The 137,588-nt window shown below is 42.9% G+C and overlaps 5 protein-coding genes across 6 annotated transcripts; 4 read left to right on the forward strand and 1 right to left on the reverse strand.

Annotated features, from left to right (window-relative positions):
* Positions 1 to 3,228: 3,228 nt before the first annotated feature.
* LOC116874390 (olfactory receptor 8A1) lies at positions 3,229 to 7,388 on the forward strand. Its single transcript, XM_032869052.1, has 2 exons — positions 3,229 to 4,113; positions 7,325 to 7,388. Exons 1-2 carry the CDS (start codon positions 3,229 to 3,231, stop codon positions 7,328 to 7,330), a joined length of 891 nt encoding a protein of 296 aa, XP_032724943.1. The 3' UTR covers positions 7,331 to 7,388.
* Positions 7,389 to 34,648: 27,260 nt separating this feature from the next.
* Positions 34,649 to 41,007, forward strand: PANX3 (pannexin 3). The gene is made up of 4 exons (XM_032869053.1): positions 34,649 to 34,833; positions 36,040 to 36,182; positions 38,642 to 38,856; positions 40,363 to 41,007. Exons 1-4 carry the CDS (start codon positions 34,653 to 34,655, stop codon positions 41,000 to 41,002), a joined length of 1,179 nt encoding a protein of 392 aa, XP_032724944.1. The 5' UTR covers positions 34,649 to 34,652; the 3' UTR covers positions 41,003 to 41,007.
* Positions 41,008 to 44,785: 3,778 nt separating this feature from the next.
* Positions 44,786 to 55,278, forward strand: TBRG1 (transforming growth factor beta regulator 1). Of its 2 annotated transcripts, XM_032868804.1 has the most exons (9): positions 44,786 to 45,146; positions 46,931 to 47,001; positions 47,647 to 47,879; positions 48,481 to 48,617; positions 48,890 to 49,036; positions 53,285 to 53,382; positions 53,627 to 53,737; positions 54,116 to 54,258; positions 54,942 to 55,278. In XM_032868804.1, the coding sequence occupies exons 1-9, from the start codon at positions 44,997 to 44,999 to the stop codon at positions 55,085 to 55,087; spliced, it is 1,236 nt and encodes a 411-aa protein (XP_032724695.1). In that variant the 5' UTR covers positions 44,786 to 44,996; the 3' UTR covers positions 55,088 to 55,278. The 2 variants fall into 2 exon arrangements, with proteins under 2 accessions (XP_032724695.1, XP_032724696.1); XM_032868805.1 differs by lacking the exon at positions 54,942 to 55,278 and having other exon boundaries at positions 54,030 to 54,258.
* A 3,223-nt stretch (positions 55,279 to 58,501) lies between these two features.
* SIAE (sialic acid acetylesterase) lies at positions 58,502 to 97,379 on the reverse strand. Its single transcript, XM_032868803.1, has 10 exons — positions 97,256 to 97,379; positions 92,933 to 93,094; positions 84,444 to 84,619; positions 74,965 to 75,103; positions 71,217 to 71,394; positions 69,720 to 69,829; positions 69,034 to 69,167; positions 62,021 to 62,175; positions 60,623 to 60,812; positions 58,502 to 59,219 (listed from the first exon to the last, which is right to left on the reverse strand). Exons 1-10 carry the CDS (start codon positions 97,320 to 97,322, stop codon positions 58,968 to 58,970), a joined length of 1,563 nt encoding a protein of 520 aa, XP_032724694.1. The 5' UTR covers positions 97,323 to 97,379; the 3' UTR covers positions 58,502 to 58,967.
* A 138-nt stretch (positions 97,380 to 97,517) lies between these two features.
* Positions 97,518 to 110,239, forward strand: SPA17 (sperm autoantigenic protein 17). The gene is made up of 5 exons (XM_032868810.1): positions 97,518 to 97,615; positions 98,733 to 98,913; positions 104,460 to 104,530; positions 106,623 to 106,709; positions 109,908 to 110,239. Exons 2-5 carry the CDS (start codon positions 98,760 to 98,762, stop codon positions 110,040 to 110,042), a joined length of 447 nt encoding a protein of 148 aa, XP_032724701.1. The 5' UTR covers positions 97,518 to 97,615; positions 98,733 to 98,759; the 3' UTR covers positions 110,043 to 110,239.
* Positions 110,240 to 137,588: the final 27,349 nt, after the last annotated feature.

Genomic DNA, 137,588 nt, shown 5'->3' on the forward strand with positions numbered 1-137,588 from the left:
CATCTTGAGGAACCTCGATACTGTTTTCCAAAGTGGCTCTACCAACTTGCATGCCCACGGACAGTGTAAGAGGGTTCCCCTTTCTCTGCATCCTCTCCAGCATTCTTTATTTCCTGACTTGTTAATTTTAGCCATTCTGACAAGTGTGAGGTAATATCTCATTGTGGTTTTGATTTGTATTTCCCTCATGCCAAGTGATGTGAAGCATTTTTTCATGTGTCTGTTGGCCGTTTGGATGTCTTCTTCAAAGATATGTTTGTAATCTCTTCTGCCCATTTCTTGACTGGGTTATTTGTTTTTTGGGTGTTGACTTTGATGAGTTTTTTATAGATCTTGGATACTAACCCTTTATCTGATATGTCATTTGCAAATATCTTTTCCCATTCCATAGGTTGCCTTTTAGTTTTGATGACTGTTTCCTTTGCTGTGCAGAAGCTTTTTATACTGATGAAGTACCAATAATTCATTTCCTTTTTTGTTTCCCTTGCCTTTGGAGACGTGTCTAGCAAGAAGTTGCTGCAGCCAAGGTCAAAGTGATGTTCTCAAGGATTTTGATGGATTCCTGTGTCACATTGAGGTCTTTCATCCATTTTGAGTTTATCTTTGTGTCTGGTGTAAGAAAATGGTCCAGTTTCATTCTTTTACATGGGGCTGTCTAATTTTCCCAGCACCATTTGCTGAAGACACTGTCCTTTTTCCATTGGATAATCTTTCCTGCTTTGTTGAAGATTAGTTGACTATGGAGTTCTGTATTCTCTCCTCTGAGTTCTCTGTTGTTTTCTACTGCTCTGTGTCTGGTTTTGTGCCAGCACCATACTTTCTCGATGATTACAGCTTTGTAGTGTAGCTTGAAGTCTGACATTGGATGCCACCAGCTTTGGTTTTCTTTTCCAAAATTCCTGTGGCTATTTGGGGTCTTTTCCCGTTCCATACAAGTTTCAAGATTATTTGTTCCAGCTCTGTGAAGAATGTCAAAGGTATTTTGATAGGGATTGCATTGAATGTGTAGATTGCTCTGGATAGCATAGACATTTTAACAATATTTATTCTTTCAATCCATGAGCATGGAATGTTTTTCCATTTTTCTTTGTGTCTTCCTCAGTTCTTTAGTAAATGTTCTGTAGTTTTTAGGGTATAAATCCTTTACCTCTTTGGTTAGGTTTATTCCTAGATATCTTATGTTTTGGGGTGCAATTGTAAATGTAAATGTAATTGTAAATGTAAATCAATTCCTTAGTTTCTCTTTCTTCTGTCTCATTGTTTTTGTATAGAAATGCAATTAGTTTCTATGCATTGATTTTATATCCTGCCACTTTGCTGAATTCCTGTATGAGTTCTAGTAATTTGGGGGCGGAGTCTTGGGTTTTCCACATAAAGTTTCATGTCATCTGTGAAGAGAGTTTGACTACTTCTTTGCCAGTTTGGATGCCTTTTATCTCTTTTTGTTGTCTGATGGCTGAGGCTAGGACTTCTAGTACTATGTTGAACAATAGTGGTGAGAGCGGGCATCCCTGTCGTATATCCGACCTTAGGGGGAAAGCTCTCCATTTTTCCCCATTGCAAATGATATTCACTGTGGGCTTTTCATAGATGGCTTTTATGATATGATATATTCTCTCTATCCCTATACTATGGATAGTTTTAATGAAGAGAGGATGCTGTATTTTGTCAAATGCTCTTTCTGCATCTATTGAGAGGATCATATGGTTCTTGTCTTTTCTTTTATTAATGTGTTGTATCACATTGATTGATTTGTGGATGTTGAGCCAACCTTGCAGCCCAGCGATAAATCCCACTTGGTCGTGGTGAATAATTTTTTTAATGTACTGTTGCATCCTATTGGCTAGTATCTTGGTGAGAATTTTGGCATCCCTGTTCATCAGGGTTATTGGTCTGTAATTCTCCTTTTTGATGGGGTGTTTGTCTGGTTTGGGGATCGAGGTAATGTTGACCACATAGAACGAATTTGGAAGTTTTCCTTCCATTTCTATTTTTTGAAACAGCTTCAGAAGAATAGGTATTAGTTCTTCTTTAAGTGTTTGTTAAAATTCCCCTGGGAAGCCATCAGGCCCTGGACTGATTTCATAGTCAACAAAAAATATCTTGGAATGCAAGGACTCCATCAGAGGCAAGGAAAAGCTTCATTGCCCTGCAGTTTGCAACCAGTGAGACATGACTTTGGGCTACAAAACCAAAGTAGCTCTGTCAGGGAAGGATCAGCCTTGGAATTTAAAGAAGCAAAAACCTAGGGAAAGCTCTGTGCCCTTTATGGACATTGGTCAGACTCAGGTCCCAAGCTGCAAGTTTCAGGAGCAGAGTGGCAAGCAGGATACACAGCTCGCTATTTCTGGTAACAGTTTCAGGATGTGGCAGCCGCTAAAGAGCATGACAGGATGTGTTGCGAGGGTTTTTTTTTAAATGTTGCTGAATTTTGTGCAAGCTTGTCATCTCAGGCTGTGCTGACCGGTTTTGTTCCCCGTGGTCATTTGGCCTGATTAAAATTTTAGTTTTTCTCCCTTGACATGAGGGCACCCATCTTGCCTGTCAGCCTTTACTGTCAAATTACTGGGGCCTCTTGTCCTCATCTGCATCTTTCAGATACAGACGCCGACTTGTCACTCAGTGATACAATTGTAATTACCATACTATCCTGACACTGTGTGGATTTGAGATGGGTATTTGTGCATTCACACTTGAGACTATTTGGGAATTGCACAGATGACAAGGACATTTTATTTCTGAAGCAAAATACATCTCCAAGTACAAACTATGAAACATGCTGCTTGTTACCTATAGATTAAAGGTTCTCAAACCTAAGCACACAGCATCACTGGAGAGAGTGTTAAATCCAGATTGCTTCCCCTGCCCCAGGGTTTCTGATTTGGTAGGTCCTGGGTGAGACCTGAGAGTTTGTATCTCTAACATGAGGCTGATGCTGCTGATCCAGGGACAACACTTTCAGAATTGCTGTAGGATATTTGAGAAGTATACAAGGGGTGAAAGTCCCAGATCTTTCCCCCCTTTCCTCTCATCCTCATGATCTTTGAAACACCCAGAGGCTGGTCTTTCTCCCAGCAAACTGCAAGGTGAGGAGAGGATTCATCCAGAAAGAGCCCAGGATCGTCCAGCTGAGCCCAAGTGCTCAAAACTAACTTCATCCGAAAGTCAAAGATGCAGCCTTTTATGGACTCTTCTCTCCCATCCCCACAGGGCCTCCAAAACAGGAGAATGGCTGCAGAAAATCACTCTACAGTGACCGAGTTCATTCTCAGGGGATTGACAAATCAGCTAGAGCTCCAGCTCCCCCTTTTCTTCCTCTTCCTTGGGATCTACTTGGTCACCATGATAGGGAACCTGGGCATGTTCACACTGATTTGTCTGAATCCTCAACTTCACACCCCCATGTACTACTTCCTCAGCAATCTGTCATTTGTGGATCTCTGCTACTCCTCTGTTATTACCCCGAAAATGTTGGTGAACTTTGTGTCAGAGAAGAACACCATCTCCTATGCAGAGTGCATGTCACAGCTCTACTTCTTCCTTGTGTTTGTCATTGCCGAGTGTTACATGCTGACAGTGATGGCCTATGACCGCTACGTCGCCATCTGCAGCCCTTTGCTCTACAATGTCATCATGTGTCGTCAAGTCTGCTCCCGGCTGGTGGCTGTGGTCTATGCCATGGGGCTCATTGGCTCAACAATAGAGACTGGCCTCATGTTAAAACTGTCCTATTGTGAGCTCTTCATCAGTCACTACTTCTGTGACATCCTTCCTCTCATGAAGCTCTCCTGCTCTAGCACTTTTGATATTGAGATGACAGTCTTCTTTTTGGCTGGATTCAACATCATAGTCACCAGTTTAACAGTCCTTGTTTCCTACGTCTTCATCCTCTCCAACATCCTCCGCATCAGCACCACAGAGGGCAGGTCCAAAGCCTTCAGCACCTGCAGCTCCCACCTTGTGGCTGTGGGGATGTTCTATGGATCTACTGCGTTCATGTACTTAAAACCCTCCACAGCCAGTTCCCTGGCTCAGGAGAATGTGGCCTCCGTGTTCTACACCACAGTGATCCCCATGCTGAATCCCCTGATCTACAGCTTGAGGAATAAGGAGGTAAAGGCCGCCATGCAGAAAACACTGAGGAGAAACGTGTTTTGAGGTTAAGTGTTACTCTTTCTTAATTTTAAAATTAAGTTGTTTTAATGCCAGAGGGAAGCTCCCTGAATGCTTACCCAACCATGATGGGAAATGGGTGCTTGACTACATGGTTGGATGAATGCCTCCTCCCCTTCTTCCATCTTCCTTCCCTCTTTCTCTGGACTCTCCTTTCTGTTTGAAATCAGATGACTTCAAGTTCATGTTTTCTTTCACTTGAGATCCATTTTTTCTGTCCTGGACCCTTTGGTAAACATTTACTATCTTAACTAGAATTTAACATAAATTTTAAACTTTCAGCATTGAGTTTGAAAGTCACCCATTGTTTTATTACCTTCTCTACAGAAAATATTACTCAATGCAATTCTTTTGTGTGTGTATGTGCCAGGGAGTGCACAAGGCAAAGAGAGGTGAATGTGAAAGTCACTGAGAAGTGAGACACAGCTACTTGCTCATCCAGACCTCCTCTCCTCTCTTCACTCCTCTCTACTTGTTCCTGCCTGAGAACCTCTGTGTGATCCCTTTATGTAATTTCATAGCAACAATAAAAGTAGTTAAGATCCAGGCATATGTTTTGAGATGCTTACCCTGAGCCATGTAACTCCCCTAAATGCTTTATAGGTGTTATTTCAATAATGCCTCACAACACATAGGTACTATTTTTATCCCCATCTCACAGATATGTAAACTTGGTTCAGTAACTTGCTGTGGTCACACAGCTGGCAAACAAACAACACTGGAATCTGAATCTAGTAACTTAGAGCTCACAGTTGGCTCTCACACATTATCCCTTCACCTTCAGGCTGACACTCCATTTGAACAGCCTCTTAAGTTTGACCTATGTATGCTTTTCCAGTTTCAGGTACCCCCAAAAAATAATTTCTCAGGTCCCCACCTTTTATCACCTGCCCTAGCCTCTTTCCCTTTGTAGAAAACTTCTTCAAAATGACTAAGGGAATATTATACCAGAGTGACCAACATGACCCGGTTTGCCAGTCCTTTTCCCAGCATTAGCACTGAAAGCCCTGCATTTCAGGAAATCTGTCCAGTCCCAGACAAAGCAGGTTGGGGAAGGGGGTCACCCTAGATGACACATTGCAGCAAAATCTCTTGTCCTGCTTAAATAAATGATAGACTTAATGCCAGCCTCACTCAGTAAATCCAGTGGCCTTGGGACAAAGTTTCTTCCTGCTCCCCTTGCTTATAATGATATCAAGGGTAAAAGGGTTAAACTCAAAGGCCTGACATAGGGCAAAGGATTTATGGACATCCTCTTGTCATTTATAGCTCTTTTTGGTATGCTATTATATCAAGCAGTCGTTTATTATGGGAAACAGAAATAACTACTCTTCTCAAGGAGAAAGGAATCTAATACAGGAAACTAGTTGCTTACAGATTTTTGAATGACTGGAGAAGGGGTGAGATGACCCCCAGAGTGACTCCACAATAGACATGATCTAGGCGTCCTACTGCCCCTGTCCTCACTTCCCCCCATGAAAATTGCCTCTCACACTCATGAATAGCAGAACCTAGGATGAGCATCACCTGGAAACCTGTCAGAAATGCAAATTCCCAGGTCCTCTATGGGCTCCAGGCCTATAGAATTAGCCAAAATCTGTGCTTTAGTCAACCCTCAGGTGATCCCAAGACACAGTGAAGTATGGGGAACCCCCTCCCACCACCTTTCCAGTGGCAATTCACATCCCAGGGCTCCAGCTACCAGGGCATCTGGGTATGTAATATTTAGTTTTTAACCTGACCAGAAGGAGAGTAGAATGGATATTGAAAGAGCCATTCCCAGGTGGCTACCCATTCTTTCCTGATCTTTCTTCAGAAATAAGATCGCTACCACTTATAGAAGCCCACTGGTTAGGGGGAAAAAAAAAAGAAAACAAGTAGGAAAATACTTTTTAGCTGAAGATGAGACACCGTAAAGCCAAATAAATTGGTGAATATCATTATATCAGAAATTAGGATATTTGTTCAGCAAAGGACACAGGGGATGGAGATAGCAGAAACAGAGTGGAAGATGATATCTAACTAACATATAGTAGAAATGCAGGCAAACCAACGAGAAGAAAACCATCAAGAGAAAACATGGGCAAAGTATATACAACAATCACATTACATGACAAAACCTGAAGGGCCACCAAGCATGTCAAGAGACGCTTCAACCAATTACTAAACAGAGCAGGGCAAATTAAAAGCTCTCTCTTTATACCCACCACTGGGTACATAAAAGGACAGGCTGTGGCAGAGACTCAGCAGCAGTTAGAAGCAGAGGATCAGCTATCAGCTATGGAGCCTAGAGCTCGAGGGCTGTGCGAGATCTACAACACATTACTTACGTATATAAAATTACATTCACACAAACAAACAAACAAATTAGAAAGAAAAAATAACATAAAATATACATTAAATAGGTTGAAATGGATACCCAAAGAGATAAGATGCATGGAAGTAGGGAGTGGGGAAAAGAGAAATAGAAATAAAAGTTCCTTTTTCTAGACTCAGCCCCCAGATGCATACCAATCAACACGGCCCAAGAGCCCGGGGTTCAGAGCTGGCCACTGGACTGCTAAATGTGGACACAGGCGAGCCCACCCTCAACGTCTGTGAGGCCTAGAGAAAGATTCTCTTAATATTTGGAAATGAATAATCAAGCTAACAAAATGTTAAATATTTTCTTCTTCCTACCTTGACAAATATACCTTCACAACCAGCTAAAATGCCAGGTTCAAATTTAGAAATCTCAGAATGTTAAGAGTTCTGCACCAGAATGTGATATTAAAGGAAGGCTCTGCCTGGTCTCCAGCCCCCTGCCCACGGCCACAGTGTGCTCCCTCCACGTCCTCCCACCAGATTCAGCCCCCTTTGTGAGGGGCCTCATAAAGACACATTTATGGATATCCTCACGTCCAATCTCCATCCATATCCCCCGGACGCAGCCATCCCCTGGTAATCCCTTTGGTCTAGGGATGAACAACCAGCTGTGTGGTCTACTTTTAGGGGATGGACCTTGGGAAAAGCCCTATAAGCAGGTCAAGGGCATTCAAGGAGGGAATTCTGGAATCCCAACATTGAAGCAAGTCCCCCTTAGATCTGTTTATCCTTTGGGGAGGGGGAGGCACAGCCAGAGAGACGCTGAGGATGACACACCTCTCACTAGGTCTAAGAAGGCTGGAGTGGAGGGAGGTGACCTTTGCCTATGCACCTGCCCATAGCTGCTTCTCTCCCTGACTGGTAAGTCCTACAGTTGAGATAAGTTTGTCCTTCATATTGCACTTCCCAAAGCATCTTTTTTTAGAGTGAATTCAAATTTGTATGCAAAAGACTGTTCTTTATCAGAAAGCATACTAAGTTTGAGATAACTTTAATTTCAGCTTTCTCGGGGTTTTTTCCTACTTATTATGGGTGTGGCATGGAGTTTTCTTAAAAAGAGAGGAAGGCCATGTAAGTGCATAAGCTTCTCACTCATTTTTCATACCATTAGAGAGAGAAGAAGTGTGTTCACTGGAACATCCTCTCTCATGTGTTCTCTGAGAAGGACACTCAGCCTGAACCTCAAAGGGTCTTTTTCTTTTTTTGCCTGTAGGTAACAATACTGCTTTGTATACTCAAAGATTTGCGAAGATGCTAAGTCTTGTGTTGTGTTGGTGTCACAAAAAATTTTTTTAGATAGGAGACAGAAGGGAACTTTTGGAGGCAATGCATAGGTTCATGGCATTGAGTGTGGTGATGGTTTTCGTGGATGTATACTTATCTATGAGCTCATCTAGTTGTATATATTCAATACATCAATCACCTCAATAAAGTGTTTTTCTTTCAAATGGCATCTTAGTGCTCAACAGCAGTTAATGCTTACCGTCTTGTGAAAGTTTACAAATAAGAAAAATAGGGGGTGCGTGGGTGGCTCAGTTCTTGTGGCCTCCGACTCTTGGTTTCAGCTCAGGTCATGCTCTTGGGGTCATGGGGTCATGGGATGGAGCCTGTTGCACTCTGCGCTCAGTGGGAAGTCTGCTTCTCTCCCTTTCTCTTTGCCCCTCCCCAACTCGCACGTACATGTGCTCACTCTGTCTCTTTCCAATAAATAAATAAATCTTAAAAAAAAAAATAAGAAAAATAGAGCTAAGTGAGTTGTCCAAAGTGTGGAAAAAACAAAGACCACCAAAAGAGAACAAGCAAAAGCTATTTATTCAGAGCTTGCTGTAACAAGGAACGAGTCACTGTGGCTTGCCTTTGGTAGAGAGACTCATGAGGATGTCAAGGTGGTGGAAAAAAGGGAAGGGCTTCAGTGGTGCTCTCATTGGAGATGGTTGGCATGGGGAGGTTAGAGGCAGGGCTCCTGTGATTGGCTGGGGGAGCGGATTTGGCTTTCTCTGGTCCGGCGTTGGAACAGAGGGCAGACAGCAACAAAGCTGGCAGTCAGCAACTGAATCCTGACCATTCTGGGCTAATTCTTTTTCTTTTTTTTTTTAATATTTTATTTATTTATTTGACAGAGAAAGAGAGATCACAAGTAGGGAGACAGGCAGGCAGAGGGCGGGGGGAAGCAGTCTCCCTGCTGAGCTGAGAGCCCGATGTGGGGCTCGATCCCACGACCCTGAGATCATGACCTGAGCCGAAGGCAAAGGCTTAACCCACTGAGCCATCCAGGCTCCCGTTCTGGGCTAATTCTTGCGCAGGCTGTGGTTTGGCTTCACAGGATGGTTGCTCCACAGGTCGTGGGTAAGAATTCCATTTTTACACAAGGTCTGGCCATTACGTGTTTGTGTATTCAGTTCCTCAAAAGTTACACAGTGAAAAAACTGATACTACTATCCCTGGTCTTTCGACTGCAGCTTTCAAAGTTCATGCCTTTTGTACTTCTGTATCCTGCTATGCGATCCAGAGCTTTTCAGAAGGCTCTCATGTAGTTGAAACAGCTTGGAAAAATTCCAGGGCAAAGGTATAGAAAAGATGGTCTTTAGCATCAAATGCACAGTTTTGGAATCGGAACCAGAGCTAAACCTTCATTAGGAAAAAGAAGAAAATGCAGTCGTAATAATCCCAAGCAGAGTCTTGGGGTTCCATTCTCATTCCAAACCTCAAAATGAGAACCTTCAACACATTTAAGCAAATTTCGCTCAAAGTCCCACACCAGTTATGGAGGGTTGCTGGCCCATAGCCTCCTTTTCCCTATCACCATGCTGAAAATTCCTTTGTGAGGGTTTAGCATAAAGCAGTGGAGCTCTACCAGCTCAGGGCAGCTCAGGGAAAGCAGTCTGACACCTGGCTCAGCTGAAGTTGGATCCTTTTCCAGCAAAGACTCTCTCAAGGCCAAGCCTCCCTCTAATGACCCGAGGCCAGGACAGTTAGAGAAGCATCTCCTGCTCGCAGCGTAGATAACTGCTCAGAGCCAGCTGCCTGAAGCTGTCCTGTCCCGGGATCCCGCCTGCTATCTCTGCCTCCCCACCCCTCTCTACCTTACCCCAGTGCCCAGCAGTATCTTGGGGCTTGTTTACACAACTGCAGGGCACATGCTCTCTGAAGGCCTCGTGGCCAACGTACAGTCACATTTATATCCTTTGTCTTCCTCCTGCCACTCATATCACTGGCCCACGAGTTACCCCCTGGGGAACTGCCACTGCATCATACAGTGGGAGTCTCCACCACCTTATTTCCTGTCTTTGCATGGAATTTAGAGTAAGGCAGCTCCAAGTGTGAAGCATACATTGACCGAGTTTCATTACTTGGGGCTGGGCTGGAAGCAATGAAGCAAGTGCTTAGGTACCAGTAAATCGGGACACCAAAAAGATTTTTAAAAAAAACATCTCCACAATCTCCCAGTTTAAAAAAGAAAAAAAAAGCCAGAAACTACTTTAATTTCAGAATAGAGGTAATTTTTGGTCCATTTCAAATATTAAAATTAAATTTTGTATTTCATGTGGCTGAGAGAGAGTGGACACCATAATTGATTCATGGCCTGAGACCCCACTATCATTGAAATGTGTCCTTGACTGATAAAGGAGTGGATGTCAAACTTTAGCCTGCATCAGAATGACCTAAGAGGCTTAGGAAGACAATGTGCAGGGTTGTACCCCAGAGTTTCTGATTTACTAACTCTGGGGCCGGATTTGAGAACCTATATTTCTATAAAGTTCCCGGGTGATGCTGATGCTATAAGTTGGGGACTGCACTTCGAGAAGCACTGCTTTAATTAAAAGGTGTCCATGTAAGTCACTTTATCAGTATGTATAACCTTGTTCCCTGAGGAAGTGAAATTCAGAATGTAGTTGATATTGGGCTCCCCAGCACCAGAACCCCCTTGTCTGTCTGGAGACCTTCCTGGTTCGACTGGAATTCTTCCCAGTTGGTAGCTAGTAAGGCCAGACAGTACTCTCCAGATCTCTAAAAGGTACAGAGAGACCTCAGCTAATCAGATTCCCCCACTTAGATTTTCTTCCAGAGCAAGTGGTATGAAGAAGCAAGGAGAATTTTGAGTCCATAATGGAAAGACAAAGGTTATACTCTCTTGCAACCAATGGTGATACATGTGTAATGGAACCAGTGATGATGGCCAATGTCCGGTGTGACTTAAAGTAGCACATCCCTTACTTGTGGTCATAACTATGATTCTAGCCCCTGGGGCTTCCCGTGGTTCCTAATTATTTCCTAAATTTGGTTCCCTAGATTCTGTACAGTTTTGTCAATTACGCTGTATCTTTCCAATACATTTCTCCCCTGCTGAAGTTAACCAGAGTCAGATTGCTTCTTGCAGCTAGGAACCATCACAGGCTGTATCCAGAGATAGCCAGTTGGAGCACCCAAGGGAAGGGAGGGGGGCAGAGAGCATTCCAGGCTGGAGAACAGCTGTCACATCCTGTGACTGTCATGAGCCCCTCCACCATCTTCCTAGTGGGGTGAGAACAGCCCTCCCCTCTTGCTTCCACACAATACTCAATGTGTACTTATACTTGTTTTTTCCCTTCCAGACTCTTTTTACTGGTGTAATATACCCCCTCCTAAGAAAAGTACAAATAGGCCAAATTCCAGAGATGATTATTCCTTCAGAGAGCATCATCTTTGAGGAAGTGGGTAGGGGAAGTCTGTAGGCCATTTGTCTCACAAGAACTGTATTTTAAAAAGATAAACTAATGCTCTAATGTGAGCAAAACAACTCTAACCACATTTGCTTGCAACCTAGATATCTATGAATCTGCTCAAAATTTACAGGGAAACTTCTTAAAATAATTTAATACGTCCCCCAAATCATTTTCAAACTCAAATAAGGCTGACATCCTTATTGTTTACAGGCTAACATGTAGCATAGTTGGCATTTCTATTTTAAATGAACCCTGGTTATAGTAGTGCTCCTTTTATGTGACACACACATGCATGCACACACACATACATGCGCACATGCACACTTTATTGTCTGCTAAGGACTAATTCATTGCCTATGTTATACAATTTATTTAATTGGTTTTATGTTTTAAATGATTATAGTGTATAATACGGGGTGTGTCTTTATTTTTATGACAGATAATTGGCCCGGCCTTTATTTGTTTTATACTCAATCTTCACTTGGAAACCATGTCCTATTTCTTAACATCGTTGCTATGGAAATACATGATTAAGTTTTACAGTGTGCTAAGAACTCTTTTCTCAGAGTCCTAAGTGATAAGTAGAAGGTGTCTGGCAGACAAGGGGAGAAGGATTTCCAGGTAGGGAAAGCAAAGCTAAAAAAAAGACCAGGAGGTATAGAAAATACATTGTGGAGCATAAAGAATAACACAGAGAACATAGGGAGATGGAGAGGAGAATGGAGTTGGGGGAAATTGGAGGGGGAGATGAACCATGAGAGATTGTGACTCTGAGAAACAATCTGAGGGTTTTGGAGGGGAGGGAGGTGGGAGGTTGGGTGAGCCTGGTGGTGGGTATTATGGAGGGCACAGATTGCATGGAGCACTGGGTGTGGTGCATAAACAATGAATTCTGAAATACTGAAAAGAAATTTTAAAAATAAATAAAAATACAAGTATATTTAGGAAAAGGTGGGTGATAGGCTAAATCAGTGAGTGTACTGAAGAGTTAAATAAGAGAGCTTTGGGTAAGAGTGGTGTGATTCTTGATCTTATGTGTCAGTTTGGCTGTATCATGTTGAGAAGAAGTATGGCTTTGTTATTGTCTTTATATGGAGATTAAGTACAGTTCAAGGAGATACATTTAGATGCCAAGTTGACCATGGATGGACTGTGACAGCTGATTTTATATGTCAGCTTCTCTGAACTATAGTATCCAGTTGTTTGATCAAACACTAGTCTAGAAGTTGCCCTGGATGTATTTTGTAAATATGATTAACATTTATGATCATCTGACTCTAAGCCATAGTGTGGGTAGCTCTCATCCAGTTGGTTGAAAGCCTTAAAAGCAAAGAAATTTCCTGGAGAAGGAGTTTTGCCTCAAGACATAGAATCCTGCCTTAGTCTCCACCTGCTGGTGTGCCCCATGACTTTGAGATTCAAAACTACAACATCAGCTCTTACTGAATTCCAGCAAGCCAGCCTGCCCTACAAATTGCGGACTTGTTTGCTTCCACAACCGTGTGAGCCAATTCCTTAAAACAAATCTGTAGATTGGGGGCACCTGGGTGGCTCAGTGGGTTGAGCCTCTGCCTTCGGCTCAGGTCATGATCTCAGGGTCCTGGGATCCAGCCCCGCATCAGGCTCTCTGCTCGGCAGGGAGTCTGCTTTCTCCTCTCTCTCTCTGCCTGCCTCTCTGCCTACTTGTGATCTCTGTCTGTCAAATAAATAAATAAAATCTTTTAAAAAAACCTGTAGATAGATAAATCCTATTGATTCTGCTTATCTGGAGAACACTGACTGATATCGGCTGCTAATAATTAATCCTCCTCCACTCCACACTCTGAGTGGTGAGCTAACCGAGAAAGAAGACAGGAGCCACACAAAACAAGATAAGCCCAAACACTGAGAAGTTGATAGGACACACCATCACCGCTAGCCTGTTGGAGCACCCAAGGGAAGGGAGGGGGGCAGAGAGCATTCCAGGCTGGAGAACAGCTGTCACATCCTGTGACTGTCATGAGTCCCTCCACCATCTTCCTAGTGGGGTGAGAACAGCCCTCCCCTCTTGCTTCCACAAAATACTCAGTGTGTACTTACACTTGTTTTTTTCCCTTCCAGGCTCTTTTGTTGCTATAGTAAACCCCCCCACAAAAAAAAAGTACAAACAGGCCAAATTCCAGAGATGATTATTCTTTCAGAGAGTAACGTCTTTGCGGAAAAGGGTAGGGGAAGTCTGTAAGTCATTTGTCTTACAAGATCGTTATTTTAAAAAGATAAACTAAACAGGTTGGAGCTGTAACCATAAAAGGACTCTGTAATTTCCTACCTACTTCCCCAGATTAACTTTACAAACCAGCAGAACTGGCCATAGTAGTCTTCCCTGCAAAGGGAGGCCACTCTGAACACGAGGAAACTCCTGAGGACAGGCCTGTCCTAAAAAGGGAAGGCTCAGGGGGTGGGGCCATACTTCACCAGTCCTGTGTCCTAGCCCCCACACTCAGGACTCACTATTTTCTCTTGGGGATGAGTCAGGAGGGAATGCGGACAAAGAGAAAGGATTCCTCCCATTTTTCATCATCCTGGGGTACAGAAGGAATAGGTACCCAATTACCAGTTAGGCCAGAGCCAGTAGCCCCTTCACAGATGGGGCAATCATTTGCCCACAGCAGGTTCCCTTCCTGTCACATCTCAAAGACTCCCTTATTAAGTTCCATTAAATATAGTTCAATACTGTGATACCTTCAATTTTTAAACTACCCCAAGAAATAATTAAGAAATCTTAAGATACAACCTCTTTAAAAGACTATTTCCCTTTTAGCCTTTCTCTCCACTGGTCAGAGTTTGGATCTGTTGCTGGGAACCCATGTGTAATTTGGAGTAAATACACAAAGTGTTTCTCAAGTCAAGAGCAACCCAGAGATCTCCCAATCCAATCTGGGAGTTCTTTTGGGAGACGAGCTGTTTGTGAAGGAGGGGAGCAGAGAGATGTACAACTATCATTCTTAATCTTTAGCTTTCCTGTGTCCTGTCCTTTTTTGTCCTGTGGGCTGCTGGGGCAGGCAAGGATACAAGACTGGATTTAGTGCACGGGATCCACGGAGCAGAGCAAATCCGGTATTGGGTGAGGCAGGGAGAAGAGAGAGGCCCTTGCCATGGGCCAATAAGGCACAGGAGCTAGAAAAGCAAAGGCAGGAAGGAATACTTGAAGGTAGGCAGGAATCACTTCCTGCTTCCTGATGATCTTTACATACAGAGTAGGGCCACCATCAGCAGCTGGTGGGAAATAAAATGTTTCCCAGAGAGAGGACTGGTAAGAGGCAAGGTTAGAATCTAGGTCAAGGAAATGAGGGCTTGCTCAGAAAATTCAGACAATGTCACTCAGAGTCCCACTAGAAAACAGCACACTCACGTTGGACAGTTTACCCTACACTCAAGTTCCAAAAGAATTTATGAAGAACATGGATGCTGAGGCACCTGGGAGGCTCAGTCAGCTACGTGTCTAACTCTTAATTTCGGCTCAGGTCATGATCTCAGGGTCATGGGAGTGAGCCCCACATCAGGCTCCTCACTTGGTGCCAAGTCTGCTTAAGATTCTCTCCCTCTTCCTCTGCCCTTCCCCTTGCTCATGCTCTCTCACATGCTCTCTCTCTAAAATAAATAAGTAAATCTTTTTTTAAAAGAGCATGAGTGCTAAAGAAATGGGGAAGGGTGAAAAGGAAAGAAGAGGAAGAGAGAGTGATCAGTTTTAAATGGACTCTGTAGGTATTGAAACTTTGGACCTGCCCCCCCATTGGAGATGATGCCTACAGAGATAAAGTGAGTAAAAACCTGAAATAAAGATACTAAGACTGATGACTACAAAGTTAGTGCCCATGACTACAAAATCCACCAGGCATAACACAGGAGCTATTTCAGGAGAGCCAGAGGAAGGGGCTACAAGACACCTGTAAGAGTTGTTGCTGTTGTCATCATAAAACATGGTCAGTCCGGGCCTCCCGGTCAAGCCATGGCTCTACCAAACATTGTAACATGGGAACCAAGCATGTGCAGGAAGGAATCATTAGAGAACACAGCCTCCACAGTGACCATAAGCCACTAGTCTCAAAACACAGTGGTCACTGATGACAAAGAAAGAAATAAAAGTCTTGTAGTTTACGTAGTGACGATGATTAATGAGTTCAATTATTTGGGGTGCACTGAAAAATGAATAAAAGAAATCTTTGAAGGATAAACTAAAGATAAGAAAAATAAGAAGACAAAGGGGTATGGAGTGACACACCACTTCCCTAAGATCAAGAAAAGGTAAATGACCTGCAGCTCTGGTCTATGTGTGAACTCTGCAGGGATCTAGCAATCATGCCTGAGCCACACTTTTCTGGACAGTAATCTCTCAGTTTAGAAAGAAGAATCTTATTAGAGGTTGAACCATTTCCTTACCTTCAGAATGAGAATTTATCTCCAAATCAAGAGAATGTCTAGTTTCCATGCAAAGGAAGGGGAGGGAGGTAGTAATGGCTATCCCTTCTTGTCCCTTTCCACACTTAAGTGTGCTCTTCCCTTATAAATTCATCTGCAGGTCTGAAGTGTCCATAGGTCCTCAGCATATCTCCAGGCCAAGTGGAGTGGTCCCAGACTGTGCGCCAGAATCCAGTACTAACAGCATCTCAGAGAGATTGAGTAGTTGCCCAGGCTACTCAGAACTTGGCCTTGAACCAGGTTTAAGACTGGTACCTGGGGGAGCACCTGGGTGGCTCAGTGGGTTAAGCCTCTGCCTTCAGCTCAGGTCATGATATCTCAGGGTCCTGAGATCTAGCCCCGCATCGGGCTCACTGCTTAGCAGGGAGCCTGCTTCCCCTTCTCCCTCTGCCTGCCTCTCTGCCTACTTGTGATCTTTCTCTGTGTGTGTGTGTCAAATAGATAAATTTTTAAAATCTTTAAAAAAAAAAAAAAAGACTGATACCTGGGAAGACCTCCTCCCTTGATTCATTCTCCCCCACCCCAGACCCAAACAAGAGGAGGGGACAAATCCAAACCAAAATCCACATCCAAAATATTCCACTGTGGGACCCTAAGTTGGGAATGATACCAAAAGACGTGAAATGCAGCCACTCTTCCAATAGTGACATCAGAGCTGAGTCCTATGTTCCCTTCCCCTGCTGCTTCTAGAAGGGAAAATGCTGATAGTGGAGGTGGGGGGCAAACCTGAACCTAGATCCTTCTTTTCCCTATTATTCCAGGAAAAGAAGAGCCTAGTTCCTTTCTTTTTTTGTTAGCCTGGCAGGAATTCTGAGCTAAAGACCATGATTTCCAATTAAGACTGTGCCTAGAAGCTCCTCTGCAAATGAAGGAGGAAAATATCCTTTGCCTGTATCACTGTGGCCATAAGATGATTTATTTTATTTTATTTATTTATTTGACAGAGAGAGAGAGAAAGAGCACAAGCAGGGGGAGCTGCAAGCAGAGGGAGAACCAGGCTCCGGGCGGGCAGGGAGCCCGATGTAGGACTTGATCCCGGGACCCTGGGATCATTGCCTGAGCCGAAGGCAGACGCTTAACCAACTGAGACACCCAGGCACCCAGCCATAAGATGATATTTTAAAGAGTTTTATTTTACATGTAGATAAATCAGAGGCCTAAGTAGTAATCAAGAAGTGGTTTCTTCAAATACTCACCTAGATACTATAGGAAACAGGGTATCATGGCCTTTGAGATCATACGTGAAGCACAGTTTAACCAATATGGTGCACAATTTCATTTCAGCCCTGGCACTGCTTACTTCAGAACAATGGAGGCAGGTACCTACTCCTTCCGCTCCCCAATTTGGTCCCAGGGCCCAGAGTGGATGCTACGCAGGAATCCCCACACTGGCTGTCTTCAAAGATGACCAAAATTCCATAACACAACTTACAGATATGGATATTGGATAAGGTTGTAACATTTCCACCTGACAGTAGTGCTTGATTTTATTTTACTTTTTAAAATATGTATGTATATGTATATATATACACACACACACACTATTTTACTATGTATATGCATATATATTCCTCCATTAAATAAATTATATATGTATATGTGTATATATAAAATGTAAATAAGTACATATTTATACACATAAATATGTACACATTTAAATACATATTTATATACATTTTTATATTTCCATTAAAAAGAGGTTGAAGATGGTGTTTAAAAATCAGCAAAGGCCTAAACATCTTCAATATGGGTTCAGACTGGATGATTCCTTTATCTACTGCCACCTGGTGGCAACATGCCTAAAATTCAAGGACGGAAATCAAAGATCCTGCTCAGGAGCTCCCTGTAGCCCAGGAAAGACTGACAATTCGTTCATAAACGCACAGAAAACCCAGATTTTGATTTACAGGTATATCTGCACAGAGGTGCCTGGGTATTAGGAGAGAGAAATGGGAAAGGAATGCCATAACATTTAAAAATGAACACCAGCCCTTGAATGTAGACAGAAATGGAAAGTACAATATACATCAATATACAATATACATCTAAATTTTTTACAGTAAAAGAAAAAGAGAGGGAAAGGGTATTGGGAGGAACATTTTTAGTGTAAGGAAGGTGATCTTCTGCTTGTACACTGAGAAAAACAGTTAGTAGGGAAGAGAATATTAAAGGTACAAGGAAGAAAATGGAACATTTAGGATCTGAAGTACCTGAGGGGATGTGATGAGGTGGGGCCAAGAGCACATGAAAAGGCATTTTACCAAATTCCATACTCATTCATTATGTCTAACATTAAATAAATAGAAATTGATAGTTTTTCAAATGAATTGAAAACATTCTTTTCTTTTTTTTTTATTTTATTTTTTATAAACATATAATATATTTTTTTCCCCAGGGGTACAGGTCTGTGAATCACCAGGTTTACACACTTCACAGCACTCACCATAGCACATACCCTCCCCAATGTCCATAATAACCCCCCCCCCCCCACCCCCCTCCCCCCAGCAACCCTCAGTTTGTTTTGTGAGATTAAGAGTCACTTATGGTTTATCTCCCTCCCAATCCCATCTTGCTTCATTTACTCTTCTCCTAATTGAAAACATTCTTAATGTAAAAATATTCATTACTGTTATAGACTGGTTTGTGCCCCTCCCCCTCCAAATTCATATGTTGAAGCCCTAATATGACTGCATTTGGAAAGGGTCCTTTAAATAGGTAATTAAGTTACAATGAGGCCATTAAGGTGGGCCCTAATCCAACACCTCAACCAACTGGTGTCCTTATAAAATGAGGAAATTTGGACACTGAGAGAGACACCAAGGATGTGTGCATACAGAGGGAAAACCATGGGAGGGCACAGGGAGAGGACATCCATCTGCAAGCCAAGTGGAGGCCTTGGGAGAAACCAAACCTGCTGATACCTTGATCTTGATTTCTAGCCTCCAAAACTGTGATGAAATAAATTTATGTTGTTTATGCCACCCAATCAATACTATTTTGTTATGGCAGCCCTAGCAAACTAATGCATTCCCATTAAAACCTACACCAAGAAGAGGATGCCCACTATACTTAATATTGTATAGGAGGGAAGAGGAAAATGCCATTAGGCAAGAGAACAGAATTAGAGGCAAAAGAATCAGAAAGAAAGAAGTAAAGCCATGTGTATGTGCAGATAACATTATTATATATCTGAAAACTTCAAAAGAATTAATGAAAGTATACTAAAAATAATACCAATAAAATTGCAGGAATAAAGTAAAAAATCAACATACTTCATATACAAATAGTAGCCTGTTGAAACATGCAATCATAGACCTCATTATAATAGAAAAATTAAAATAAAATTCCTAGGTAAAAATTCAACAAGAACTTTATAAACTTTATAAAACCTATCTGGCTAAAGATATAAACATACTTAGGACACAAATGAGATCTAACAAATAGGAAGACATTCCATGTTCTTGGCTTGGAAGAGTCAACCAAAATATATCAATTCTAATTCTGTTTGCAAATGTAACATCTCAATAAATATAGCCTCAGTTTTTTTTTTCCTCTGGAGAATACAAAAATTATAAAGTTTATAAGAAAGAATAAACAAGAATAGCACAGAAAATCCTGGGGGTGTGGGGATTGGTGGGGAATGCACAATGTATAAGAGCTGACCCTAAGATATGGAGACATTATAAAGCTTCTATAATAGCACATGAAGAGAATGGTACATGGCTGGAGAAGACTATAAAACTTGCATATGGACTTGAGAACAAGTAGAAATTTAATATTTGATGAAGGTAGCATCTCAAGCCAGTAGGAAAAAGATGAGTTTCCATTTTTTTAAATAGTGATGGTACAACTGGATAGCCATATGAACAATAATAAAATTAGATCCATTTCTCACACCATAAACAGTGGAAATTTCAAATGTGTATATTTATATCTCAGACAAAAAGCTAAAGTCTGTAATATAGAGAGCTTCTAAAAATTGAGGATAAAAAGACCTACAACCCAAGAGAAAATGGACAGAAGACATGAATAGAGATTTCAAAGAAAATAGAAATATTAATTCCTTTTAAACACAAGAAAAAATGCTCAGTCTTTCCCATGTGAGATGTCATGAAGAGTATACAAAGTATACAGAAATACACAGAAAAGATAATTCAAGAAAAATTGGGGTTGAAACTTCCTCTTCCAACCATGAGGGAGTACTAGGGTTCAGATTTGCCCTATGCCTTAGACTAGAAAAATAGAATATATGAAACAACTGTTTTCAGATGTTGACAAAAAGCAGCAGAAGAATATAGTTCCAGGGGAAAAAGGGGGGGTGGTAAATATGATCACCTTGATTTTATTCCTAGAGGCAATTTCCAAACAGGAGTGCAGGGAAAGCAAAGCAAACATAGTCTGGTAATTGCGCTAAACTGAGGAGACAGATGCTGGCAGGTGGGGAGCCCAAAGCAACTAGAGTATTGGAGCAAAGAGAGCCTGCTCAGGGGAGCTCCAGAAACCTGCATAGAGGTCTACTTGAGACTTCGGTTGAATACCAAATCTGAATACAGTTAAATTCCATGAGGCCAGATTTGGGGGAGGGAGGAAGGGGGGGTGAAATCTAGGACAAAACCAACTACCAGAGAATATTAAGCAGAATAATCCCCAGAGCTCATGCAGCCTGGAATCATTTAAATTCCTGCCAGACAGAGTGAAGAGAGTTTAATAAATACATGGGGCATGCCCTAGGCTATTCTAGATGTATCCAGAAAAGCTTCAAATTTTAAAAGAAAGCCTGCTGGAAGAAAGCCCAATACACTTAAAACAAATACAATAAGATTCTGCACTCAACAACATAAAATCTGTAATTTTACATGCCATTAAAAATTACTAGATATGGAAGAAGCAGAAAAATGTGATCCAAAACCAGGAGGAAAATAAGTCAATAGAAACAACCCAGAAGTGACAGAGATGATGGAATTTGCAGATAAGAACTTTACAATTAGCTGTTTTAAATATATTCAATATTCTCAGTAATTTAAAGAAAAAATGAACATGATGCTAAAAGAAAATGAAGGTATAAGAAAAAGCAAATGGAATATCTAGAAACTTAAAAATAAATATCTGAAGAGGAAAAAAATCACTCAATTATATTAACATTAGATTTTACACTGCAGAAGAAAATATCAAGGCACTTGAAGACAGAGCAATAGAAACTATCTAGGAAGAAAAACAGAAAAAAGACTGACATAAAAATTAATAGAACCTCAGTAACCTTTAGAACAATAGCAACCAGTCTAACCTCGTTCTAACTAACCAGGTATAGTTTGATCCCTAGCAAGAGAAAGGGGGGAAATATTTTTTTAAAGTAATGGTTGAAATTTTTCCAAAGTAGATGAAAATTATATATCCATGTATCCAAGAGGCTCATTTAATCTTCAAGCAGAAATGACACAAATAAAACCACACAAAGTTGTACCATAATCAAATTGCTAAATAGCAATCATAAAGTGAACATTTTAAAAGCAGCCAAAGAAAATAAATAAATGAATGAAAATTAAAAATAAAAGCAGCCAAAGCATAAAAACACATTATAGACCAAGGAACAAAGATAAGAATTACTGCAGATTTCTCATCAGAAACAAGGCAAGCAAGAAGATAATGGAATAACATGGTTAGAGTGCAGAAAGAAAACAATTAGCACTCTAGAATTCTGTATTCAATGAAGTATCTTTCAACATTGAAGGTGAAATCAAGATTTTTTCCATACAAAAGCTTCAAGTTTCTGTTGTCAGTTGACTGCACTGAAAGAAATGTTAGGGGAATTTCTCTAGGCAGAATGACAAAGATAATTTGGGGAGCCCTTGAAATTGTAACGTGTAACCTTGTATATATAATATAAATGTAAACCTGGAGAGCACTTAAAATTATAAGTACATGGATAAATATAAAAGATATTTTTTGTAATTTTTTATATCCTTAAAAATAAAGCAAGGAAAGATGATAGAAAGGGAGGGAAATGGGCTGCAATTTTATGTAAGATGGTGAGGTTAGACCTCATCATAAAGGTGATAATTGAACAAATACTTGAAAAAGACATGGCTAAATTGTGCTTGGTAATATCAGCTATTCTGATGTCCTGTTGTGTAAACATAGCTCAATGAAACATCCTTCCCAGGCAATACATTTTTGTCATGCATTTTAGTAACCATACCTTAATCCAAAGCCCTGGCTTTAAGGGAGAAATTTTTAGACATAGAGATTAAAGAAGAAAAGGACTTTCTGAGCATTTCAAGAAATCACAAATGGGGATGCCTGGGTGGCTTACTCAGTTAAGTGTCTGCTTTCAACTCAGGTCATGATTCCCGGGTCCTGGGACTGAGCCCAGCATCGGGCTCCTTGCTTGGGGGGAAGCCAGCTTCTGCCTCTGCCTGCCACTCCCCCTGCTTGTACTCGCTCTCTCTCTCTGACAAATAAATAAAATATTTTTAAAAAGATACTCAGGGGTGCCTCGGTAGTTCAGTGGGCTAAGCCTCTGCCTTTGGCTCAGGTCATGATCTCAGGGTCCTGGGATCAAGCCCCGCATTGGGCTCTCTGCTCAGCAGGGAGCCTGCTTCCCCCTTGCCCTCTGCCTGCCTCTCTGCCTACTTGTGATCTCTCTTTTTCTGTCAAATAAATAAATAAAATCTTTTTTAAAAAACTCAAAAATCACAAGTCATATAACAAAGGCACCTATGTTCTTTTCCTATATACCTATGTAGGTCTATAGGATATATAGGGTATATACATGTATACTATATATACATGTATACTATATACATGTATATCCTTTTATAGGGTATACCTATATATCCAATTCTGTTCTTAAACACCCAGTCCTGGCTGCTCTGAATTCCATTCCTTGTGGAAGGGATCTGATAAACTCACTCCTTCAAGGACTAATACAGTTGGTATGTGAAAATCTGTATTCTACATTCCTTAGTAGGTACATTTATATTTTAATGAGGATAGACTTTTTAGCCAATAAATCTTGATTTGAGGAAATTCAAGTCTCAGCAAGTTGGAGAGTTAGATGTATTTCTGGTCAGAGTTGAGGGCTGGAGTCCCTTTGGAGAAATTATGAAATTATAGCACAAATACCAAAACCCATCTTCTTCAAGGCCTGTTTATGTTGATGAGTATATATGTACACTTATCAGTGACTGCTTATTTTTCTTTGTGGCCCCTATTCAACCAATCTCAGCAGTGCCAGTTGGTACCTTATTTATAGATTTTTGCTTAGAATTTTTCTACGTCCTTCAGTGTCATTAATAAATCCCAAGCTATCTCCTCAATCTCACTGTACAAAATTTACAAATAGAGAAAAACAATTCATTATCACAAACTTCACATAAGCCCCATAAGGCATAGTCTCCTTGGGACTTGAACACAAATAAGACCTCAGGGGTTCATTAAAAGTTGAGTTTTCTCTAAGAACCTTTGAGGGCTCTTGCTTGGATGATAACAACCCCAGGAGGAGATCCTCGGACTTGATGTCTCTTCAGAGACTGTTGCCATGGAGACATCATTTCAAAGGCATCTCAAAACTATTAGAGCCACCTGCTTTTTTATTTTCTGTTTTACTTTTGGTTTCTGTTGAGGTAAAATTCACCATTTTAAGCATTTTAGGTTGTGTATACTATAGTTTTTAGTACATTTGCAATGCCTTGCTATTATAAATAGTCACTTCCTACTCCCACGTACCCTCAGCCCCTGACAACCACTAATCTGCTTTCTGTCCCTATTGAGTTGCCTAATTCGGTCATTTTATAAAAATGGAATTGTAAATATGTGGCCTTTTGTGTCTGTCTTCTTTCACTCAGTGTAATGTTTTCAAGATTCATTCACGTTATAGTGTGTGTCACTATTTCAACCTTTTCATGGCTGAATAATATTCCATTGTATGGATATACTACATTTCTCTTATTCATGCATCTGTTGATGGACTTTTGTAAATAATGCTGCCTGAAGAGCAGTCAGAGGTGAGAGCTTAGGATCTTCTCAGGTCTGTTCTGAGCACATGTCCGTGCTGGGTATGAGTGTGCCCTTCTTGATTCTCAGGAATATACAGGAACTTTTCAAAGCCTCTATTTCCCAAAACATCTTATTCCCTAGTCTTTCTTCCCAAGTTTGCCCCAACTCTTATCCTTACAGTCACTAATGTATTTGCCTTTAAACACTTCTCACACATGTCCTCTTCCCCTACAGCCCCTCTAGCCCTGGGAAAAGTCCAGGTTACTTAAAGTAGAGATCTTTAAGCTGGCCTTTCAGAGAACCATCAGAGAGGTCAAAACAAACGGCCATATTCTTAGAGAATTGGGTCTGTTGTTCTCCCTCCAGCACTGGTACTTATGCCAGGAATGCAGGCTGTTGTCTCCAAGGCCAACACCAAGCCCAGAGCAGGAGATGCATCCAGGATAAATTAAAATACCACAAAGCTGTCCTCCTGAGATTTAGCTTTTTTCCCTTAATTGTGTGTCTCTGTTGCTGCAAGCTTTTGGTTGGTATCCAGAGTTCCTAGAAAGTTAATTTCAAAAGTCTTTCAGCAGTTTATTTATTGCTTTTGTGTATGAAAGGTGGGGAGTTCCCTACTCTGACATTTCTGCTGACATCACTCTAGAATCACCAGATATATCCTAGTTCTGTGGTAAATGATATGGCCCCGCTAATTATTCAGATCATACACTTTGGAATCAGTCTGATCTCAGTACAAATTCTACCTCTGCCACTTCTTAGCTGAATGACAATTGAAAAGTTGATTAACCTCTCTCTGACTTTCAAACCCCTTATCTTAAAATGGGATGATAAACACAACTCAAAGAGTTATATTTATGAATAAATGGTGCCATTTCTGGCACCATAATTTAAGGTTTAAAGTTTATGATACAATGTGGGTTTCTCTGTCTTTACTATTGAAATCTGAGCCAAGCCTAAAGGAACATGGTTAAGATGGGTATTGTTAGTGGAGAGGAGTGGAGGGAATCATATGAAACCATGTATTTTAAAATGCAACACAAAAAAGTAAGTTACAAACAGTGTATATAATATGGTCTCATTTCAAGGAAAAAAAGGCACATGTGTCCCTACAAAAAATATCTGGAAGGTAGACATTAAGTAATTAAAAATGGTCATCATTAAATAGAGGAAATATGGTGTTTTTAATTTCTCTTTTTTTTCTTACCTACTTATATTTTCCCTTTTTTTCATGTGCATACATTGGTTTTGAAATTTTAAAAAAATGTTTTAAAATGCTTTTAAAATTAAAAAAAAAAAACAGTAATAAGATCCCTCTCCTGTTTATCTCCAGAAATCCAGTAAATCCATTTTACTTTAAAAAATAAAGTCCTACACAAAAGTCAATTATAGCAAAACAGCATGTTGCGGGATGGACTGGTGGCCAGAAGTCCTGGGTCCCAGGCCCAGTTCTGTCTCTTGCTAGCTACCTGGTAACTTGAGTAACTTTTTGAGCTTTAGTTTCCTGGAAGATGAAAAAATTATAATAATACAGCATTCCTCTTTTCCCCTGTGCTGTGCAAATAGCAAACCCTCAAGGTGCCTGAGAGACACCAGTGTACATATTTAAGAGGATACAAACTTAGGACAGTGGCTCTCAAATGTTCATGTACACCAGAATCGCCTAGAAAAGTTGTTAAGACTCAGATCACAGGACTCATCTCCAGAATTCTGATAGATCTGGGTAGGGCCCACGGTTTCTATTACAAATTCCCAGGGGTTGCTGATCATGCTGATCTGGGCACCACATGTTAAGAACCACTGAACTAGAGGCAAGGGGAAAAAAAGTTCTTCGGTTTCAAGTTCCAAGTCATATCTCAGTTCTGTGACCTTGGGCAAATCTCTTAATCTATCTGCTCTTGAGTTTCTTCACTGATAAAAAACATATTACAATTCCTGCTAATAAGTACCATCTGCCCCCAAGATTTTTATGAGGATTAAATGATTTAAATGTGTGAAAGGAATGCATAAACTCTACTGAATTATGCAAATGGCATTAATTATATAAGTAAGGCAACTAAAGTAACTAGAATTTAAATTATTTTTATTTTAGGAAATACATCTTAGACACAGATGTCTGTCAGTTTAGATTCCCAACAATGAAGACGCACGCTTCTAGAAAACATGTCTAAGACTTGAGTACTTTGCCACTGTGGAGATAATAGCGCTTTGGTTAAATACCATGATGTGAACAAGTAAATAATAATAATAAACAACCCAAGAGTTGAAATTCATTGAACACTTGTTTACCAGGTCCCACGGTGATTTAAACCTCATGATTCTATGAAGTAGCTACTATAATGATTCCCAAGCTGTAGCTAAGGGAGTTTAAGCTTCCGGTGGTCTTATAACTTGCTTGGGGTCACACAGTCAAGATGGGAAACAGAGTTTCTAAATAATATGCTTACAGTGATCTTTGTTGATTCACTTCATTTAGATATTACTTGTTAATTCAGGGCCTAGAATAGTGTCGAACTCATTATAGTTATTATGAGTTCTTTGCTAAGGTAATTACTGCCAATTAGATTTGATTGGGATTTAGTTCTCTTAAACTTGCTGAACCCCCAATTCTTCTTTCCTATCCCCCCAACATACATACATCACAGTTCGAATTTCTCAATACTTATTGTCTACTGCACTATAAGTATGTTTCTTTATTGGTTCTATTTTCTTTTTTCCAGAGTGAATGCTGTCCCCATGACTTTCTATGTCCTTCTTCTTAATATTTCTGCATACTTCACTCTCAGGAGTGGAGTAGGACACGAGATGGGAATTTAAGAACAGACAGAGTTCTTGGGACCCCAATATAAAGGATACACAGAGGAGGGACATCTGGTTCCCCACTCAAATTATCTTTCTTTTGATCTATAAAAATATTATATTTTATTTCTAGTTTCACTACTTCTAACCCTGACCTAACCTGAATTTTCCTGAGCTCTTCTCAGTACAGAAAGACCAATAGATCTCATCTTTTTTTCTTAGTTCCCTGATTTTATTCAAGACAAACTACATTCCGAGCCTAATCTACCCAATTTTTAAGCTATAAAATATTCTTTTTTTTAAAGGTTTTATTTATTTATTTGACAGGCAGAGATCACAAGTAGGCAGAGAGGCAGGCAGAGAGAGGAGGAAGCAGGCTCCCTGCCGAGCAGAGAGCCCCATGCAGGGCTTGATCCCAGGACCCTGGGATCATGACCTGAGCTGAAGGCAGAGGCTTTAACCCACTGAGCCACCCAGGCGCCCCAGCTATAAAATTATTCTGATCCTGAATTTTTCAAGCTAGAAAATTCTCAGTTGATATAATCTAATCTTTCTTTAATAGAACGCTGTAAAGAGTCATAGATCCTTGACTTTCCAGCATCATGGGGCTTAACCCAACTACCAACTTATTGAATTCAGTTTCTTGTACAAAGAAAATCTAGTTACTGGCATAAATACACAAAGTACTATATCCTACTTCTTTTTTTGCTTTTTCAAAATTGTCAAAACTTACACTCACAAACATATGTAATTTTTCACAGATAAATAACTGATAACATACATCTTTTTTGTGTGGATATATGCAATTCCTTTTTTTTATTATTTCTTTCCTTCGTCTTTGGCTACATCATCCACATACCACATGCAGGCATGTAAAACAGATTCTTCATGGTCTTCTAACTTCTACATCTGTGTGCATTAAAATTCTATGAGTCAATCTCCATTAATACCAATATGCATGATCACACGGGCCCCCCCTTAATACCCATCACTGATGTTGGCTAATTGAACATAATAAAAAGAAATATACTGATATGCATGGGCTGTCAGAGTGCAGACTATACCCCTTTTACGTTCTGTCACCCCAATGACTGGCCTCTGACTTAGCTGGTAACTAGTCTCTCCTGCTGTATTAGATCATAGAGCTTCAGGTCCAGGGAAAATCTAAAGTCAATTTCCAGCTGCCTGATGGCAATTTATATTTCTATAGCAACTGAGCATTTGAAAAAAAATTTCCGTATGCATTATCCCATTTTGGGTTTACAGAACACCTTGAGAGTTGATATTCTGACTTCTCACTTGGTAGAGCAGGGCAGGACTTGTCATTCAGTACATGGCAGAACTAGAACCACACCACGCTGCACTCCCTGGATTGGGATAATGTCAGCTTTACATTATCATGTTCTGGTGAATATTTTGGGATCGCCTGTATGAAAAAGGAGATTAAATTTCTGAAGCAAAATACACGTCCAGACCCAAAAAACGCAGCGCAAAAAGTTTGATCTCTGAATGTATGAAAAGTCTGTAGGCAGGAAAAACTCCCCAGGCCTTGGCCATTTCCTCTAACCATGCTGATCTCTGAAACACAGCCTGGACCCTCTGACTGCTAACAAACACAGAGTGTAGTGAGATGAGTAAAACACAGGCAACAGTTCAGTGGGGCAGATGCTCATAGCTGGCCTCCCACTTGGAAGAGAATTCCTGCAGAACATACCTGTATAGGGTCAGAGCTCATTCTCTGGGACTCCCCATGGCAGCCAGGGCTCTGGCTCCTCCTCTTCTAGGGAGCACCACCGGGGCGGAAGGGTGGGGGGGTGCGCATGCTGAATGCTCTAATATTTCTTTTTTTTTTTTTAAGATTTTATTTATTTGACAGACGGAGATCACAAGTAGGCAGAGAGGCAAGCAAAGAGAGAGGAGGAAGCAAGCTCCCTGCTGAGCAGAGAGCCCGATGCGGGGCTCGATCCCAAGACCCTGGGATCATGACCTGAGCAGAAGGCAGAGGCTTTAACCCACTGAGCCACCCAGGCGCCTCTGCTCTAGTATTTCTTACTTCTCAGCCTCACACTCCCATATACTACATCATCAGAAACTTACTGGTCGTGGTGTTTGTGATGGGGTTGATTGGCTCGACAGTAGACATTAAATTATTAAAACTGTCCTTTTGTGAATTATTCATCAGTCATTACTTCTCCCATAGTCTAGCATGCAGGATACTGATAGGACAATTTTCTTTTTGGCTTAATTCAACATTGTAGTCCCTATTAACAGTCTTTGCGTCTTATGCCTTTTCTCTCCTGCATCCTCCACATCTGCAGGCATCACGGAAGCGAGTCCAAAGCCTTCAGCAAAAGCTCAGATTTTTCTATGGGTCTGATGCATTCATGCTCAGATTGTGGCCTCTCCGATTGCTTGCTGTAGAAGAAGCCACTGAAAGATCAATATCATGCAGCCTCCAGAAAACACCGTTACACTGTCCTCCAAGAATGGAAGTTTAAAAACCAAATAGTGTCTTAATATTAATTAGGAAAATAGTTCCAGCCTTGCGTACCCCTTGAAAGCTCCTCAGGTACTCTCAGGGGCTCCTGGACCACATTTTAAGAACCTGTGCTTTACATTCAACAGACACAAACTTTAAAGTTGGAGGATGTTGGGGTGCCCGGGTGGCTCGGTGGGTTGAGCCTCTCTGCCTTCAGCTGGGGTCATGATCTCGGGGTCCTGGGATCAAACCCCGCATCAGGCGCTCTGCTCAGCGGGGGGCCTGCTTCCCCCTTCCCCTCTGTCTGCCTCTCTGCCTACTTGTGATCCCTGTCAAATAAATAAATAAAATCTTTAAAAAACAAAAAAGTTGGAGGATGTTAATTGTCAGTGAAGATGAGGGAATATAGGAAACTTTGTGCACCACAGCCATTCTAGAAAGCAATAGGATACGACTTGAGACAAGGTAACTATATGCTGCCCTATGACCCAGAACTTCTAGGTTCTTGATATATATCCCAACAGAATTTTCCTGAAGGACCATGTGGGGAAATGTACATTTTCTGGGGCACATGTAAGAGTGAAATGTGTGTTTGTCAACAGGCAAAGGAGGAGGTAGAAACAACAGATTAGCTGTGAACATAGCAACATGAATTGACTTTAGAGGCATAGGGTTGTGTAAAAAAAAAAAAAAGAAACAAACAAACAGACAATAAGATATAAAACACAAAATCACTTATGAATATTAAAATTGTAAGGGGTGCCTGCGTGGCTCAGTTAAGCGTCTGCCTTTGGCTTGGGTCATGATCTCAGGGTCCTGGGATCAAGCCCTGCATCAGGCTCCTTGCTCAGTGGGAAGCCTGCTTCTCCCTCTCCCACTCCCTCTGCTTGTGTTCCCTTTCTCGCTGTGTCTCTATCAAATAAATAAAGTCTTTTTTTAAAAATTGTAGTACATAGACTTTTAGGTAAAGTGCAGTATGTCAGGGAAGGGAATAAAAGGCTATATTTACTACAAAAATTATGTTTTGTTATCAGGATATCAGGAAGCTTTGGAAGAAATAAGGACAAGACGAATTAAACTTCCAGAGGGGACACACCCATTTCGAGGTAAGAGGACAATCTCCAGTAATTTTCACCCTGGAGGAATTTTCTGCTTGTGGCTGCCAACTCACCATTGGCCTTGGTCCAAGCAAAGGGGCTCTGTTGGGGCTAAAATGAACTATTGGAGTCCTCAGCAGTTGTTAGGAAGGTGGAGTGACAATTGGAGATTTGAGGGACTTTAAACACGCACCCAGACTTCCCCACAGGACATTCCCCACATACTGGTGGACTAGACCAACAGTGGCATCTCCTACAGCTCTGTGGTATTTAGGAAACAAAGACACTGCACAGGGAGGGAGCCTGCATTCAACTCACTGATACAAATTCACTCAACCTGTCTCTCCTTCAAAACAGGGGCCAGATTGTGAAACTAACTACAGGCAGTGGGAGGCTAAAGAATTAAGCTGAAATCCTCTAAAGAGGATAATGGAAACTCTCCAGTCTTTCAGAGATTAAGAGACAAAGACCCAACAGGCTCCCAATCAAAAACCTGGAAAGATCAGGCTCTAAGATTAGAAAAAACTAAGTTGTGGAATGAATCTTATTAAAACTCCAACGCTGGCCTAACTCAGCTCAGTCCCTGATCAGATTCAGTGATGAGCATCTTGCCCTGTGTACCTAAGGAAAGAAAGGGGAAGCATCTGTGACAAAAAATAGCATCATCTAGAGCCATCTCTGGTTCTTTCAGTGTTCAGCATGTAGTGCAAAAATGACAAGGAGGTAAGACCATTTGCAAAAAAGAGACAGTAGAAGCAGACCTTCAGATCGTCCCAATTCTGGAGTTGGCAACAAGGATTTTAAAATAATTCTGATTAATAAGATGGATGAATCAGACGAAAGAGTGGAGATTTTCACCAGAAAATAAGGATCCTTAAAAAAGAATAAAATGGAATTTTCTGGAGTGATGATAACATTCTAATCTTGAGTTAGGTGTGCATTACACCTGTGTCTGCATTTGTCAAACTCAGTGTATGCATACTTAAGTTTTGTGCACCTTGTATGTAAATTTTACCTTGAAAGAAACAAACTGTAAACAAATTTTAAGTATAATTAGTGATATTCATCTGAATTATTTAGGGAGAAGTACGCGAATATTTGTCATTTACTTTGACATGTACCCAGAAAAATAACATCGATTGATGGGTGGATAGAGGGATGGATTGATGGATGTGTAAAAAAATCAAGCAGAGTAACATATACTAATGATGGAAATATTACAGATATTCACTGTATAAGCTTTCAACTTTGCTTTATATTCAATGTTTTCATGACAAGCTATTGCTACAGTATAATGAAAGGATATCGTAAATACTGGTATGCAAAATAAATTTGACAATTTAGATGAAAAATGGACAATTTCCTCAAAAATTTAACTAGTCACCTGTAGTGTTTTTAAAATATTCCACATATTTTTTGACACTCCCTTCAATATGTGGTGCCTAATTCCCCTCCCCTTGAATATGGGCTGGATTTCATGGCTCCCTTCTATTGAACAGTAAAAAAAAAAAAAAAAAAAAAAAGAAACAGCCATTGCAGTGTCAGAGGTGAAGTCCTGAAAGGCACTACAGCTTCCTGTTTGATCTATCTGCTGGAGCATCTGCTCTGGAAAACCGGCTGCCATGTTGCCCCCATGGAGAGGCCCCCAGGGTAAGAAATGGAGGCCTCCTGCCGACACCCAATGAGGACTTAAGACTCTAGCCAGTATAATCACTGGGTGAGCCTGGATTTGGATCCTCCAGTCCCGCTGAAGCCTTTGGTTGCGCAACCCCTGTCCAACATCTTAACTATAACATCATGAGAGACCTTGAGTCAGAACAACCCAGCCAAGCTGCTCTTAGATTTCTGATCTACAGACTCTTTGAGATGAACTTTATGTACTGTGGCCATTCTAGAGAACAATATGATAGTACTCAAGACAAGATATGCTGCCCTATGACCTAAAACTTCTAGGTCCTCGATATATATTCCAATTGAATTCTCTTGAAGGACCACAAGGGGAAATGTACATTTTCTGTGGCACAAGGAGTACAAGCAAAATGAATGTTCGTCAACAGGCAAAGGAGGAGATTAAATGAATATATGATTGTTTCAAGCCCTCAGTTTTAGGACAGTTGTATACACAACAATAGAAAACTAGTGCCTTTAAGCTAATAGACGAGAGACCAGAAAATCTGAATAGTCAAATACTTACTAAGGAACTTGGATCCATTAACTAAAACTTCCCCACAAAGAAAACCCCATGCCTAGATGGCTTCACCTATGAATTCTTGCAAATATTTAGTGAAGAGAATTGACACTGATCTTGCACAAACTTCTCAGAGAACAAATAAAAAAGAAGTATTTTCTAATTCTTTTCATGAGGCCGGCATTACGTGCCAGAGTCCTTCCAAGAAAGGAAAATTAGATCAAGCTTGTTCTTTTTTGTAAATATAAATGCAAATTCTTTGACCAAATTTTAACAAACTGAAACCACCAAAAAAAACCAAGAACATAATGTAGAGCAAAAGAAGCCAGACACAAAAGAGTATATCCATCTGATGCCGTTTCTAGAATGTACAAAGAAGACAACACTAATGTATGTTATTAGAAGTTAGCATAATGGTTACCATTTGGGAAATGATACTTGGGAAGGAGCACAAAGGTAGCTTCTGGGGTATTAGTAAGGTTCTATTTCTTGATCAGAAGATAGTTCATTGAACTGTACAATTATGATATGTGATTACTAATGTCTGTATATCTTCCAACAAAATGTAAACTGATTTAGGCAAAAGAAAATACATACATACAAACCAATAATGAACATTTGGCAAAACACACACAATGAAAAGATATTGAAATGGGAGTGTAGAGAGACTAATGGGGAATAGAAAAGATAAAAATGGGGAATAGAATAGGTCCTGTTCCCATGCCTGGGTCAGTCCATTTAACACACAGGGCAGCTCTGAATCAGAGTCGGCCTCTAGCCTGGGAGTGAAGTGACAGGCAGGTCCAGCCTAAACATTTGTGAGCCCAGGAAAAGCAGTTCAAATAGAGGCTCACAGACCATATATCTAAACACTTAAAAGTTGTAAATCAAGCTAACAAAATGTTAAATAAAATATGTTCTGTCTACCTTGACACGCACACTGACATACACACACACACCCTCTGTTGTCATCATCAGGAATACCAGATTTGAATTTAGAATCCCCAGACTTTCCAGATCCCTTCTTTTCAAACCACGTAAGTCCCACATTGCAAGAAGCTTCACATGATTTTTATGTGTGGGCACCCCACAACTTTTAAATTCTACCGAAATCCCTACAACAAGCTATTTCTTAGGCCCAGGAGTGCACACTAGCAGCACAATCTGCCCTTGGGAGGATGCACCCGAGGAGAAGGCCCATACCAGCCCTGGAAGCAGGCCGGGGCCACCTCAACAGGGAATTACAGTGTCCTAGTGCTAGGAGAGTGTCCTACAGCCGGTGCACGTGCTCTGAATGGACACTTCCCCTCAGCCCCAGGGACTCTTGCCTTGTGAGAAGGATAGCACCAAAGGGGCCCAGTGTGAAGGCCAAGGTCAAGGCCTCAACTGCCAAGTCTCAAGATAGTGCTAGAGACAAGAGTGCCCTAGGCCCCAGTGTTTGCTTTTCCACCCACCCAGGTCCAGCAAATTGAAATAGAGTTGACATTTTCCCTGCACTTTACAGTTTACAAATCACCTTCACATACAAATACTCTTAATCACCCTCACATTCTAAGATTACAACATAATACCGTTTGATAGATGAGAATACTGAAGCAAAAGTGACTCTCCTCAAGTCACGTAAAAAAAAAAAAAAAAGAGTTCTGCTAGGTCTCCAGTGGGAGACTTTTCCCTCTAAAATTTAAAGACCATGTTCTTTCCACTATTCAATACTGCCCCCCATCCCGCAGCTTTCTAGAGAACTGATGGGGGCTTAAAAAAAATTGTAAATAGATGGAAATTGTACGTATGCGGTTGAAACTGTGGGAGAAGACCAGAGGCAAATTTAACAGCAAATATAGAGTAGTTTCTGGGAAAGAGCCTGGGCCCAAGGCAAAACTCATCGTGGAGACAAAGAATACTATGTAGGAGCAACAATCCTGGCTGGGTCTTAGGGGCTCCACTCCCCCCTAACCACAAAATGAGGGCCCTCAACAGATTTAAGCAATCTCCACCCAAATTCCACACCAATTACTTGGGGGGCCCGGCTCCACCACCCTCCTTCTCTCCACCACCCCACCAAAAATACTTTATTAATGAGAGGGCAGCATAAAACCACGGACTCCATCTGCTAGGGGACAATCCAGAGAGAGCAGCCTGGCACCAGCCCCAGCTGAAGCCCGACCTTCCTCCAGTGAGGACCCACTAAGCTGTGCCTCCCTCTAATTACCAGATGCCTGGCTCAGGGCCTGGCTGGTTATTTAGAGAACCAGTGCCTGCTCCTAGCACATATCTCCGTGAGGCTGGGGCTACAGTCACTGTCTGCTCAAAGCCAGCTGCCTGAAGCTGCCATCCCTCCCCCACACCTGTCCTGGGACCCCTCCTTCCGCCACTGCACCCCGAAGGTCCCTGGCACCATGTCGCTCGCACACGCAGCTGCAGAATACATGCTGTCAGATGCCTTGCTACCGGACCGCAGAGGCCCCCGCCTCAAAGGACTGCGCCTGGAACTTCCCCTGGACCGCATGGTCAAGTTCATAGCTGTGGGCTTCCCCTTGTTGCTGATGTCCCTGGCCTTCGCCCAAGAGTTCTCTGCCGGTAAGTGGCCTCCAAGACCCAGTGTACAAGAGACCCCACTTCGTTTCACTCTTTGCATGGGCTCTGAGATGAGACAGCTCCCACCATGTCCAGCTTTTTGGTGACTTTGGCCTGGGCATTACCCAAAAGGCAGACGATATGAGGCAGGGGTTGGGGCGGTGGGTAGGGCATCAGCAGAGCCGAGGCACTGAAAATTTTGAAAATCATTTCCCAACTTTTGTAATAAAAATATCTAGTTTTAATCGTGGTATTTCACAATGTTTTATGTCATTGCAATAAAATAAACTTTCATTTTCATTTTCCTATGGATGAGAGAGATTGGGGCTCTGTGTTTTCAGGACATAGGACTGCTAACGGTTCTAGTCCGCCACGCTTCAGATGAGCCACTCACCGTCTCAGCCTTCTCCTACTCTCCTTTTCCCCTTCCAAGGCTTCCGATTTGAGGACTTATGTTAAAAGCCTGACATATAGGTGCTAAGTAAATCCATTTCTTCTTCCCCACAGACTGTGGCCATACACACAAACATGAACAGACACATATGTCTGCTGTTCTAGGCACTACATTAACTCAGCAGATTTCCTTTGTTAAAGAAAAGGTAGACTTCTGAGAATTGGGATTTATGGCTTTCTTTTCTGGCTGTGCGATTAGCTTACTGTGTTTCCCAAGAAGGCCTATCAACCTCTCACTGCCTCTTCATTCTCCCACAAGATGGAGAGAACCATTGGTTCCCATTTCTGCCTCTCTCTAGAGAATGACAGGAAAACAAAATTCTCCCCCAACCAAGCCCACTTTCCTTTCTGCACAGCCTGCTCACCCCTCCTCTTGATGTGGTCTCAGAAGCCCAGGCAATTAACCCTCTAAAGTTTAGAACCTAGAAGATGTCAGTCCCCTCAGGAAGGTCTTACCCCATACCCTGGAGAGTAGGCGCCCCCACTGCCTGCATGTCTGGGAGTCCAGGGGGAGCTTTGAGAGGAAAGAACCCACATCAAAGGCCAGTCACATTGGCAGGCCTGAGCCAAACAGACCTGTGGTGACTCGGCCTTGCAGCCAGAAACTGGGGCCTGGGACGGAGAAAGTGCCTGCCAGATACGGAAATCGGCAGAGCCGTGGTGGCAACCCCTGGGAAGCTCTCGGCTGGTTGATCCCTGGGTCCCCATTCCTCCACTCCGGCTCCGGGCTGCCTCCACGCTGTGTTCCTGTTCCAGGGCCTCCCATCCGCTGCTTCTCTCCCAGTAACTTCACCATCCGGCAGGCCGCCTACGTGGACAGTTCCTGCTGGGATTCACTCGTTCACCATGAACCGGACAAGCTTGGCCCACACAAGATGAAGTCCCTGTGGCCTCACAAGGTAGGTGGGCCCGGGCTCCATCCGGTCACTTTGGGGCAGGGCAGGGCAGGCCAGAGCCCCATGAGTGTCTTCTCTCTGGCCTCTTAGCCACCCCACTCCCCTGCTTTTTTATTTTCGTCATTGACTCTTGTGTTTCTTCAAGTGTCCAGTGATCTGTCTGGTTGGATGCTTTGTGCCTATGGGTGATACTGGCTGACCAGTCTACTGATTACAGTGAACCCTTTGGGCCATTTCATCGGGAAACCCTCAAACATGGGTGTATGTGATCCTTTCTTTTGGGCCAGTTCCCAAGAAGAATCACGGGGGGATCCTTATCAGTGCAGAGGAGGCACAGAGCAGTGGGTTCTAAGCTTAGCTGCCAACCCACTCGGAACACAGCTGTGGGTCTGAGCACTCAGTAGTCACTCAACTAACATGGTCCTCAGTGTTGTTCCCCTGCCCTCAGTGGAGACAAGTGCAGAAGCTCTTTCATTTAATGTTTCCAGAGAGTGAACCATAAGCCTCTGCCAGGGGACGGAAAGGGCAGTCGCTTGATAAGAGCATCATGTTCTAGGGAGGATCTGCGGGTCTGTGTTTTCAGTATTCCTGTTGACAGCCCACCTGTACCCCATTTTCAGAGGTTCCGCATATCCGCAATTCTTGGGTCTTTCTGGCTCTGTAGTGCAAAAACAGCTTGCTTGGCCTGCCTCAACTCCCCATCCTGCCCACGCGCTGCTGCTTCCTAGCACTCTACTTTCCAGCTCGCAACATTTTACGGCTGGCTCTTGTCTCCTGTTTTCCTTGTCCTGATAGAATTAGGTCTTTTTTTAATCCCTTTATTGTCATCCTCATGGGGCTTCATGAGGGAGCCAAAGTCATGTGTTGGTCCAATTCACCGTGTTGAATCAGAAGTCACCCGTGACATTTTCCAGCTATGTCAGTCTACAAGGCCTCCAAAGGCCACTCAGGTCTGGGACCCAGACAAAACCAGAGACTTAATGGAAAGAGTTCCTGGGGGTCTCTGTCACTGGAAGTGTTCAAACAGGATCCAGATGGCCAAAAGGTCAAGATATTGCAGACGGGATTCAAATGTCAGAAAAGAGTCAGACGGTCTGACTGTCAAGATCGCCTGAGTGCCCTTTAAACCCAGATTCTCTGGCTCCATTTCAAACCCACTGAGACCAAATCTCTGGGGCTGACGTTTATTTTCAAGAAATGCCATTTCCTGAACAGGAATGAAAAGGTTCTGATTTTCTCGAGTGGACGGGTGTAGTTTTCCTAACCTGTCTCTGGTGTTTAGTTCAGAAACACACACACATGCGCACACCCTTTTCTTCTCTACCTAGGTGCAACCAAATATGCATCCTCCCTCTTTTTTCTTCAAACTCTCTTCTAAAATAAAAAGCATCCTTTCCTCAGCAGAAGCTTTAGTCAAGTAGTCCCTAAGGCAATAAGCTCCCAGATCAGACTGCCTAGTTCCTGATCCTGCTCCCCCCGCCATGAGATGTGTGACCCTGTCCAGGTCACTTAAGCTTCTCATGCTTCACTCTCCTTGTCTGGAAGATAGCGATATTAATAGTGTCTGCCTGGTGGCATCCTCCTGATGGTCAAATGAAATACGCATGTAAAACACCTCACACAAATGTAGCTTCAAAAAGCCTGAAACAAGTAGAGTGTTTACTGTGGCCAAATAGTGGCTTATCTCAGGTAGCAAAGTGTGTAGTGAGGACACAAGACTCCCGCGTACCTAAGTGTCAGCTTGTGTGCATGCATAACAGAAGTGGCCTCCAAAGAATTCCAAGACAGTCCCCGATGGTGTCGTTCGGCGTGACCATGGCTGCAGAGCTGAAAAGACCACGGCACAGGAGTCAGGGAAGGCATGCAGGATGTGGGAGTGGACCTCCCCCTCTCAGCAATGTTAGGACCCCTGGTGGGTGGGCTTTGAAAGCTAACAGACTCTGGATGCCTGGTGATGAGAACTTGGAACAGTCAGAGAGAGAGAAGTTGATGGAGAGTGAAGATTGGGAATGAAGGTTGCTCTCGCCGGGGATGTGACTCCATGACCACAGCCGGCCGTGATCTCTGGTTAGCGACCCAGGCTAACATTCGTGGGGGACGGGGAGAGGGGAGGGTTGTCATGTTCTCTCTTTGTTCTCTTCTCCCCTTCTGTCTCCCTCTTTTCCTCCCTCTATCCCTCCCCCTCCTCCTGTCCTCCCTGAGGTCCTCCACACCTACACAGACCCGAGATCTGAGGAGTGGAGCTGGGGAGCGGAGAGACCCGCCATCCCTTCTTCTCTAGGCTTCACTATATTAGGCCAAGTCAGCAGAGAGCCCTAAGTCCTGGGCCTGTGGTGGCTCGTTGCCCACACTGCCTCCCCCTTCCAAGGCAGGAGGCGGGAATGAGAACCCCTCACTAAGAACTCTCTCTACAAGGCCCCTGCCCCCTGGGCCTCCCTCCTCTGCTCACTGTCACCCCACAGGCCCTCCCCTACTCCCTGCTGGCCCTGGCGGTGGCCATGTACCTGCCGGTGCTGCTGTGGCAGTATGCGGCCGCGCCGGCCCTCAGCTCGGATCTGCTCTTCATCATCAGCGAACTGGACAAATCCTACAATCGCTCCATCCGCCTGGTCCAGCACATGCTGAAGATCCGGCAGAACAGCTCGGACCCCCACGTTTTCTGGGATGAGCTGGAGAAGTGAGTGGCCTCTCCCACCTCTTTCTGAAGGACTCAGCTGCGCGCTAACACGATATCCTTGCAGGGTCATCTTTAAACTATCCTCTGTACCATCCTTCTCAAGAATCCAACGTGTTTAACACACCATCTCACCCACTTTCTATCATTTCTCTACAGGGAGGGGAGAAAAGACACCCCAAGTCACGGGGGACTAATCTCTCTAATGTACCACTTCCATGTACCATTCCCCCACTCAGAACCTCCCCCCATGCCTCCAGAAGAAGATCCAAATTCTCCCAAGTATTTTTCCAAGGCCTTCCACACACTGTCACCAACTACTTTTTCACACCTCTGACCACCAAGTGACAGAAACCCACCCCCCCACCCGCAGTCTCCTCCTCTTCTCCTGAATAACCGTTCATTCACGGAAGCATTCACACAGCCTTGCTGCATCCCAGGTGCTGTTCTGGGTGCCTCTGACCCGGTGTGTGCTGTGTGTGTTGGGGCAAGGGTCGGGGGGAGACAAAGCTACACCTATCCATTCTACTGAGGGGAAACAGACAACAAATAAACACAACACGCAAGCAAATTATATGGCAGAAGATAAGTGGTATGAAGGGGGGAGAATTGTAAAGCTGAGTGAGGGGGTCAGGAAAGCTGGAAGGTGGTGGAGGGGTGCAGTTTGAAATCGGGCAGCCAAGGGAAGCCACACGAAGAGGAGCGTTGAGCTGTGACCTGAAACCGTATTCTGTCTCATGTTTGTGCACACAGTCTATCTTCTGAAAAAATGTCCTCTCCCATCTACCTCTCTGAACTTGATCTACCTACTACATGTCTAAGACAGTATTCTCCGTAAAGTTTTCTAAACGCTTTGGGCCGTGCCATTACCTCTCTCCTAACTTTTTATGACACCGTGGTTTATATCCATCATTTTAGCCACAAATCAAGCATGATTTTCATTTCCTGTTTGCATATTGTATCTGCCCCTTCCCCACAAGCCGGACCATAAGCTCCTTCGGAGCCAAGACTGGCTTACACGTGCCTGAACACCACAGCTCTCCGCAGACACCTGTTAGCATGTTTGTTTTTATAAAATAAAATAAATTTATAAAATAAAATAAATTTCTAGGTTGCCCTAGAAATCATCCACAAAGTATGCAGACCAAGAACCAGAATGTGTTTATCTAGACTCCCAGGCCAGTGCCAATTTAATAAGCCTATTGCTACCTAAGGATCCTGTTTTAGCTTGAAGGTTTAGCGTGCTCTGCGGGGCAGAAGTCGAGTGTGACCCTTTGTTATCCACTAATCGCTCACGGCGTTGACCACACTGCACTCTGGTTGGAGAATGAAAATCTACTCACACATCCTTTGGGGAGAGGAGGAGTTATGCTCAGGGAAGGCAGATCATCACGGGAGCCAAGAACACCACGTCGGGTACTCAGATTCCATTACTTCCCCACATGGCTCTCTCAGGATGTGGTTCTAAGTGATCTCTCCTAACCCTGCCTCCTTTCTTCCCCTGCCCAGGGCTCGGAAAGAACGATACTTCGAATTCCCCTTGCTAGAGCGGTACCTGGCATGTAAGCAGCGCTCACATTCCCTAGTGGCTGCCTACCTGCTGAGGAACTCACTCTTGCTCCTCTTCACCTCAGTCATCTACCTGTACCTTGGCCACTTCCACCTGGACGTCTTCTTCCAAGAGGAATTCAGCTGTTCCGTCAAGACAGGGCTGCTAAGTGATGAGACCCACATGCCCCATCTGATCACGTGCAGGCTGACCTCTCTGTCGGTCTTGCAAATTGTTAGTCTCTCCAGTTTAACAATATACACGCTGTTGGTTCCAGTGATAATATACAACCTCACACGACTGTGTCGGTGGGACAAACGACTCCTCTCCATCTACGAGATGCTCCCAGCTTTTGATCTCCTGAGCAGAAAGATGCTGGGATGCCCCATTAATGACCTCAATGTGATCCTTCTTTTCCTCCGAGCCAACATCTCTGAGCTCATCTCTTTTAGCTGGTTGAGTGTCTTATGTGTTTTGAAGGACATGACCACGCAGAAGCACAACATTGACACAGTGGTCGATTTCATGACATTATTGGCAGGCTTAGAACCCTCAAAACCTAAACATCTCACCCACAGAATCGGTGATGAAAACCCATAGTTAAGAACCCACAGAGCGGGGCACCTGGGTGGCTCAGAGGGTTAAGCCTCTGCCTTCAGCTCAGGTCATGGTCCCAGGGTCCTGGGATCGAGTTCCACATCGGGCTCTCTGCTCAACGGGAGCCTGCTTCTTTCTCTCCCTCTGCCTGTCATTTCCTCTGTTTGTGCGCGCTCTCTCTCTTTCTCTCTCTCTGGCAAATAAATAAATAAAACCTTAAAAAAAAAACCCACGGAGCAAGAAAATTTTATGGTAAGTAAAACTCTATCTCCTTCTTCACAAGCCTCACATACTAATGTACAAAAATACCACTTTAGAAATGCTAAGTGTGGTTTCAGCTGAATCATACATCCTGTATTATGTTTTCCTAAAGGTGAGAAGATAAAATCAATGCATGAAAACAAATCTGAAAGTTGGAGCTGAAGAGTCAGAGTACTAAAAAAAAAATTAGGTCTAGAGCATTCTATGATAGAAAAAAAAAACTAAACTAAAACTAAACCAGAAGTCTAAATATTCTACAAGGAAAAATTCTAAAGGCTATTTATGGAGGCAGGTTCTTCTCTGTATATTTACTCCATGACCCTTCTAGGATGCACACTCAGCTTAACCCAAAGAGTATGTGAGACAATCTGCCAAGTGAATAAAGTGAATAAAAATGTGAAATCCCTGGAAACCCTGTGCTGTGGCCTGAAATCCTAGGAACTTGCCAGCTTGCTTTGTGGAAGTCATTGACTTGCCCAGACCCTGTGTGGCCCGCAGAATGGCCAGAAGATATTGATGCAGGAACTTATCTGCTCTTGGAGTTAAGCCAGCATAGAACAAGGCTAGGGCCACGCCTCAGCTGTGGGTGGAGCTATGGTGGTTTTCATCATCTAAACCAGAGACTCATGACGCCAAGGGCTGGGATTATGGACTGTGGACTCACAACTCCTGATGGGCCCAGATGTGTTTCTAATATCCCAGGGGATGCTATGCCTTCTCCACTTAGAGCCAATCACTGAATAGCAATCACTTTAGAACTATAAGGGAATGACAGTAAAGTGCTGTTGAGCCCCTTCTCTCTTCTCTGACTCATTACCCTGTCTTAGCTTCTAGCTTCCATTCCTGTGTCTGGACTTAATGGAAACTTGGTCTGAGTTCAGAGGCCCTGCTCAGGCTACAATACCAGGTTGTCTCTCATTGGATATTTCTTTTCAGAGTTGCAGATTTCTTCAGAGAATTTTTGTATAAGCCATTTAGACCCCTTTTCATATAGGTAAGCAGAAAAATTACATTGTTCCCTTGCTTCTGATGATGCTGAGCCTTTGAATGTGCTGTCTCCACTGCCCAAGATGCCCTCCTCTGCTCTTCACTGGCCAGCCCTCAGCTCTCCTTCAGAGTCTGTCCAGCCATATTTTCTTCAGGATGGTTTCCAATCTCCTCCCCTCTTCCCTAACTATGTGCTACCATATCATTCAATATCTACCTCTGAGATAAAAGTCAGTAGACTGTATTAACACTGCCCATTTATTGACCTGTCTTTTCCTCTTAAACAAGTTTCCTAAAAGTTGTGTCATAGCGGGCACTCAATAAATACTCTTCTGAATAAATAAGTGACTGAATGTTGCTTGACAATGTTACATTGTTTGGAGCGCACAGACCCAGCCCCTAAATAATCTTGTCTAAAAAAAGCTTTGTGGGGCACCTAGGTGGCTCAGTGGGTTAAAGCCTCTGCCTTCCACTCAGGTCATGATCCCAGGGTCCTGGGATCCAGCCCCATATACTCCTTCCCCCTCTCTCTCTGCCTGCCTCTCTGCCTACTTGTGATCTCTGTCAAATAAATAAATAAAATATTTTAAAAAATAAAAATAAAAAAGCTTTGTGCACAAAGGTGCGCTTCACAGCAACTGATGACCAAAAATCCAAATAACATGGAAGTAAACATGTAAAATTCTTATGCCATAACTAGAATGTTAAGTATCAGTTTGAAATTATGCTTATAAAGCAGTCATAATAACACCACAAAATAACTATAATAATGGTAAGTGAGCAAGAAGAAAACATTGTATTATCCAATGTACATCAAAATGCATTAAAGTATTAAACACACATGTTAAAAGTGGCTCACCCTATGTGCTGTTGAATGTGTGGGGCAATCTGCCAAGTGAATAAAGTGAAAAAAAATTCACTTTATTTTAGTGAAATAAAAGAATGAAGAATGAAGATCTTTATGCCTATGTGGCAACATTGTGGATTTTTAAAAATCTTCTTTGTACTATACGTTCTAAATATCTAAAATTTGCACAGTGTTTTATGAGTTGTAAGGAAATGTTTTTAGTGATGAAAAATATTTTAATGCAAATTCCACTGAAATCCATAGCCAGAGCAGCTGGAAAACTAAAGCAATGATCACACTTTCCTCCCACTAGTTATGATACCAGTATATGAAGAGGAATAGTGAAAATAAAGTCAGATCAAAAAGCCTGCAAGGACAAAATACAGCTGGACAGCAAGTAAATCATGCAGTTGGCAAACAGATTAAAAAAAAAAAAAAAAAGACAATCTCTTCCTATCACTGTTATCTTTTCTCATGTTCCAAGAACCAATCTATATTAGCAAAGGTAGGATTGAGGATATTTTGTAGGCTGAAAATATTCCTGGCAGTTTCCAAAATGATTGTTACGGCTGCCTTTGTGAAAGCACATTGGCTCCCTGAAGAGTTGCTCTATTAAAACCCAGACAAGTCCAACAAAGGGCAGCTTTCAACATGGAGGGACATAAAAGAACTTTAAAACTATTTTGTTAGACCCTGTCACTATTTTTTAGTTATCAGAAATTACATATCTGGGGGTCATCAATTCTAAACCTCTCTTCTTGAACTAAGTTACTTAGACCCATTAGCGTTACATTTTCCTGCTGTAATTCACTGAACTTGTTTTAACTATGTACACACTTTCCTTAATTTCCATATACAACTCTAGAAGTCTACATTTGGAACATGTAACTGTAATTATAGTTTACATCACTAGGAGTATCTTACAGCTCAGAACCCCCATTAGTTCCCATTATTCTAAACAGGTGATTCCGTTCATAAACGGAAGACCTGTGACACGCAGAGGCTCACTCGGCCGGTTAGCGGCATTGCTGGAATAAGCAGCAACACAAGCCTTTCATCTTCCTATCGGAGCCGTTACCAATACTGCTTCCTAAACAATTGCCTACCCTCTTTATTTGATGACTTCGGAGACTCCTTGGTTACAAAATTAGCGCTAAATAAACATAGGTACAGGTCCAGACACATACTTTTAGTGTCGTCAAGGAAACGTTTACCAAGTGCCTTGGCCCTAGCATGTTATCAAAACTGCGTGTTGGACCTTGTTTTCCCGAGTAGGTTGCAACCTGAGGAGGCACCGGCCTGGTTTTCTGTTCACTAGTGTCCCAGATCCTCGTCAAATCACTGCCCTCACAGCCTCTCAAGAGACCTTTCTGCGAGCTCTATACAAGAACGCCGCAGTCCCAGCTCTTGGGTTCAAGTGCGTCCCACAACGGGACGACTGCGTTAGGAAGTGTGGAAAACCCGCGCTGAAACGCAGCGGGCTGGAGGGAGCTCGGGTGACGTTCGCGCTGGGAAGGGGTTAGGAGTTGGCTCCAAAGACTCCTCAGCTAAGCGCAGAGAGCGCAGTCACAGAGCCCTCTCACCCGCCCCCTTTGCAGCGGCAGGCCGACCAGCAGAGCCGCGACCACCGCAGGCTCACGGGCCCGGAAGTTACACTCGGCCGGCGCCATTACGTAACTTCCGGCCAGGGCTCACTTCCGAGACAGACGCGGAAGTGCGGGGAGGTCCCGGGCCGGGGTCGGTTGCCGGACTTCTGGCGCCGCCGTCCGCATTGCGAACGTTCTGGAAGGATAGAGTCCTAAGAGGCCGGATCCCGGCAGCCCATACAAGACGAAACCGGTGCTTCTCCGTTTGGAAGCCGATGCCGGCCGCGCCCCAAAAGCCCCGTAGCGGGGCCGGACCATGAGCCTGCTGGGCGGCCCGGCCTCCTCGCCTCGGACCCCGCTGCAGTCCGGCAAGGCCAGGATGAAAAAGCTCCCGAAGAAGAGCCAGAACGAGAAGTACCGGCTCAAGTACCTGCGGCTGCGCAAAGCGGCCAAAGCCACCGTGTTTGTGAGTCTGACCGTCACTCGGCCCCCCTCCGCTTCGACACTCCTGATTCGCGACATCCTTCCCCTACGCCGTTCCCCTCCCGAGTGGCAGGAACAGTAGCATTAGCTTTTGCAGTACACGTTACTTGCCGTTGGCCATGTGTCCTTGAACAAATTGGGTAATTTCTGTATTCTTCTCTTTCCCGACCCGTGAGAGCCAACTCTTTTCAGAGTTGTGAAGATTGAGGAAAGTAAAGCGCCCATAAGTCTCAGTCATCGTAGTTCTTACCGCAAAACTCTTGGAAAGGCATTTGATTCTCAGGAGAACCCTAGAGTGAGGCACTGTTTTTAGAAATGGCCGCACTGAAACCCAAAGAGATGACTTGCTCAAGGGCACTGTGTCAGAATCCAGCTTACACACCCTGGTCCTCGTTTCTTTACTACTTCCACTACACAGTCTTGGCCCCAGCACCCCAGCATAACTGACCTCTTCTCTCACCGGTTTGTGAAGCTTTCAGCAGTTTACCCTTTCTTATCCCTTGAGTCTCCCAAGTATTTCTGCTGTTCTTTTACTATCGAGGCACAGAGTGTGTTGAATAAGAGAACTGGTGTGCCTGCCAAAACTTGTGGTGGGGTACTCTGGCTTGCTGGAGCTCGCCTCAGTGCTGGGCAATAGGGAATGGAGTCCTCCAGTGGGCTTCCAGGTCTGAGTCACCACCTTACCTCTTCTTTCTGCCAAAAGCCTTGAACATCTCTCAGCATTTTTGGAAGGAAAGGGAAGGTTTGGAAATGAGAACATTCTTTCCAAAAGCACTTGCTTTGTGCTCTGGAGAGAAATGAAAATAGAATTAAGGGGACTTGATACTTCATTGGCCATTCCCCTTCTTTAATCCCCTCCATGTCAGAGGTACCTAAAGTCTCTGTTCCCAGGATGTTGGGTCCACCAAGGACATGAAGTAGGCTTTGTGAAGAGTCTGAGGTCTCACTTGTGGAGCATCCAGATGGGAGCATTTTCTTTACAGCTGATGCTTGGGAAACAGATCAAGTCAGGAAGATGATACTTGAGTACACATGAGTAGATTATGAAGTTTAAGAATTTTGCATTACTACAGGTGATTTATTCTGTCCAGTTTTTCTCTTTAAGGTTCATACTGCATGGGATGCTTTGAGTTAGGTTGGTTTTATAAGTCAAGGCACTCAGGAACAGACACTTCTCATATTTGTAAGGATTAAATTTAAGCAGTATGCCCTTTTCTCTGCCAAAGGCTACCCCAATCAGGGTGATCCTACATCTTGGTTTTTAGGAGACCATAGCCTACCATACTGTACTGGCATCATAATTAATAGCACCCGCTTTTCACTGGCATCATAATAGCACCCGCTTTTCACTCAGATATGCCCCCAGATTCAGTAAGTTTTGTAATTACCCATAGTGGAACTTAGTCTACCTTTACCTGTAGGTTTTTTTAATAGTTTGCAGGGTAGAGTAGCTCATCCTTCTCACCCAGCAACACAGACTTTTTTGGTTTGAAATATAGCTCCTCTTGGGGTGCCTAGGTGACTCAGTCTGTTAAGCACCTGACTCTTGATTTTACCTTGTGTTGGGCTTCTTGCTGGGCATGGAGCCAGCTTCAGATTCTCTCTTTCCACTCCCTCAGCCCCTTCCCCTCACCTTCCTTCCCATCTCGTTCCTGCATGTGAGCTCTCTCTCAAAAAAGAAGAAAAGAAACACAGCTCCTCTTCCCAGCGTAATACTTTGATCTTTTATTCTTTTTATGTGATTATATCCAAAAATTTTTCTTAAAGGAAAATGCTGCTATTTGTGATGAAATTGCTCGTCTGGAGGAAAAATTTCTTAAAGCGAAAGAAGAAAGACGGTGAGCTGCCTTCATTTTGTGTTCACAGTCACGTTTTCAGTGATTGATACGGTGTTACTCTTCTGGGAATTTTTCTCCAGTGGAGTTCTTGTGCGTTATACAACCCGTTGGCTACTGATCAAGTACAGAGAAAGAGTCTCTAGTACTGGTTCCCATTTACCCAAGTCTTGTTGGACCCTGGGGATGAGATAGCTCCTCTATTCACCTTTCTCTCACAGCCCTCTTGCCACATTTAAGGAGCTATCTTCTTATAACTCCCCAGTTATAAAGGAGAAGGAATAAGAGAAACTGCCTCTCGTTCCGCAAACACTCAGTATGTACTGCTCTCTGCAGAGCACAGTGGGTACATATAAAACATACATAAGCAGGTCGTGGTGTGTGCCCTTTGGTACCATAACACCTGTCAACATCAAAGGAGAGGAACCCTTGTGTAGATGCAAGAGAGATAAGCTACGGCCCTTACCTTTGGCTCCTTAACATACTGTCCTCTGGAGCTTCATTATTCCCTGGGCCCAAGAAGAACCTTGTTTTTATAAGTGTAATAATCTTTGTATATAACTTTGGCTTTTCCAATGCTTGAGTGAAATACTGAACTGAGATAAACCGGAAGTTCATACCTCTGCTCCCTTTCCTTCCCCACCTCAGGTATTTGCTAAAGAAGCTCCTTCAGCTTCAGGCTCTAACTGAAGGGGAGGTACAGGCCGCAGCTCCTTCCCACGGCTCCAGTTTGCCCCTGACTTACGGTCTGGCCAGCTCTGTGGGAACTGTACAGGGAGCCGGGTCCATTTCTGGGCCCAGCACTGGGGCTGAGGAGCCATTTGGGAAGAAATCCAAGAAGGAGAAAAAAGAAAAAGGCAAAGAGAACAACAAACTGGAAGGTACCTTGGGGAGAGGGTATCACTTGCCCCAGTGGCCCAGTGACTAATGGCAAAGACCTGGAACTAACTGATAGACACAAATGACCACGGATGTCCTGAAACCCTCCTTTGACCCTTAACCAGCCCTAATAGCCTTGGAAGGCAAGTGTATTAGAGCCACTTTGGGTGGAAGAATTCTGGACAGACCTGGGTAAATGTGAAGGGAGCAGGCTCAGGCCACACACACACACACACACACACACACACACACCTGATTGCCTGGGGTGCCTTCAGTTTATCTTTCCCAGAGGCAGGGAAATGGGCTAGGTGGCCTTTTGAGCACACGAATGGCTTGGGAGATTTCTGATCTGATAAATGAAGGTAAGAGGCCTTAAAAAGTGCAAGCCTTTTAGGTCCTCAGCACTAATATTAAAATTAGCGACTGCCAGGTGGGTGGGTTAGAAAGATACTCTGGGCTTTGAGGGAAAGTCCAGGCGTGCCCATTCAGTGAGTACAAAGGAGGAGGATTGGCTTATTGCTCTTAGCATTCACGTGTAAATTTTTCCCTTCCCCTCCGCATTGGGAGGGGCCTAAAGTGGGTGACCCCAGATTTGCGTTTCAGTTCTGAAGAAAACATCCAAGAAAAAGAAAATGGAGGGAGGTGCTCGCAAGCTGGTTCAGCCCATTGCCCTGGATCCCTCAGGACGGCCTGTGTTCCCCATCGGACTGGGGGGTCTAACAGTATATAGCCTGGGGGAGGTGAGTGAGACCAGCGATACAGAGAGAGGAGAATCAGAAATACGGGAACGGGTTGAGCCTTCCCTCCCTGTTCCCATTAGCCGCAGCCCCTTCCTGATCCAGACCAATTCCAGAAACAAGGTCAGTTTTGTCTGCTGCCCAACCAACACACTCTCTGTGATTCGAGTCACTCTTTGCAGCCCCAAAGTGGTCTTAAAGGCTACCACAGTCCACTGGATTCCTGAATTCTCTCCAGCTACCTCATTTGCTGATTGGGGGCATCTTTCTTATAGATCATCACCGACCGACCTGGCTTCCATGACGAGAGCGCCATCTATCCCGTGGGCTACTGCAGTACGCGGACATATGCCAGCGTCAGGTGCCCAGATCAGAAGTGTCTCTACACCTGCCAGATCAAGGATGGCGGCATGCAGCCTCAGGTACCCGCTCTACGAATAACCACCCTTTTCCTTTTTTCTTTCTTTCTTTCTTTCTTCCTGTCTGTCTGTCTTTGAGAACCTTCTGTGTGGCAGCCACTCAAATAGGTATTACCTGATTCAACACTTAGAATACATACTGTATAATAACCATCTGGGTAACTCCAAGATTCAGAAGAGCGATTGGCCCTAAGTCAGACCTTTGTTAATAAGTGTTTAAGTTGGGATTTGAATCCGTCTGTCTTACTCCCATCCTGACGCCCTTTCCTTTGAACCCTGCTGCTTGTACTGTTGCTATGGTGACCATGAGTCTGAGCGAATCTGCTTATGTGCGAGGTGCAGGCCTATATACCAGAACAAGGACTTGGATACTCTGCTATTTCAAGAAGGACTGAAACGGAGGAAGCAAAGAGACTGCATATTGGTTTCTGATTGCACACACTCTTAAGGACTTGGGAGACGTGAACCTTAGGCTTATGAAATATCTTTGTTCATCCTTCCCACTGCTGTGATTGAAGGCAGTTCATTTTCCCCAGCCATCACCTCTGATCATTGGGAAAAAACAGACCATTTTCAGAGTTCCAGGCTTCACTGTCTGATTATGTTACAGATCCCTAGAAAGTTAGGTGGAAGGAGGTAGAGGCAAGGAAAGAACCTTTGAGCAGAAGCTGAGAGCCTGCCTGATGCATGTGGATAATAGCGCCCTGCCCCAGTCCTGGTTAGAGCACTGTTAGATGCACGTGAGTGTTCAGATGACCTGGCCATCGCAGGAGTTCTGTGTAGAAAGTACTCCAACTGAAAGAGTCATATTGTAGCAATATACCCTCTTTATAACAGATTTATAAATTCAGTGCAAGTGTAATCAAAAGTTAATAGCATTATAATGGATATTGACAAGCTGATTCTTAATTTCCTGAAAGACAAACTGCTGGACTATTTCTGAGAAGAAAGGTTTGTGGGGTTTTAGTTTCCTTTTTTTTTTTTTTTTTAAAACTTTGTTAACCCCTCTCGACATAATTTTCAGGTACATCATGAGTTTCAATTCTTTTTTTTTCCCCAACTAACATGAAGTGGTATCTCTAGTGTGCATATAATGCATAGAATACTTGAGTATGCTTCCACATGATTTTTCTTCATCTCTTTGTTTATAAATGCTACTAGGACTTTTAATTACTGTAGCTTTGTAGAATATTTTATACTATATGTTAACAGAAAATATAGAAGAATATTTTTATAATCTTTGAGGTAAAAGCTTTTCTTTAGCAAAGCATGAACTATAGTAGGAGCCATGAAGGAAAATAGTAACAGATTTGACCATTAAAAATTTAATGAATGACAAAAGGCCTAATAATCCAAGTTAAAACTCAAGGAAAAAAAAGGAGGAAAATATATAACAGGGGATTAATTCCCAGATATAGTGCTCCTCTGGTCAAATATAAAAAACAAGCAGATACAACTGGTATTGCATAGAAACAGTGCAGATGGTTGGTAAGAAAGGACCTCATTAGCAATGAGGGAAATGCAAATAAAAAGGTCTTACTTTACTCATAGGTGAACAGCAGAGAGAGTGATAAAACTTAGTGTTGGCCAGGGTGTGGGAAAACAAGTATGCATTAGTATGTGTGAAACTGTTTTCAGTCTTTTGGAAGGCAACTTGGCAATATCAACAAGTTTAATACATGTGTCCTTTGACCCAGAATACTGCTAGGTATTAGAGCATCTCCTAGAAAAATGTGCAAATGTGAATAAAAGAGTTACATATAACAATATACAGCATGGCATTGTATGCGATAGCAAGAAATTAGAAATAGCCGAAATGACCATCAGTAGGAGAATGGTTAAAAATTAACATTTATCCACCTTGTGTAATATTATGTAGCAGTTAAAAGAATGAAGTAGAGTTATGCATGCAAACAGGGAATGCTCTCCAAGACCAAAATAAGAGATTTTGGCCTTTTATTTGCTCTTTGTGCAAAACAGAATAGTGTTCGCACAATATAAAAGGTTGGAATTGACATGGCCAATACCAAATAAAAGCGTCTTCCTGGAGTATTTGAAAATAATTACTTGCAGTTTTTTCATGCAAGGCTAGGAAATAAATACAAACCATCAGTATCTTCAGTTGGCAACGTATGTCACTGGCTGAAGTAGCAAAACCACTGACTAAAACTCACAAGATAAATTATTGAGAAAATTGAAAGAGCTCTGAATTTGACACAGTAAAATTGAAGTAAAAACTGCAGAAGAACATTTAACAGCTGCAGAAAGTAGGTAAAGTAGGTTTTGGATTATAAGAAATGATTAATCACATGATTGAAAATACACAAAATAAATTAATCTTATGGAATGATTTGATTAAACATTAAAAAGCTGGATACTGTTTTGTTTTTGTTTTTATTAAGTTTTTGTTTAAATTCTAGTTAACATACAGTGTAATTAATATTAGCTTCAGGAGTAAATTTAGTGACTCATCACTTACGGTACCCAGCGCTCATCACAAGTGCCCTCCTTAATCCCTGTACCCCACTCAGCACCACCTCCCCACCACTCCTCCAGTAAACCTCAGTTTGTTCTCTCTAGTTAAGAGTCTGTTTTATGGTTTGCCTCTCTTGCCTTTTTTTCCCCCATGCTCATCTGTTCTGTTTCTTAAATTCCACATAGGAGTGAAATCATATGGTATCTGTCTTTTTTTCTACTTACTTCTCTTAGTATAATACATTCTAGCTCTATCCATGTTGTTGGAAATGGCAAGATTTCATTCTTTTTTGATGGCTTGAGTAACATTCCAGTGTGTGTGTGTGTGTGTATGCCACCTCTTCTTTATCCATTCATCTGTTGATGGACACTTAGGCTGTTTCCGTTATTTAGCTGTTGTTGACAGTGGTGCATGTTTCCCTTCAAATCACTATGTTTGTATCCTTTGGGTAAATACCTAATAGTGCAGTTGCTAGATCACAGAGTAGTTCTATTTTTAACATTTGGAGGAAACTCCATACTGTTTTCCAGAGTTTACCAATTTGCATTCCCACCAACAGTGAACGAGGGTTTCCGTTTCTCCATATCTTGGCCAACACCTATTATTTCCTGTGTTGTTGATTGTAGCCATTCTGACCAGTGTCATGTGGTATCTCATTGTAATTTTGATTGCATTTCCCTGATGATGAGTGATGTTGAACATCTTTTCATGTGTCTGTTAGCCATCTGTGTGTCTTTGAAATAAATGGATACTGTTTAACCAAACTTTGTAGAACACTGGTCAAGGAGTTTAGTTGGCAAAACAGAACTTACTACAGAAATACTTTCCTTCCCGGGCATCTGGGTGGCTCAGTGGGTTAAAGCCTCTGCCTTCAGCTCAGGTCATAATCTCGGGGTCCTGGGATCGAGTCTTGCATCGGACTCTCTGCTCAGCGGGGAGCCTGCTTCCCTCTCTCTCTCTCTGCCTGCCTCTCTGCCTACTTGTGATCTCTGTCTGTCAAATAAATAAATAAATAAATCTTAAAAAAATATTTTCCTTCACAAAAATTCACTGAACTTACAGAAAATTGGTCAAAGAATTAGGTTGGCTAGATAGTATTTGTTACAAAAATAATCTCTTGGCAAAAATTCCTCAGTATTAGTATAATTTTAGTATTAGAGGTTTTTTTTATAGTCAAGATATTTTGCAGTTCAAAAAATAAATGAGCCTTGCAGTAAAAATGGCTATGTTCCTCCTAGATATTACAAAGTAAAGCTAAGATTACATGATCTTATTTTATTTCATAATTTCTAAAACACCATTTGTGGGGTGCCTGGGTGGCTCAGTTGGTTGAGCATCTGACTCTTGATTTCGACTCAGGTCATGATCTCAGGGTCATGAAATGGAGCCCCATGTCAGGCTCCCCTCAGCAGGGAGAAAGTGGTGCTCTTTCTCTCTATGTCAAATAAGTAAATCTTCAAAAATTTTTTTAAAAATACCATTTGTATGTGTACTTAATAGATGTAAGTAAGTGGATAGGAAAAGTACGTAACAAATTGAAGTGTTGACTGCTGGAGAACAGTCAGGCAGGTGTATAGAACTGAAACAGCCAGAGGACTTTGTGTTTTCTTGGACTTGTTTGAATTTTGAATTGCGCTCTAGGAAACTGTGCCCACCTGCTAGTGTCGTGGGCATCAGCTTCAAGACCTAGAGTGAAGAGGTAGTTAGAGGAGGAGCATGACTTTCTACCACTTGCTTCTCCAAGGTTGAGCTCATTGCCCTTTGGTCTTTCTCAGTTTGAAATCGTTCCTGAAGATGACCCCCAGAACGCCATCGTCACCTCTTCTGCAGATGCCTGTCATGCAGGACTGCTCAAGGCCATAAGTGCTGCTCTGTAAGTTAAAGCATGGAGACAGCCTGAAGAGATCACTTGTGGTACAGTAAGACTTCCCTTTTGTTTAATGTCTGGAGACCCCATATCTGTAGATAGCTCTCTACAGATTCCTGCATCCTTTCTGTTTCTTACCACAGAGTATCCACGTCAAGAAAGTGTGTTCTCTACATTCATACCCCAGTCCTAAACCCATTCTCATCTCCCTCTCCCCTCGTAAACTACAAATCGTTCCTCTCCTATTTAGGGGGAAACTAATGCCCAGCCTGCTTCCTTCTGGAGCTGACTTTTTTGGGTTTTCTCATCCGACTATTCACAACCTGATCCAGAGCTGTCCAGGAGCGCGAAAATGCGTCAAGTAAGTGTGGTCAAATCCATTCTCTTGAGAGAAGCACCGTGAGCGGCAGTTACTGCTTTGCTCATTCTGACGCTCACTGAACCGCTTCTGTGTGCAGAGCACACTTGCTGCTCAGCCAGTGTACCTCAGTGGTGGCGCTCAGCCTCAGGTGAGCGGGAGCCAGCACCCCACGGAACCAGAGTTACCATTTTCTCTGCTGAGTACCACGACAGCAAAGGCACTGGGAAGTCCTGCAGGAGAATGTGTCCCTGCAGACACCGATCTTCTCTTACTTTGTTAATATGATTTTTAGATACATATGGGAGCGATCTCTGGAAGTAAGAATGGGCTGTTACGGCTCACAGACATCCCTTATGACAATGCCCTTGGATCCTGCAGTTACCAGTGGGTGAAATTTGAGGTGTGGAAACCCGGAGACGGGCAGCCGCCGCAAGGACTGCCAGACACTGATGCAGCTATAAGCTTCGAAGCCTTTCAGAGACAGGCCTTTGGTGAAGATCACAGTGATCCCATCCTGCCAGGTATCTTAATTTTACCTTTCTGGTTTGAAAATGGACTATCTCTAGGCTGACCTCTATGCTTCATTCAGAGTTGAGTACTGTAAATTGCTGGGCAGTAAGGGATAGAAACTTCACCGCCCCGACCACAGAGTCCTGGCATGAGGACGGGCTGGCCTGCCGGGCTCCCCGGCAGTGCTGGCAGCAGTCACACGGAGTGGCTGCCATCAGGATGAGGCAGGGCCCGCAGAGAAATTAGGCTTTTTTCCTAACCTGAGTAAGACCCAAGCAGAGCTCCAGGGGAGAGTCTGCCGTGTAAAATTTCAAAGGAAGTGGAGGAAACCAGGTCATGGCCTTGGTCCCACCTATGTTTGGTGGATTCCCCCCAATTCCCCCCGCCGATGGGTGGAACAATGAGGGATCTGGCACTGGGTCCTATAGGGAGAGCTCTGTGCTAGAAATAATAGAATTCAAATTCTCTCTCTTTCTTTCTGTAATTTACTGTATAACCTGAGGCAAATCACTGAATCTATTTTGGCCACAGTTTCCTTCATTGTAAAAGTCAAGTTTCTGTCGTGTCTTCCCAAACAAGGGCAAGATTTGGCTGACAGGTGTAAGGGTGTTGGGAATTGAAAGGACATCCATGTGTCTGAGCAGTCCACTGAGATTCCCAGGCAGCAGGGAACTGAAGGGATTTTCTTCTCCAGGATCCTTGGACCTTCCAGAGCTTCAGCCCACACCCTTCGTGTCTTCTTACCAACCCGTATTCCTGACGCACGAACCCCTGGTGGACACTCTCCTGCAGCGCCTGAAGCCTCTGTCACAGTGTAGCCCAACTCCGTCCTCAGACTGAGCGGGAGGGGATCGCATACCATGTCATTTAACTAAAGTAAAATTCCGAATATGGAAGAAGACCGCATTTCAGGAGTGACGAGATAGCACATTTTGTCATGGAGGCTCCTGTGGTGACAGTGTTCCCTGGGAAAAACTTCAGCTGCTTTATTTTTAGCAATAAATTTCTCTTTACAAATCTGCTTATTTTCATCTTGTTGTAATCAGGATTTTTTTTTTTTTTCCCACTTAGCTCTGCCTGAGGTAGAGTAAACTTAGTGTTCTGTGAGCCCGAGTGAGAGAAGGCTGCTGACTCAGGAGGGAGAGGTAGGAGTCTGACAGCCTTCCTCCTGGATTCTGATCCTAGCTCCAGGAACGACGTCCCGGCCCCTGCTACCCAAGCAGCTGCCTTATTTTCATGTCGGTATGCTCACAGATCAGTGCTGCTTGTCCCCAAGCTGGAGAGGCCAGGCCGAGGCCCGCCGTTCATCTTTTTCTTCACACGCCACATCCTTCAAGGGAATCAAAAGGTCCTCAGTAATCCTGTCTGCCCACTTTTGTGTTCTTTATCCGAGAATGTGCTTGTCGCTGAACGCAGAGTCCACGTGATCACACAGATACATCGTGTCGGGGGCCAGCCCCCATCCATCCGCGCGACAGGCTGACCCCGTCACTTCACTAGCCGGCTAATGACATGACTGTATTCCACGCATCCGAACGTGTCGGCCTTGCTTACGGGGCTGAGGGGGAGGTTTCAAACCCTCCTCACCCGACCTGGACCACAGTGGAACCATGCGCCCCACCAGGTACCTGGGCCGGCTGGAAGGAAGCCACGGAAGGACCCCAGAAGGGGCAGAACGGGAAAGGAGTGGTGACAGGCGTCACTGTGCTGCAGTTCCTAGCTGCTGACTGGGGACAAGAAGAAGGGGGATCTTGTTTCCCAGGAGTAGACGGACAGCCACGTTGAGAGCAAAGCACACTGGCCACGCAACTCAGAAACTAGAGTAACCTCTGTTAACTCTATGACTCTTCCCTATAGTCCTTTTATAAGTTTGTATAGTTTTTACAGTGTAAAAAGATAAAATTTGGGTAACAACAAACCAGAGGTATAAAGGGGAACTCAGAGCTGTTAATGCTTTCATGTTTTCCTTCTGTCGCTGCCTAAGTTGGCTGGACATGTGCACTTCCACAGAAATGACAGCTGCTGCTTTTACATAGAGCAAATATCTTCACCTTGTAGTGCTGTTGGAGTAAAACACATAAAAGCGAGCCTCGCTTTTTTTTTTTCTTTTTTTTTTTTTTAAGATTTTATTTATTTATTTGACAGAGACCACAAGTAGGCAGAGAGGCAGGCGGGGGTGCTGGGGAAGCAGACTCCCTGCTGAGCAGAGAGCCCAATGCGGGGCTCCATCCCAGGACCCAGGAGTTGAGCCAAAGGCAGAGGCTTAACCCACTGAGCCACGCGGGCACCCCCTCAAAAGCGACCCTCACTTTAAGAAAGACTTTTTTTTTTAATAAGTTATCATGCTATTTGCTTTAATCTAAGTATTTACTTTGTAACTTTCCTAGAGGAGTGGTTCTAAATACAGATCTCAACCCATTGTTTGCTCCTAAACCTAGGGAGCCAAGACCTCTATTTTTTAAATTAAATAAAACAATTAGAACTAAGTAGAAGACATCACATGTCAAAATGTTGAAATTTGGGTTTCAACTATAGTGTGTATATGTGTATTTATATAAAAATCACATCAATACATTCAAAAGGGGTACATGGAATAAATGTAAAATGTTTTTACTGCAGATCATTTTTAAAAACTTGATCCCCCCACCAGTAGGTTTAAATTTGACAATATCCAGTGTCAATGGGAGTGAGGCTAAATGGCACTATACCTTGGGCTGTAAACTGTTGGACCCTTCAGGAGAATTAAGCTGTTAAGTATCAAAATTTTAAACATATTTTCCTTAAAACTGTTACTCCACATTAAGAATCCCAAGAAGGTAAGTGCACTATGATGTCTGCACATTCTCACAGTATTTGTTACAACAGGGAAAGACTGGAAGAAATCTCTATGTCCACTGATGGAAAATTGGTTAAAGTAGGGGGCTCCCACAAACTGAAACACTTAAGTTATACTCAATTTACATAGGAAAAATATTTTACTAGAGTAAGTCAAAAACAGATTATAATATGATGCGTAGTGTATAAAATATAACCCAAGAAAATCAAGTGAATGTTTACCAAAATATTAAATGTTTTTTGCCAAATGATGAATTTTTGGGGTGATTCTTACTTGTTTGTTCTTTCTAGTGTCCAAATCTGCAGTAATTATAAACTTCATTTTTCAAATACTAAAAAGTTATTTTCATTTGGAAAATAAACTGAATTCCCACAGAATGCTTTAAATGATTCAGCCATTAAAAATGAAGTTTCACATGATTTCTCATTAATTTATCTACTACTTGAAGCTGATTTCCTCCCTGTGTTGCACTTGGTGACTGGGGAAGGAAGGAGCCTGGGCGTATGGGTCCTGACCATGTCGAGCCACCTGCAAATTAGAAAAGCCTGTGTGCATGTGTGTTGGCAGAGGGGAAGGCAGATTTACTTTTTCTCAGGAGTCTGTTCCTAGGTTTGTAGTTCCCCTTAGGTCAGATGCATACGAGGTCAAGGCATGGGTGTTGGGAGTTAACTGTACACCAGGAAGCCCTCTGAGGAGCCAAAGTTCTTGCAGACTGTGTAGCTGTATTGGTTTTTTACAAAATAAATCCTGGCACTGACTTGGGGATGCTCGGAGCTACACCGGGGCCCCCTGGGGTCAGGTGCTTCGTGCTTTAGTTCTTTTTCCCATTAAGGGAGAGGAAGCTACTCATGCTTTAGAGGACAATTTACAAACCTGTTCCTAACCTGGTTTTGATGGGCTGTAAATTGCCACTAATGATTATATTTTTATTTCCAGATTCCAATAGATGACACAGTTATCAAGTTGCTGGCTGTTTTTAATCAACCAATAAATAGCATTATGATTCTTAACAGTCCATACAGAGCGCGCTTTCACATTTGTCCCATCTGGATTATTTTTCTATATGCTTATCATGGAGCTTTATTTTCAGCCTCTTTTTTCTTCCATCTGGGTTATCCTTTTTATAGGTAAACCTCTTACCTTAAAAAGCCTGAGATTATACTGAACCTGCTTGCTTCTCAGGAACCTCTGTTGTCATGTCCTGAGCCTGTGACTCCCCCACCCGTCCCTGGCTGCCCACATACGTTCCTGGGCCGCTACCAACGCCCCCATCTCCTCCTCCCTCAGGCAGCCCCTCTGCGCCATCCCACATGCCTGCACACGGGGCTGGTTGGTTTCAGACAGTCACATTATCATTATTTAGACTGAAGGAACAGAACTGTTTTTGGCTTCGAGAACACAAATAGGGCTAGAAAGAGTTCAGTTCTACATAAGGAAAAACTGTTGGGAAGTTTAGAAACTTTGTACAGAGATTCAGTAACCACTCACCAGATCCTGTAAAGAACACATAAATAATGAGCCTTGAAATCTCTTCCAGCCGTGTATTTCCACCCAAAGCTGTATGTAAGGTGACAAAAGTGTGACACCGCACGATCTCCACAAGGCAAGCGAATGACACGGGCTCCATTTGTTTGTAGCTGGGAATTAGTCCAGTAAGACACTAGGCTGTCTAGGGGACAAAAGGCAAGCATCTCATTTGCCTGCCAGCGCTGGCTTGTCTCCTATTCAGAATCTAGAAACAACCATGTGCTGGCTGGGAGCTGGCCAGGCGGCTTTGCTATTAGTTGCCTTTAAAAGCATTAGTTGTCATCACTTCAACACCTAAATGCCCAAATCTCAAGAACCCACACTTAAGTCCAAGATGAGGGTCATGAGGCCACTACGTCACTCAGCAAGCTCGCTGTGCTTGCCCCGCCTTGGGTCTGTCAGAGATGCAATGAAGGGAGGGGCTGGCAGGGTGCTGCTGGGGTGGTACAGGGGGCACTGCTTGTATTCACAAGGCCAGGTGGTCCAGGCGTAGCGAACAGCAGCCAGAACGCCACGGCAAGAACGGATATTCAGGGCCAGCGTCTGGGCTGAGAAAGCGTCCATGGGAGCTGGGAGCCACTTGCACTGACGGTCACGGCAACATGAGACCTAACAAGAGAATGATAACATCGCAATGCTTGGGTCAGTGAGGCCATTCCAAGAGACTGGAAACTCCTCATTAAACAGACTAGGAGGGAGAGAAGGAGCCACACATAGCCAAGGATGCCTTTCCTACAAGAACCAGAACAAATCCGAGTTCAGGTTGGGTTTGGTCAACACAGCCATAGTGTGATGAGAAATGCTCATGTGATCAAATCAATCAATCAATAAACCCTTCAGTGACAGGGAGACAAGGAGGCATCATCACATAGAGCGTTTAGAGAAGGCTCCTAGCAACATCCACGTCTGACCAGATGGCACAGCAGGCACAGCAGGCAGAACTGAGCCCGTGGAACAGTTCAGCTGCTGCAAGCACTCTGGCCCGCCCAAAGGAGCTAGGGAATGAGGAAGGGGCACAAAGGGACCTTGGATAATAAGCCTCTCTCCAACCAGAAACAATCCAAGGAAGGGGACATAAATTATCCAGTACCCATAGATGAAATTCTGTCCTGCTCCCAACTAGGATTCTGGGTCCAGATGACAGGCAGACTGCCAGCCTCTGACTACAGGGGAGAACCGAACTCAGCATGGAGACTTCTGGAGAGCTAGAATTACCTTAGCCCCAATGTCCAGAGAAGCTAGGGGCGGTAAGTGCTGCCCAAGCACCTGAGGCCAGTGGGTGTTGCAGCTGGGATGCCAGAGGAGGACAGCCCTAGATAAGCTAGTGTATAATTCAAGTCGGTCTTTCATGTTCTTTCATTCCCTCCAGTGCCCTCTCTTAATACACTGCTCCCCCCGCCCCATCCAGCCTGATGGCCTCAGGTTCCCAGAGACGCTCATCTCCATGTTCCAAGAGGAATGCCTCGACCTGTAACCCCAACCATGGAAGACCCCTACACAGGCTCTTTAATTATTTGCACTCGTTCCACAGTGGAATGACCCTTGCTAGATACTGGAAGAAAGTAGTTTCATTACATTAATTCACACTGACTTACAAACCCCCAAGCTAAGCCTCTCAAAGGAAACACTAAATTCAAAAATATATTAGAATGTGGGATCGTGTGCTATAAAAAGACATCCAAGGATGGGGGAAATACTCAGGAGTAAGGAATCTTTCAATAGGTAACCTCCACAGAAAGCCCCAGGCCCTTACCAGAGCAAAGATGGCTGCTCTGGGAGCAGAAATACAAAAGAAATATTTAATGTGAATTCTTTTCCTGGACTGTCCTATCAAATTACCACTAAGTGAAAGAATTAATAGCTACTCAGTCACTCCTCTGAGATAAACTCCACCCTACTAAAAGCCAAGCTCTACCTCACAGAAATGTTACAGTTAGAGATGGGCCTCGGTGTGGAGAAAACCCTGACTCCCGACACAGGATGAATCCCTACTGTTTCAACATTCTTCTCACCTCAAATATCTTGTCCTGCCTCTGCACCCGGATTTCCTGTGAATATGTGAGGTTGAGCAGCCCCTTGTCAGCCAGGAGTTCCATGTTCTCAGGCAGTGGTCCTTGAAAGATCAACTTCTCACCATAGGCCACAGCTCGGGCCCCCAAGTGCAGCCTGTAGGCCACTGTCTGTTTGTCTCGAGGGTGGATGCTACAGGAGAAAGAACAAGCAGAGAACTTGAGCACAACAGTAACCACACTTAAAAAAAAGAAAAAAGAGAAAAGGATTACACAAAGCACCCTTCAGGAAGATAAGAATGAAGATGACTAAATCTAATAGCCAGTGACCAGTGGCTCGTCAGTTTAGGAGACATGGTGAATTGTGACCATAAATGGGGCTCTGGGCCTCCTATGGGTGAGAAACCATGAAAAAGCAGGTGACTTAGAAGGAAGAAATAAAGGTCCCCGAGGGACGGAGGAAAGGCACTGTAGGAGAGCTGACGCAAAATTCTTCTAGCCACTGAAAGTCCTGTGTTTCGTCTGAATCCATCGTTCATCACTCAGTCCCCTCCAGGTTTTATTCATTCAATCAATCAATCTTCATTTGTTCAAAAATAAATATTTGGGGCACCTGGGTGGTTCAGTGGGTTAAGCCTCTGCCTTTGGCTCAGGTCATGATCTCAGGGCCCTGGGATCGAGTCCCACATTGGGCTCTCTGCTCCGCAGGGAGCCTGCTTACCCCTCTCTCTCTCTCTCTTCCTGCCTCTCTGCCTACTTGTGATCTCTCTCTGTCAAATAAATAAATAAAATCTTTAAAAAATAAAATAAAATAATAAATACTTGTTACTATAAGTCAGACACTATGAGTTGGGCCCCATTTCACTTCAGATCCTCCTGTATCCCACAGCTAGCATGTGGTAGTCACTGGAGCCATTCACAGATATCCCGTCACTGCCCCTCTGAGTTCAGGGAAGAAGTCCACTTCCTGCTCGCCCCAAGCCAGAAGCTTGAAGCCTGGCAAAGCCAGATGACCGGCTCTGGCCAATGCGATATGAGCAAAAGCTACTTTTCACCACCAGGGGGAGACTTTAAGGTGCCTGGAAACCCAGATCAACTTGGAATCTGTCACTCTGGATCTGTGGATGACTCTAACCAGCAAAGCCTCTCCGATGACCTCCGTTGACCTTCTTCAGACACGTGGTGTGAACAAGAAATAAAATGTCCTTGCACCAGGCACTGAGACGTGGAGGGCTTTAGTTACTGCAGCCCATGCCAGTGTAAATGATGAACAGATAATGCCCCTAAGGTCCAGTCCTTACAGCACCCACTCTTTGCCCCCTCATAAGTGAACGTCAGAGTGAAGGCCACAGACAAAGAACAGGGAGTATTGTTCAAACAAAGCCCAAGAAGCACCCGTACCTGCCAAAAGGTGACTTCCTATCACAGAGATCCATTGCTACTGCCATGAAAGTGTTGGGCATCCTTGCGTTGGGGACATAGCCGAAGTCTGCTGTTTGATGCCAACGGATCTGGGGGAATGTGTTATCCGAGGTTGCAGAAAGATATGAAGATAACTAGAAAGCAGAGAATGTTGCATCAGAATCCTGTCCTAGAGTCTTCTTCATAAGCAGACTCTGCTTCTGCTTCATTCATTCATTCAAATGCTCATCCAACAAGTACTTAGTGAGCTTCTTACCATTGTGGCTGAATACCTCCCACCCGACACCCCAGTGTGTCTGTGCTGTCCCACCCATCAAGAGGCAGAGCCTATTTCTCTTCCCACTGAATCTGGGCTGAGCCTGTGATATTCTCCACCCAGCAGAATGCAGCAGAAGTCACCCTCGGCCTCTGAGCCATTGTCCCGAGTGCCCTTGCCTTCTGATTTCATTCTCCTGGCACCTGGGGACGGCCAGGTAAAAACAGTCCAGCTGTGCTGCTGGAGAAACTACATGGAGACGGGGGCCTTGGACATCGGAAGATCCTTAGGAGGGAGAGGGGTTAATGACCCTGTGGGCTCAGCAGAGGGGACAGTCACGTGAACGCTCGAGCCTTCAGTTCAAACTGCAGCCACAGGAGCAAGCCAGGCTGACATCACATGGAGCAGAGGCGAGCCGCCCCAGCTGAGCCCTGCCTGACCCACCCATAGCATCATGAGCAAATACATGGCTGACGTTTTAAAGCCACTAAGTTTGGGCGTTGTTTGTTACAAAGCAACAGGTGACTGACACATTGATCTAAAACGTGATCAAGTGCTATAAGGAACCTGAGAGGAAAGCGCCTGTGAGCATGTGGTAAATTGCAGCAAAGACCCCAATTCTTCCCCCCTTCCTACAGCCACACCTTCCTGCCATCTGGCTTTGGGGTTTCTCCCAGGAAAAGAAAGACTGGGTTTCCCCACCACTTTCTAAGGTGGTTTTCTTTGGTCAACAGACTGAAACAGAAGTTAGGACACGTCAGTTCCTAGCCTCAGCCTCCAGAGACCCGTGTGGTTCCACTTGCTGTGTCACATTTCTGCTGCCGGGAGAATGACATGCCTGGGCTAGCCCACAGCTCTCTGCTGAGGGGAGAGTGCCGTGGGACTGACTCTCCTCCTCTAACCCACTCCAGCCAAGCCTAAGTGAGAGCCCCCACCTGCCACTGACCCACAGAGATATGAAAGAGTTCGGTGGTACCTCAGCCAAGATCAATCAGCCCCCCAGCAACCCACACATGTGAGCTATAGTAAATGTTATGCTAAGCCATGGAGTTTTGAGGCGATCCGTTACATAGCAATAGCTAACTGGTACAAGTACTTCCCAGCTTTGTTGAGGGGACAGACCTGTACATAAGAAATGTTAATAAACAGTAATATAAAGTAGTATGAATTAAATGCTACAATGGAGGCACAGACAGCAAATACTTTACATTAAAGTTTATTATTCTAAGACAACAGGGCCTCAGAATATGTAAAAAACAAAAACAAAAACAAAAAAAAACCTTGGATGGGCCCAGAAAATATGAGTAGTCACTACAAACAGGATATGTCAGAATCTTATAATATGCAAACCCAAGAAAGAGAAAGGCAATTTTGAAAGCAAGAGAGAGAGTAATCGAGCTGAACCGAAGGGTTTATGTAGGAAAGACAATGTTGTTAAGACGGTGAGGCAAGTGTTTGGATAGAGTTTCTAACTCTCCCACAAGCAACAGGGGATCACTATGGAGGCGATGTTTGCAGAACACTGTGAACATACTAATGCCACTGAACTGAATGCTTTAAAATGGTTAACTCTGTGTGAATTTAACCTTAATTTAGAAATTAGAGAGCCACTGAAAAGGATAAAAGGACTATTTCAAAGGATTCATCTAGTGATCATGCAAATGATTCTGTGAAGAAAAGAGCCCAAAAGCAGAGAGGCTAACTGGTTTAAAAGCTACCAAAACATTCTAGACACAGGAGAGAAAAGGCCTGACCTAGGAGAGCAGCAGAAATGGGATAGGCAGGAATAAGACAGCCTAAAAGACAAAATGACAGAAGCAGGCAACCACCTGGATAGGGGATGGGACCCAGAGAAAGAACACCCATCTCGGGATTCTGCAGATGTAGGTAAGGCCCTTTATCAGCTGACTTCAAGATAACCAAAGGAAGAGGAGATGCAGAGCCCAACTCAGTCAGCAAATTCTTTAAAAAAGGGAAGTCTGAGAAGAGAAGTCTGAGACTCTCTCCTGCTGGCCTTCAAGAAGTCAGCTGCCCTGAGTTCTACAGCTTCAAGGAAACGAATTCTACCAACAGCCACCTAAGCTTGGAAGATAACCCCAAGCCTCAGCTGAGACCCCAGCTCTGTCCAACACCTTCACTGCAGCCCCGAGAGGAGGACTCAGCTAAGCCAGGCATGCCAGACTCCTCGCCCACACAAACTGTGAGATAAGAAATGTGTGTAGCATTGTTTTAAGCTGCTAAATATGCAGAAATTTTTTATGCAGCAACAGACTAACATACCAGGGAAAGAACTTTCCAGGCAGAAGGAAAGGAAAATGGCCGCCCCTAGGGCCGAGTATGCCTCGTGTGCTGGAAGACTAAGGCAGCCAGTGCAGCTGACGTGGAGCAAGTGAGGCAAAGAGAGTTAGGGCGTGAGGGCAGACGGGCAGTGGCGGCAGGGACAGACCGCCTGTCGCTTTGCTGACCTTGCTTGCGTGGCGGAACCACTGGAGCCTTCTGATGCAGCTTACATTTCAAAGGATGGCTTTAACTGAAATGATGGGACTATCGTAAAGGGGAGACAAGGTAGAAGCAAGAAGACCAGGAAGGAGGCAAGAGTTCAAGGGAGAGATGATGGCACCTCAGACTAGTGTAGGAGCAGTAAAGGCAGTAAAAGGGCGTCTGACTCTGTAACATCCTGAGTAAACGCTTTCATCTCAACTTAAAGTCGACAGACTCCTACTCCTACAGAGGACAGAGCTCCTGGGAAAATTCTTTAAAAATATTACTCAGACGCATGTGGCCCCAACCCTTCCTTCCTCACTTCTCTGATATTTATATCACCCTGTTCTCTGAATTAGACCACACCTTATTCTTAGCCCCCGTCCAGCCAGTGAGAGGCATCAACCCACCACCCCTCTTTCACAGCCATGATCTAACAGGCAGTCAGGCCACAAGCTGGAAAACGGTCTGGCGGAAAACGGTCTGGCGGAGCAACCACACTATCTTTGGACGCCATTTGCAAATTTCTGTCCCCATCAGGGGAGCTACGTCATGAAGAGACTGCTCCCCCAGCCTTCTCACTCTCAGAGCCAGCAAATAGCTGAGATCATCCCGACAAATGTGGCCAAATGGAGCTTTGAGCACAGGAAGTGTTCTGCTTCTTGACCTTCTAGAAAATCCTCAGGAAAACACTGGAGAGGTTGCAGTGGTAGAAGAAAGGACACGATCTTGAACTAAGGGGACACTTCCAGTTCTCTTATTAAAAAAATCTCTTAGGCAAATCTGCTTGAACATCTGAAATGATAAAAGCTGCTGAAGCTTCATAAAGGAACTTGGTGAGAAGACACAGTGAGTGACCCTACTCCTTCCCACACCACCCCCAGAAGACTCAGAGCAGAACCGTGGTCACCAGCCAGTGTCATGATGAGGATCACGGCAACAAAGCTACCAGAAAGAGTCTAGGGTAAGTACTAGCCTGAAGCACGAGAGAGAGAAATGCTAAATGCAGCCACGGCAGCCCAGGAAGTTGTTTCAAAATGGCAGCAGGGAGGCCCCTTTCGTGGCTTGCTGTACTCCAAAGCGGCCACACGGAGGCACCAGCACACTCCATATCCAAAAGAAATTCTTGTTTTCCCTGATCTGAGATCTACTAGGGTGCTGTTCAGCCTCCAGTAGCAATGAGTAGAAATACTGCTCCTAATGAAGGCATATGATTGGCCACAGAATAATAGAGTGGCCACACTCAGGGCACTTTACAACAGCATACTGCACTTTGCAGTCCACTCCACCGTTCCTCCAGACCCTTCGTACAAAAGCATACTCCCACGGACTTCCTAGCCTCCTGGTCTTCCTTTCCTCCCACGCTCCAGATCACCTTCCTACTACCTCTCGCACACACGTATCTAATTCCACTGAGCTCCAGTCCTCCCTCTCTAACGTCTCTCTAGCTATTGCCACCATCATTTCAAACTCAACACCGCTATAAACTCATCTTTCCTCACAGACCAACTGTCCCTCCAGGGGTTCTGACTTCTCACATTGATAATAATTAAGACTAACATTACCTGGCATGGGCCAGGTTTTATATGGATTAACTCACCTAATATCTAAAATAATAAAGATAATAATAAAAACAATATTTCAGGGGTGCCTGGGTAGCTCAGTGGGTTAAGCCTCTGCCTTCAGCTCAGGTCATGACCCCAGGGTCCTGGGATGGAGCCCCACATCGGGCTCCCTGGTCAGTGGGGAGCCCGCTTCTCCCTCACCTGCTCCCCAGCTTCTGCTCTCTGTCAAATAAGTTAAATTATTTTTATATATTTTTAAGTTTATATTTAAAATATTTTAAAATATTTAATTTAAATATTTTATATTTAAATATAATATAAAAATATATTTAAATATTTTAAAAATTTATATTTAAATATATTTTTTATATTTACATATAAATATAAAAAAATCACATGGCTGGAATCAGAGCTGGATTTTAATCCAGGCAGACTAGCTCCACATCCACGTGCTGAACCACTATTTTGTCATGTTTGATATGTCCCCTTGAAGGTATATGTTTGCATTCTCAGCTTTCCACAAGCAACCAACAGATTTTTGTCGATGATGGTCAGCTAAAGCCAGGAGACTTAGGGACTTAGTCTCATGAAACAGAAAGGCCTGAGTGCAAGGACCAGGTCTCTCTGATTCACGCTCTATTTCTAGCACCTTACACAGTTCATGGCGTATAATAAGCATACGACGCATGGCTGGAATTGGCTGAAGTCACATTCAAATCACCATCTACACAGCAAAGACAAAAAAAGAACCTCAAAAGTCCAAATGGAGTTTCCACCAACAGAAACACAGAGCTGATGACAGGGCTTGCTATTTTGATAATAATGAGTAGAATCATCTTGTTTTGAAGTCAAAACAAATGTGAGAAAGGAGAAAGAACATGGTTGTAAAGTAATTATAAGTGGAAAGAAAGTCTATAAAAATCTTTATCCAAAAAAAGGTATGGTGAAATAGGACAGGGTGGGGGAAATGTGAGGACGGCGAGCGCAAGGGATCTGGGGGCCGTGCAGAGCCAGACAGCTGGACGCACGTGTGTCTGATTCAAATATTAAAGCCTATTCCATTATCACACTGTGAGTTGGGCCCCGCTTTTCCAACACCTTACTTGTTTTATTTCCTATATTCCAGGCAAGTCAGAATGACCACCCTGCTAAGATGTCTATGTTTTGGAGGGGCCAAAGGAACAGGTAAGGCGACACCATTATGAACTTGGTTAAATATATTTCTTCCTTTTCAGCAAGAGGAGAGCAGAATCTTTCTAACTAGTTGCCACTAATTAAAAGTATGATTTCTCTTGACATTTTTTTTCATTCATGTGTTAGCCGTATTTAATGGACTGCCAACCAGTAAGGTACTGGGACGCAAACGTGATCCAGGAAAAGTTGGTCATGTGTGCAACTGACATGAAAGTAACATGGGGAAGGAGAGGGTACTAAGTACCCCAGATGCTAAAAACTCACAGAAAGCTTCCTAACCTGATACCCAGGCTGAGCTCTGAGGCATGAAGTTGGCTAGGAAAGTGTGGGAGAGGAAGGTTGCTCCAAGCAAAGAGCACGAGCAGTGGGCGGGCAGTGAGAGAGCAAAACTTCGCTGTTGGTGGGGAAGGGGCAACACTGGTTAGGGAGGCTGTGGGGAAGTGGACATTCTCACACATACCTGCTGAGAGTATAAAATTAATCCAAATTTATACACTTCTACAAAGAAACTTGAGGACATGTTCATCACCTTAAAAAACGTTCAACTTGACCTAGCAATTTCATTTCTGGTAATTTATCTTATGGAAAGAATTAAGTACGTATGCAATGATTTAGCCACAAGGAAAATAAGCATGCTGCTGCTTTTAAAAGCAAGATGTTTAAAGCAACCTAAGGGTCCATTTATTGAGAACTAGTTAAATAAATTAGAATACAGCTGTATTTCAAAGTACTCTGCAATTATTACAAGTTGTGCTTAAGATTAATATTAACTGGCACGAAAAACTGCTCACAATATAACATTAAGGCAGAAGCAAGCTATGGTACAATGTTATGGTGTGGATCTCATTGCAAAAACACATGAGCAGAAGAGGTCTGCCTATGTCAGGATTGGGGAATTAGAAATGTATATGCAACTGATGAACCACTGAACACTACATCAAAAACATGATGTACTATATGTTGGTTAATTGAGGGGAACCTGGGGGGCTCAGTGGGTTAAGCCTCTGCCTTCAGCTCAGGTCATGATCCCAGGGTCCTGGGATCGAGCCCTGCATTGGACTCTTTGCTCAGCGTGGATCCTGCTTTCCCCACCTCTATCTCTCTCTCTGCCTGCTTGTGATCTCTGTCTGTCAAATAAATAAATAAAATCTTAAAAAAAAAAATGTTCTATATGTTGGTTAATTGAACATAATAATAAAAAAAAGATAAAAATAAAATAAAGTGGAGGTTGAGTGACCAAAAAATGTTTCAGCTTCTTTTTTGCTTACTTTTAAATAGCTTTAATGCACATATATACCTTTTTTAATAAGTATTAATCACTTATTAACCTTATGTTGCAGATGCACTTGCCCATCTGTGAACTAAAATGAATTAAGTCTTACACTCATTTCTTGACCAGACAATGAGGGCAAAAAAAGGAATATGGATCCCAGAAAAGAGACCTCCACAGCACACCCCCACACCGATGCCCAAACCTTCCTTCCCTCAACACATACCTGGACAAATCCAAATGGGAAGAAACGCTCTGTCTGCCCCTGGGACCCCCGGTGGAAGGTCTGGCGCCAGTCTTCAATGAGCGCAGGGAATGTGCAATTGTACAGGTCCCTGTTAAAATCCACATTGGACTCCCCTAAAAACAGTCCAGATTGTGAGAGGGGCTTAGGGTGGGTGCAGACACGGCCACGCATTGCTCCCCAACGTCTATCCATGCCCTTAGGGAGTGGGCCTTCCTGCAGTCCTTCTGGACTGGCCAAGAGGGCCTTAGCAAACAGGCTGCAAGCAGAGGCTTAAAAAGTATTTCAGCTTTGGGTTTCTCTCTCTCTTGATGCATGGGGAACCCTGACACTGCAATGTCAATGATAACGAAGTCTAAACTAATTTGCTCAAGGCTGAGAGGCCACTTGAGACCATGGTGCCCCAGACCTTGGTCTCAAAAGACAGACAGGAAGGAGAAGCCATCCTAGGTCATCCAGCCATCAGACACCTGCCAGGTGGCCAAAGACACATCAGACATCCCAACAGAAATTAACCAAAGCAGTCTGTACAGGAAAACTACCCAAATAACCCAGTGAATGGTGAGCCAAATAAAATTATTATTGTCTAAGTCACTCAGTGCTGGGGTGCTTTGTTATGCAGCAGAAGCTAACTGATACAATGGAGAGACAGCAGAATGAGCACTCACCCTGGTACCATATCACCCCTTTCAGAGTCATGTTATGCAGTGGGTGGATCATGGCATTCCAGAGAACAGAGTGCTTACTGGGACCCGTCACAGAATCAGACTGAGTGAACCTGCAATTGATAAGATCCACAAGTGTCACGAGAGCGCTAGTGACCGATCACATGATGATCCCGAAACTTGTGTCTATCCAGCTTTCACTTGGGGTGAACCTCTCATGAAACCACACAGAATCAGACTGAACCACTCTATTTCCCATGTGAACAGCCTCCAACTTTCATATCTATCCAGGTTCTCCCTGGGATAGTGTATCAGTCAGCTTTCCATGAGTCCAGAGGGGGCCATCCCAGTTTCCAGATAAGGTTACTAAGACCAGAGAGGAGGAGTGTTTTATTATGAGTGTCTCATGCAGACATTTTATCCAACCAGCATTCAGTGGATGGACACTTGGATTAATTTTTCTTCTGATCTTCCTTATAGCTAAAATTACTGCACAGAGGCTTAATTATGTCCTTAAGATAAATTCCCAGAAGTGAAATTCCTGGGTCAAAGGGCATATTTTTTCAAGGCTTTGAACACATTCTTAAATTTCTCTGTAAAATACATAGATGAGTTTATACTCATGGCAGCTGTATATGAGAATAATGCCCACTTCCCCGCACAGTCGGTGGAGTGCCTTCCTGTCCCCAGGGATCTGGGAAGCCTGGCTTGAGATCCCTCCCATTCTCTCAGTTCCAAAGCTTACTGTCCTCCCTCCCCTACAGGTGTGTCTTTACCTGAGCTACACCAAGAGCTCAAGTCCATCCTCTCCCCGGGGGCCTTCCCAGAATGAATGAAACAATGTCTGAGAAAGCATTTCACATCCTGTAAATCTCTGTGTTAATATCAGTGTCAGGATTTTATTAACTACTCCTTTCTCCCCAACTCCATATCTTCTTCTGGATCCTGCTTTTCCTGATGGTGTTTTCATCATAAGTATTTCATAATCAAATAAATTTCTTTGATCACATGTATATTCGTTTCTCCTATTAGACTCTTTGTTCTTATGGGCAATACAGCACAGTGGCTGAGAGCACAGACACTGAAGCCAGACTTTGCCCCTTGCCAGTTGTACCCATGAGCGAGTTACTAAACCTGAGACGCGGCAACTTTATTCACATATGATTTAGGTTAATAGTATCCACACTTCTAGAGGCTGTCGGGAGTATTAAGCGAGTTAATGCATAGAAAGTGATTACAACAGTATCCGACATAGAGAAAGCGTTCAGTAAGTATTAGCTATTAAGGAAAAGGATCGTCATGGCTTCCTGACATATCCTCAGATGAGGCTGGTGCCAAGGACAGTGAGAAAAACACCTGACGTGTTCATGGAATAAGTTATGTACATTCAATACCTATTTGGACATTCAGCAAATCCTTGATTCTCCCGAGAAAACTATTGTCCTTCTTTCTTATAAAATTTCCTGGATCTTTCTCCCGGACTTCAGGATACTTTCTTACCCTCGCACTGGAACACCACAGGCTCTCAGAGGCCTTCCAGAAGACCACGCTTCAATGGGTGTCCCACCCCATGAGGAGGACATCAGCCCGATGGGGTATTGCAGGATGTCATACAGGTGGCGCCCGAAGAGCCAGCACACTGCTGACATGTACGTGAAAATCCCATGGCCTAAGTTCTCTGTTGAGGAAAAGTTCAAGAAAAGAAGTCAGAAACGCGGTAGTTCTACTGCTGCCTGTAGGTCACCGGCTTGGCACTGCAGAACACCCACACTCCAAACAGTGCTGGCACTCCAAACGTTGCCAGTATAATCGTGGGAATTCAAACCAATTTCGAATGAAATAAAATTAACTGAGTGCCAAAGGCCCTTCTACTGGCTGGGATACAGTAAATAAAGAGACACGAAGGCTCTCCTCATAGCTCTTACATTCTACACACAAAGTCAAACATTCAGCTGCACAAAATACATGGCAAGATATAGTTAAGTGCCTCAAGAAGTACAAACAAGTGGTAAGGGGTTTCAACAGCAAGACGAAGAATAGCAAATGGAAGGCAGATCACAAAAAGCCTGTAAGACTGACCCATCCCCTGGGCTTCCATAATATTCTCTGCATAGTGTTTCCCTAGCCCCCCATAAACTATTAGCTAGTCAAAAACAGGAACCTTATCTTCTTCCCTTCTACATCCCCAGTATCTACTATCTAATGGGGGGGGTGGTCAGTAAATGTTCATTGGCTGGTGTCCGGTGGCTATGGGTATAAAGGTGGACCCACTGATGGGCAGGGAGAAGGAAAAGGTGATAGGAGGAGAAAGGTGGGGGATGCAGAGCTGGCGTTCTAGACAGAGGAAACAATATGCCAAAAGGCACGTGGAGTAGGAAAACTGTTGAACGGATGTGACTAGAGCCTAGACCACAAAAGGGGAATAGTGAAAGATTAGATGGGAGGGGAATCACATCTTGGAGGAAAGAAAGCAGAATGCCGGAAAGCCACTTGAAATGCTTGGGAATGAGACTGTATGGAAGGCAGAACAGCCTCCAAAGATGTCCATACCCCAATGCCTGCAGTCTGTGGCTATCTTACCTTATGTGGTTGTGGGGCTTTGTAGATGTGACAGGGGTTGAGGACCTTGAGATGGGGAGACTGCCCTGTCTTACCCAGGTGGCTCCCATCTAATCATGAGTCCTTTCCAGCTGTAGTCAGAGAGACGTGACAACAGAAGGAGAGGTGGCAGAAATTTGGAATATGAGAGCGACTTGACCTACTATGCTCTTCCCCTATATCTGCACTGCCTCGCCTTTCTCAGATGGGACCTCCATGGCCACTCTCCACTGGAAACCAAAACCCCAGCCCAGCCCCAACAGTCCTACATGCACTCCTTTCCCTGATGTATTTCATTTATGTATTTTTGTCTCATTAGTTTGCTCACCATCTACCCTATCATACCCAAATGTATTTGGTCTCCAAGTTTGGAGTGAAAGGGAGCTGGTAGCAAAGTAAAATACATTACCCAGATCTAACTGATTCCTGAGCTTTGGATAACACACAGGGAAAGTTCATAGACCAAAAGATTTATCCAAAAATTAACCCAAATCAATTCAGCTCCTGAGTTCTCACAGGGAGAATTTAGATAGTGTGATACTGGGTGGTATATAATGTACTGACTTTATTATTCATTTCCTGTATTCCCCCGCACTAGAACAGAAGCTCCATGAGATCAGGTGTTCTTGCCTGTCTAATTCGCTGCTATCCCCGAAGCACTTAGAACAGTGTTTAGCACACAGCAGGCTCTCGAATATTTGTTGAATGAATTAACACTTGAAAATGTGGGAGCACGCAGGAAACGAAAGATGTTGGTGAGGATGCGGAGAAAGGGGAATCCTTTTACATCATTGGTGGGAATGCAAACTGGTGCAGCCACTGTGGAAAACAGTATGGAGGTTCCTCAAAAAGTTGAAAATAGAGCTACCCTAGAGCAATTGCGCTACTGGGTATTTACCTCAAAGAACAAATGTAGTGATCTGAAGTGGCACCTGCACCCCAATGTTTATAGCAGCAATGTCCATGATAGTCAAACTATGGAAAGAGCCCAGATGCCCAATGACCAATGAATGGGTAAAGAAGATGTAGTATCTATATACAATGGAATATTACTCGGCCATCAAAAAAATGAAATCTTGCCATTTGCAACGATGTGGATGGAACTAGAGGGTATTACGCTAAGCAAAATAAGTCAATCAGAGAAAGACAATTATCATATGTTCTCATTCATACGTGGAATTTAATAAACAGAGATGCCTAGGGGAAGGGAGGGAAGAGTGAAACAGGATGAAATCAGAGAGTGAGATAATTCATAAGAGAGTCTGAATCACAGGAAACAAACTGAGGGTTGCTGGAGGGGAGGGGAAGGATGAGGTTACTGGATGAGGGACATTCAGGAGGGCATATGATGTCATGAGCACTGGGTGTTCTATGCAACTGATGAATCACTGAACTCTACTTCTGAAACTAATAATGCACTACATGTTAATTAATTGAATTAAAAAAAAAGAAAATGTGGGAGCAGAGGTTACCAAAGTAAAGCAGGTACAGACAAAAAAGAAAAGAGATGAGAAAAAGCACAAGGGACATTTGGAGGAAGGGACGGAAGAAAGCAGAGAGAGAGAGGGAGAAGTCAGAGGGGAAAACTAGGAAGAGGAGACATCATGAAAATGAAGAATGTGCAGTTTCTTTTCTTTTTTTTTTTTTAAGATTTATTTATTTATTTATTTGGTGGGGAGGGGAAGAGCGAGAAAGAGAATCCCAAGCAGACTCCCCACTGAGCACAGAGGATAACACAGGACTCCATCCCAGGACACTGAGATCATGACGTGAGCAGAAATCAAGAGTCAGTCGTTCAATCAACTGAGCCACCCAGGCGCCCCTGGAATATGGAGTTTCTAAAAGCTGTGGTCAGCAGTGTCAAATGCTAGGGTGTCCAGAGAGCATGACTGGAAGCACAGTGGTAGCCTTGAGGTGAGCCCATTGTTGAGGTGGAAGCAGAAGCCAAATTACAAAGAATGAACACAAGGAAAGACAGTCAAAAGAATGAGAACAAAAAATGTTCTTAGAAAAGCTTAACAAAGCAAAGGAGAGAGGTGAGGCATCATGAGAAGGATGTTTATTATGTTCAGTTTTCCTTTGTTTCGTCAGAATAAAAGAAAGGCTAAATCTGAGAGCAGGGCCTGTTTCTGCCCTGCTCACTGCTGTATCCTTGAGGCCCAGCACAAAGCCTGATACAGAACAGGCAGGAAATAAGGATTCTGTGCTTAATGGACAAGGGCGTGGAAGACCAGAGCTCAAAGAGTAAAAGAAGGCTGCGGAGGGGGTGGGTGCCTGCATCAGAGGCAACCCTAAAAGGACACCAGCCCATTGCGTTCAGACACAGAAACAAAGGAAGGGAGAGAAAAGGAGAAGAACATTGAGGCAGTGGAGAGAGATGCTCGCAGAGCTCGTGCTGAAGGGCCTCAGTGTGTTCAGCAAAGCTCAAGGAAGCGTCATCTGCTCAGAGCAAGGAGGGAGAGTCACTGGCGGAATCTTGGGAGAAAACATGAAATGGCTACCATCAGAAATTGGGTGGAAAGTCAACAGAAATGAGTAAAGGGATGGTTGAATCACAATAAATAGATCAGAAACGAACCCAGGATTACAGATTCCACCTAGGGCACGGACCCATTATGTAGGCGCTGGCACACATTCCAGAATCCCTTACCTGAGGAGGGCTTAGCCCACTGCAGGTCAACCTGAGCAAGGTCCTCCAGCTCCTGCTCTGCCTGAATAAGTGACACGGAGAAGATGCGGACAGACTGATAGGCCGCAGTGTTGGCCAGCTCTCTTGTGGCATTGAATATCTAGAAAAGAAACAGGAATGTCATTTCTTACACCCACCTACTGGGTGGTCAACTATCCTACTACCTCTAAGTAAACGCTGCCAACCCTCAGAGCTCCTTCTAAGCCTTCATATACCAAGATTGATCAAATAAGTCACCAAAACCAGTGATGGGCTGGTCTGAGTCACCTTGAGCCACCTTGATGAACAGAGACCATGATGAATCATGTCCCCAAAGAAAAGAGGAACACAGTGAAATTTGAGATCTCAACGAGCAAGTCTGAATTAGATGAGGTTTAGGCTGAAGAAGGTCAACTATCAATTAGAGCATATAATATAAAAATATACAATAAGAATAAAATACTTCTATTCAGAAAAGCTATCTCATACCATAAAATCATAGCATCAAATTCTTTTCAAAATGGAGCCCAAAAGACCAGGAGGAGGTAGAGTTGCATAATCCACAGCACCTAAAAGAAGTGTTTTCAAAGGAACACACCTGAGAAATGACTGTAAAAGTACTGAAACACACTGAAACGTTTCAAATGCTTATAATCTCATCTCATCATGGCAAATCACCCAAGAAAAGCATGGGAGGAGGCAGAGCAGTTTGAGAAAGGTGGTGGTGTTTGGTGTGAATGCTAAGCGTAGTCCCAAGGAACCAGACAAAGAAAAGTGTCCATCCAAAGACATCACTTTTCCCCAAATCCCTTTATGAAACCTTCCCAGTTGCCAAGAGTATGACGAGAATGGCTTGGAGATTTTCTGGATGAGAACACGTTCTACAGAGGAGCTTCTTTGTTAGTCATTCCTCTGTGAGCTTCCACAAAAGTGCTATTTCCTTCCATCCTGATTTTCTAGTTAGGTTTTTTTAATTTAATTTACAAAGAACATATTATAAATATATTGTTTTGGTTTGTTATCCGTGTGGGTTTTTTTTTTCTTGCCTTCTCTCTGGCAAGAAACTATCCCCCTGGACTAGTCTGGTTTTACCAAAACAAAGGGCTAAAAGGAGCATCAGGAAGCCCAGTTATCATTGGCCTCGTTGTTGGCCTCCGGGAACAAGAGCTCCAGCTGACAGGACCGCCACAGCGAGAGGCATGGGAGGCTGGGAGACTTTCCATTGGCCGCTGGCCACAGAGTGTGCAGCTGGCTCCCTCTCCCTGCCACCCACCACGGAGAATACAGCTGGCCCTCCAGCCCACAGCATGAGAGAAACTGCCTCCAAGCAGCCAGTGTGCCCCCACAGGGTACTTCATTGAAATAGGCTGCCCCTTGAACTGCCTTTTGACTTGCCACGGAGCCTGCTGTGTCCAATAAGAGGGCCAGCTGCAAGTGAAATGTCTCTCGGGGTCTCCCAGGGAGCCACAGCCTGAAATGCCCACTGGGTGACAGCCGCTCCAGCCGGACAGGGTGACTGGTGGTCCTCGCTAGCAGGACAGAGATGACAGATGGTGGCGGGAAAATTCCATAGGAAATCCAGCCCTGTTTGTTCCGAGTCCTGCCTGGCAAGCATACTGTAAAATAAACAGTAAAGAGCGAAAACAGGCTCAAGTGCTCTCAGTCTATTCTGGCAGGAAAAGTATTTTTCAGCGGCAAGTACCTGTAAAAAGTCACCTCCCTTGAAATCAGCTCCGCTCTCAGCGCGGAGGATCATACGTCGCTGCCATGGGAACAGGGGATGAAACTGCCTCCCTTCCCTCCACCCACACTAGCTTCCGCACTGACTGGGAACTCAAGTGCCTCCTCGCAGGGAGATGCCAGCGCGGGGAGGTGGTATGGGCGAACCAGCTACTTGTTGTGTAGACCGCTGCGAGCCTTGCAGAGCAGCACAAGGCCACCAGGGTTGGGCGGCTGGCCCCCTCCAAATCACGAAGTGCATGGTACTTGATCCCCAACCCTCGGCTGGGGAAAACTTCCATTTTCAAACTCACATTGGTGTCCTATCTCAAACCAAAACTCGAAAGCCACAGCAAGTGTTAAAAATGGGGGTCAGGGGGGTGGGAGGAATTCTTGCTCTACCTGATGGCTATTACTTCTGAAACTGGTACCCTTTCCCAATATCACCAAGCCTTCTTGATGGAAGCATTTCCTCGGGGATATTGGCAGCAAATTTAGGAATAAAGAGATTTCAGGAAGATTTTCATTTAAATGACACTTGGTTTCCCCGCTGATGAAAGGGGAAGCCTTCCTCCATCTGCTGAGATCAAATTTCATCTCATCAAACACCTCAGTGTAATTATTTTTCTACCAAGTATTTAAATGAGGATGTAAATGAATACCAAGGTATTTGAAGTCATTAAGGCTGCCTCGGCTGAGAGGGAAAACCATTGGCTCTCAAGGGACCCGCAGTTCACCATCAAAGCAGCTGCTCCCCGGTGTTCATTTTGTAACCTTTATGCCACATTCTTGAATTAATGAAGAAACATCAAGAATCTATTTCCTCAGAGAATCTTGGCATGGGGTCTGCATGAGGAAGCAAGGCACATGTGTAAGAATATGTGTGTGTGTGTGTGTGCATGCGTGTGCGCGCGTGAGCGGGCGCAGTGGACAAGGGTGAACTTTACTTAAAAAGACTTTGGATTCTGTAAATTATAGTCCCTTCCACCACAGTATAATAGAGCAGGTTTAAAGTTGAGGGAATAACTATAAATAAGCCAGCCATCATCATTCCCATGAATATTTTATTGTGATATGGTACCAACTCTTTTCTTCTGGATTTTGACTTCTCCATGTGTAAGGTAGGAATGTCAGGATATTGAAAACTGGGTTTCCTGTCTAACAATGGCCATCTTCTTCTGAGCCTAACTAGAAATATGCAAGTCTTAAGACCTACCCTGACTTAGGAGGCGACAGATGAACATTTAGACTTTTCTCCATTTATACACATCTCACTCAGTGTTATAAATAACACTCAATCTTAAAATTCTACTTTACCCTAACAACAAGATGGGCATACAATCTGCCATTCCCTTCATTTGAATGTGAAGAGTGGTAGGTTATAGTAGAAATCTTACCTCCTCGGAAAAGTCACGTGGAGGGGATCAAAAAGAAGAGATAGACACTGTGTGTGTACATGTGTGTACGTGTGTGTGTGTCTGTGTAGGGAGTCTTTAGACGAAAAGGAGAAAAAGGGATAAAGGAGGAATCATATAAAGCACTCTTTTGATCAAAAAAATAAAGTTTTACACAGTGTTAAGAGACTGGAGAATTTGGTTTGGATACTGTCAGCACCTAAAATGTTGTCTTACAAACTAAGTGTATGATTTAAAACAAAAATTTTTTTTAAAAATTAACTCTTGGCTGTGTTAGAGGGAATCTTTTTTCTATCTTCCTATATGCCAGAGCTTGTAGCCTTGGTCTAATACAGAAGATGCATAAGAGTAAATTCTAGGCAGAGAGAATGTGTTCACTCTTAACAATATCAAAATCTCATTCAGCTTGACAGAAAATGGGATAAGATCCCCTGGCATAGACTGCTATTGGGAACCTGACTGTATAGATACAAATACATCTGGCCCATGCCTTTCTGTGCAAACAGGGAACTACAATTAAAACATTAAGGAAAGTACTGTTTTCCTTAGGGAGTTAGCAGCAATCCCACTTCTGTACAAAACCATGCTTTCTCTTAAGATACAAAACTTCAATTTTGCTTCCACTCACTGGTGCTGAAAGGGAGCCCCGTTAAAGTTCACCTTAATAAACATTTAAACTCAAACGTATCCATATATTTAAGCAGGGCAGGAAGCAAGAGTAAATAAGATATCAGTTATGAAAACATAAATGTAAGAATTTAGATTCTGAATTACAAAACTAATAAAAAATGATATAGATATGTCCAGAGTAGGACCTTTTTAGTAGCACTATTTAGTGATTGGTTAACAAATGAAAAAGAAAAAAAAGCAATCAGGGGTAGAAGAAATAGAAGCAAAACAAGAAATCAAAGTATGGACTTTGATTTTTTGAATTGAATTCAAGAATTCAATTGAATTGAATTGAAAGGACTCAATTTTATAATTTTCTTTTAAGATAAATGAACTGAGATCACAGTGTCATCATAGAGATTTTTAAATCTCAAATTTAAGTATTTATCAAAAATGGAGAAGTAGGTAATGAGAGAAAGGCAGGAAAATAAAAATTAACTTGAGAAGAAATTAAGTTTTAGGGAGACCTGGGAAGACAATAATGTTTTCAAGTTCTAAGCCAATTAAAGGAAATAAATCAAAGTACGCAGAACATATCTCTGCCAATCCATGATGCAAATTAAAGAATTTATTCCTAAGATTCCTGTTTATATAATATGACTCTTCATTGTAAACTGTGCATTCGATAAATATTTAAGAGATTAGTTAAGTCAATATCAATTTCCGTTCTTACAGCTTTCTTTTAAAAATTAGTTATTTCATGCTCATTATAGAAAAATAAGAACATACAAATAAGCAAAGAAAATCAATCCCAGTTTCAAATGTGTCAAAGAACTTAAGTCAGAGTAATTTCTTTTAAGTTCTAATACTGCACAAAAAAATCTTTACTCCTCTTTCAGCAATACTTTAAGCGGATATAGTTTCAATATATCTATGAACTTGCTAATACACTGTTCAGCCCTGATTCTAATTGAAATGAAACCACAACAGTCTCCCTTACTTTCATTTTTTTTTAAAGATTTTATTTATTTATTTGACAGACAGAGATCACCAGTAGGCAGAGAGGCAGGCAGAGAGAGAGGAGGAAGCAGGCTCCCCGCTGAGCAGAGAGCCCGATGCAGGGCTTGCTCCCAGGACCCTGGGATCATGACCTCAGCTGAAGGTAGAGGTTTTAACCCATGGAGCCACCCAGGTGCCCCCCCCCTTACTTTTATTTTTAAGTCAGATAGCTTCCACCAAACCAATGAAGCCATGACAATTCGGAGGCCCAAAGCACTAAACCTATCACACCCTATCCCAAAATCCAACCTCCTCATTCTAGACAGTTTTGGGGTTTCATTTGGAAAGTAGAGCAGATTTTAAAAAGGAAGCTGAGTGCTAAAGACATAGAACACCAAGGCTTTGTGCTACCACTGCTGTCTTGCTAGAATACCAAAGTACGAGGTGTGCTTCCCTTGGCAACTCTTTCCAGTGTCCTTTCTATCCAGCTTTACTTAAGAGACCTCACTCAATCAGAGGGGCCCTATTCTCTAAGAGCAATGAAGACATGAACCTTCAAAGTGAATTTCATCACTGACGGACATATTGGCAAATCAGAATTCCCTTGCTCTGTCCCACTTGATTCTCCATGGACTCTATGTGCCCCATCCCTCCTTGGGAGCCTACCAGTGCTCTTCCACCCAATATTCTAGCAGTGAAGCCTCTATATAGTTATATAATAAGGGAGGAGAAAAAATGTGAGGTCTCAAAATTTAAGAACAGTTACTCTTCAAAGACCATGACTGAAAGAGAGAAGAATTGATGCCAACAAAAGAAATCCTAGGTATGAAAAAACTGAGCAAAAATAATCATCATTGGCCTATTATCTCTCCTTTCTGTGTAAAGAAAAAACATATTTAAACATATTAATTTGACTTATGAATATATATTAATTTCATATATGACACCCAAGTGAAGTATCAAGATGTCTACAGCTTACCTTGAGGTGGTTCTCACACACACACACACACACACACACACACACACACAAATACATAAACCAAATATGGCAAAATATTCACAACTGTCAATCTAAGTGATGGGTATATAGGTATGTATAAGTCTCTTAACTTTTGTGTGTGCCTGAAATGTTTTATAATAAAAAGTTTAAAAAATAGTGACATCTTATTTTTAGACAGCAGTTTTCAATTTATAAAGACCTTTTAGAAACAAACACAATAATTTAATCTTTGTAAATTAGGTCAGATATAATCACTATTATAGTACAGTCATGAAAATTAAGTCCCAGACATTTAACAAAATTCAACATACTTTCATGATTAAAAAAAAAATATCAGACAACTAGAAATAGAGAGAAATTTCCTCAACATGATAAAAGGCACTTACGAAAAACCCACAAGTAAGATAACACTCAGGGGTGAAAGAGTGAAAGCTTTCTCCCTAAAACCAGGACAAGACAAGGATGTCTGTTTTCACCACTATTACTCAATATCGCACTAGAAGTTCTATCCAGAGGTATTAGAAAAGAAAAAAGAAATAAAAGGCATCCAAATAGGTATAACTATCTCTATCCACAGATGATATGCTCCTACACTAGAAACCCCCCCCCCAAAAAAATCCACAAGGAAGCTACCAGAACTAATAAACTAATTCGGCAAAGTTTCAGGGTACAAGACCAACATGTAAAATTCACTTGTTTCTATACACCAGCAATGAGCAGTCTTATGAGAAAATTAATTTATAATAGTATCAAAAATAATTATTTAGGAATAAAGCTAGCAAAGGAGGTAAGAAATGTGTACATTGAAAACTATAAAATGCTGCTGAAAAAAAATAAAGATGTAAATTAATGGGAAAACATCCCTTCATATCAAGAAGGCTTAACCCCATTAAAATGTCAATATTACCCAAAGCAATCTATAGATTCAACACAGTATCTATCAAAATTACAGTAGCCTTTTTTTGCAGAAATGGAAAAGTATATCCTCATATTCATACGGAATTGCAAGGGACCATGACTAGCAAAAAACAATCTTGAAAAAGAAGAATAAAGATGGAAGACTTATACTTCCCAACTTTGAAACTTTCTACAAAGCTACAGTAATTAAAACAGTATGGTATGAGCATAAGCAGAAACATATAGATCAATGGAATAAAAGAGGAAGCCCAGAAATAAATACACATATGTGGTCAATTGGAATTCCAAGAGTGTGATAGCAAAAGGCTAGTCTTCAACAAATGATGCTGGGAGAACCAGATATCCACTTGCAAAAGAATGAAGTTAGACCTTCACCTTATACCCTCACCCAATAAAAACTGACCCCCAAAAATGGATCAAATAATCCAAAAAATGGATCTATAGTAAAACTATAGAATTCTTAGAGGACAACACTGGTGAAAACCTTTGTATTTGGCAACAATTTCATCAGTATGACACCAAAAGCATAGACAACAAAACATTAATAAATGAACTAGACTTCAACAAAATTAAGAAATTTTGTGTATCAAAGGATACTCTCAAGAATGTGAAATGACAAACTACAGAGTGGGAAACTATTTGCAAATCAAATATCTGAAAAGGGATTAATATCTAGAATATATAAATAATTCCTACAACTCAACAACAAACACCCCAATTGAAAAATGGGCAAAGATTAAGGAAGGTATATTGCATGGCACACTGGGTGTTATATGCAAACAATGAATCATGGAAGACTACATCAAAAACTAATGATGTACTGTATGGTGACAAATATAATGTAACAAAAAATAATAAAATTTTTTTAAAAATAAATAAAAAGAACTTAGTTCTCCAAGAAAATATATAAATGGCAATAAGTACCTGAAATAACACTCAACATCATTAATCATTAGGGAAAAGCAAATCAAAACCACAATCATATCTACTAGCATGGCTATAATAAAAAATTTTTTTTTAATTAACAAAAAACTAGAAAGTAACATGTGTAAGAAATTGAAACTTTTGCAGATTCCTGGTAGGAACATAAAATAGTACAGGCACTGTGGAAAAATGGTTTGGTGGTTCCTCAAAAGTTAAACATAGAACTAACAGATGATCCAGCAAATTCACTCATAGGTATATATCCAAAAAAACTGAAAGCAGGGACTTGAACAGATATCTGTAAAGCGATGTTCCTAGCAGCATCATTCACAACAGCCAAAAGACAGAAACCCCCAAGCATCCACCAACAGAAGAATGGATAAAGAATGGATAAACAAAATGCATCATAAAAAAGGGCAAAATTTTGATATATGGTACAACACGGATAGACCTTGAAAACATTATACTTAGTAAAATGAGTGAGACATAGAAGGACAAAGATTGCATAATTCCATTTACAACAGCATCTAAAAAAGAAGAAAAAGAAAGGAAGATAGTTTCTAGGCAGAAAATGAATGAATGAACGAATGAACTAAAGAACGAATGAATTTAATACTTGGGAATAAATCTAGCCAAGGAGGTAAGAGACTTATACACTGAAAATTGAGGTACAAGAATAGGCAAATTCATAGAAAGAAAGCAGAACAGAGGTTACCAGGGGTGGAAGAGGGAAAAAAAGGAGGAGTTCTTGTTTAATGGGTACAGAGTTTACACCAGGGATGATGAAAAAATTTTGAGTATAGATACTGGTGATAGGTATGCACAGGACCGTGAATATATTTAATGCCCCAGAGTTGTACACTTGGCAATGGTTAAAATGATAAATACGATGTTATATTCATTTTAACAATGATTGTTTTAAAAAGTGCATTTTGAATAAGTCAATCGGAGAAAGACAACTATCATATGATCTCCCTGATATGAGGAAGTGGAGATGCAACATGAGGGATTAAGGGGGTAGGAGAAGAATAAATGAAACAAGATGGGATTGGGAGGGAGACAAACCATAAGTCACTCTTAATCTCACAAAACAAACTGAGGGTTGCTGGAGGGAGGAGGGTTGGGAGAGGGGGGTGGGGTTATGGACATTGGGGAGGGTGTGTACTATGGTGAGTGCTGTGAAGTGTGTAAACCTGGCGATTCACAGACCTGTAACCCTGAGAATAAAAATATATTATATGTTTATAAAAAATAAAAATTTTTTTTAAAAAGTACGTTTTGAAAACAAAGTCTCAGAAATACAGTGATTTGCTCCAAGTCATACAACTGATGAAAGGCAAAGCCAACATTTGGTCTCAATTTGTTAAATCTCCATGACAACAAAAGACCTGTATTCTACTAGATGCATAGCTTAAAACAAAATCTAATTGTTTTGATTTCCCAGGCTCTCTCCAGAAGCTCATCTTCTAAAACCTATCAAGAAGAAGAGTAATCTACTTTGTCTTCAATTTGATATGAAATCTGCCTGACCATGAGATACTCCAGCTTCTGCCTTTAGCGCAGGAAGGGGAGGAAAGAGTGCCCCACTCCCTCACAGTGCACCAGGCGTGATTAAGAAAGGCTCTGGAGTCACCTGGCTCTACTATTAACTGCTGACCTTAAGCAGGTCATTTTAACCTCCCTGGCCAGTGTCCCCATCTAGGAAATGAATGATATTCACCTCATCAAGTCATTAAATCAAATTATTACATTCCAAACACTTAGAACAGATTTTGGCCTCTGGTAAAAAAAGGTTTCTACCTCCTTCTTCCTCCTTCTTTTTTCTTCTTCTTCATCATCATCATCAACATTATTAACACTGAACTTCTGAAAATTACCTGTGAAACTGTCATCTGCATGTTACTCTGCCCACTGCAAAGCCAGACATCTCCAAACAGGACATCATGAACTCTCAGGGTGCCGTTCGTTCTCCCAAAAGTCTGTTGTGCCACCATCTCATAAGGTCCCCCAGGCTTCATAGGATCCAGAACCGCCATCCAGCTGTTAGAGTGTCCTGAAAGCATTAAGAGGCTCCAAGGAATTAATCAATCAATTAAAATGAAATTAAAGCCCAGTCCTGCCATGCGTCACACTCATTTGTGGCTAAACCCAGACATTGTGATGAACTGAATTCAAAGATAGGAAGATTGGCCAAATTTCACACAAGCAAATAGAAATAACAAAAGCAGTGGCATTTCTATCCTTAATCTGTACCAGTCCCTCCTTCCTTGTAACTGAAGCATTTACAGGAAAAATAAATCACCCGGTTATAATACTAAATGAGAACAGACAAAAAATACTGAGATTAAAATTCAGGGAGTTTAATTAAAAAAAATTAAATAGAAACTCTCATCCAACTGCCAATATTAATAGAATTGTAATCTAATGGATTTACACAGTGCCCCAAACTAGTCTGTATTATATAATCAAATATGAACACAGGTTAGAGAAAATCATTTACAATCTGGAACTTTCCCCTTACTTGATGGTATCATCCTTGTCATCAGTCCGCGGCCCACTCCCCATGTTGCATCCATTGGGTCTGGGTTCTCCAGACTCACAGGTGAGCAGAGAAAGTGACATACAAAGAAACGGTAGGAGCATACAAATGAATCTCTATGAAGAAGCTATTCAGACGTGCCCAATTAATTATTTTCAGAGTTATTTACCAGATACAAGGTTTTCGGACTCAATTAGGGAGATGAGAAAGCTATCCAAGACCCTATTTCAGAAATTCACAGCATATTCCTTAAGAACCACCCCCCTACCACCTTCCTACCTCTCACCCACTCATACCACCACCACTGCCAACATCATACTCAGAAACTTAAGGAAAATATCTTCAAAATGGCAAAATTATGCCTCGGAGAACCAAACAACATGCACAAAGTTGAAGAAATGTGAGTGAGAAAAATAAAGAACATAGAGAAGTGATCATTTTAAAATAAATATTCTTGGCACAATGCCAAAGGATACAAAATCATTTCTAATCTATGCCCATCGGATCAATGTTAGTTCAAAGGGAAAGAATGGTAAGAACTGGAAATGGAGCAGCCTGAAGTCATCACAGCAACCTGTAAAAAAAAATAATAATGAAAAAATACTATCCAGGTGCCTACTGTGTGCTAGACATGGTGCTAAGTTCTTCCAAATCAGCAAAAGCTACGCAGGAGCATGAGGGGTCCAGATGCATGATAGGAGATGAGTAACAGCTCAGGCCATACAGGATTGCTCAGAGTCTTGGGGAAAGTGTCCAAAAGGCTCAAGGCACCAGGCAAAAGGGTGCACGCGTGTTCCTCTCAAAAGTAAAACTGACTGAGATTGCTTCTCCCGTCCCTTGGAGGTCAATTAAAGCCAGGTCCAAATGTTCACTATCGTTTTTACACCACCAATAGCCAGACAGCAACATATTAAATGTATAATTCACCTAAAGCGGAAAAATCACTGTTTTGGAAACAGTGGGCAGCTAGTGCAGATTGTGTCGCACAGGTGTGATATATGCCATATGGCTCATGCTTCTGAGCAGACAGACACTCCAATCTGTCCCAACTACAGTCTTGCCAAGGTCTTTCCAGGCTTCTTGCACGGACATATCTTCCCGAAGCTCTGTCCTTCTGCCACCAACGTTACTCATTTACTGATGAGGAGCTCAAAAAACTTAGGCAGGACGATTTTTTAGCTTTCTACTACTAAACAATCTACTTCTATTCTCTGTTGCTTACTGGATATTTACACTTCGCCTCAGTCACACAGTATGTCTGGTGAACAAAATGGTCTTCACCGGGCCCTCTAGAACGTTTTGCTGCCCAGCAACAAAAAGACAAATAAGGGCAAGGGGAGACGTTTGGACAAGAGATGGCAACATCGGCCTACGACAGCAGGAGGATGAGCTCCTTCTAGAACCTAAATAGTCTGAAGAGGACTAGGGATGCTGGCCTGACGCTTATCCCCAAGCACTGCTCTCCTGAGGAAAGCTCTCAGCTCCCTCAAAGACCCGAGAGAACTGCCTCTGCCCTGCTCCTCAAGTTCTGTCAGTTTCAAGCAGTTTTCCTCTCCCACTTGATAAAAATAAATAAACTCTGACACAATAATGAGGGTTAAGTGAAGCTGCCTGGCCGGAACGCAGGAGAAACCAGACCCACTGCAGAGAGCTGACTAGGGGTCAAACTAACTCAGAAACAATTCGGTTAAAACAATGAGGATTCCCTCCCTGGTTAAGTACACACAAAGGAAGGCAACCCCTGCGAAGGCTGCTTCTTAGACTAAAGGCAAGGGTAGAATGATGAAGGCAAAAGTCACCCCGTTTCCCACAGAGAACGGCTGGATAAAGCGGAGCTCACCACAGGATGACGAAATCCACTTAGAGTTTTTAGAAACTGTGTTGACCCACCACATCCATGAGGTTGAAGCCAAACAATACAACTGAGTCACTGACTAATAAGAGTTGGAAGTTCACCACCCAGCTGGCTTTCCGCTGATCCTGATGGGCTTTCCGAGCAACAGCTGCTCTGGTTCCTTCTTCTGGGCCCTCATCACCTGCCATCTTACCACCTCAGTTATCAATCCAGGCCCAGGTTTCTGTACATTCTCATTTTTGTTGCATTCCTCACATCCTGCATTTGTTGCTTCTTCACATTCTATCTTCTCCCATGGGGGAAGATTCATGTCCTTCCTTCATTATAGAGTGACTTTGAGTGCTTACCGTGTGCCAGGCATGCCATCAGGTAACCCACAGAGAGTAAATGCCAGCGCTGAGTTACACCACCAAGAAAGCCACGCAAACCAATTAGGGCTTTGTGTTTCCGTGTCCAATGGTGAGCGTATCTGGTGGCCTATTTCTTCCTGTCCCTCTTCTCTTCCTACTTCTCTACATACCGGGCCAAGGGCTTAAGTAAAGAACCCTTTTCTTTTTTTTTTTTCTCTCCATCTCCCTGACCAACCCCCACCTCAAAAATCGGAAGAACAAATCATCAAAGGGGAAAAAAATTAAAGGAGTTTGTCTAAAGACATGATTAGTCATAAAGTGCTTTCATGCTTTCTTCCCTTTTGCTATTCACATCAGATGGTAATTAGTTTTCGGGTTATTGTGCCAAATCTCAGATGCCAAGCAAAAAGGAAAATTATCCATGACCGTTCCCTTCCCAAAAGGAAAGCCTAGAGCTGGAAGAAGCAGCCTTATTTGTTTCTTCCCCCACAGAAACCCTGGCACTTCACCAGCCGCAAATCAGTCCAGTGATGTGTGGAAGTGACTGGGAGATCTCAGTGCCCAAAATGCCCCTTGACAACCTACATTTATTCTGTATAAAGTTCATCTCCACCACCACCAAATATGAATGTAAAAAGAAAAAAAAAAAAAGCTTGACTATTTTTCTAGCAATAAAACTGTTTATGCAAGTTGTTTAAATGATAGCATGCTATGGCAGACACAGCGACCTCCTCATAAGTCACACCCTTATGTAGTCCCCTCCCCTTCAAAAGCAGGCAGAATCTGTGATTTGCTTCTAACCAACAGAAAATGGCATGGGGGAGGAGATGTCATTCTTGTGATGACTTGGTTAAAGATAAAGGAGTTTTGCCAATGGAATTAAAGTCCCTAATCTGCTGACTTTAAGTTAATGAAAAGGGAGAAATCCTTAGGTGGGCCCCGACCTAATAAGGCCAGCCCTTTAAAATAAAGAAGGTCTTGGGGCACGTGGGTGGCTCAGCGGGTTAAGCCTCTGCCTTCAGCTCAGGTCATGATCCCAGGGTCCTGGGATCCAACCCCAAATCGGGCTCTCTGCTCAGCAGGGAGCCTGCTTCCCCCTCTCTCTCTGCCTGCCTCTCTGCCTACCTGTGATCTCTGTCTGTTAAATAAATAAACAAAATCTTTAAAAAAAAAATAAAATTAAAAAAATAAAGAAGGTCTCAAGATCAGAGACTTGGAGCCACAGAATTGCTTCCACGAGTGCTGTCGGCATAAGGAAATGAATCTGCCTGCAATCTACAAGAGCGGGGCATCATTCCCTAGTCAAGCTTCCAGATGAGAACACAGCCCAGCCAACACTTGATTTCAGTCTTGTGAGACCCTGAGCAGAGAACCCAGCTGAGTGATGGCCCAGGCTTCCAGATCGCTTGAAACTGGGTCATAATAAATATGTGTTCTCGTAAGCATCTAAGTTTGTGGTAGTTTCTTTATTATGTAGCATAGAAAAGGAGTATACGGGATGACTGGGTGGCTCAGTTGGTTAAACAGCTGCCTTCGGCTCAGGTCATGATCCCAGCGTCCTGGGATCGAGTCCCACATCAGGCTCCTTGCTCGGCAGGGAGCCTGCTTCTCCCTCTGCCTCTGCCTGCCATTCTGTCTGCCTGTGCTCGCTCTCTCTCTCTCTCTCTCTGACAAATAAATAAAAAAAAGAACTTTAAAAAAAAAAAAAAAAGGAGTATGCATGCTAACACTGCAACCGGGAGCTTTTTGCTTCTCTAAGGGGTTTAAGCTTTTTGGAATTCTCTAAGTTAGAGAAAATATCTCTGCTTACCACAGTCGTGATGACAAATCCAGACACACCCTCATGTTAGCACCCCCCATGCATCCCCCATGTGCATCAGAGTGAGAGGATACATGCTATCCCCCCCACCTCATTTTATTCCTTGTGTCTGAAAGAATCATCAGGCATCATTTGACAAGATGGTCTGAATAGGCCCAGTACCTGACCCATATTCCCAATCATTCCCTCAAGTTTTTAATTTTCCCAAAGCTTGAGTGTCCGTCTGCTGGACAAAAACCTTCATGCTGTTAAATCCATTTTGTTGCGGGCACCCAGGGGATTGATTATAGGTAATAAGGTAAATATTAACAGAGATAGGGTGACAAATTGAGGTAGTCTAGCTGAAAATCCCAGAGCCCTCATGAAAATTCAGATAGAAATCAACCCTCTGATATACCCTGTAGTGTTTTCTTCGAGAAGCATTTTCTTTGCTGCCCTATAAAATTTCCTATATATCTATGTCCTTAACTCCAAATAACACTTTATCTGTTTTGCTTCTTGTGCAGAACAGAGCTAGACGCCCCTATCGGTAGTTCATGGATCTACATACAATGCATACCTTTCTTCCTTACCTAGCAAACGTGGACAGCCTAATAAAGAGATCTACCCCCACTGCTACCAATAACATCCCCCCTTTTCCTGTGAAATTACCGTCAATAGTCCATGAATCACTCGGTTCCCTTAGGATGCTGCTGGATATTTTAACTTCAAATGACACATCACTCTGCAGTAAAGCAACAGAAGCATTACTTAAACCTAAAGTACCGAGTGTGAAAGGAAAGCATGAGAGAGTGCGTTCCTGCAGGATGGGCACAACTTGTATTCTTCTTCGTATTTTTAGGGTTTCAGTGTTTTATACACAATAAACCTTTGATTGATATTTATAGGATTGAACTCAAGACAAGTGAGCAAGTTCACTGTCACCATGAAGGAAAAGAAAGGCTCACCCCCTAATTAATTACATTTCACGCCTTGTTGTCACTACCTACCCTCATGTCCCATCTCTGGCCATTCCAAATATTGGTCTTACGATAGCCATGAGGGGAGAAAAGACTTAAAATAATGCATAAGAACATTTAAAAAAATCTGAAAATGCTATATATATGGGCAAAGATCAAGATGCCCCTATAAGGAGGTTTATGGATCTACATTAAATAAATACCTTTTTTTTGTACCAAGCAAATGTGGAGAGCCTGATAAATATATATAAAGTATATACATATATACATGTAATACATGTACATGTATATATGTACACACATACATATGTATATATGTATATACATATAAATATATATACATCTTCTGTATCTACCATTATAGTACTATGTAGCCTCTGTCTTCTAAATATTTATTGGTATGTTAATTATTGGCACCAAGGAAATCCTATTTATTATATTTAAACTACAGTGGTTCTTTGGATTTATAAATCGACATCATTTACTGAGATTACGCTCAATAAATATTCTGTGCTATTAATTTCTGAGATGGACACAACACAAAAAGAAAGCACCACTCATCTCTTGAATTCCTTTTCAGTTTATCCTATAGGTCACCAGTAGCTTTTAAATCTAACAGAGAACAATTTCTCAATCATCTTAAGCTTCCCTTTTAACTCTTAGTCTCACCCAATAACATTCTTACCTCAAGAAGTTTTAAAATCCAAAAACTAGAAGCACTTACCTTGCATCTATGGCTGGTACATAATAGTTAAAAATATTCATTGAATGGAAATTAATTACAAAGAGCCTGCACCAGGGTCTGGATCACTCTGAATTGGATATTGACAAGAACTGATTCAGCAATCTTTGTTTTCAAGGGCCAAAAGAATTTCCATAAGCTTCCCAGTCATCCATATATTCAACTCATAGCTCAAACCACCAACTCCCACCTTCACCCCACTGCTCCCCAGTGTACCTCCTTACCTGTCTGCCTCTCACCTTGAATACTCCATAGCTATTTGCTACTTCTAACCAAGATCTGATCTAATCTCCACTTGACCCAGCCCTGACTGTGACTTCCTGCCTCCAGTAAATTCCAGCTATGCTCTTCCCATGCTATCTTACACAGCTTTATCTCTTCTAGACAGAGAATCCTTTGTAGGACCTGTCTGCTCATGGAAGCTTCTGGTTCTCAACTTCTTGAACATCCTGCAGCCACCACCTTGGGTCAGGCCTTCACGGTCTATTGCCAGAATCTCATAACTGCCTACCAGTTCTCACCACCTCTACTCTTACTGATCTCCAATCCATTTTCCACCGTGCTGCCAGAGTCATCTTTCTAAAATACAAATCCAACTGAGTTATTTTGCTGCTTAAAACCTAAAAATCCAAACCAGAATATATACTCCTTAGCAGTGACAGACAAGCCTTCCTACATTTCCAACCTTCTCCCCCGTCATCTGCCAGCAGTCACACACCCCAGCGTTCAAGCAAACCAGCCTGTTTGCCATCTCGCCAAGGACCCGTGCTCACTCACACCTCCATGCTTTTGTCCAGGCTATTTCCCCCTACCTGGTTTGCCCTACTCATCTTTCAAGATAAACCTCAGGCTAAGTGAATTATCTCCTCTAGGCACTCCCAGAGCACACTGCACTTCTAGACTGTGGCACCTAATGCACTTACCTGTCATCTTATTATTTTTCTCTCTCCTCCCCTATCTGTAAGCTTCCTTAGAAGACCACATCTAGGGGTGCCTGGGTGGCTCAGTCATTAAATGTCTGCCTTCATCTCAAGTCATGATCCCAGGGTCCTGGGATGGAGCCCCACATCAGGTTCCCCGCTCAGCAGGAAGCCTGCTTTTCCCTCTGCCTCTGCTTGTGTTCTCTCTCTTGCTGTGTCTCTCCCTGCCAAATAAATAAATAAAATCTTTAAAAAGAAGAAGAAGAAGACCACATCTATCTCGCTAATCATGGTATCACCACTACCTAGCACAGTATCTGGCACACAGGGACTCAATAAATATTTGACCAACTAAATATAACAATATAGTGGCAGCTAACATTTATTCAGTACTTCCTGTGAGCCTGGCACTGTTCTAAATACTTTACATGTGTTAATTCATTATATCTTTGCAATAATACTAAATATCATTTTTTAAAATATCTTATTTATGTATTTGAGACAGAGAGCACAGAAGAAGAGTGAGAAGGAGAAACAGACTCCCTGCTGAGCAGGGATCCCGATATGGGACTCGATCCCAGGACCCTGGGATCATGACCTGAGCCGAAGGCAGCCACTTCACTGACTGAGTCACCAAGGCACCCTTAAATATCATTATTATCCCCACTTTAAAAATAAGGAAATTGTGATGCAGAGACATTAAATAACATGCCTGAGGTTATATGGTGATAATGTGGCAGAGTCAGAACCTGAAGCCAGACAGTGAATCCAGAGCCTAAGCTCTTCAGCCCTCCTCCATACCGCCTCTCCTTCATATATGATTCAGTTCAAACAGTAGTTTCTGCAGGAACCGTCTCTTACCATCCAGTCTGAGTCAGACGTTTCTCTTCTGAACCCCATGACACCCTATATACACCTTCACCATAGTATTCATCACGCTGCAATTTATGACTTGGTGTCTATTCCCATTACTCCATGAGACCGTGGAAGGCAGGGGCTTTGACTTTGTCTTGATTTCTTTTGTATCCCCAGGGCCCTACACATGGTAAATACTTGAGCTCTTAGGGATGGTGGATAATGGATGGCTGCCATAACCTGAGCGGGAGCCTAAGCATTCATTTCCAGATTATCCAGCAGGTGGCAGAAGAGGACAAAAGCTGAACAGAGGACCAGCCTCCTTACCTTTCACACTGGTCACTTTCTTCATGATGGTTTCCTGACCTTGCCACAGAGTCACTGTCACTGTGGCTCCCGATGTGCCATAGCCCCAAATCACTGCCCCGGCAGGCTCCTTCTGCAGCACCATGTAGTTATTGACGTATGAGGCAAAGCGAAAGGCGACATCTAAAAAATGTAACAAACCCTTAGAAAAGCGTCATCACCAATTGAACCTGCTCAAACAACAAGGAACAGAAAGTCTTCATACAGGACAATTTGACTATATCCAGCCCTTTTCATTCTTCTAAGCCCAGATCTTATTCCTCCCAATTAGGTAAGCGACCTAACAAGAACGGTTGCCAACAATAGACAGCATAGTACAAGGTGACCAATAAAAGAAAAATTCAAAAAGAGCCTAGGGCAACCCATGTGCCACCAGCCTCCTCCCCCTCAGAGCTCCTGATCTGACTTTGCCCTGGGGCTTGGCCCTGCTGCTTCACTTTCTCCCCCCAAATTGCTAACATGCTCCTCTTATACACCCCACAGATGGTATTTATGAGAAAAATAAACCACTTCCTTCCCCTACTTTCTATTACCACGCCCACTCCTTATTGCTGGGAATAAAGAAACCTGTCTCCCTCCAACACAGCCTTCCCTAATCTTTCCCCTCACTCTTTATCTCCCCTTTTCCATCCTACCAGTGTCGATTTCCCACAAAGAATTCCCCTTATTGTGGTTTTTTTTTTTTTTTGGACAACCCACTGAAAATTCTAAATAAGCATTTATGAATATCTACAATGTCTGCTTCCCTCTAAGGCAAGTACAGATAAATTAAGATGAAATAATAAGGTCAGTGAGAAATAGAAGGTCAAAATGTCAGAACAAAGGTCTTCTGTCTCAATTTTACCCATCTCACAAGCTAAATTATATAAAAAGAACAAGAGGGAGAGCACTTGAAACTGCAGATTCTATTCTAGAGTCACTAACAAGACTGAATAAGAACTCACTTTAACGAGATCATTCCTATTTTTAACATGCAGCCTATATTGAAGTATTTTATTAATAACAAGCATCTATCCAAATTATCTCAGTGAGTTCCTCATCAAAACTTAACAAGGGAAAAAAAAAAAACTTAAGTTATGTCCCAATTTGTCTGAGCAAAACAGACTAAAATCCCTAGAAGAAAATAATTAACAAAGTTATGGGTTTTTTTAAGGGCTTTAAGCAAAAATGATAGGCAGGAAGGAGAATGAGAACTAACAAGGTTGACATTTTCCTCCCTGGAAGCTACAAATAAGGATGGCCCCTTAGGCTACGCTTAACAGGACAGCACAGTTAATGGGGTCTATCCCAGACAGACCCGGTGGCCTATTTGTCCTGTGTTTTGAGTAACAGCCCAGTCGCTAAACATGCTCTGCTCTCCCTCTCTCACGTGAGCTTTTAGTCCCATCATACAACCGATATGACAACCAAAGATCATCCAGAAGGCTGGATAATGGGCTGGAGAGGCACAGCTACCACAAGCAAAATGCTCTGAGAAGAGACTCTCCCACCCCACAATTGCATAAGCAGGTTGGCAGCAAGCTGGAGGGAAGGGGAGAGGCACATGTGTGGGAGGGCCTAGTCTTGGGTAGGTACTTCATATGGAACAAAAACTGGAAACCAAAGGGCTAAGAGCTAAGCAGAGAGAGGGTGAGGGGAGGGGGGAACAGAATGAGGGAAACCAGCTGTCTGCTCCCACATGAGCCTGTGCAAACCGATGGGCTCTCTGAGTGCAGCCATTGTCTTCCAGACAGGGGACACATCTTTCCGAGTCTGTCTGTTTTCGCCAACATGCATTTACTGGACCTCCTTGTGCCTGGCTCTATTCTGCGTTAAAGAATTTTATTTATTTATTTTTAAAAGATTTTATTTACTTATTTGACAGAGGAAGACACAGCGAGAGAGGGAACACAAGCAGGCGGAGAGGGAGAGGGAAAAGCCGGCCTCCCGTAGGGCGGGGAGCCTGATGTGGGACTCGATCCCATGACCCTGGGATGATGACCAGAGCCAAAAGCAGACGCTTAATGACTGAGCCACTCAGTCATCCTGCGTTAAAGAATTTTAGAGGTAGAAAGGATCTTTCACACCCCAACGTACAATCATGTTACGTACTGATCACCAGACTGACACCCAGGTAGCTTAGGTAATTGCAGTTAATAGCTTGAGTATTAATTAATTATTTGACAAATATTTATTGATGCCTACTGTGTGCCAGGCACCACTTTAAGCACTGCGAATATAACAGGAAAAAAAGAAACAAAAAGAAAACTAACAACAATCCCGCTAGCAGCAGGGAGCTTACGTTTTATTGGGGAGCTTACTTGTGGCAGGCACAGTGCTAAGTACACTGCACATCAACTCCTTTGACCGATCTGAAACCACACAGGTGGTTTAGGACAGGCCTAGAAACCAAGCCACCTTGGATTCCAAAGTTACTGCAATTTCCACTCTGCTGCAGTTAGATACTGGCGGTAAATTAAAAAAAAAAAAAAAAAAGTCCTATCCCCTGCCCTTATAAAGCTCACATTCCAAGCCGATAAGAGTAGACAGTGGAACATTACCAAGGAATTGAGCAATGGACAAAATAGGAGACTAGGAAAGGAGGCGGGGCTGGTCATTCCTTTTGTCAAACACAAGACACTTGGCATTTGAATTTTTTTTTTTTTTTTTTAGGTCTTCAATTTTTCCTTCATTTGGGTGTTGGAGTAGACAACAGGTATTAGCATTCTGGGGACACTAAAAGTAGTCATTAAAATTAGACTGACAAGGGCGCCTGGGTGGCTCAGTGGGTTAAGCCGCTGCCTTCGGCTCAGGTCCTGATCTCAGGGTACTGGGATCGAGTCCCGCATCGGGCTCTCTGCTCAGCAGGGAGCCTGCTTCCTCCTCTCTCTCTGCCTGCCTCTCTGCCTACTTGTGATCTCTCTCTGTCAAGTGAATAAATAAAAATCTTAAAAAATATATATTAGACTGACAAAATTAGGACAGTGTTTAGGTTACCTCTGATGGATGCATTGGAGAGGAACACCCAGAGAGTCCCAATAAAATGCAATGACCTAGTTATTAAGTTGGGTGCAACACCCATGGGTATTGAATTTTTTTGTTTCATTGCTCATATATTTTTATACATTTCAACGATTTTACACAGTCAACATGGGCACAGGGGGAACGACTGGAAAGAAAGATGCCAGGATATGCAACCAAATAAGAAGTAAAGAAAATTTAAAGCATTAATGAAAAATACAGTCATTGTAAATCAAAGTAATGGAAAGGTAAGACCCAAAGGTGAAGACAGAATACCGTATTGGCATTAAAGTTAACAGCCTTTAAAAGAAAAACTAATTTGAAAATGACCTTACTCTCCTCTCCTAGGCTGGACTCAAAAGTCATTGAGTGGGAACGAGAGTCAGAAAGTGCTATACAGAGCAGTGCTGGTCTACACTTTTGTTAAAGCCCCAGACACTACTGATGGGCTGCAAGCGGTCTCAGTCTGGGTACTTCTGAGTTCGCAGGTGGAGCAAGAGTCATTTCTCTGCACCCTGTCCCCATTCTCACTTCAACTTTCGTTATCTTAGCAGGGATCTCTGGGGTCCACTGTTTGAATGGTTTGAGGGAAACAACGGGTCCAGCATTATCACTGTACTTGACATTAGCGGGCGGAGTCCACCCTCTGGTTCTCCACGGTTGTGGCTCGGTGTCCAGCCTGGAGTAGTCAAATGACAGGATCCGCCCTGGACAGTAGTCAAAGTGAGTCGCCCTCCTCCCCGATGCTGTTGTGCCTATTATCCCACCACCAAAATCCGCAACCTGCGCCAGAAACCAAGCTAAGCCTTAAATATTCTTAGCTAGTGAGGGGGTTGTATTTCCTAATCCTAATCACCACTTAAACTAGTCAAATATAATTCCCCTAAGGAACCAGGCTTGAAGCAAACCCTCCCCAAGGGTACTACTGAGGGGGCAGCAGGGAAATGTTGGGGATGACTCAGTCACCTGTTTCCAAATATTATCTAATGAGCTTCGCCACCCCCCTTCGACTTCCCCTGCGGTTATTCAAAGACCCCGAGGGCCTCGGTCAGGGACCTTTGGGCCTCCCCCTTAAGATACGTCCACATGTGCCTCGGCGCCACACCAGTCATCAGGACCGTGCAAGGGTGTGGAGGAAGCGGACCGACAGCAGATACTGCGGCCTAGGCCTGGATCCCGAGGCCGGCTCCAGGGTCGCGGTTCGCGGGTCGTGCAGAGGACGCTGCATCTCGGGAGCCCGCGTAGGCGGACGGGCAGGGGTCGGGCCGAGCCGGGCCGCCTCACCTGCACTCGTGTCGGCCGGCAGGATTAAAGGCAGCACCAGCCCAAACACAAATCCCGGCGCTACCATGTTGGGGAAGATCCGCCACCCGGGTGCGGGACTCTGGACACCGACTTCAAGGGCGGCGGTGGGGGAGGTGGGGGTGGTGCCGGAGTCGTGGGCGGGGCCTGCGCGGAGCGGGGAGGCCTGACTCCACCCCTCCCGGGCTGTTCTGTCGCGAAGCCGGCCCCTGGCCGCCGGGGGCGGCCATGCCTCACCCCTTCCCGGCCGCCGTAGTTGAATTAAAAAAAGAAAAAAACGGTTACCCAGCAACGAGAAGTAACAACCGGAACCATCGGCACCAGCTCTGAGAGAACGAAGAGGTGAGGCGGTTTACCCCACTTCCTCTCCAAATCCGACACCTCGCCTTTTCCTTTCGCCTCTCGCATTCTCTCAGATCCCAGACACATTCCGGGATCGCGAAGGCAGATTGGGCGCCAAGGCAGCCCGTTCTGCGAGAGTCTGAAATCCCAGATCCTCGACGTCCCGCCGCCGACTAGACCCGTGTCCCCCCTCCAGCCGCCCTCCACTCCCCACAGTGGCTCAGGGGGTTACCTGTCCTTCTCACAACCCGACAATGATTCAGTGCATCTCCTGTTCCCTCAAAAACAGAAAAACATCCTCCGCACTTTGGGCCTCATCAAACCTTCTAGTCCCTCACCTAGACCCCTACTACGGCTTGCGGACTTGCCAAAAAATGGGCACCTTCACAAAAAGTCCGGGTCCATGAGTGTCGTTTGCATACTCAGCAGCCCAACCCGCTGCTTGGCAGCTGTCCTTAATCCAGTCCTTGTATTCCAAGACAGGAAGATAAGACCTGGTCAAGACAAAACCAGAAAACACAAGAATCCCAAAATCATGGACCTTCCAACTGCAAAATCGTGACCTTGCCTCCGCCCCCCTCTGACCCTGCTGCCCCTTTCAGAGTATGTAGGTGCTTTGGGGCATTTTAGGTCATGCTTCAGAAGTGGAAACAAAGGGCAAGACCTTAAGTGTTAAACTTCTTCATTCAACGAATTAGAATAATTTCTAGAACCAAGGTTAGTTCTTAATTCAATTTTTTTAAAAATTTTAGACCCCAAACAGCGATTTATGATGAATTTTTAACAATGCTTCTCTCTAAGTTCCTGTGGGATAGCAGAAATTACCCTCACCTTTTAAAGACAAAAGGGACAGAGAGAAAAAGTACTTAACGTTATGAAAAATCTGTAATTTTTGTAATTTAAGATGACTTGGCCTAGTAAATGAGTCTGTTTTTGTAATATTCTAATTAATGATGGAGAGTTCAAAACTCGAAGAAGTGATGGATTGGAGTTGTGTTGGGGGGAAAAAACTGAAGTCCAGAAAATTGGGAGCTCAGGAATAATTTGTTGTCATAATTGTGATTATATAAGTAAAATCAGACAAATTTAAAGACAGTACTCTCTAATGAATCTCTAGGTACAATAGGCAGTTCCTTCCAAGGAGATGTCGATTCCATTCTCCAACACCCACTACCGAATTCCACAAGGATTTGGAAATCTTCTTGAAGGGCTGACACGTGAGATTCTGAGGGAGCAACCAGAAAATATACCAGCTTTTGCAGCAGCATACTTTGAAAATCTTCTAGAGAAACGAGAGAGTAAGCTTTTTTTAAATAGGCTTTTTTTTTTTTTAAGTAAGAGACTAAGTATTTGGTTATGGTGAACTGGCTTAAGTCCTCATTCCATAGAAAGTTTTTAGAAGGCAGGTAGCTTCAAATAACCGTTCTTGCTATTGAAAACATGTGCCTTTATGACAAGATCTCATAAATCAAGTTATTTCACATTATTGAAAATTACCAGTTGGTTACACAGACCTTCTTCATTGTATTCTTCATGGACACACTGGGTGGAAGGAAACCTCAAGAGGTCATCCAGTCCAGCTCTCGATTTTCCAACAGGCTGTTTCAGTGCATGCCAGGCAGTTGACTGTCTCGTCCTCCTGGGAGGAAAGTTTGTGGTTTTCTTTACATGGTGACTCTTCTCACTTGAAAGTATTATAAGTATTGTTAAAAAAAATAATAATAATTCCGTGCTCCTTAAATAGATTGGTATTTGTTGGGGTATATGAAACTAGCCTGCAAAAAGTCACAGAGAAACACTACTTTTAAAGTGAAATTCCAGAGGTGCTTGGGTGGCTCAGTCAGTTAAGCATCTGACTCTTGATTTTGGCTCAAGTCTTGATCTTGAGGTCATGAACTCACACCCCACATTGGGTTCTACACTGGATGTGGAGCCTACTTAAAAAATAAAAAATGAAATTCCAGCTTGGGAAGGTGATTTATATCCTTTCTCTATTCTCCCAAGGTCCTGCCCTGCCCAGATTCATACTCACAGTGACTCTTTGGCTGAGAGCCAAAGCAGTTTCTTCATTTCCAGAAATAAAATGTCCAAATTCCCATTCTTGAAGGTTCGTAACTATCAAGACCTGATCCAGTAGTCAAATGAGAATTATTACAGCTATACATTTCTATTAAAAAAACCCTTTTTGACTAGAACAACCACTTTGTATAAGCTGTTTCCATCATTACTTTTGACTGCAGTATTCCAACAGAGTGGTAAAGGTGACAAGAAATAACTACAAGTAAGTAAGCATTTGATTTGAAATCATTTTCCAGAAGAAGGAAACCTTCCACAAGTTTTTTTTAACTTTTTTTAAAAAGATTTTATTTTTTTATTTGATAGAGAGATCACAAGTAGGCAGAGAGGCAGGCAGAGAGAGAGGGGGAAGCAGGCTCCCTGCTGAGCAGAGAGCCTGATGCGGAGCTCAATCCCAGGACCCTGAGACCATGACCTGAGCTGAAGGCAGAGGCTTAACCCACTGAGCCACCCAGGCGCCCCCTCCCACAAGTTTTTAATTCAAGCAACTCCCATACACACTGCACAGCTCCGCCATCTTCTTTGCTGAACCCTGGCAGAGCCTAGAATCTCTGCCAAATTCCTGAATGTTGCTGGTCTTTTCACATTGTGAATATCTGTTGCACAATTTGAAACTTATGTGCCTCTAAAAAGCTATTAAGAGAAATCTTTTAGGGTAAGAGGTGAATTCTAATGAGCATTAATCTAATTTTGTTATTATTAATTTTACAAATTCATGATTAAAAAGACTTTAGTCATTTATTTAATTTTAGATCTCAGAAATGCCCCATTACAAAAACATTTGAGTCATTGTTACTGTTCATGATAATTAAAGAAATTTGTGATTCAGATTAATGGTCTCAGCTTACTAGTCTCTAACTAATAAGAATTAGACAAAACTATTTGAAAAAATTTAAAGCACCATACCCATTTCCATTTACGCAAACTAAAGGCGAATTATCCAAATGATACATCTATCAGAACGTAGTCTCTCCAAAAGGGAAGAAAAAGTCCTCTAGCCCAGTCTCTCACACGATGCAAGATTTCCCTTGCCAGCATTCTTCATAGGTAATTATTAGTCTTACTTTTGATTTTTTTCTGATAGAAAACGTATCAGCATTTGATATAAGTGGTATCTGAGATCACTAGGGAGAAGGTAGACTTTTTATAAGGTAGACTATGTTGAGATAAAGATGGAAAAAGATAAAATTAGATCTGTTCCTTGCAACATACACCAGGGTAAATTCCAAATTGACCGAAGATTTAAATTATTTTTTAATGAAACCATACAAATACTAGAAGGAAACATGGATGAATTTCTCTGTAATATAAGAGAGGAAAAAATTTTGCTGCTAAATTGCTATCAATAATTACTTAAAAATTCAAAAGCAATTAGGGAAAAAGACTAATAGGATTGACTACATAAAAGTAAACTTTTCCATGACAAAATCACCATAAGAAAAATAAAACTACAAATGACAAACTGAGGAAATCTTTGTAATTTATATCACAACAGGTTAATAAACTTGATAATTAAAGGTTTGTAAAAATACTGAAGAAAAAACTAGGGGCACCTGGGTGGCTCAGTGGGTTAAAGGCTTTGCCTTTAGCTCAGGTCATGATCCCAGGGTCCTGGGATCAAACCTCTCATCAGGCTGTCTGCTCAGCGGGGAGCCTGCTTCCCTCTCTCTCTGCCTGCCTCTCTGCCTACTTGTGACCTCTCCCTGTCAAATAAATAAATAAAATCTTTTTAAAAATACTGAAGAAAAAACTAATAAACCTTATATAAAACAATGGTCTAGAGATATGAGCAAACACACACAAAATGCAAATGGCCCTTAACATATGAGAACATACTAAAACTAACCCATAGCAACAGAAGCGAAAAATAAAAAATGCAGTGGGGACCACTCCCATCAGACTGGCAAAAAGCCAAAGTTTGCCAATTTATTCCAGGCAAGGCTGGAGGAGAAATAGGCAGTCATATACATTGCTGGAGGAGATACAAGATGATATAACACCAAGGAAGAGAATTTGACATAGAAATTCAAATTCTCCCCATTTCATGGCATCATTCTTTGAGGGAACAAGCCAAATATCCATAATATGGGATTTGTTGTATAAACTAGAGGACATCCACAGAGTGGAATTATATACAACTGTAAAACAAACAAAATCAGAGTGAGGACGATCTCTATATGTTGCCATGGAGTGATCTTCAGGATACATTAGGTGAAAAAAGTAACATAGGAAAAAGTATGTTTAGGGGCGCCTGTGTGGCTCCGTCAGTTAAGCGTCTGCCTTCAGCTCAGGTCATGATCCCAGGGTCCTGGGATTGAGCCACTATCGGGCTCCCTGCTCAACGGGAGCCCCACGTTATGCTCTTTGCTCCGCGGGAAGTCCGCTTCTCCCTCTCCTACCCCCGCTGCGTGTATTCCCTCCCTCATTAGGTCTCTCTCTGTCAAATAAATCTTGAGAAAAAAAAAAAAAAAAAAAACTAGAATTCTCTGAATATATCTTGAACTGAAAATCATAAATGTTTAACATACTTTAAAGTGGAAATAAATTTTTTAAATTGTTGAATCTCTAAAGTTCAGAAGCAAAATAAAACAAACAAACCTAGCTAGTATTGACTGGGTAGATATAACCACACAGAAAAGAATTAATTCTTTTTTTTTTTTCAAGTGACTTTATAACACAGTAATTTGACTATACATCCCTCAGTGGAGATAGCCTAAAAACAAAATGAATTTAGAAGTCTTGAATTGTTTTCAGTAATCATTGTTAATAATATCATAGTTTAATTAAAGTTATAGTATAATTATAGTTCTTATACACTGTGGGACATAGCAAATAAGTCACTATCCTACTGTTATTAGGACTAAGATTTTTACCATAAGAAAAATGACAAACATATAAAAATGAAGGAAGTTAATAATCCTAAATTTGAACAGAAAAATATCAGTGTGACTTCAATGACATGTTTTCTCTGTAAAAATGAAAAAATGTTTTCTAACTATATGCATTTTTTAAAAGGCCACAAAACAATAATTAACCCAGTACTGGTGAGCACTTAGCTTTTAGACTGTGGCCTCTAGCTACCATTTCCCAGGAACCAAGGTTTCTTAGAGAACTACCTAATTCTGTGAATTGGTGAGGAAATATGCAGATTGAGCCTGAACGTCTAGTCATACCAGAAAAGAAGGAAACTGTCAAAGATTACTAGAGTTGTTTCCAAAGCACTCAGGAGCATCTGAACACCTGAATGAGCTCCTACCAGCCAACTCTGGACAATTAGAGCATCAAGAAGAAGAATAAATGCAAGGGATTGAAGTTGATCCAATTTCTTAAATATTCATTTGTTCATAATGATCAAAACAAACAAACAAAGAAAACCTCCTTAAGAGGATCCTAAGGAGCCAACTGATTATTCTATAAACTGGTTGATAAGGGGAAAGAATCAAAACTTTAAAATGCCTTTTCTGGATGAACTGTATGTCAGGGTAACCAAATAGTTGCTATGGGTAAGTTTTTCTTTACTGATTACTCCAGAAATAAAGAAGTCATGATCAAATAAGAACATTGTCATTTTGCAACTCCTAAAGAAATGATCTAAGCAATCATCATCAATGGGCCTTTAAAGATTATAAAAAGAGATACAACCAGATATTATATCCTGACAATTACACTATGCTATATATAAAGTACGCTTGCCAAATAAATAAATAAATAAATACCTAAATAAATAAATCCTGAATCAGCTACAGGAAATTCAAAAGCAAAGGAACTTGTTAAAAGTCATCACGGGAGTGCAATCAGAAATATCTAAACTGTGGAAAACTCCAAAGGAAAAATGATCCAATTTCCTCAACAAAAACATTGCAGGGAAAAAATGTGGGCTGAGAGATAGGTGAAAATCTCTTTCAATTAAGAGATGGGAAAGGCATAACAAAATACTGTGTGTGCCTATTGTTTGGGTTTTGATTTGAACAAATCAACAGTAAAAAAAAAAGCCAAAAATATATTAGACAATAGGGAAAATTTGGATAGCTGATATTAAGGCATTATTGTTAGTATTTTTAGATGTGATAATAGTATTGTGGCTTTAAAATAAATATTTGTAGATAAAACAATAGGGTGCCTGGAACAGGCTTGAAAATAATCAGACGAAAGAGAGGGAAATTGAGTGAAATTACAGATAAAATAAGATAAATGATGAGTTTATAATTGTTGAATGTGAATAATGTGCACATGAGATTCTGCTATATTATTCTTTCTACTTTCTAAGTTTAAAATTGCTTATAATGAAAAGTTAAAGGAAAATTCTGCTTGAATATAAATACAGCCTATGTCTACTAACTATATAATATGCCTCATTTTTTAAAAACCTCTCCGATTGTTCACTTTTCCAAACTTCCTTGCTATTTCGCATTTATTTTTATACATTTTCTTGGGTTTACTGATACATGTTTGTGAGTTTCTGTATTTGTATTTAAGTATTGGCATTTGTTCTCTCCCATATTATAAATTCTATAAAGCAGAAATTATATATATTTTTTACTGCCTTTCTAAATATCCCCAAGGGCTCATCTAATGTTTATTAATTCATCATCATATATTCTGTGATCACTGGTTATGTTTACAATGTTAGGTTATATACATAATAATATTTTCAACTGGCAGTAAAGAACCTGTGGTTTGAAAAAGAAAACTTGTTTTGTGTTACTATTCTGGATTTACTTTAATGAACTCAAAATAAGTCTGAAATTATAATATTTTTGTTATTTAGAAACCAACTTTGACCCAGCAGAATGGGGGACTAAGGTAGATGACCGCTTCTATAACAACCATGCTTTCAAGGTATGGACCCAGGAAACTCATGGATTTGGTTATCTTCTTCTCCTTGCCACCAAAACAGAGAATATTGCAGTCTTCCCAGAATCATGAACATCATGAAAGGCAAACAAATATCTTATTAAACCTTTTTAATTGTGCTGTTCTTTCTGATGAGAATTTTTTTCTAAATTATTTGAATCATGGACAGATACTTAGCTGAAATGGAAAGGTGATCAACAGGAAGAATGAACTTGAAAGTTACAGAATAATTACTCATTTATTCTTCAAATTGTATTGGGTATCACAATGCTTAGCAATAGCAGATCTTCAATAAACTTTTGTTGAATTCATGAATGGCATTTCATAAAACACCATCCATCCAGTTGTTTCATCATTGACATCTTACAAAAGACTGATTAGAATTTAAATTCATAATGGGAGAGTTTTTTCTACAAAGCTAATCTGTTCAGAGACTGAACCTACCTTCTCTTTAGCAGCATTCTCAGAATCAGCCTTTTTCAGCCAAGGTTCCTCAAAATAATTAAGCCCTAGGGTGCCTGGGTGGTTCAGGTCATGATCCCAGGGTCCTCTGATGGAGCCCCGCATAGGGCTCCCTGCCCCACATCAGGCTCCCTGCCCTGCATCAGGCTCCCTGCTCCATGGAAGCCTGCTTCTCCCTCTCCCACTCCCCCTGCTTGTGTTCCCTCTCTTGCTGTGTCTCTCTGTCAAATAAATGAATAAAATCTTTAAAAAATAAAATAAAATAATATTATTTTGCCTAAGCCAAAGGCACTGATTGCATGTAAGGAATTGGTGTCCCTCCTTTTTTCCTCGAATGGCTTTAATTATATACCGTCCTTGAGAGAATTATGAGACTAGTCACTCAAAACTTTGTGTTCTGTGGTCCAGAAGAGGAGCACTGGTTGAGAAAAGCTGTGTGCATCCCTGCATCACTGGCATCAACTAACTGGGAACTTGATGGAAATTTTGTCTCGGGCCCTACTCCAGATCTGCAAGTTGGAAGCTGAACTTTAACAAGGTCCCCCAAAGTAATTTGTAGGTACATTCAAGTCTGAGAAGCACTCTTCTAGACAACTTAGATATTACGTTAGCCACAAAGCACCATCAGATATTAGAATTAAAGGCAATTAGCCAAGTTCAAGTTTTAATGGTGTCCCCCAGTAGATTTGGGGAATTTCCTGGGGAAATACCTGTCACTTAAATTCCGTGAGTTCAAAAGTAAAGTTCCATCCATTTGTGCCTGCCAGATATGGAGGTGTTGAGTTTGTTTCCATCTAGTCATTTAACAAGATTCTCTGTGTTCATGTTTTATTTCAATCAAAGGAATAATGTCAGAAAGTTTTAAATCTTTGTGTCACATAGCAATTTCAAGGTTTTTTTTTTCATCTCTTTTGAATTCTAAAGACTTTACTAATTAGCTTATATGTCTTCAAATTTCTGTTTTATAGATTAAAGAAACTCTTCCCATAGACTGTGAATTAGCAACGCCTCTATATTTTGGTGGAAAATTTCACCAACCATGTCAGAATAGGCAGAGCTGATTTCCCTTTTTTTACTTAAATGGTTCCCCAAGCAGAACTTAACTCTTTGACATGGTTTTGAATCTACAGACTCCATTAAAAAGTCAACTTGACTTTCCCCAAATTCCCCAAATCTACTGGGGAACACCATCAAAACTTGACTCACACTATGGGACACAGTAGCATATATTTTGCTCTTATTTTAAAAACTAACAGCACTTCTTTTTTATACTTTGTTCAAGATTCATTACAGCATCTTAACACCTTTTAGTATAAGACAATAGCTTGTTTTTCATATGAAATAGTGTTACACACATTCCAAAAGCAAAAAAAATCTGCATTTTTCACCGATTCACCAATCCACCAATTGGTCATATTTGTTTATGCATATTCCTTTGAAAATTTTCATGTATTTCTCTTTTTTTCCAACCTACTTTCCTTTTTTAAAAAATCAGTATGTATTTAATTCCTACTACTTCTCAATAACATACAGCAGTATTTAATGACTTTAAGAGGTTTGATCCAAGACTTTACTATTTTGGATTGACTCTTTGGCCCTGTCACCCCTCTTCCAGGAGCATGAATCACCTGAGAGTTGTGAGTCTGAAAAAGAAAAGTCTAGCACATCTGTGAAAGAGGATGAGACACCAGTCAAAGCCTTAGTAAGTTATATTTTCCATATACTATTAGGTTCCTACAAAGAATCATATCACTCAATTTAAAATTATACTCCAAATAGGAATCCAGTCTGTTACCCATATTGCTAAAATTATGATTTTGCTTTCTAGATAACTGGCATCAGTGATAAACTAACTGGTAGATCATTTTTAGCTATGCCTATGGTAAAGGAAAATTCCTTCTTCCCCTTAAAAATTAAATCTTTTTTTTTTCCAAGAATGTCAATGAGTGGGGAAATCTCCCCAAAGGGAAAAACAGACAGAACTCACGGCCTCACTCTTCATCCTTCAGATTCACTTTCCACTTTGAGAATTTTTCACTAATTGATGCTCTCACCACCACACAGTGACAAAGGTTCAGAGATAACAAAAGGAAACCCAGAGAATCACATACCACCAAACAGAATGGCTTTACACAATGTGTCTTATTCACCTTCCATGCACTGTTGTCTACAAAGTGACTTCCTGATAAGCAGCCTACCTCTAAGCAATAAAGACTTGAGTAGGGCCCACCTTCAAAGACACCTATGCCCAGGACTGTGCTACATCCAGCTCTCAAGAGACAATTGTGCACATCTCTATACAACCTATGATCAGCAATGTCTGCTTGGTAGCTTGAAATCAGCCATGGTAGGAGTATGAAGGTCATGGCCAATACTGCAAATCAGACATTTTTTCCTGGAGAGTCTATATCTAAGCATTTACCAGCATATCACTATCTATACTCTTCATAGTCCAGACTCAAGACGACCAAACCTAGTGAGAAAGAACTCACTCTCTACAGTGCTGAAGGCCAAACTTCTGAGTTCCTTTTCATGTTCTAATGTCCCCATTAGTCACCCATTAACTGACACCCAAAGTAGGCATCCTCTTCAAGGAATACCTTACCTCCTCCCCAGTTGGAGGCTTAACTTTTCCCTATAACCTTTATAAATTATTCCAGAATTATATCAACACAACCCAATCGGCCTAACATTGCCATAAGATGCAATGGGAGGTCAGGGAAGAAAGGGAGTCATTTCCTTATATCTTTAGTAGTTGCCCTTAATCAGCATTTCATGACTTTGAATTGAGATCCTATTGATTTCCAGCTTCATTATAATTCATTTGCTTGTACTGGGGCATCATCTCAAAGGATTTAATACCATTCTGTTTGTATTTAGAAGTTTGAGATCTACATTTGCCTCATTGTTTTTTTAATGGGGTGAGGGGTGTAAACAACCTGAAGGTCCATCAACAGGAGACTGAGTAAATAAAACAAGTTGTTTAGTACATGTAATACATGGTGTCATTAAAAAAGAAGAAGAATGGGCAGTTACATACTGTATAATAATAAAGAGAAGAGAACCAAGATATATAGTTATGAGGAAAAAGTCATTGGGAACACTGTAATTAGTATGATCTCATTTTTAAAATAAAAAGCCATGTATATACCCATATGAATACTTTTTATATAGAGAAATTTTGGAAAGTTGTATATACTCAACCCATAGTAATGGTTACATCTTAGGAGTAGATTTGGAAAGGGGGAGAAAACTTCCACTATGAGTGACATTTAAGTTTTTATTTATTTATTTCTTAAGATTTTGTTTATTTATTTGACACAGAGAGAGAGAGAGTACAAGCAGGGGGAGTGGCAAGGAGAGGGAGAAGCAGTCTCCTGCGGAGTAGAGAGCTAGACATGGGGCTCAATCCCAGAACTCTGGGATCATGACCTGAGCAGAAGGCAGATGCTTAACCTACTGAGCTACCCAGGCTCCCTGATGTTTAATTTTTTAAGTGTATATGTATCACTGTTATAATCTAAAACTATATATTAAAAACTATGTATCAGGGGCACCTGGATGGCTCAGTGGGTTAAAGCCTCTGCCTTCGGCTCAGGTCATGATCCCAGGGTCCTGGGATCGAGCCCTGCATCGGGTTCTCTACTCAGCACAGAGCCTGCTTCTCCTTCTATCTCTGCCTGCTGCTCTACCTACTTGTGATCTCTGTCTGCCAAATAAATAAAATCTTAAAAAAAAACAACAACAACTAAATATCGGACACCTAGGTGGCTCAGTCGGTTAAGCATCTGCCTTTGGCTTGGGTCATGATCCTGGGGCCCTGGGATTGATTCCCACATGGGGCTCCTTGCTCCATGGGACGCCTGCTTCTCCCTCTGCCTCTGCCTGCTGCCCCCCCACTCCTGCTTGTGTACTCTCTCTCTGACAAATAAATAAATAAATAACTTTTTAGAAACTATATATCTTTTGAATTAGACACTTAAGATCTGTGTGTCTCACTTATTATAATGTAGGTAAATAATACCTAAATTTTATTTTTTTTAAAGGTTTTGTTTGTTTATTTGTTTATTTGAGAGGAGAGAGCAGGGAGACAGAGAAAGACAGAGACAGGCAGACTCCTTGATGAGCATGACGCCCAATACAGGGCTCGATCCCAGGACCTTGAAATCAGGACCTGAACTGAAATCAAGAGCCATGTGCTCAAGGGATGGAGCAACCCAGGCACCCCTATACCTAAATTAAAAAAACAAAAACAAAAACAAAAAAAAAAAACTATATGCAGAAGTTCAGCCAACCACCTTAAAACTGACATTATTGGACTAAAAGGATTTCTTTGGCAGTCCACTTTACATGTATAATTCTGATTAGCTAATCATTGAAAAAATTAAAAAATTAATTTCATGTAATCATTATTTTGAAACAGCACATTTACTATTCTTGACGTTTTTACCCTGCTTCAAAGATTCTTACTTATTTTCCCAAAAAAAAAAGTCATTGCTTAGGAAACTGTTAAATAGGAGCTATTTTGAGGGGGGAAGTTGGCACTGATCATTTATTGCAGAGGCATATTAAAGAATGAGAAAACAAAATTCCTGCTATTTTGGCACTCACCGTTTGGAACATACACAACATGACAGTATATAAAATTCCCTTAGGAAGCAACAGATCTCGACTGTTACATCCCTATATTGATTACATTTCTGCACTATTTTTATGGCATCAAAATATTGGATATTTAATTATGGACATTGGGGAGGGTATGTGCTATGGTGAGTGCTGTGAAGTGTATAAACCTGGCGATTCACAGACCTGGACCCCTGGGGCTAATAATACATTATATGTTAATTTAAAAAAATACTGGATATTTAACAAGTCTCTTACTTTTTCTTCCTTTCAGAAGGAAACTTCTGAAGAAGAAAGAGAGAATGCTGCTCTCAAAATCCAAGCAGCCTTCCGGGGATACTTAGCCAGAGAGGAGGTGAAGAAAATGAAATCGGGTGAGGCTCAAGAAGAGAAAAGAGAAGAAAACGAGTGAGAAGACTGGTTTTACTCCCCTGCTCCCCAGAAAAAAAATGAAAAAAAATCCAGATCCATCAACCTCGCTGTGATTGTTGTTTTTTTTCTTAGTAAGGGAGATTTGATGTAGTGAAATAACATTTGTTGCTGTTGTGAAAATCTGTCATGAGCATTTGTTTAATAAACATGCCATTGAACACATGCCTCTTAAAGATTTCTCTGAGTTCATGAGTCTTATTTATACTTCTCCCAAGTTTCTGTATGAAGACCCCTGGATTTAAAGTTTTAGAACTGGCATATCTGAGTTTTTAGGACTCTCAGTGCTTATGTGGTCTAACCATTATCTAACAAATAAATCCTCTATCACCTCCCTGAAAAATGGTCTTTCTGCTCCTGTTTCACTCCCAGTAATAGAGAATTTTATTGCCTTTCCCGCATAGTCCATTTAATTTATGAATAACTCAAATTATTAAAAAGATAAGCTGAATCCAAAATCTGTCTCCCTGTAAGTTTCATCCATATGTTTTCATTTGTCATGCAGGCAGGCATGCAGTCATTTACTGAAAAACGTATTGAGCCCAAAACATGTGCTGGGATTTGGTAGGGAATATCTGTTCCTACACCCATGCCGCTAAAACTTTTTTATTATCTTGCTCTCCAGAACCACACAGAATAAGACAAATACATATTTGGAAAAAAAAAAAAAAAAACAGAAACCATCATAACATCATAAATACTCTCCCATAAATACTAGAACTTCCCAAGTTTTCCCCAAAGCATGAATAGTAAATACCTGTGTCATAAACTCAGAGGCCTTATGTCTTTTTTTTTTTTCCCAGTGAATCATTCAAGCCCCCTTTTAGAAAGTTTAGTCTCTCCTTTTTTAGACCTTCTCATCCTTGAATATCTTAAGACACTGTGAGGTTCATGACTTAGACCAGAAGATGCAGTTCCCTTCCCAAAACAAAACAGAGAGGAGGTGGTGTCTTGTTTAACCAAGCTGTTACCTTCTACTGCAACAAGCGACACATGGTAACGTCCTGGCTGGTTCGGACTCCTGTCTGCACACACTGGGTGTCCCGAGCTTTGGCTCTAGGACGACACCTCCCTGAGTTCACAGTCACACAGCCATTGTTCCCCAAAGCTCAGTAAAATGTCTGGCTCTAGCTTGAGGAGCTTCTAAAACCAGCCCCATGTTATGCGTAACAAGAGTACACCTGCCAACACTTAGATCCTTGTCTCAAGCTCAGACATTCTCTTTCTTCAAAGCACTTTTATTTCAGGTGCCCCATTTCCCCACACCACCATCCCTGAGCCCTTATCAGTCTGTACAACAGAAGTTCACCCAAGTGATCTTCTCCACTCAAATCAGATGACTTGTGAAAACAATTTCAAGGTTGTGGCATTCAATCTCCAATCTCCACTCACCTCCGGAGAGCCATCCCCCCTTCCAAGGTCTGACTGCCACTAGGGAGCTGCATGCTAGCTAAACACAAGTCTCTAATGCCCATTGGACCTCTTCCTCCTAGCCGAACCCCCAGCCCTCTGCCTCCCAGGCTTAAGGAGAAAAAAATTAATCAACCCTCCTCCAGCATCCCAGCTGCTCATTCCCCTATTCCGTTCAAAGCATCAGCCTCCAATCTACTTGCTCTTCAAAGCCATCCTGCTTGCAGGATTATGAACGGGTCCCAGAATTAATACAAAGACTTAGCTTCTCCATCCTGGAAAGAAATCCAGAAGAGAAAAAGGAGATTTGACTTTCCCCCTAGCGAGTATATAGCAAGAAAAAAAGAAAAATATATACCTGTTAACGTTTTAATAATTCTGTTCTATATATAAAGTGATTAACACTGTGCTTTCCACATATCCACACACACATACACAAATCTAGTGGTGGTGACATTTTTGGTGAAGGAAGAAGAAGGAAGAAAAGAGAAGAGACTAGGGAGGAATAGATGTCATATCACAACACATATTAATAACACTTTACTATCATTTAACTGGTTTTCCTCTTATCTCTCTGCCTGATCCTTCTCAAATTCCTTTGCTGGTAACTTCAACTCCCCAACCATGAAACTCTAAAGTGTCCCAGGCTCAGTCACTGGCCCCCTTTTCAAGTGATCACACTTACTGATCTTACCCAGTCTCATGGCTTTAGAAGCCATCTACAGACTTGCTACTCTCAGTTGTGCACCTGTATACACTGTATACCTGTATACACTTTCTCCAACTCCAGACTTGCATATTCAATGGCCAGCTTAGCATCCCTATAGATGTCTAGAGGCAACTCAAACTTAACACAGCCAATACCATGTTACTGCTCCTGACAACCTCTCTTAATATTATGCCAAGTCTTCAAGTCCCTCTGTTTTTTCCATCCCAGAAAGTAACCATTCCATTCTCCTGTTTGCTCAAGTCAAGAGCCTAGACTTCATCCTCAATGCCTCTCTTTCTTTCACACTCTATTTATAATCTAGCAGCTAAACCTGTGGGTTCTATGTATAAATACATCCAGAATTTGACTACTTCTACTGTGACCACCCTGGTCCTAGTTCCCATCCTCTCTTTCTCTCTCGTGAATTATTGCAATTACCTCCTTAGTGCTCAGCCATTACCACATTTACGCCTCATAACCCATCCCAAAGTCAGAGATTTAAAACAATTATTTTTTTCTCATGAGTCTGTGGATCATTAGTTGAGGTAGGCTGGACGTAGGCTGGAGATTAGGTTCAGATGGGCTGTATGCTGAAGGTTCATGGGTTGATTGGGGAAGGTTTGCTTCAGGCTGTAAGAACAGGAGTCAAGTGCAGGACCTCTGCTTCATGCGTCGTATTCAGAGCCCATACTAAAAATGCTACCAAAGGCATGCTCTTCTTGGGGCAGTCACAGAAGCACAAGCAGGAAAAGCCAACATAGAATAGTTCAAGCTTTTGCCCATATTACTTCCCCTGACATCCCACTGACCAAAGAAAACCACTTGACCGAGCCCAAAGTCAAGAGGTGAGAAAATACACTGCTCACCACGCAACCGTAGCAAAGTCCTCATATATCCATAACACCACTACAGGGTAATGAAGAACTGTGAAGAAACAATAATTTAATCTACCACAGTCTGCTCTCTTGGTTAAAACTATTCACATCCCTTTCAAATATACACAAAATAATTCACTCCTATTCCCAAGACCTCTAAAAGAGCCAACAAATTCTTGAAATTCTAGGTCTATATCAGGTCCAGATATGCCTGTTCTTGAGCCTATGGATTAAAAAAGCAAGTTTCTGGGACGCCTGAGTGGCTCAGTTGGTTAAGCGGCTGCCTTCAGCTCAGGTCATGATCCCGGCATCCTGGAATCGAGTCCCACATCGGGCTCCTTGCTCAGCAGGAAGCCTGCTTCTCCCTCTGCCTCTGCCTGCCACTCTGTCTGCCTGTGCTCACTCTCTCTGACAAAAAAAAAAGCAAGTTTCTTCTTCTCATACACCCAGCATGCAACAAATGATGGGCAGAGACAATATAACCACAAAAAAAAAAAAATAAAACAATGGAAAAAAATAAATAAAAATAAAACAATGGGAGTGAAGAGGAGTCACTGGTCCATAACAATTATGAAATCCCATTGAGTGAAGATTGTCAGGTTCCTATATTTGGGAAAAGGGGATAATGTTCCATGATTAAGCACAAGTTCTCCTCTTCAAGAATAACTTTCCAGTCTATTCACCATAACTCTTGGTTCTTCAGTCGAGAAAATTATCCTTTTCCCATCATCTTCCTTAGTCATTGGTAAAGGGCATTGGCAAATACATCTTTCTTGGTGGATAAGTGAATTTCTTTTCTTTTTTTTTTTTCTCCTAAGATTTTATTTATTTATTTGACAGACAGAGATCACAAATAGGCAGAGATGCAGGCAGAGAGAGAGGAGGAAGCAGGCTCCCTGCTGAGCAGAAAGCCCGATGTGGGGCTTGATCCCAGGACCCTGGGATCATGACCTGAGCCAAAAGCAGAGGCTTTAACCCACTGAGCCACCCAGGCACACCAATAAGTGAATTTCTGAACCTGATTCCTGTTTGTACAAAATTGAGAGCCCAAATTTCTGTTCACATCTTGCACATCGTTATCTCCTTTAGTTGTTGGAAATACTTTTGCCAATAGGCTTTTCTTAAAAACTTTTTGCAAGTTTTTTGTGTTTGACTCTAATCAACTTCAGAAGCCAAAAGCTGAACCTATAATTTCTTTCAAGATATGCCTCCCCCACCTCTAGATTTAATTATATTAAAAGGAGTGCAGAATTGGAACCAATATATCAATATACTAAAGCCTCATAACTGTCACAACCATCAGTCTCCCTACTTCCACCATTTTCCCTTTTCAACACAACAGCCAGAATGTCCTATGGTAGTTTAAGACATACCTTGTCATTCCTCTGCTTGAAATTTCCAATGACTTCTCATCTCACTCAGAGTAAAAGCTAAAGTCGCCATAAGAGTCTACAAAGTTGTTGTTGTTATTGTTTTTTAAGATTTTATTTATTTATTTGACAGAGAGAGAGAGATCACAAGTAGACAGAGAGGCAGAAGAAGGTTCCCTGCTGAGCAGAGAGCCCGATGCGGGGCTCAATCCCAGGACCCTGAGATCATGACCTGAGCTGAAGGCAGAGGCTTAACCCACTGAGCCACCCAGGCACCCCAGTCTACAAATTTTTACACAGATCTTGCCACCTGTTATCTCTGTACTCCTTCCCCTTATCAACTTTTCTCCATGTTTCTGAACACCATCTAATGAATATATCTTGTGTACTGCCCTCTTCCTCCTACTAAAATGTATGTTCCATGAGGACAGAGGTTTGGTATTTTGTTCACTGCCTTGTTCCTCTATTACATGCAGCAGGAAAGAGTGAAATGTTTCTAGTGGCTCACACAGAATTGGGAGGAGAAAGAAGAGATATTTATCTTCTTCCATCAAATTAGCTCTGATTGGGCAATACACCCATCCCTGGATAAATCACTGAGACCAGGGAAAAAGGATATGCTAATTGGCTCATCAGAACCCACTCCTGGGAGTAGAGGGTCAATTTTGCCCAAAAAAACCTGGTTGAAGTTCAGGGAAGCTTGAAGTACCTTCTAGGAGATAGAGTAATATTGTCAGAAAGAAGGGATGGGGAAGCTGGGCAAGCAACCAACAAATAGCCACCACAATGATTTAATCACCACATGGCTTCACATTACACTGTGCTGTAGAGTCAATTATTTGCCAAAACACTAGGAAAGTATCAAAAATGACAGGAAAAACTTAAAAACAACAGATGAGGGGCTAACAAACCTGGAGGGAATCTGAGTCGCCTGCCACAGAAATTGCAATGGTAATGGTACTTCTTGGACTTATGCCATGAGGACAGGGGAGTCTCCCAAGAGAAAGAGCTTTAGAGTCTAGGAGAACATGAAAAACCATGCAAGAGAGAAAGAACTGAAACTGTTTTTAAAATACATGCCAAATTTTGTTCTGTGGGAGGCTAAGTGTCAGCATTTGTGACCCTGAGTTTTTCATAAAACATTTTTTTAAAGATTTTATTTATTTATTTGACAGAGAGAGATCACAAGTAGGCAGAGAGGCAGGCAGAGAGAGAGAGAGAAGCAGGCTCCCTGCTGAGCAGAGAGCCCGATGCGCTCGATCCCAGGACCCTGAGATGATGACCTGAGCCAAAGGCAGAAGCTTAACCCACTGAGCCACCCAGGCACCCCTTTCATAAAACATTAAGAACACTGTACCTAATTAAAAAATAATAATAATAATAAATAATGATAATAAAAATTTTAAAAAAAAGAACACTCCTATTTAAAGGGACATTCTGGGGGCGCCTGGGTGGCTCAGTGGGTTAAAGCCTCTGCCTTCGGCTCGGGTCATGATCTCAGGGTCCTGGGATCGAGCCCCACATCGGGCTCTCTGCTCAGCAGGGAGCCTGCGTCCCCCTCTCTCTTCCTGCCTCTCTGCCTGCTTGTGATCTCTGTCAAATAAATAAGTAAAATCTTTAAATAAATAAATAAAAATAAATAAAAGGAGTTTCTGTCAAGATCATCAGCCAGTCTGTTTTAGTAAACATAAGTCCCGCATAAGAATCTGGAGGGACAGGCTCCCTGTTGCACTGTGATATGGAGCTCAGTCAGTGTCTGTGAGTGAGAGATGAGCCCAAGATAAGAGCCTGAATCGTTGCTGCCGTTCTGTCTCTAAACAGGACACCATCCACTTTTGTTGCTGGTCTTAGAGCAAACAACAGTAACTTCCCTAATTTCTCAGTAAAAGTAACCCAGTAGTTTCTCTATACCTCAAGCTAACTTGAGGTATAGAAAGCTAATATATGGAAGCATTTCAGCAAGTATCATATTTTCTCCAAACTGGGTTTTGTCCTATGAAAATATTTCCATGTTCTTGTTTTATGGGAGAGAAGGGAGGTTATAAGAACCAAGTACTAATTTTCTACATGGAGCTCTCTTGGCCTGAGGATATTTTTAAAGAGCAGGTTAAAATAGACTTTGGCTCTTTGCTTTTAGTCCTGTTTTCCCTCTCCCATCTGCAATGAACATATCTGTAATGAACATATAATAGACCCATTTTATATGAATTTATGATGGGGATAAACTTCTATGCAATCGGAAGAGCTTTTTACAAACATAGCTACTGGGGTTGACAATCACTTACATCTGTGAAGCTCTCAGAAGAGAGTGGACATGAAAAATGCGATACTTCAGAACGTAAAAAATATTTTTGTGAGTATAATATGCTTGGGAGTACACAATCCCTGTTGTATAGAGACAAAATATAAAAGTCTGCTTTACCAAATACCTTGGCACAGGACTGTCAGCACTCCACAATCAAGAGATCACCACAGGAAGGAATATGCTATCCCCGGGGGGTCAGAGATCATGGAAAAGGTACGAAGTCTGCTGTCCTTCTATCCCTGAAGACACCTGTCTCAGAGGGTTCAACCAAAATCTCAGGCATTTTATTCCACTGAAATTATAGTATTAAGAAGCAAGGCTCAATTTGATAAACCAGGAATTCAGCCAATTTTGGAAGCTGCCAGAAAGACTTGCTTTTGAAATCCTCAAGATAATTGAAAACATGCTTGCCTGGAGACGTAAGCAATTAAAAGGGGAACATGATCAGTGACTGCAGTGCTATCCCCACGATGAGTTTAGAGGCACCTGCTTTTAGATTGTTCGAGTCCTGTAGTGAAGGCTATGGTTTGCTGCCCACGCTTCCCCCTCCCTCACCACAGGTTTTCAGGACTAAAGGCTACTTCTGTTCCAGAAAACTCTGTCAGCATTAGGGAGCTGTTTCCCGCTTGGTCGCACCCTCCCTGGAGACAGTTTTCATCTAATGACTACAGCGGTCCAGGGACATGGCCCCTTGCCTCAGAGTGAGACCTCTGTGCAGGGCCCGCCCAGGTCTCAGCCATTGCAACTTTAGCCCAGTTCAACATCCTCTTCCATCCGGTCCTGCTTCCTAACAATCCTTACAGCTATTGTTCAGTAAACCACCTCTGCTCAAACTCTCAAAACCATCAGTCTCAGAAACCATTTCCAGGGAACCTGACCTATGATAGTTAACTCAAAAGTCTCTGACATACTGGCACGTATATAAACTCTTGACTTCCTCTACTGTCATCTGTATGAAAATTCAATGATGGGCATACTAGCTGATCAGGGGCTAATCTATAACGGAAAAATATGCATTTCTACTTCTTCTCTAAATGAATTATAATTACCAAAATTCCAAATAATAATAGTATGGACTGAACTGTGTTTCCTCCAAAATTTGTGCGTTGAGGCCCTAACCATCAATGTGATTGTATTTGGATATGGGACCTTTGGGAGATACTTAGGTTTAGATAAAGTAATGAGAGCAGGGTCTTCATGGTGGAATTAGTGCCCTAATAAGATGAGAACTCAGAGATCTCTCTCTCTCTCCCCTCCCCACCTCCACCTTCTATCCATTATAATGGAAGAGATAATGAGGGCTTGGGACTCATTGATTAATTATCAGGTATTATAATGGGAGAATATGGCAATGGTCATTTAACTGCCACTTTGAGCCTCGTATCAGATTTTTCTGGGGGTAGCCTTTCCTTGACTATCAAGTGTCACCTCTACCTTCCCATTAGCACCTAGCTTTTCTCTTTGATTTCTATCCTTCACCAACACAAACCAAAAGTTGAACCATCTCTAGAGAGAAGTCCAGATTGGCTTAAGCCAAGTAGCACCTTCTATGATTGTTTCAGACCAGACACATGATTTAGGCCCATCGGATTAGGTGAGCAGCTCTCAACTGGGGGTGACCTCACCCCCCAGGAGACTTCTAGCAATGTCTGGACCCATCTTGCTTATCCCAGTCCAAGGTGGAGAGGAATGATACTGGTATCTAACAGGTAGAAGCCAGAGATGCTTCTTAACATCCTACAATGCTCAAGATAGACGCCCTCCTCGACAAAGAGTTATAGCCCAAATGTCACTGAGTTAGACATAAAAATGTCCTGTCGCTGTAACGGAGAACAAACTTTAGCATAAAGCTGACGGGGGTGCCCGGGTGGCTCAGTGGGTTAAAGCCTCTGCCTTCGGCTCGGGTCATGATCTCAGGGTCCTGGGATCGGGCCCCGCGTCAGGCTCTCTGCTCAGTGGGGAACCTGCATCCCCCTCTCTCCCTGCCTGCCTCTCTGCCTACTTGTGATCTCTGTCTGTCAAATAAATAAATAAAATCTTTAAAAAAGAAAAAAAGAATAAAGCTGACATAGTAGGAAGTAGGTCAAAAAGACAGAAAAATACTGTATCTGGTCACTGACCTACTCGATGATCTGCTGAAGTTCAAGGCTTTCCACTTGTATGATCCTATTAATCCCCTTTATTTATTTTTTTTAACTTTTTAGTAATCCCCTTTATTTCTAATAGTTTTCGGCTATAAGTGATAGTCTTCTAAATGCATCACTCTTGCCTAAAAGAATAGGAAGGAGAAATGCAGACATGAAGATAAAGGGAAAAAGAGCAAAGAACTCAAGATAGGGACTGAAGAGATCAGCTGCGAGAGCCAGATAGGCAGAGAAAGACAATGTGCTGCCGTCCATCAGCTAGGGCTGATGACCCATCAGTTGGGATTTACTGGAATTAATATTGTAGAGGATGAAAGTACATAAACCATGATCCTTTCCTCAAGGGAATATAGAGATTTATCAAAAAGATAAGACCTACAAAGAATACAGGAAAGATAGAAGAAGGATTTTTAAGATGTAACACAAAAAGCACACCCCATAAAAGAAACATCTGATAAATATGATCACATTAAAATTTAAACTTTCATATATCAAAAAACACCATAAGCAAAGTGAAAAACACAGCACAGAATGAGAGGAGATATTTGCAATTCAAAATGCATAAAATTAACAAAGGGTTAGTATCCAGAATATAACTTCTACTCAGTATAAAAACTTTGCATGGGAATGGCACACTGAATTCCTGATAGTGATTATTGTGGAGAATGGAAGAGAATAGGATTGAAGGGGGCCAAAAGGATCTCAACTATATACATGCTTTATTTCTTAAAAAAACAAAACAAAACCTAGAGTAAGACAATGAATGAATACAAATAAGACAATTTAATAAAGCTCGGTAGGAACATGCATGTTTTTTATATTAGCCTCTATTCTTACCTTTATGTTTCAGATACATTTGCCAAAAAAGTTAAGAGTTCCTGCAAATCATTAAGGGAAAAAATTAGGGAAATGGGCAAATATATGAACAGAAAAAGAAATCCAGTTCCAGTAACCATATGAGAAAAAGATGCACCTCCCCCTCACTAAGGGAAACACAGATTAAACAATGGTGAGATGCGATTTGTCATTCGGAGGTTGGCAAAACTTAAAAGTAGATGATGTACAAGCACTTGAACTCATCCTGCTTTTGGGAATGCACGCACATTGGACCATTAGCAAATCAACTTGTTGACACAACCTACTTGTTAATGTTTATGGAAGTTGGTATTTAATACACCATGTTTCTCCTTTGCCAGCTGATCTCTTTTAAGCTCTGACAATAAGGTCCATTCAGGAGAAACTTCAAGGCTGGCGGACGAGGATGGCACTTGTCTCCTTTCTTTCTTTCTTTTTTCAAGATATTATTGATTTATTTGGGAGAGAGACACAAAGCACAAGTGGGGGGAGGGGCAGAGGGAGAGGGAAAAGCAGATTCCCTGCAGAGCAGGGAACCCAACACAGAGCTCCATTCCTGGACCCCAAGATCATGACCAGAGCCAGAGGCAGATACTTAACCAGCTGAGCCACCCAAGTGCCCTGGCATGTGTTCTTTTCTGTTTAACTTCTCGATGGCTTCTCTGCCTGATGCTATCTTTCAAGGCTGCTGCTTCCTCCCCTCAGGGCAAAGGTTCAGAAGCAACTGAATGGAGCTTTCCAGGACTCCCAGGTGGCCTCACGGTCTGGGCTCAGAGACGCCAGCTCCAGCCAAGTGTTCTTCCTCAGATGCCTGGGTTTCAGCTCCGGGAGGCCCTTTCATTAAGTTTCTAACTTATACAGCCATTTTGACTTCCTCTCTTTGTTCTGGGGCCTAGGAGCGGCAGCTACTTCCTACGATTTCTATTCCCCTAACGGCTGAGTTTTCTATTCTAGCTTTTTAGTTAACAATTCTTTATATTAAATTCTATTAAAATAAGTATAGTAGTTTTTAATCCCCTGATTAAATTGTGACTAATTCGGATGGGAAGAAAAATAATCAGATTTTTTTTTGCACTTAGAATGGTGGATTGGAGACTTCTGGATGAAGATGGAAGACTGAACACATGCATCCAATTCTGTATCATCCAGAAACTCCATTAAAGCAACAGCAAATGAATTTTTTGTTTTGTTGTGTTTTTCCAATTTTTTTAAAAGATTTTATTTATTTATTTGACATAGAGCGAGAGAGAGACAGCGAGAGAGGGAACATAAGCAGGGGGAGTGAGAGAGGAAGAAGCAGGCTCCCCACTGAGCAGAGAGCCTGATGTGGGGCTGGATCCCAGGACCCCAAGATCATGACCTGAGCAGAAGGCAGACGCCCAACAACTGAGCCACCCAGGCGCCCTCCTAATTTTATTTTTGAGTTTAATAGCATTGCTATTGTTTTTTTTAAATCTTTTATTTTTTTTAATCTTTTATTTTGTACCCCACACCCCAGGGGTACAGGTCTGTGAATCGCCAGGTTTACACACTTCACAGCAGCAAATGAATTTTTTTAATGAAAACATAGTGCATTGGGAACTGAGACAAAATTAACAAGTTTTGGAAACTGGAAACCAGATTCAGAATAACCGAAAGAGCCAAATCCCAAACCCAATGTGAGGAAGACGGAGAATGAAGACAATCTGCACCACAAAATTCATAAAAGTCGCAGAAATTGGCAGTATCAGTTTAGTTAACACAGGATCTAGAGGTGAAAGGGAAAAGGCTAAATAAAACCGAGTAAGAGCTGTTTGAGAAGAAGTTAGATCCTTAGGTTCTTTTTCCCACTCCATGCCACTAGGAACCTACCCCCACCCCTATTCTAGCTGAAACCTAGAGGTTTACAGTTCAGAGAGAATAGAACAGCCTCCAGATCAGAAGCTACCAGGCCCACCGAAGGACAGAGACACTATGCCCAAAGAGGGCTATAAGGGGACCATGTGCATACTGAATTGTGAATCCAGAGATTTCCAGCCTTCTTTCCCAGTCACCCCACCCCCAGCCCAGAAAACAGGTAGAAAGATCCTACCCTTCCACAGGAGATTGGAAGGTCCTTCTCTGAAGACTCTGACTGAAATAATTGACATTAGGAGTTCTCAACAAACAACCCATCAAATCACTTTGACACTCAAAGCCAACAAGACTACCCACATGATAGAAAGTATGATCCAACCAGTTTTCCGGTTCCTCATTCTTGACTAAAACCGTTCTTGATCAGCCAAGGATTATGAGACAGAGAGGGTAGGCAAAGCCTCTAACATAGAAACAGACTTTTAAAATTAAATTAAATTAACTTTTCAGACAGACTATACAGGGAGAAGAAATCTCAAAAAATAGATATATCATGATACTCTCAGGGAGGAAGATATTACATAGATATTACATTCCATTTTTACATTCCATTTTTAAAAAGAAGAAGCATTCAGATAATTTTTTTAAAGATTTTATTTATTTATTTGACAGACAGAGATCACAAGTAGGCAGAGAGAGAGGAAGGAAAGCAGGCTCCCTGCCAAGCAGAGAGCCTGATGCGGGGCTCGATCCCAGGAACCCGGGATCATGACCTGAGCTAAAGGCAGAGGCTTTAACCCATTGAGCCACCCAGGCGCCCCGCATTCAGATAATTTTAATGAGATGCTTAGAAATATCAAATTCGGAGCACATGGGTGGCTCAGTGGGTTAAGCCTCTGCCTTTAGCTCGGGTCATGATCTCAGGGTCCTGAGATCGAGCCCCACATTGGGCTCTCTGCTCAGCGAGGAGCTTGCTTCCCCCTCTCTTTCTCTGCCTGCCTCTCTGCCTACTTGTGATCTCTCTTTCTCTCTCTCTGTCAAATAAATAAAATCTTTAAAAAAAAAAAGAAATATCAAATTTGATGGTAGAATTTCAAAACTCAATGGAGTTTGACAGTTCCTCAAAAACTTAAACATAGAATTGCCATATGACCCAGCAACTCCATCTCTAGGTACATAGCCAAAAGAATTAAAAACATATGTTTTCACCAAAACTTGTACATAAATGTCCACAGCATTATGCAGAGTAGCCCAACAGTGGAAATGACCCAAATGTCCAACAACCAATTGGTGGGTAAAGAAGATGTGGTATATCCATACAACAGAATGTTATTCTGTCATAAAGAGGAATGAAGTATTAGGGCACCTCAGTGGCTCAGTTGGTTAAGTGTCTGAATCTTAATTTCAGCTCAGGTCATGATCTCAGGGGTCATGGGATCGAGCCCTGCGTCAGGCTCTATGCTCCAGGGGGAGTCTACTTGAGATTCTCTCCCTCTCCCTCTACCTCTCCCCTGCTCATTCTCTCTCTCTCTCCTCTAATAAGTAAATCTTTAAAACAAAGAGGAATAAAATTGTATTACTACATGCTAAAATATGGATGAGGCTTAAAAGAAAATAACTATGCTAATTGAAAGAAGCCAGATGCAAAAGGCCACATGTTGTATAATTCCATTTCTATCAAATGTCCAGAATAGGTAAATCTATAAAAATAGAGAATAGGTTAATGATTTCCAGGGGATAGGAGTAGGAGGGAATTGGGATTAACTGCTAATAGGCACAGAGATGTTAGAAATGTCCTGATCGGGTGCCTGGGTGGCTCAGTAGGTTAAAACCTCTGCCTTCGGCTCGGGTCATGATCTCAGGGCCCTGGGATTGAGCCCCCCATCGGGCTCTCTGCTCAGCGGGGAGCCTGCTTCCCCTCCCCCCCGCCTGCCTGTCTTCCTACTTCTGATCTCTGTCTGTCAAATAAATTTTAAAAATCTTAAAAAAAAAAAAAAGAAATGTCCTGATTTTCTTGGGATGTTAGAAATGTCCTGGAATTTGATAGTGGTGATTGTTATACAACATAGTGTATATACTAAGAATCACTGAAGCATGCACTTTAAAGTAGTGAATCATATATTTTGAGAGGCATATCTCAATTTTAAATGGTATTAAAATAAAATTCAACAGAAGGATTGAAGGAAAAGTTTGGGGAAATCTCTGAGTAAGACAAAGATGGAAAATAGGAGAAAATTAGAAATTTAGGGGAAAAGGGAGGAGGGTAGCTCTGGCAGCTAGAGCAACTATGCTGATTCTCACTGTAGGTCTATAGGATAGTTGGACCAACTCTGTTCCACATGTCTCTCATCCTCATCCTCCTTGGGCTAGTATATATATACTTCTGTCATGGTGATGAAAGAAGCTCATAAGAATATACAAAAACGGGGGCACCTGGGTGGCTCAGTGGGTTAAGCCTCTGCCTTCGGCGCAGGTCATGATCTCAGGGTCTTGGGATCAAGCCCCACATCGGGCTCTCTGCTCAGCAGGGATCCTGCTTCCCTTCGTCTCTCTCTGCCTGCCTCTCTGCCTACTTGTGATCTTTGTCTGTCAAATAAATAAATAAAATCTTAAAAAAAAAAAAGTGTCATTCCTCTTAAGACCTAAGCTTGGAGCTGGCATCCTCTCACTTCCACTCACATGTCATTGACCAAAAAGTCACATGAGCAAGTCCAAAGACAGGAGGCAAGGAAGTATGCTCTACCCTTAATGAGGACCCAAAAGGGTATGGACAGAGATAGGGATGAAGAATTGAGCTGTACTCAATCTAGCATCCCCACACTAAGCTTTTTAATAGTCACTTTATTAAACCCACCTCAGTGACATGTGAGTGTGCCACATGTTTCCTGCTAGGTTCTAAACTGATGTAAGAATAGATATCAGGAAGGACCCAGAAAACATCTCCCCAAACCAGAATTCTGATATCCTATTGCCCTTGTCGTTGAAAAGCACAGGACTAACCTCCCTACCAGGAGAAAATGGAATACTAGTTTTCTATTCTAATAATGGCATCCAGTGGCATCACAGTGACTCAACTTAGCCTACAAGGTGGCAAGGAATGAAGTGCTGGTGGAGGACAATGGAAATCAAGTAACGGTTGCACTTAGTCTCCATGGTGACAATCATGATTATAAAGACGGTGGTGTTGGCTGGCTGCTTCTGATGGCTCCCCAGAGAGTAAACAGTGAAAAGGACATACTGAAAGCCTCTTAATATCCAACTCAGAACCAGGTAGACGATCAGAAAGTGTGTATGGTAGCTCTAAAGTACTCCATCTCTTGTAATCTCTGAATTGATACGGGTGAAGACCAAGTCTAGAAAATAATTTTAATGGTTACAGAGTTGCAACCCAATTAAATACTCAAATCCTTCAGTTTCAGTCTCTTAGACTAAGCTGAGGGTGCTGATGGGAAGCAAGTGGAGCCCCAAGACATGGGATGGACACATTTATGTAGACATGATGACATGATGGGACTATGATCTTGACTGTTCAAAACTCACTAAACCTCCCTGAATATCCTGCAGTCCTTTCCCCAATGAATAAAAACTTTTCAATGACCGCACCAGGGAAATTCAGTTCCCCTCAGGACTCACCTCCTCTACTCTCATCGCTTCCAGATCCTCGAGGAAAGTTAAAGAACAGCACAGTTCAGACTATAAAGTACCAGCCCGAGGCCTCAAGGGGAGAGACCATATGCAGGACTTCGGGAGTCTGAGGAGCATGTATTTAAGGGGATTCTAAGTTTGTTAGACCAAGAAAAACACACCTTACCTTGATTTCCTAAATTTTTGAAAATGAATGCACAACTGGGAATGAAGATTTATCATTAAGGTTTGAGCACTTGGGAAGTGGCGTTACTAGACAAGTAAGTTGGCCAATCTCAACTATAAGCTACAGCCAGTAAGATCAAAATGTCAGAACTTCCCTGGCATATACAGATGGAGGAAGAAGTCTAAATGCTACAGAATATGAGAATGTTAAGATGAATATGTTCTATGCAACCTGTTCACCACCCCCTATCCTATTCTCCCAGAGGATACTCTATTCTTCAGAGCATTAAGAAATAGCTGAATTAAATTAATCCTAAAACCTGAAATACCCTCTTATATCACTAACCAGAGTGTGTTTATGAAAGCTGGGTAAAAAATGGAGTTTTTGTCCAAGTCCAGTGAGACCATAGATCGAGGTCAGTTTCTAGGTCTTAGAAGGTATATTTTGAAAAGATATACTCAGTAACTGGAAGAATCTTCATCGTGGTTCCCTGACCCCTACAGGGTGAGGTCTATTATGGCCAGAAGGGAAAACCAAGTAGAAGGCCCTAGAACTGCCCTACCTCAACCCACTTCCCCCCTGCCACAACAGTAATCCAAAAGCAAACCCAGCATCCTGAAAGAATTACAGAGTTAGAGCCACCATTAAAACTTGAAAGAGGCAGAGGTGTGATTCCAATCACATCTCCATTTTACTTCCTCACTGGCTCTTGCAAAAGCCAGGTGGTCCTGGAGAATAGCTATAGATTATCACACACTTAATCAGTGCTGCCATTTACAGCCAACTCTGCATGTGGTTACTTTGTTGGAACAACGCAACAGAGCCCTTGGAAGCTGGTATGCAGATACTAAATTAACAAATTCTCCACCACTCTCCATTCCTATCACCAAAACTAATCAGAAGCAATTTGACTTCATGTGGCAAGGACAACAGTATACTTTCACTGTTAATGTTCCTGCTCTTTGTCATATAGTCTTGGAGACACCTCAATTAGCATCATACTAGTCCCTTACACTCTTACCATGTTCAAGGGTTTACCACATCAGTGAAGTTCTTAAGGATCTAGTGGTCTATCGCATGTCAAGGTATACTATCTAAAGGAAAAGACAATTGATTGCATTTACCCATTGAAAAAGAGGCACACTGCGCTCCTGGTTGGTTCAGTCATTAGGCATCTGCCTATGGCTCAGGTCCTGATCTCAGGATCCTGGGATGGAGCCCCTCATCTCGCTCCCTGCTCAGCAAGAAGCCTGCTTCTCCCTCTTCCGCTCCCCCTGCTTGTGTTCTCTCTCTGGCTGTCTCTCCCTCTGTGTCAAATAAGAAGATAAAATCTTTAAAAAATAAAAAACAAAAATAATAAGAAATTTTAAAAAGAGGCACAATATTCAGCAGGACTCTCGATTTTAGCAGCAACCTATAGTACTTATGAGTGGGTTTCTCCTACTCATTTATCAGGAAACTCCTAATAAGGCTGTCGGTTTTGAACTAGGTCTAAACAAGGAAAGACTTTGCAACAGGTTGCTGAACAAAATACTTCCACTTTTAATTGTATAGGGCAATGCTGACTACCAGTAAGGGAATGGGACCTATGGGGCACCCTCTGCACAGATTACTTCGCACAGCTATGGTCAGGGATGGTTTCTTGGGGGAAGAAGAGGTATGGGATCATATGTTGGAGAAGCATGAGTCCATTTCAGCCAGGGAAAACAGCCAAAAGGCTTGTGTATTTCCATTTAGCTTTGTTTCAGAAAACCCAATCTTTTGAAGTTTCATTTCTACATTGGAGAGGTCACATGAAGTTCAGAGTTTCCTATCCTCTGGTGACACAGTCAGGATTAGGAATCATGGGCTTGCTTCTACCCAAGTTCCTTGAAACCCCAGTGTAATAGTATGAGTGTTTTAAAGTAAGTCTTTGCCACCAACACCATCTCTGTTGATATGACCAACACCGGGAGGTGACCCAAAATGGGGAAAATGAATGCAATACCCCTGGGTAAATCTTCACCAGGATAGTGGCTACGGCCTCTCCTACCCGATATATTTATTCAAGAATGATTTTTTTAAATTGTTTTCCATTCTATAACGACCACAGTCCCTAGAAGGACAGACTCCTTCCTGGAACCAGCCCGTGGCTGTCTTAGAGGTGGTTTCTCCCTGGAACTTTTCCTTAAGGGTCCCCAAATCTGCCGTGAGGCCGGAGGGAAGGGGAGGAGCAGGATGGGTGCCCTGGCTGGTTCTGCCTTCCCTCTGGCGTTGGCGGGGTTGGAAATCAGCGGCACCGTGCCCCCAGCGCCCTGACCCCTCGGACTCCAGGGGAGTCCAGGGAACAGCCAGAGAATCGTGGGTCTCATTGGCGAGGCCAGCAAAAAGGAATCTTGAGACCCCGGCTGCCGCCCATGCCCGGCACCGATGTGCCCACGCCCCCGTCTCTCGGGGAGAGAAACTGTGTCAGAAGCAGGCGTCTGCCACTCAGTCCTGTGATGGCTGAGGAGGCGGGCCAGGGCGTAGTAAATATCTGGCAGCCCCAGCAGCTTCCCCAGTGGGGATGGAGAAGCGAAGGATGCAGAGAGCATCATGGAGGCCCAGGCAGGCCCGAGCATTGTTCTCGCTCCTGCTCCCGGGGAGAAGGAAACAGGCCGCCGAACCCCTGCCTGCCGCCGGCGCAGCTCCCCTCCTCCCGCGGCAGGCGTGCAGCCCCGCGCCGGGGGCCCGGCACCCGGGACGAGCGCAGCGCCGAGGCGTGGGGACAGCTGGGGGCGGCGGCGGCGGCGCGCCCACTCGGGTGGCGGCGCCCTTGGTGCTGGGAGCCGAGATGCTGCCGGGGGAGTGGCGGGCGGCGTCCTGATTTGCTGCTCCGCAACCGCACGGTGGTTAGCGGTGGTGTTTTCATTGCCGCGGTTTCGCGCTTGGCAGCGCCTCGCCTCCCCCGGCGGTGCTCGCGGGCTCTCGGGCCCCCGGGACCTCGGCCGCCCCGGCTGGGCTCCCGCTTCCTCCTCCTCTCCCTCCGCGTCCCCCGCGCCGGTCTCCGTCCCCGGGAGCGTGCCCCCGAGGAGGGGGCCGGCTTCAGGCTAAGGTACTAATTGTATTAACGAAAATGGCAAATACACATCCTCCCCATCTGGCAGCACAAAAGGAGAGGCTGTGGGAATGCAATTACCCACTACAGGAGAGAGTAAAATATTTGTCAGGCTTAGCAATGAAATTAATATCCCCAATTACTAGAACTTCACTAATGAGATGAATACGAATTGCCTTTCCTACTTGCAAAAGGAAGAACCTGTCGCATAAAACCCTGAGTGCGGGGTTTTTGTTTTTTTGTTTTGTTTTGTTTTGTTTTGTTTCGTTTCTTTTTTCTTCCCCCCCCCCTCCCCTTGCAGGAATCTCTTGCCATTGAGACAGGCTTTCTCCCCGGCTGAGGATTCAGGATTGTGAAGCTGGAGATGATGTTCTGATTGTTGGTGACGCACACCCTGACATTACAAACTGGGGTTGTGTGTAGGGGGGTACGTCCATCTGGAGCCTGTGCTCCCAGGGCTCTGGACAAGTCCCCAGACCTGCATGACAAGATGGCCAAGCCCCCCACACAACCCGGGCCCACCCAGTCACTTTGGCGTGCACCTGTGCACCTTCTAGGTCGGCTGCAACAAATGGTTGTAGCCAGATATTTCTGTAATTTCCGACATTTTTTTTCCCTTCATGAAATTTGTATATAGCAAAAGCTGGGTTTGCTTTAGGCAGAACATATGCTTCATATTTATTGGAATAAGTTTTCTGGTTCCTTAGCATTCTGTTCACTGATATTCCGTATGTTAAAAATATCTCCACTTTTTCCCCTGATACTCAGTAGTAGGCAGCCACAGTTTTCCTCTATAGTTTTTCTTGGTAGAAGCCAGAATCTGTTCTCCACAGCCCGGGGGAGTATTCTATACCTTTGGACAGGGATGACCTGATTTCCCACCCATGAAGGGAAATACGATTTTCTTACTCTCGGCCAGTCTCACGGATAAGGATATCAGGCAGCCTGATTCCAGGGAGCGAAGAGCCTGATTTTAGAAAGGAAAAAGCTGAGGCCAAACTCTTTGCCTATCACTCAGGGGTTCTGGAATTCTGATTCCTCTTGCAGGTCTGTAATGTGTTCCGTGTAGGAAGCGCAAAGAAGAGGATATGGACATGTCAACGAGTGGGGCACTCAAGGAGATTGCAAATAAACTCAGCAGGGGCACCCTTCCCGGGAGGAGTGGGCTATCATCCCCTTGGGACCTCACACGCTGAGCCCACGGCTGTAACAAACTCTGTGATTTCCCAGAGGTCCAATGGGGAGGCCATCTTCCCCGCTGAGTCCCCGGGAGCCACCGGGAATTACCATTTCTGCAACGGTAAATTACAGCAGTGGTAAATTTCAGCAATGGGAAATTGATTTTTACGACAACTCCAGCAATAAGTGAATAAGTGAATAAGCCAGAACTATCCTCACTTGAAAAAAACACTTTTTGGAATTAAGATGGTGAAATCAATATCCAAACTCATATGCGTGTGTGTGTGTGTATACACACACATAATATACACATTAAAGACACACACATAATGTGTGCGTGTGTTTGAGAGAGGGGGAGAGAGAAACAGTGAAGAGACAGAGAAAGACAGCCAGAGAGAGAGACAGACAGAGATGCAGAGAGAGACCAAGAGGGAGAGAATGAGATGGTTGGGTGGGGCTGGGGGAAGAGGGAAGAATAAACCATTCCTTAGAGCAGCCCAAGTTGAATATGTCCCTCGTGTACTGCGAGAATGGCTAGAGGATGGAGTTGTCAAGGCCAAGGCTATTCATCTACTGGCCCCAACAGCCCCTCGGACACCTCTTGGGAAGACCCTCTCCCTCAAAACCCATTCCCACGGATGCCTGCAACTTGTTGCCTTGTCTGAGCAAGGGAGCTGTCCAGGGCTCCCCAGAGCTACGTGTCATGGCTTCATAGGCCCACTAGCAAATTAGGTGCCCAACCCGGACCCTGACCTCTCTTCTCTGGGCCCAGCCTCAAAAAGATTCTGTAAGCAGACCAGACTCACAAACTCCTTATGTTTCTAATATTCTTTTGTAAGCTGATGCTCTTTCATTTAAAATGCCTTTTCTAAAATAAACAGCATATTCATTCACTCACCCAACACCTACCTGTTTGCTGAGTCCCTGCTCTACCAGTTGCTGGAGACACAATGGGGACATAGAGTCACAATCTCAGATCAATCCATAAAAACCGGTTCAATCCATAATAAAGGCAAACTAATTTTTGTGTGTGGGAGAACTACATCCCGAGCTCCATCTTGGACTACCTGGAAAATAGCATTCCTTGCCTTGGCAATAGCAGTTGGAACTCCCACCTGGTCCCTAAGCAACTGCAACCGTAAGTAAGAAGTGCAGAAGCCAGTATGTGCCGCGTCCCGACTGTATGTCTGGCTGCGCTAACACTTTACATACATCTACGGGATATGGCTCTCTGAGACAGACACAATTGCTCTCATTTTACCGATAAAGCATCCAAACTCTCAGGAGACAAGTGAAGTTGCTTAAGGTCATACAGTTAGTGACTAAGCTGGAATTCGAGCCCAGGCTGCAGCCACCAAAGCCCATGTTCCTTCTTCTGGTCATCAACGGACTGCCTCAGTTCGGCTTTTGGCCCAGAAAGGTGGGGCAGCTTGGAAAGGTGAGGCCGGAAGGTACCCTTCCAGGGCTCTGACTACGGTGGGCCACGGGGCCACAGGGAAGTAGAGCGTACAGATGTATACATGATTTCTCTGTCGAAATCAAGCTCTGACAACACCAGCCACCTTCCCTGGCATGGCTTGTCGCTGTTATGTGCCCAGCCACCTACCCTGGAATCCTCCAGAGTGACGATATATGCAAGTTCCCAAGACTCAGCTGGAACTAAGAACCCTTTCCTTCCGTGGTGTTTTCTGAGGGGGATGCTGCTGAAGACAGGCAGGAGGAAGCCAGAGACTGAGTAATGGAAGAGTTGCTTATGTAATACGAAACCACCCAGTCTGGGCCACATGGACCTCTCTGGGAGTCAGGGAGCCCGAATTCCAGAGTTCTGTTCCAAGATCTACCGAGCATGGACCTGTCCCCTTGAGCAAATCGCCCACACCTTCCCCCCATTTTCCACCATGTAACCTTGATGTGGGTTGGGGGGAGGAATGCTCTTCCTCCCATTTCCCACTGAGAGGCTCCCAGGAATGCCTGCAGCACAGGGAGCTGTGTGGCAATTTGAGAGACATCCTTTTCTCTCTAACCCCCAGCCAAAGCCTCTTGCCTCCAGATGCTAACTTTTCCACCGTATTCCCCAGCAGGGATGGCCCCATTTGTCTCTCAAATGTCTTTAGACTTATTTGACATACCTAAGATGCCTTCTCCCCCAGGGCACCCCCGTCAGGGTGATCGTGGCTTCTAATTATCAAGCTGTGTGCAAAGGAACACCATCAGCAGTTTCAACTTAAAATGAAATGAGTCTCGGCCTGGATACCTGTTTTCTCGTCATCCCTTCTGCCACTAATGAGATCTCTGTCTTGGGGAAGTCACTTACATGTCTGGAACTCGGTTTCTTCATTTGTAACAGAAGAGGATCAAGTTGGCTGTCTCTGAGAGTCTTGGCAGTTTCCTGGTTTTGATCCCTTACCTAGGAATCGCAATCATCTTCTACAGGTATCCTCCACTTCCCGAAAGTTGGCCTTACGTCCCTCTGCTTTTACAAAAGATGTACGATAACGACACCTGTTTTCACTCACTGAAAGAAATCCAGAGGGGATTTCCGCTTTTATGACAGAAGGTGAAAAGCGAAAATAGTGTTTGGGGTGTGTTTGTCCCAAAGAGGCAATATGCACACCCGCTCCCCCAAACAGTGAGAACGGCCGTACCAGAGCTTTGACCTGTGACTGTGAGCACCTGTGCTTGATCTTGATTTAGTTCTTGCATCCAAGAGGCACCCTAAGATATCAGAAAGGCCCGAGAAAGGTTATTTTGGGCATCTGCAACTGTTAAAAATTTTTCCATATAAATTGATGGTAATTGGTTCTTCACTTTATATCATTTTTATTTAGGAACGATTTCAGAGGAATGCTCTACTTTTGGGTAGCAGGGGAAACCTTACTTTCTTTTATTTCATAACCTTAGGAGTGACAAGACTCCATGGGTTGATCAAAATGGACACACAGGAACATGCCCACAAATCCAGGCCCTTCCCCAGTCATGTGCCTACTTGGTCCCCTAGTGTCAGGTTCTGAGAAGCACCATTCCAACCACTGCCATCATATGTCTTCACTCCAGCTGCCGCCCATCCCACCCTGGCACCTGCTGCCCAGAACCTTTGCCCCCATCCACTTCCTGGAGAGTTTCTTCTGCACAGCAGGTGGCTGCCCACCAGACAGCAGCTCTCTGAAGTTAGAGGGCCGGCTGGAAGAGGACACTCGCTCCTTGCCCAACCACCCGCATCCCAGCTTCAGGACAGCTTTGCTGTGCTCCACACGCCCTGCGTGGGTTGGCTCCTGTTGCTAGGAGAACCTGACCATTTGCATTTCCTGCTGTTTTTATTTTAGATTAGCAGCCGCACTGCTGCAAGAACACAGGGTATTTTAAGAAAGACAGAAAAGGGAAGGGTGAGGGGAGCACCTATCATGGGACCTCCTTCCCAAAGGGGGCCGAGGCACTCAGACCAAGGGGATACCCATCCCAGACCCCGGCCCCACCCAGGCCTTTTGCTTCCTCTCCCCTGAACAGCACCACCTCCCCGTCTTGACACCATCACAAGAACCTACCTGCCAGCCATACAGGAACAAAACAACAGCCTTCTTCCAGCACGAGATTGAGCCATGTACTCAACTGAACGCACACAGAGCACCGGTCATTCCCTTAAACAAACAGGTAAAAACACTTCTAGATTCCCATAGGGATTTCCAACTCTGTCAAAATACCTCATCTCCAAAGAGGGCACACGTTTCTTCCTTTCCCTTGCCCCTTCTCTCAAGGCCTGCCTTAAAGACGGAGGCTTGGCTTTTCCTTCAAGTCCTCCCAGAAATCAGTGTTACCCATCACCTTTAGGGTTCCTGAACCCAATTCCAATGGTGGGGGCTGGGGAGCAGGCCCACACACACTACACCAAGTAATTCTCAGAGAGCCTGTTGGTGTCTGAGAATCCAATTCTGACAGCAACTACCCAGAGATAACATCAGGTTATCCTGTGGTCAAAGGTTCACTCCTACAAGATGCTCCCCATCCCCCCACTTCAGACGTCAGTCACAAGCCCGAGGCTGACACCTTTGCTTCTGACCAACCAGCTACAGATTGGAGGCTCCAACAACCTCCTCCTTAGACTTAATGAATATGCTAGAACAGCTCACAGAACTCCTGGAAACGCTCACTTACATTTACCAGTGTATAAAATGGTGTGATAAAGGATGTAAATCAGCAGCCAAATGAAGAGATGCATTTTGTGAGCTCGTGAACAAAAGAGCTCTGTCCTCCTGGAGCTTACGGCCCCACTCGGCTGCATGTAGGGGCATTCTGGTTCCCCAAGCATGGAAGCTTCCCTAAAAAGAACCCAAATACTGTCCTCTTGGTTTTAATGGAGGCTTCATTACACAGTCATAATTGGCTAAGCATTGCCTATTGTCCAATTCAACCTCCAGCCCCTCTCCCCAGAGGTTGGGGGAAGGAGGCTGAAAGTTCCAACCCTTTAATCACAAGGTTGGTCCTTCTGGCAACCAGCCCCCTCACTTGGGTGGGGTCCAAAAGTCACCTGTATTAGTAATGAGATACCCATGATACCCATTTCACCTTCATGGCTCTGAAATGTTTTCAGAAACTGTGCATGAAGACCAAATATATCTGATGAATACATTTTGGTCATCTGAATTTTATATATATATATATATATATATCTTATAAATTATATTGAACCTTCCAAGATCCCCTGTTGTTTAATTAATCTCTCCCTCCCCCTTCTAAAAATAACCTGCATCTTCTCACCGTTACTTTTGTTTCAGATCAGGAATCTATTCTCCTGTCTTACCCTCTAGACTGTTGAACTCCCAGAAGCCAGTATCTTTGCAATTTGTTTAATCCCCTTCTTAATTCTAGATTATCTGCTCACAATAGATGCTCATTAACACTTTCAAAATGTGTTCATCCCCGTCAAAAAGGTATCAAGCCCTACTAGGACTTGCACAGTAAGTAAGTAATCATGAAACATTCTCTATCATTTAGGAGCTCTTGGCCCAATGGAGGAAAACAAGTCAACAATTTTAAACAAGGTGATGAATGTTGTAATAAAGATAAGTCCAGGGGTGCCTGGGTGGCTCAGTGGGTTAAAGCCTCTGCCTTCGGCTCAGGTCATGATCTCAGGGTCCTGGGTTCGAGCCCCATATCGGGCTCTCTGCTCAACAGGGAGTCTGCTTCCCCCTCTCTCTCTGCCTGACTCTCTGCCTACTTGTGATCTCTGTCTGTCAAATAAATAAATAAAAATCTTAAAAAAAAAAAAAAGATAGGTCCAGAACTGCAGCGAGTTTCCTGAGGCAGGGGTGAGGGTGGGCTATGGGCAAGGGGAGTCAAGAACGGTTTCATGGAACTTACTCTTGAAGAGGGATCAACGTCCATCATGGAAAGACCACTTCCGTTAGGAAGAACATGTACAAAGGTTCAAAGACTAAAATAAATAAATAAATAGGATTGAATTGAATATACAACCCAGGTATTCAACAAATGGAATCTCTCACTGGCCCAGTTCACTTCTCTGACACCCACGTCCCAGACTCATCCCCATTGGCGTCTTCCCTCAGAAAGTAACAACTTTGGGGCGCCTCAGTGGTTCAATGGGTTAAGCCTCTGCTTTCAGCTCAGGTCATGATCTCAGGGTCCTGGGATCCAGTCCCGTATTGGGCTCTCTGCTCAGCAGGGAGCCTGCTTCCTCCTCTCTCTCTGCCTGCCTCTCTGCCTACTTGTGATCTCTCTCTCTCTGTGTCAAATAAATAAATAGAGTCTTAAAAAGAAAAGAAGAGAAAAGAAAAGAAAAGAAAAGAAAAGAAAAGAAAAGAAAAGAAAAGAAAAGAAAAGAAAAGGAAAGAAAAGAAAAGGAAAGAAAAGGAAAGGAAAGAAGAGAAAAGAAAAGTAACAATGTCTTCCTTCTCCTCAGCCACCTATTCCAGGTTGTGGGGAACAAAGTGCTACCAGAAAGAAGATAATTATGAGAGACCAAACAAAGCTGTTCCTAGGCACATACCACAAAGCCTCCTGTGAGCCACATTCTTCAGGGGAACAAGAACCGGGGTAGTTAGCTTCCTTTCAAATAGCCATCCTTATCGGGGGCTGACCCTGCCCCACCTCACGTGGGACCGCCAGCCGCTGAAGATCCAGCTGTCAACTCTGGAGTGGCTGACAGGACTCCATCTGAACAAAGGAGGCACGTGGATTTTCGGTCTGTTTCTATAAGCATCTTTGTCTGGGCAGTGGGCTTGGAACCCTTGGCCAGATGGCAACATCTTCTCCCCAAGATCAGAGATTCTTGACCTTTTGCGAGACAGACTGCTGCAGAAATTTCTAGGGGTCTGCCACTCTCTCCTTTTTCTTATTAACAGAAACACTGATTTTATATGGACCTGCAACACGGTCAGTTAAAAGACCGTATTTCCCAGCCTATCCTGCAGGTGGGTGTGGGCAGTAAATTGGAGGTGAACTTCTGGGATAGCTTACTAATAGGGGGACAGAAGACTGGAGTGGATCTTTTCTGCCCTCTCTGCCCACCCCAGCTTTCTCCTGCTCCCTATCCAGAAGACAGATGCTCAGCTAAGGCTCTAGCAGCCATCTTGGGCTTTAGGGTGACCTCAAAGGCAGATACCACACGCTGAGGATGACTCTGCTGAACATCACACCAGCCCTGATGGAAATTCACTACTGCCCCGCAAAAGACTTTTACGCGTGCACACATAGTTTTGCAACTATGCAAAACACCTGCATCTTCAGGGTTTTGTGAACCCTGTAACCAATGCATGGACCCCAGGACCCTTGCTTTAGACTCCTGGGGAGAGCCAGCTCTACCACAGTTGTTAGATCATGACTGTTAAAGTAGGGGGAGCCTAGGAGGGTGTTGTGACCACGTCCTCTGTAACCTGCAAGCCCTCTACTTCCTTCTCCAATTCCAGCACCAATACCTGGGCTGCCTCATTCCTCTTACCAGCTCTAAGGTAGGCCCCCCCATTGCTCCTCTCCTCCCCTCATTCCCCCTCCCCACCTATTCTGCCTGGGCTCCCAATCCCACTGCAAAGTCTCCGTATACCAGCAAGGAAATTAGCATTTGTGTTGGGATAAAAAGTGACACTGCTCCGCTCTCCCTGTCATTCTGCTTTTAATTAATATTTAACCTCTGAGACTGTGCCGCCGACAGAAGTGGGGAAGTGGCGGGAGAACACAGCCCGGGCTGACTCTCCCTCTCAGCGCTGCCTCCCCGACTCCCAGCCTCACTCCCCGCATCTCAGGGCCCAGAGGGTCCAACAGGAAGTGACGATGAGGCACACCAGTGAACACCCCCAGAGGATACCCTCGATGATATTTTATGGATTTGCTCCCTCGGATTTCCCATCCAAACAACACTTCTGTGACAAAATGGGAGCAGCTGGAACTCTCCCCAGTGCCCGGAGCTAGACCCAGGTGTGGCCTGCCCAGAAGGATGAAGAAACAGGCAAGGGGGAAAGAAAAGCAATGCAAATGTGCCCCTCAACAGATTATATTTAATGCACTATTTTTAGTTGCCTTCAATCCCTCGGGGCTGTCAGGGCGGTTGCAGCCCCACTCCCCCGGGGAGAGGAAATGACAGGCATTATTACCCAGCCCAGAACACTGGTGCAGTGCGTGGTGGGTGGGGGAGGTGCTGCCTTGCCAGCTCCAAAATTTGGGAACTTTACTTCCAACGGGAAATTGAGGACACCCAGAGAGATCAGGCTCCACACAGAAGGGCCCACAGGACCCCCTCCTCCGTCTCCAGCCAGCCTGCCAGACCATCCCCAAATACGCGTCCACTGGGCCCAGACCAGGAGTGTGGGAGTCTCCTCAGTCCTCAAGTGTCTCGAAAACTAGGTTATACAACATCCCTCACTGCCAAGTTCTTCCTTCTCTCTAATCTTAGCCCTGCCTTCGGTCTAAGCCCATTTCCCCTTGCTCTGCATGCAGAGGCAAAGGAGGACAGCT

This window comes from Lontra canadensis, unplaced genomic scaffold (genome assembly GCF_010015895.1).
Source record: "Lontra canadensis isolate GAN:19392208 unplaced genomic scaffold, GSC_riverotter_1.0 scaffold36, whole genome shotgun sequence".
NCBI lineage: Eukaryota > Metazoa > Chordata > Mammalia > Carnivora > Mustelidae > Lontra > Lontra canadensis.

Excerpts from the sequence above, each read along its gene's own strand:
- LOC116874390 (XM_032869052.1), top strand. The coding sequence starts at position 3,229 with ATGGCTGCAGAAAATCACTCTACAGTGACCGAGTTCATTCTCAGGGGA.
- PANX3 (XM_032869053.1), top strand. The coding sequence starts at position 34,653 with ATGTCGCTCGCACACGCAGCTGCAGAATACATGCTGTCAGATGCCTTG. Across the intron at positions 36,183-38,641 it reads AGTCCCTGTGGCCTCACAAG|GCCCTCCCCTACTCCCTGCT; the intron begins GTAGGTGGGCCC and ends GTCACCCCACAG. Across the intron at positions 38,857-40,362 it reads TTCTGGGATGAGCTGGAGAA|GGCTCGGAAAGAACGATACT; the intron begins GTGAGTGGCCTC and ends TCCCCTGCCCAG.
- TBRG1 (XM_032868804.1), top strand. The coding sequence starts at position 44,997 with ATGAGCCTGCTGGGCGGCCCGGCCTCCTCGCCTCGGACCCCGCTGCAG. Across the intron at positions 49,037-53,284 it reads ATGGCGGCATGCAGCCTCAG|TTTGAAATCGTTCCTGAAGA; the intron begins GTACCCGCTCTA and ends GGTCTTTCTCAG. Across the intron at positions 54,259-54,941 it reads CAGTGATCCCATCCTGCCAG|GATCCTTGGACCTTCCAGAG; the intron begins GTATCTTAATTT and ends TTTCTTCTCCAG.
- SIAE (XM_032868803.1), bottom strand. The coding sequence starts at position 97,322 with ATGGTAGCGCCGGGATTTGTGTTTGGGCTGGTGCTGCCTTTAATCCTG. Across the intron at positions 62,176-69,033 it reads TCCCATTTGGATTTGTCCAG|TTATCTTCATATCTTTCTGC; the intron begins GTATGTGTTGAG and ends TCTGCTTTCTAG. Across the intron at positions 60,813-62,020 it reads AGGAAGTCACCTTTTGGCAG|CATCCACCCTCGAGACAAAC; the intron begins GTACGGGTGCTT and ends TTTCTCCTGTAG.
- SPA17 (XM_032868810.1), top strand. The coding sequence starts at position 98,760 with ATGTCGATTCCATTCTCCAACACCCACTACCGAATTCCACAAGGATTT. Across the intron at positions 98,914-104,459 it reads TCTTCTAGAGAAACGAGAGA|AAACCAACTTTGACCCAGCA; the intron begins GTAAGCTTTTTT and ends TTTGTTATTTAG. Across the intron at positions 104,531-106,622 it reads ATAACAACCATGCTTTCAAG|GAGCATGAATCACCTGAGAG; the intron begins GTATGGACCCAG and ends CCCCTCTTCCAG.